Source organism: Asterias amurensis, chromosome 5 (assembly GCF_032118995.1).
Source record: "Asterias amurensis chromosome 5, ASM3211899v1".
Classification (NCBI taxonomy): Eukaryota; Metazoa; Echinodermata; class Asteroidea; order Forcipulatida; family Asteriidae; genus Asterias; species Asterias amurensis.
In genome coordinates, this window is record NC_092652.1 from 4,830,553 (window position 1) to 4,970,698 (window position 140,146).

The window sequence follows — 140,146 nt, forward strand, 5'->3', positions numbered from 1 at the left end:
TAAGAATATTTAATGACTGGGCACAGACACACGCTGTGATCATGACGATGGTGCCCCTATAACTCAATATAATATAGTTTTCAAAATGGTTATAAATTATCACTATATAAGTCAATAATAATTTTGTGCGTTTAGGTCAAACCAATTTACACACAATCAAATTTTAAAGTAATATATATTTATTCTTATCTTACATATTTCATTTATTGGTTATACCCCACTCAAACAATCTCTACAGCTCGCTCTACTGTGAAGAAAACGAGCTTACAAAATACCAAAAGGCAATTTTTTTTTGTACATATTTCACTGAAATCAAACGAGTCCCATTTTGGAATCATGATTTATAGAAAAACACCAATTATATCCTCAATTTGTACAACACACATTTTTGTTCATGATAAAAATCACTACATTTCTTATATTAATTTGTTTAAGATTGTATATAGTTATATCTTAAATTCTTATTTTTAAGTATCATATTTAAATCACAACTCAATTGAATTCAAAAGAATGTTCCTGGTTATAGCTATACCCATTCACACTATTTGCAGAGAGGTAGAGTAAAACTGACCTGAAATATTTTCCGTGTACTTCCATGCTGGCTATTTTTGTAACAATTTCCGATGTTTTGCGAATGGGTCATTTATCCACTATTCCCTAAAATGAAACAAGTTGCCAACAACAATATATAGATATATATAAACAATGAATAAAAATAAAAATAAAAACACAAATTAATGAATACAAAGAAAACGAGTAACAGTACACATTTAGTGACAATCAGAAATCTTTGGTATCATATTTTGTCAGCTGATAGTTCATACAAAAGAGTAATTACTTTTAATAATTCAAATTGCAAGCGAGTCTCAGTGAACATTCGACCAACGTAGTGTAACGTCTAAGGCTTAACTTCAACCACATCTGGGTCAAACTCGACCCTGATCCAGTTCCTTAAGGGCCTCACTCATTTCTATGACCCGAAATCTGTGTCAAATCTGACAATTAATCCGATTTAAAATCACTTTTTAAAACCACTTTAACGATCAGCCTGACCCGGGACTCGGTCAGGGTTAATGTGACCCGGGACTTTGATAGTTTATCAGGTTTTTTTTCTCCGTTATACTCTTGTGCATCCATACACACTTCACGGTGAAACGAGTTACCATGGTCCCATATCTAGCTGTTCTAAAACCACTTTCCGGATCAGCCCGACCTAGAAATGGGTCGGGCCCCAGTAAGACGCAGAATTCGGATCAACTATGACCCGGGACTTGTTGAGTGTTGTTTCTGTCATACTCTTGTGCATCCATCCAAACTTCACGGTAAAACGAGTTACCATGGTCCCATATCTAGCTGTTCTAAAACCACTTTCTGGGTCAGCCCGACCTAGAAATGGGTCGGGCCCCAATGTATAACGCAGCATCCGGGTCAAGTCTGCTTGACCCGGGAGTTTAGGAGTTAAATTATGTTGTTTCGGTTGTACTGTTGTGCATTCATCCAAAATCCAAAGTAAAATGAGCGATCATGGTCCCATATCTATAGCAATCGGGTTAAACAAAAATCTTGTTCTGATACAATCTGTCTCATGCTTTTGTGACCGAAAAACACATCTCTTTAGTTCACCCTCACGTCATCGAACCTTTCATCACCAAACAAGCGGACAACAACATCAAATTACCTCTACATTCGCAGAACAAAAAAAAAAAACACACAGTCAAACAATCCAGGTATAACAGTGCATCTTTGTTTAGGAAAAGGATAAAACAAAATGAGTTGTTTAATCTTCTGCATAATTATACGTATATGGGATGAGACGTACAGCTGTTGGTCCCGGGTGTTGTGTAAAAAAGAACCCAGTTATCGAAACGATAAGGCGTTTGCCCAGCAGGTGTTCCTGGTTTAATTTGCAGCATACCTTTTCAAACGTAGTCCCAAATACCTTGCAGGAAAATACTGAATGTTGAAGCGCACTCACCGTCACTGAGTGATGGATATGCACGTATTATAGAAGCCACTATTAAATATACCCGTGTTAGCGTGCGATAATTTTTTCTGTTTCTTTTCAAACGAATTAAATTATTTATGAAACAGCGTTATTTCCATGGGGAAATATTCAGGAAGGAATGTTCTTTTTCTCGATGTGATGAATTGATTCTCAATGCGATTTATCAGTATAGTTCATGCCCACGCGTAGCGATTTGAATTCCGCAGGAAATAAAATAAAACACCATACTTCAGTATTGAACAAAAAACAGGTGCTTATTGATTTATGTTAAATTAATTGTTCAAAGTGAAAGTGCATGCACCCAGGAACGTAATAAGTATTGATTTTGCGTAGCAGCGACATTGCATGAAAAAATTGCAAGTTATTTGGACTTGTTCCATGTATTTTAAATAAGCCAACAACACCTGTCGAAATTTCGCAAAATATTTGAAAAAATTAACCCTGTTTCCAGACGCGATTTGATCTATACTGCCGATGCATTCTATCTTTACCGTGTGCATACACATCCACTGTTAACACGTAAACCAAGGACCGTTTTCGTTGTCCATAACTTTGTTTTCTATAATTTGTGTTATTTTTAAGTGATGTCCAAATTAGTTTTGTACATTAGCGCGAACAAAAATGCATTTCCGTAATAACGGTTTAACAATTCATGTTTTGTGTGGCGTTAATGGACTTTCGTATAGTTTTGTATACGAGAAGGCGAATTGATGATATCAAAACTGTCGCTCTGTCAAAACACCATGAAGCCCTAATTCAAAGTCCTTCTCAACGGCGTTAAGGCAATGGACACTATTGGTAATAAATTAATCAACATAATTGTTAGCATAAAAACTTTCTTGGTAACGAGCAATGGAGAGCTGTTGATAGTATAACACATTGTCAGAAAAGGCTCCCTCTGAAATATCGTAGTTTTTAAGAAAGAAGTAATTTTTCTATCAATTAATTTGATACCTAAGCTGAAGCCTTTTATTAATAGGCATTTGAAAACACACACAGGGTACAATAAGGGTGTATTTTCTTATATTAAGGTTTTTTTTCTTTTATTATCTTTCTTTGGCGTGTCATGGCCGAGCGGTTGGATTCAAGCTCTGGTGTTTGATCAGCAGAGTGTGGATCGAATCCCGGTCGTGACACTTGCTACATAAAATTGGGGAGGTAGTGCTTTTTGCTCTACCGGCCAGGCTTCAGACTGATGATACCCAAGCCTACATCCGTATGGACTGTAATGGGGGGTAACCCTGTGTTTCAGCCCTATGAGTAGGTGGCAACGGCCTGTGGAAAAAAGTGAGTATAGCCCACACCTTGAAATGGCCTTCAGGCCTTGTGTGTCTGGCGACAATTGCAAACAATAAATAAATGCAGTTTTACCAATTGAGCCAAATCTTTTGCAGATTTGTTGTTTAGGCATAGTGTTGGGATAAACAAAGTGAAAACCAGTCTTTGCCAGTTACCATTACCAAAGGTGTCCAGTGCCTTTAAAGTCCTTGTTGAACGGCTTAACACCCCACACACTCACACACACTCTCTCAATATTCCAAATCCTCTCAACCTGTTCTCATATTTCAATCAACAGATCTCAAATAACCCACTGTCATTTTAACCCATGCCTATAGGAATGTGTTCCAGTTTGATGTAAACCCGATTGAAGTGCACATAAAGTAGGACACGTGCATCTGAATAAGGATGAGGTAAAAATACATTCAACTCTCTCGACTCACAAGCACCAATTTACACAACATTCACAAAAATAACACCCCCGTTTGCTCTTGTTAGACACTACGTGTTTTTCTTTAAGTGTTACCTCCCGCATAATGTTATTAATGTGTTATTGAAACAGCTGACGATGATGAAGCCCTAAGTGGGTAACTGAATGAGTGACAGTGAAAAATGTTATAACAAACAGTAGGTAGAATTCCTACATCTCACAAGAAACGCATTTGAATGCTGTAAAAAAAACAACGCTCCAACAAACAGACACACTAACCAACCAACAAACAAACAACGCAAATTTCGTTGTGCATAATACTTTTCGGATCGTATGAATGATCATGAAGTGTTCTCAAGATATACGTGAGCTCTGATTGGCTTAGTTTTACATTAGGATGCAGTTGGCACTATTTGTAATTACTCAAAATAATTATCAGCATAAAACCTTTCTTGATTACGAGTAATGGGGAGAGGTTGATAGTATAAAACATTGTGAGAAACGGCTCCCTCCGAAGTGACGTTGTTTTCGAGGAAGCGGTAATGTTCCACGAATTTGATTTCAAAACCTCGAGTTTGGAATTTGAGGGGTGTTTTTTCTTTCATTATTATTTCACAAATCTGATGACAAGTCGAGCTCAAATTTTCACAGGTTGGTTGTTTTATGCATATGTTGAGATACACCAAAGTGAGAACACTGATCTTTGACAATTACCAATAGTGTCCAGTGTCTTTAAACCCTTCCAAAATCAACCTTCGCCCCGAACACGGTGCATGTAGACTTCAGTAATAAGTGATTAAACAAATTTCACCTGCATAAGGAACAGACATTCTTTTCACAAAAAATGTGTTTTTAAATGTCATTTCTTGATTAGAACCCTCACCATTCTGCATCAGTTTAAAACAGTAAGACCTTCATTGCACCTCGCTCGAAAGAGAACAAGAGAAAATCAATCCGGTCCAGCATAGTGTTCGACTGGATTCATTCCCCCGATACATTGAATTCTTACAGGTTGAAAACAAGTCAAGGTTTTTTTTTCTGACCTTTTTTTTTGTGGTACACATTTCAACATCAGCTCACTCAGTTCTATTTGAAAACGAATGCTCCCCTCAAATTCAATCGTGAAAAAGAAAGTCCTTCAATTTCATTAGTTGAGCATTCGATGACGTTGACCACTTGAGAATAAAACTGTCCAGAGGTTCATCCTACTTCAGAAGGCATGAAAGTGTAAACATATTCGATTTCGTTTTGGAAATGATGGTGGGCCTGCTACCCATGAAGAGCGAACAAAGAAGGGTGAGACATAGTCTTGGTGCAAGACGTCTCTCGTTTCCTTTTCACGCACACCGCGGCCAATTCACCGACAGCGCGCGCGCCGACTCACCTGACTTTAGTTCACTCACCGCCCCCGGAGAAACGGGGCGGTGAGTGGACTATGAGTCAGGTGAGTCGGCGCGCGCGCTGTCGGTGAATTGGCCGCGGTGTGCGTGAAAAGGAAACGAGAAACGTCTTGCACCAAGACTAGGTGAGACATTGTAGGCATGACATTCCAATGAGTCCACGGAGGCCTCGGCCACTGTTGTCCTGCAGGGCCCAATTTCATAGAGCTGCTTAAGCACAAAATTTTGCTTAAGCAAAAAATTCATTGCTAAGTAAAATCAGATTACCGGCCAAGACTCCACTCAATTGTTATGCTATGTAAACAACAGCTAAATACTAGTCATAAACAATGTATATGGCATGAAATTTTGGCAAGTAACATGTGTAAAATAAGCGAGCTATTTTCGTGCTTAAGCAAATATTTTGCTTAAGCAGCTCTATGAAATTGGCCCCCTGGTCTTAGCCGTGATGCCCCTTTAAAAGTTTTAAATTATAGGTTTGCTCAGTCAAATTCGGCAAATGAGCAGCCAATTTAATTTTCATGCGTTCGAATTAAAGCTATTTTGCCTCTCCGGTTTTTACTGCGTTTCAAATTCAGAATTCGGTAATTCAATTTCGTTTTGAGGCATTCAAGTTCCAAGCACACTCATTCTTTTTCATGACACACAATCATCATTCAATTTAGCAAAGCTGGTTCAACTAGAGATTTTGCTGATTTAATCATTTTCAATTTCGTAAAGAGGCAACCAATTTCGCTCACCGAGGATTCAAATAAGTACGACTAAAGAATTATACGATTAAACAGATAAACTGTATAAGGCAAACCGTTTCGTACCTTCACTTTTAAATCGAGCGAACCTTATTTTCTTTATTTTATGTTGTTAAATTGTTAAATTGAATGATTATTTTGTTAAATCGAATGACGTAAAAATAGATTTGACTATACTTAAAATGAAATCGAATGACCCTTTTTTAGTAGCATTCGATTTCGTGCGAAATAGAATAGGTTGGTGGTTAAATTGGCTGCTCATTTTCCGAAATTGACCAAGAAAACCTATAATAGACTTTATGATTTTCTGCCATTTGCAAAATGAAAATGGCCTTGCCCTCTTCAACATGAAATTCCAAGCCTGACACTGTGAGAAGGACAAACTGCAGTTTGAAACCTTTTAAAGACACTGGACACTATTGGTAATTGTCAAAGACCAGTCTTCTCACTTGGTGCATCTCAACATATGCATAAAATAACAAACCTGTGAAAAGTTGAGCTCAATTGGTCGTCAAAGTTGCGAGTTAATACTGGATGAAAAAACAACATTGTCACACGGAGTTGTGTGCTTTCAGATGCTTGATTTCGTGACCTCAAATTCTAAATCTGAGGTCTCGAAATCAAATCCGTGGAAAATTACTTCTTTCTCGAAAACTACGTTACTTCAGAGGGAGCCGTTTCTCACAATGTTTTATACTATCAACCTCTACCCATTACTTATTACCATGTAAGGTTTCATGCTAATAACTTTTTTTGAGTAATTACCAAAAGTGTCACTGCCTTTAATGTGATAATGTTATATGATTAATAGTGGGATAGTGATATAAATAGTGGTAGCGGAGTGGGGTGGGGGGGGGGGGGGCTGTGAGGGACAAACACAAACATGACAAGGCAACATCAAAATCGTTTGTTGAATTAACTTTGTTTCTGTAAGGCCAGTACATTAAAAGGCCTTACTCGAATACCATCCAAATTAGGACAGGCTTCCTACTCATCTGAAAAAAGATCGTGAACGAGGACGAATCTGAATGCATTGGAAAGACATGCAATGACAAACCCCTAAAGCGTAGACTTGATTCAAGTCCCATTCCTGTGTGAAAGGTCTCCAAGCATATCACGTCAACTTACTATCAAACAGTACAGTGCGCGCTCGATCGCCGTTTAAGATCGAAACGTCGTCATAAATGCCTTAACAAAAAAAGGTATTGGGAATAACGAAATCGAATGATGATTACGAAAAGTAGGCTCGATTTTCACATTTTTCGAAACAAAAACACCCCAATTTGGAAGGATTATAAACAAATGTGCATGTGGAAATCTGCTTATGAGGGGAGGGGGGGGGGGCAATGAAGAAGCAAATTTAGCCAGCTGAAATACTTCATTTCAAATTAATTTAAAAAATACTATTTTAACAGTGGTGCCTTGATACAAGACTACACACATATACTTTTTGCTTGCATCCCTGTGGAGACATCTTTTGTTCTTTTCTTTGTCCCTGTAGTTGAGAACTTCCCATAGACTTTGCACACAACTTCCTTGTGGAACACACCAGTCTTTAGGACTTTCCCATGGAAACTCCTCGTTTAAAATTTTCTGTTTTGTTCTCGGTTTCCATAAGGTAGTGAATATGAAATCTTAGTTTACATTGTTTTCTTAAATACTCAGACGGCATATATACATATATAGTGCATTTGAATGATTTTTTAAATAAAATCCTGCAGTCATTAATCAAAACACTGTCTCTGCAGATAATAGTATATGTCTTGATTTATGTCCTTGACTCATCTTTAGTCCTGCTGTTTGGTTTTCAATGAACTGAACTGCGTTGTCCTGACGCGAACACTCCTCACGGAGTTCGCCGAAGTTATTGCCGTTTTCCTGGCAGAGAGCCGACAACAGAGGGCCTGTCTGTATTTCGAGCTCATCATATACATGACGTAAGGATTACAGCAGGAATTAGCAATAGCTGCATAGTAATGTACGTTACGCGAGATGTCCAGGAGCGGGTTGTCCCCCGAACCCGCATAGAATATATGCAAGAAACGATATACGTAGTAAGGCAGCCAGAACACAGCGAAGAACACCGTGATAAGTATGAACATTGCGGCTCGGTTGCGGCGAATCTTGAACTGTTTCAGGAGGGATCGGTTAACCTGCTCCCCGGAGAACTTCCTTGTACTCTGAAGAAGCTTCACAATAACCGAGACGTTCGTGTAGGCGATGATGATCAGCGGAATCGCGTACAAGAAGCTCACCCAGAAAGCTACGTAGATCTTAGCCGGCACATCACTGTATGAGAAACGACAGACGAATTTATCCCCTCGTAGACTCGGCTCCATCTTGGCTATAAAGAGCGTGGGGACCGCGATAGCGATTGAGGTGACCCACTCCGCGCACACCAGTACGTTGGTATAGTTCCTCTCCCCTTTCCTCATGACGACACCCATGAAGCGACGGATGCTGAAGGCCGTAATGGAGTAGACGCAGATGCCCATGGCTAAGGTCTCACCGAACCTGTAGGCCTTACAGGCAACCGCACCGGACTCCCAAAAGGGATCGATCTCATGTTCTATCTTAATCGGTCCCGTCAAGAGGATGAAGAGGAGGTCCCCGATGGCAAGTTGGATGATTAAGACGTTGATCTGAGAGCGGCGTAGCTCAGCGTTCAAGACGATTACCAAGATGATACTGGCGTTGCCTAAGACGCCTACGATGGCCAGGGCAGCGTAGATGTAGATAGGGATGGGTATCTTGAATTCTCGGTCAGGATAGTCATAACCGAAAGGGTCATCACAGGAGGAGTTACCGCAGTCTTTATACTCTGAATAGGAGTTATTGGACATGGTGACTGGGTGGTGGTCAAACACGCATACTAGTCCAATCAAGGAAGATTTCTTGAGTCACCTGTCGGGAAACAAAACAAGAAAGGACTAAGGGGTTAAAATGGAGTGACAACTATATGGCAACATCATCAAATACCGTATAGTTTGTGAATAACGTTGTTTCTTTTAGACATACTATTGTTTACAAATTAGAAATGTATTCTAAATTGGGGCTTTTTAAAACCCCGGCTTGGGATTTGGCTCTGGCGCAGGGCTTTGTTTGATAGTGGATACACCGTTCAAATTGTATGCAGGTTTCAAAAAGGTGCTAGGCCTTATTTCAATTTCCTCCTATTTGGTGATTTTGACAGCAGTTGGCAATTATAAAAATGAAGATGCTGCATATGTTGTATTCATTATACTGAATGATGTGACCAAGTGTCATGAGCGTCATCGAGTGACGGATTCGAGGGTCATAAAAGAAGTCAATAATGTTTGTGTTTTGCGTAACATTTTATTAATGAAACGCCTTGTGCATGCTTTAAATAAACCAACCTCAACCTACCCTTTATCCTGCCCTGAGTAAGGAATGAATATAATGTTTATTCAATTAGACACTTGAATCTATTAAGCCCGGTTCATACTTCATGCGAATGCAAATGCGAGACGAATGTTGACGTCACACGGTGAATTTCACAGCGAAAGTTTTCTCAGGAGTACGAGCACAAAGCAATTGATACGAATTATTCGTTGCGAATTTTGTGACGTCATTCTCAGGAAGTATGAACCAGGCTTTACTATATAAATAAAGAAACGACGAACGCGTAACCCGACCTCGTTCCCAGGTTGTTTTCTTGCACTGGCTATAGTCCGTATCACAGTCTGTAGGGACCAAGGACGGTTCAATTCTATGCCCCATGAGACCTTAATTACAAATAATGATTTTCAATTGTTTGTACCATCCCACAGGAGAAACCTATGATAACTCCGTGGAGACTGCGCTCAAAAGGATACCATGGTATCCATTTCCAACCCCATTGCGTCATTGCTTCCCGACTTCGCCCATAGTACCTGTAAGTAAACCTTTTCTTCTTTGATGAGAATTTACAATTTTCCATTTTTGGATGTCGTTATTTCCCACATCCATCCCCAGCATGTTGTTCTTGCTCCATTGTACTGATTATTACAAATCCCCTGGGCCCAGTACAATGTTTGTGTTCTGCGAGACGTTTGCCAAATGCATATACGCCCCCCCACACACACACCCAGCCAGACACAGAGAGAAGCATCGAGAGTCAATATTTGTCAAACCACTCTGGAACAATTTCTTGAAGAAAACACTTCCGGGGCAAACTCTCCTCATGACGTACTTCAACTAGTGGCGAGACATGGAAATTAAATCAAGTGAGCACCCTTTAGCGCGCTGTTAGTTCGCTGATTGAAGTGGCCAAACATACTACTCAAGTAGCTACTTGTGGTATATTGGGGACGTCAAAAGAAAAAAAGGCGTCTAACACGACCGATTGCTAGCCGTTGTACCAAGCGCAGTCGCCAGTCAAAGTTCAAGCTATGGCAACGTATTTTAAGAATACCCTTTATCCTCCAGAATAGATTGAACTTATCCATTTTGCAGTAAGATAACATTTGGGGAAGCATTTACTCGTACATAGCAATCTATGCAGTCCCTCGACGAATCTGCAGGGGCTTGAACCATGTTCACGAGTTAATAATAAGACAACGCATAAAGGGTATGGTATTTTTCGATCGCAAATTTGCAAATGAACAGTTAGTGGGAAAAACACGATGTTATTATTACGGCAACTATGACTATAGCTTGGACTTGATAACACGAAGAGCACAGATCATGCGACGTCTTGGGATTAATGAGATTGGGTACTTTGTGTATGACAACACAATGCCCACAGATTTCCAATCACTTTACGTGGTTTGAGGATAATAATGATAGAAAGCTTCCCTTAAAATAGTACTTGCTGATGTGCTGCAGTTCTTGACAAATGAGTAAAACAATGTCACTTAAATAACTACCGTATCAATGAGGCGAACATTATTTTAGCATGTACAACGGGTTTACGCGAGTCTCCTGAAAACATCGCTCTGTGATGCACACTTTTTTTGGTTTCGAAAGATTAACGACTATTAAGGCTAAAAGTTTTAAAGGAAAGTTATAAATAATATCGAAATCTTATATAGCGCACGTATCTACCAAACAAGGTACTGAAGCCGCTGAAAAACTTTCAGAAAGATAGGTTATTGCAGTGATGATTTTGAGACCCAATTAGTTAGCACCTTATAAGGGTTTACAAGGTGCTACGGCGCAAACAACAGCCACAGCCAGGAACACCGGGGCGAACCTCTTCTCTTTTCGATAAGTGCACTGGGTTCTTTTACATGCGTTACACAACACATGGGACCAACGGCTTTTCGTCCCATCCGAAGGACGAAGCAATGGTTATGTGTCTTGCTTAAGGACACAAGTGTCACGGCTGGGGATTCGAACCCACACTCTGCTGATCAGAAACACCAGAGTTCAGTGACATACATCTTCATCCACATGATGAGTAGGGTCTCATGTCATGGCCCCCCAAAAAAACTTGATCTACAAAAGGTATCAACCCTAAAGAAAAAACCCTACGGATTAATCAATATGGTTTCACTGCAACTCTTCAAAGTTTCCACAGACAAGTTTAAGGACAAACAACCCACAAGATATAACTGTAATGATATCCAGGAAATACTGTACTGATTAGTGTGAAAAGGTGTTCATTCACACGGCATCTGAAAGATTGAATCACATTTGATATGTTATTGTCGATTGTTGCCGCGGACGCGGATAACAGTTTATTTCCGTACATGTTGTTTTTGTTTTCTATCTCACTTTTCCTTTCGTAACCCATCTATTTATCGTTTGATATCCTCGTTGCCAATACGTCACTGAACTTGTTTTTCATCGTACTCATTTTGTTGCCGACCATAACTCGTAAATAACCTGCAACCTTTAGATTCAAGGCCACTTTATCCTCACCTATAATACGTGAATCTGAAATTGAAGCTAGATCCGCATTAGCGGCTTTGAAGCGGCTGTGGCCGGATCGCTCAAGAGATCTATAACCTAAACGCCTCTTAATATTTATGCAGGACATCACAATTATTCTTACCCAAAATGAGACCATGGGCGCACGTTCGCCACCACGTGCAGTGGCTGCGCCCATAGCCCCGTTTTAAATTAGCATTGTGACGTACCTCATGAATAAATATTAAGAGAGGCGTATGTCAGGAAATGGCTTGACCTGGACAAAATTGCAACACCATTTGTTTTTTTAAGCAAATGTCTTTTGAAAAATCGTAGAAACAAGGAAGTAGGGGAAATATGCATAATTTGAATAAATTATAAATTGCCGTTTGTTTGCCTCTTTTGTTCAATAAAATGTACGCACGAGCCCTGGTAGTGGAAATGATACCATTGTTACATCTCACTTGAATGGAGTTGTCTCTTGCAACCCCCACCCAAACAAACTATTTAAAAAGTAGAACAAGAAGAAAGGGAAAATATGAATTATTTGCATAAATACTGTTTTTCCTTTGTTGGGCTTTTTTGTTCTCAATTATTACTCACTTATTTCACTTTTGCTATCTACGCACACGACCATTACGTGCCTAAGCCGTAGCCGATTTGACTTCGGCTTCTGGCTTCCACTCAAGCTTACTCTATAATTTCTGGATGAATGTCAAACAAGCGTAATAGAACAATAACCAACAACCCGAAAGGTCTGTTTTGTTTTTCCTAAGTCATTTAACTGTACACAAATTCAAGGTTCAACGAGAGGCGTGCATCCGCAACGCCTGATGAGTTTCCGTGCAGACGTTAACATGGTCGACAAGATAAAACAACATTTTAGTCATTAATAAAAAGTTGGCGAAGTCATTCGGCTCGAATGAAGCCATTTCTGCCTAGCGGTAATTTGGCAAAGGATTTGTTGCTCCTCTGCTGGTGGGGTTAGTCACGCGCAGCGTGCTTTGGATGCGAAGTTTGAATATTATTTCAACACGTGGAGGTACTAGATGGTGATACATCCTTTTCTCTCACAGCTTAAATTTGACTGCATCGCGTGAGAGAATATTGTTCTTAAAGGCACTTTCGATTTCACAAAGAAGTAGGACTAGTCCTAACTTAGGACTAGTCCTAGCTAGGAGATGTTAAAAACGAATGGCTATAGTCCTAAGTTAGGACAAGTAGCCCTAGGAGTTATTAAATACTTAAGGGTGGTCATATTTAGCTTATTCTGTTGACAAGTAATTCCGCAAAAAGGAACTTAACAAAAACTTTAAAAAACGTGAAATTTACGGAACCTTTAAAAAGTTCCTGTAATTTTGCTGCCGGAACTTTTCCTGTAAATTAACGGAAATTTTGTGTACAAATCAGAGCCATGAACTTGGGCCTGTTCCACTGTCGGGTTCGGCATCAGTTCATTAAACCCTGTCTTTCTTCGGTTGCCTAATTCGCGGCGTCATGGTCACCGTGATACCCGTCTAACTCAAAAGTCAATTATGTTTTATGTACCCTGTAATTAAATACTTAAAGGTAAGGACGCTTTCGGTTACTTCTTAAAATACTCGTTAGCTCGGTAAATGAGCAACGGGGAGCTGTTAGTAGTTTGAAACATTGTGAGGAAACGGCTCCCTCTGAAGTAACGTAATTTTCGAGTAAGAGGTAAATTCTCACCCAAATATTAAAAGACTTCAGTACCAAAGTCTTGTTTTAGGCATATGAAAGCACCTAAATTTGTGCATGCAACGTGAGTGTTTTTTTCTTGTATTGGTCTCTATAGTTGTTATTAAATGCATATGTTGGGATACACCAAGTGAGAATACTGGTTTCTGGCAATTATACCAAAAGGTGTACACAACAGCCGATTTCACGAAACGCTAGAATTAATCCTTTCTAGAGTTAAGACGAGTAACTCATCCTAACTTAGGATGGGTTCAATGCGTCCAATCGTCTTCACATACGGAACCCAACTCGTCATAAGTCCTAAGATTAATTCTAACCTATGAAGAGTTTTAGTAAAATTGGTGCTTGTGCCTTTAAATTGGCACAGTCGCCATGGTCATATCTTGCCCGTGGCTGTACATGAAATTATAAACTCTAATCCATTTTTGGTTTAAATCGAGTCACTGTTATTAAAACCATACCAGTACTTTCATTTATAGATGTATACTCATGCAATATAAATAGGTACCGTTATACACTCGTTAACAGTAATTGCCACGAATAAACCGCGATGATCCCTTCTGAGTGAATTCATCGGCTATTATTTTATTACTGTTTGAAGAAAAAAAAGATAAAAAATACATGCACTGCTCATCAAATTGTAGACGTTAACCCATCAAGCGGAAAGATGACCAGCGTGTTTCAATTTGGACAAATTCGTAATCGTATCTGCATGGGACAGCCGTCGATTTCATCAAACTCTTCATCACATAGGATTAATCTTAGGACTTGACACGAGATAAGTTCCTTTATCTGAAGACGTAAGGACGCATTGAACCCATTCTAAGTACAAGTAAACTCGTCCTAACTTGAAATAGGATTAATCCAAGCGTTTCGTGAAATCGGCTTCAGATCTAATAAAGCATTCATCTTAGGACGAGTCATAATAGGCATCTACATTTAGTCTATTAATTGCAACAACTCACTAAGAAAACTCATCTTAAGACGAATAAACACTACTGAAGACAAGCTGTTCGCAACGTCGAGACCGCCCTTGCTCCCTTTTTTTCAGAGCCAACACTCCTATTAAGGAATACAACAGAACCATCAAGGTTCCCAGTGTTTCTCAAAGCACGGAGCACTTTCTCCATGCTCAAAGCTACACCAAAAGTACCAAAGGGTCGTCGCAAAAGAGTTGTACACAAGATTTAAACCCGCAATTTTACTATAGAATAGTTGCTTTGAGACTGATTTATAGTTTAAACTGTATTTGAATTAAAAATTTTAATAACGATGTCTTTTGAAATATTATTGGGAACAGGCCAAGTAATCTCTGGGATTAATGTGGCATGAGTAGGTCTATCCCTTCGAAATGAGAAAAAAAATACAAATTAATCTGAATATTAGTTTTGTTTAAAGGTTTTGAGGCATTGCAGAGTGAGGCATCTGAATATTAGTTTTGTTTAAAGGTTTTGAGGCATTGCAGAGTGAGGAATCTGAATATTAGTTTTGTTTAAAGGTTTTGAGGCATTGCATAGTGAGGCATCTGAATATTAGTTTTGTTTAAAGGTTTTGAGGCATTGCAGAGTGAGGAATCTGAATATTAGTTTTGTTTAAAGGTTTTGAGGCATTGCAGAGTGAGGCATCTGAATATTAGTTTCGTTTAAAGGTTTTGAGGCATTGCATAGTGAGGCATCTGAATTTTAGTTTTGTTTAAAGGTTTTGAGGCATTGCAGAGTGAGGCATCTGAATATTAGTTTTGTTTAAAGGTTTTGAGGCATTGCAGAGTGAGGCATCTGAATATTAGTTTTGTTTAAAGGTTTTGAGGCATTGCAGAGTGAGGAATCTGAATATTAGTTTTGTTTAAAGGTTTTGAGGCATTGCAGAGTGAGGCATCTGAATATTAGTTTTGTTTAAAGGTTTTGAGGCATTACATAGTGAGGCATCTGAATATTAGTTTTGTTTAAAGGTTTTGAGGCATTGCAGAGTGAGGCATCTGAATATTAGTTTTGTTGAAAGGTTTTGAGGCATTGCATTGTGAGGCATAATTTGTAATACATAATATTAAGTTTGCCTACCCGCTGAAATAAACTGCCTTACTGCTTTTAATATTAACTGGGCGGAAGGTGAAACCGACCGTGACTAACTCATTCTTGTTGTCTGCCTACTAATATTGGCATGTCGAAACATTGACATTTTATGGAGTTGGGTCTTCATTATTAGAGGACATGTATCCATAGGAAAGATGTAGAGCTTATACATACCAGTTGAATATGTACTAAAATAAAAGGGGTATTGTGAGAAATGCTTTGGAACGCCTTTAAACTGCACAAAGTTTGATGGCCGCTGGAAGCTTCAATTTTTAAGTCGTGACTGAACATTAATTCACATGCCATTTCGGATACGAGAGACATTTACTTAAGATATTCAGAGTCTTGAGGAATAAATCTAATGGTTCTTCATCACCATACTCCTTCAGGAGCCAGGTGGTAGGACTACAAGATGTTGCTATGAAAACCCCGACTAAAAAGGGTATTTTCATTCAGTAAATTTATCTTCCGCAAGCAGGCGTTAATATCCATTTACAGAATATACAGCGAGGGGGAAAGGCGCGGATCATTCCCCGACATCCGTGTTATAACTCTCAAACTTGACAGTATGTTAAAACAAAGCAAACATAGCACGGTTTGCACCATCGGAAGCTGATCGAAAGTAACTCTTTAGGCAGTGTTGATAATTTACGACGGTCGAGGCTTCTTTCAGGAATTCGTCCTCCTATGGGTACCTTCCGTGTTAATGGTTGATATCGTCAAGGGGTGTTCGACCAATCGTCAGGGGGTGCCTCGACCTACTGAGCGCCCAGTGGCTGTTGGAGCGCATCAAAGTGGACTCTAAATAATATATCTGGCTAATAAAGTTGAAGTTGAACTTGCACTCTCTGAGGATCGCAGAAGCGACCCTGGTAAAAAACACCTAGGTGTGAAACCTCAACGTCGGTTGCTTGTTTGTGAATATAACATTGTGGGTATAGTGACCTCCCCAAGTCAGAGCTCAACTAGTCTGACGTCACACTTTGAGGCTCGTAAATAACGCCAGAAAGGGGCCTCATAAGCCTAGGTCAATCCCCGTTCATATTCACCTTTCACCTAGATGCATGCAGACAAGCGCGTGTAGTTGCCAAACGTCACTTCGGACCAATCAAAACACATAGAAAGCTGACGTCACTGAACTTTTATCCAATGAAATCATTGTAGGCATATCCAATGAAACCACTGGTTCTGAAAACCAAGTACCTGTCTTTATCCTTGTGGATAAAGACAGGGGGTCAGTCTAGAGCTCGACCCGTGGGTTATTATGCCTCAAATCCGATAGGGTCAAAATATTTTTATTTTATTTTGTTGCTGTATGTCTTTCAATATGTTGTTGAGAAAGTCTCAATAATGATCTTCTTGTTCTGAGGAGGTTGTTGAACAGTTTCAGCGAGTGATTTGCTTTCACCCCCATCTGGATTTTGTTTGATTATTATTTATTTTTAAAGTGACTTTCCGCTCACTGAACGCTCGAGTTCCTCACAAAAACTTACAAAAAAGTGCTGCCATGGCGGAAGGTAGTACGTTTTTTTTTTTTTTTTTTTTTTTTTACAATATTGGCACGCTGGAACTGTGACACTATGGAGTGTGTTAACTGTCAGTGGTCATGCATCCTTCATCTTCCTGAACTGGGGTAGTAAGGCATGTAACAATAACCATAAATGACTGGAGTCAACTTTGAATACAGGTGAGTTAACGCACCAGTGGGTCTTGAAATGGACGTACCTGTGTGACCAACGTACCGTGACGGGGCCAGACCATAAAGTCACAGACCGTAACCCCCCTGGATATTATTTTTGTACTTTTAAGTAAAAGTATACATGCATTATTAATAATACTAATACTCCCATAAAGTGCTCCATAACACCCTTAAAGGGAGTGTACCAAACACACAGTATTTCTTCCTGCAAGGTAAAAAGTGGTGCTACGTTACCTGTTTTAAAGCAATGTGTAGTGGTTTACAAGGCGCTCTGAAGTTTGATGAATACCACCATGCTTGTTGTGGTATTTTCTAGCCATTTATTGTGGCTTCGTTATCCTAAAGTTAGACGTGGTGCCACTGCTACGTAATAATTTGTAATACTCCAAGAAAGCTATGTTTTTTTTTCAAGCAAATCCCTTACCGGGCCTCGTTACACAGATTACTTTACTTTTTATAACGGAGTTTGCCGGGGGCATCTTTCATCATCATCGACAACATCAGGTCGAGCTTGCTCGGCTTTCTTTGACATGTTTCTTCCATCTTTCTCAGTCTGTCATTGCACTTTGGTAGGTCTCTTCGATTAGGTATCCTCCATCAATTAGTCTATGTAGGCCTTCGTGCATCACCAAGCTTATCCGCAGCATCAGTATTTAGGCAGCATGCAGCATCGGAGTCCAGCTTTCTCCAGAAGACGATCAGAGCATACTGTTCGAAACCAACAGTTGAAACCAACGGTTCTGGTCAGAAACCACCCCAACTCATTTAGAGAGTATCATCACATGGTGTTACCGCAATCCTTTACTATGTCGTATTTCCACATGCAAAGCTTCAAAGTTTCACTTCTAACTAAGTTATCAAAGGCCTTCTTTGGGCGTCCACAGGACAACTTTAGCACTTAAAAACTGTGTAGTTTTCCCTCCGTTGATTATGTGATAAGCGAGCTGTATTTGACTCGATTGCCTCCCATGAACATGTTGTGAGTAGAAAGTTGGCTATATTAAACTCACGTGTGAGTGTCGTTACTTGGCAACCACTGAACCAGACGCTGATTTCGGCAGTAGTTATTGGTGATACTGAGTACAGTGTATGGAAAAACACAACAATCAAATGGACCATCGGTATATTTTAGGTTAACAATGTAGGCAAGGGAGCGTGTAAAATAATTTAACCTTCCAATTTCAGTATAAGCCACGTGCTCTCTACACCGCTCAGAGTAAACTTCATAATCCTGAGTGCCGTATACCAGTTGCAACAGTGTAAACTATATGGAATGTCAGCTGGTAACATCTGCTAAGCAAGATTTGTCTGTACTTTAGTGCTTAAATGTGTTTCTGAATTTTGGGACCATAGTCGCTACCAAGAAAGCGTTTCAATATTAGACATAACGCACCATGGAATCGCACGACACAACCATAAATAACCAGATGTAAACAGGGAGAATTGAACGGGTGAATTAAACAAGTTCACACGAGACAAGTCTCAAGGGTTTAATCATTGAAACGCGCTATATCGGCACCCGCGTCTACAAACTGTTGATTACATTTGAATGTTGCCAATTATTTCCCGATCACCTTAATTATTTCCCGGTTATCTCAGATCACATTGGAATGAATCGCTTGCAAAGCAGCGATTTCCTTGGGGAAATTTGTAGTGCCAACAGAAGTACAGATTGAGGCTTCATTCCTGATTTGCAGGTTTGTACTTCCATCGGGACGAGAATGGTGTCCCTCTTCAAAGGATGCGTTATTCAATAAGAAAGTTCCCATGCGAGTCGGTGCTTCTAAATTAAAACCAACGTTACTAATTACAACAAAGAAAACACGCATTTGCCCTAATCTTCAAGTTTAAGCAGGAACTAATCGCATCAAAGTAATTAGTATGTTCTACATGATGCAACCCACACTACTTCGTCTCGGGATCTTTATCAAACATCAGATTGACTCATGTGTACTAATAGGATTCATTCTGTGAAAGCCAAACTTATAAATCTTGACTGTGTATGATGAATGCGCCGTCATTCGTCGACGTCACCATGGGTTCGACTCCGGGTCATGACACAATGTGCCCTAGTGAGGACGCGGCACTTAACCATAATCGTTTCGTGAAAAAAGTTGGGAAGTTAGTGCACTCGCTCTACAAGCCTTGCTCCTTGTGGGTGATGCCATGCTTACCTTACCGAACTGTGAAGGGGTTGCACTGTTTCAGCCCCAGGAATAATACTTCACAGAAGGCGGATGGCAATAATAATGCCCCTGGTATAGGTGGCAGTTGATTTGATCGATAGCCCTTACTTGTATCGGATCTATAGACCCCTTGCATGTGACGTCACACGTTCAAAAATGTGCCCTCACTGGGGTTAAAAAGCGCCCCACTTGTGTCAAAAAGAGGACAATAATTGGACGACAGCTAGTGTTCTTTGTGAGTGATAAGGTGCGCGTCATTGTAGCATTTCGCGCTGTGCAAGGGGCCTAATCGGTGAAAGCCGGACCGATAACTCTTGAATTTGTATGACTTTATGAACCATCAACCATAGCAATAACATTCCATCCGCAATTTGATATTCATCTTAGTTTATTTGGGGGTGGTGTCCCGGAACTGCGATGGCTATCTATGGGTTCCTTTTCTGCACTGCTTTCCATAGCTCTGCTATTCAAAACATCTATAAGTAGGTCAATGTTGGTCTACCACGTTTCCTGCGGCCATGTTTTGGTTCCCAGCTCTTTGTATTTCTCATAGCCTTATGCATATGACGTCATTTCAGTAGGGCGCCCTCACCTAGAGGTCAAAAGGAGGTTGTTCATTGGCCAATACTGTGCGCCGCGCGTACAAATCTGTGCGTATCGATTGCTTCGTCACCGTTTTTCCTATAAGATGGCGGCTGGATGACGTCAATGCATAAGGTCTATTCTTCCCCACCCTCTCGTTATTCTCAACATCATCACCCACTTCAATCATCCCCCATGCATCATCACCATCATCATCATCATCTCTTTCTAGTGTAACAGAACCCATTTGGGAAGTCAGTCTAGCCTTTATGTCACCAGGTGACGTGTCGCGATCTCGGATGAAAATAAGTTATCATCCGGTGACATGTGATCTCCGGAAAGCAACCATTTTCTTTAGTATGGAATTGGCTACCAACACCAATTTGCTGATTTGTTAAGGCACTGGGCACTATTGGCAATAATTATACTCAAGATAATTGTTAGCATAAACATACGAACAATGGAGAGCTGTTGATAGTTTAAAACATTGTGAGAAACGGCTCTCTCTGAAGTAAGTTTTGGAGAAATAACTAATTTCTCACTCAAATAAAAAAAATACCTCAGCTGAAGCCTTTTATATGCATCTGAAAGTTTATACTAAGGGTGTTTATTCTTTCATTATTCTCTTATAACTTCGATGACCAATTGAGCCAAATTTTCACAGGTTTGTTATTTTATGCTATAATATTGGGATACTTGTGAGAATAATGGTCTTTGACAATTACCAAACGTCTCCAAGGATTCCCTTTATGAATCGATTTAGAAGAACAACATACCCCCCCCCCCCCCCATTGAAAAGCATACGACAATGGACATTTCGATGGACGGAAGAAACCAAATTGCCTCCTCGAAGACAAGGAATGTGTAAATTTATGACAACACAATTCATTTTGATGACGTTAATGGGTTGTTGCCTTATTACCCGTAATGACAAATGGAGGCAATGAATCACATTCATGAAACGTGTACTTCTTTTTCGTCAATAGTCCGGAACGACTTAAGATTAGAATGTGCCCTCATAATGTATCAAGGTGGCGTCAATTGATGAATAACTAAGTCATTTCATCTCGGCCTAATTTTTTTTTGGGTGCTCACGAAGTAATAACAAACATAGAAAATTAATAAATATAACAACACTGATAGCGTGTTTATATCGTCATTTATCTTCACAGGCCTCGGGCCCTCAATTAATTTTCACTTCAGAGCTCTGACGACATGGCGGGAAATCTCAAAGTCTTTATAAGTAAATGCATCAAAATTGTAACAAAATCTTTCAAAAATGGACTAGCAAATTGTCTGAAGTATACACGTTTCTTGACAACAATCCACTTCATAGTGCGTTGTATGAGATCGGCAACGGTATTCTATGTTCTGAACAAAAAAAAAAAAACCATGACCATTTCCATTTTGCTATTGAAGAATTGTATCAGTATTATTAGTAATAGCTGTGTTTTTATACATTGTTCTCGTGTAAAACCAAGGATCATAATGACAGAGGGGTGCTTTCAACGTAAACCAGAAACACCGGGGTTAACCCTAACGTGCTCTACCCATCCTGGTCACGGCACCAACAACTTAATGTCCCAGCCGAAGTAATATCTGTGGTTTTATACATTGTTCTCGTGTGCAACGAAGGATCATAATGAACTTAACCACTGTATCTCACAATCCTGAGAAAACCTGGACAGAGGGGTGCTTGCAACGTTAACCAGAAACACAGGGGTTATTCCTAACGTGCTCTACCCATCCTGGTCACGGCACCTACGACTTAATGTCCCAGCCGAAGGACATGACAAATATGCTAAAGTATCTTGCTCAGGGATAACGTGGACTCAAACCCACACTCTGCTGATCAGAAACACCAGGGGTCAATTTCACAGTGATAGTCCAAACATAAAAGACTATAAGGACTATTTAGGGGTTAATAAAAACTTAAAGCTAGTCCTAAGTTGGGACGAGTTAAAGACTCTTTGTGAAAACCACCCCAGAGATTGAGTCCGGTGCTCCAAACCGCTCGGCCGTCGCACGCTTGGACACCAACGCCAATAGCTACAGGGGCTAATGCTCCCCGTGACCTACGTGTTAATCCAGGCACCGCCTAAAACAACCTTCAGAATCGCAGTGAACCGTAACGCTAAAACTAGGCTGTGGTGTATTTTATTATGTTCATACTGCTAGGAAGAGTATTTCGCTCTATCCGTTACGTTAAAGTCTCCTGGCGATGAATAGAGCAAACTCGTCAAAAAGTTGAGACCAAAGAACTCACTCCGTGGTAGTGACGTTAATAGCGAGAAGTCTCCTCAATCCACTGTACAAGCTAATTAGCTAAAGTAGTAGTCCCGGCCGATTTTCTACCTTCCGCAGAAGTAGTAGTTAAAAAGAACTGAGAAGCATCCCGGTAGTACACTATAAACCAAGACAAGTTCTCAAAAGATCATAGTCTACCTAGAGACACATATGGTGTTACCACAACACAACAGTATTGATGCTTCGCCATGCAATGCTTCAAATCCCGTATAAGGATGAACCTGTTATTTATGACCGTTTCGTTTCGTTTTGTTTGTTCTCAAACCCATTTTCCTAAGTAAATAGATTCAGGCGAACACCATACCTCCTATTAATGTATAGCATCCCCGACGACTGCAAAACACTAGTGCATATCTCGTTTTTATTTTATTTTAATTGTATTTTTTACAAAAAAGACGGGGACAACTTCCTTAAATAAAGATAGTTTGTATTTATCATGTTGAAAGGTGTCGTATCGCTGCTGAGGTTCCAGTTTATTTACCTTACAATTTTTGAGGGTAGGTGTGTATCCTGCAACAAGACAAAAGTGGTCCACACAAGGCAATCTTAATATGAACAATATACCCCACAAGGAAGCTCTTTAGACAGCAGATTAAGGGACAGCAGATTAAGCTAGGCAGGTCCCCACAAACTAGTTGGCCCGTAATGATGCATACGTGGTGAAAGAGCTTACGAGTTTGCCCTTGTGGGGTATTTTACTCAAGAGAACAATGGACTACACAATATAGTTCTTTACTCAACATGGACCCCACAAGGAAAACCTGTAGAAAGGGGAACAATAGAACACCAAAAGCAGGACCCCACAAATCCAACCCGTAAGGTTTTGTGTGGCTGCGTGACCCGAACTCTATATCAGTTGATCCTTGAGTGGTTTATTAACCTTACTCAAACTGGCTGGTACCAGTACAAGAGCACGTCCAATTTTCAAAGTTCACGAAGGTCTTTTTATGCAAGAACAATGTATTTGATGAGTTTTAGGTCAAGAGAGATGTATTGTTTCCCAGCAAAGTATTTTGTTTTCGTTTACTACTTTTTTTTTCATCTGTTTGGCTTTCTGCAATACTCAAAAGACATTAGCACACCGCAATCCCAACCTGATTGGCTTTATGCAGTTTGATGTGTGTCCTGATTGTCACAATCTCGCGAAACATGCCTAGAGCCGGATGCTAGAAAGCAACGATTAGGTGGATACGTGTCAAATGTTGCTCTCATGAGCGAGGTACATGATTTGTGAAACTATAGGTAACTGAAGGCAACTGACGCGTTTTTTTTTTTTATTTTTTTTTTTAAACCTTCGAGTGGTTTCTTATCCGCACTCAAAATCGACTGGTACTGGTACAAACAAGAGCATTTCAAATTCAATCGTTAAGAAGACTTGTTGTACGAAGGTCTCTAGGACATTTATGCTTTTGACGAGTTTAAATTCACGAGAGCTGCATCTGACGAAGAGCTTCCATGTAGGGTCCAACAAACTATATAGCGCAAAGTTTTTTGTCTAAAATACTTCCCAAACATTTTACGACTTTTGTATGAAATGGAGGGGGGGGGGACAATTGGATCCATACGGAAAGGTTTGCGGTAACATCATGTTATAATTATCTCTGAATGAGTTGGGGTGGTTCTAAAAGGAACCGTTGGCTCAATTTAGAGTTGAAACTATCTCTGTTCTGAAAAGAACCGTTGGTTTCAACTCAGAACAATTAACCCCAACCCATCTACAGGTAATCAATACATCGTGTTACCGCATACTTTTCCATATCGTATTTCCACCATGCAAAGTTTAACATCCTACTTAATTTGATCATTAAATATAACTGCCGAGCGTGAAAGAGATTATTAACGTCGATAAAACTTTCACTACATAATAAAACCAAGTAATACACCATGTATAAAGAATAAAACTAGAGTGGCACCATGTTGTTGACCTTTAAACTTCATGACGTGCTTGGAAGTTGCACGTCAGATTTGTCCTATCCCAGGTCTTGTAGTTTCAACCTTGTAAAAGGGCACATATTCCCGTGAACATTTTTGTTAACCCTTTTAACTCCACATAATTTGTAAAACAACATTCCAATACAAGATTGTGGAGCATTTTTTTTTATTTTATTCAGAGCTTCGACAAGAGCGACAACCGGGATTGCCTATATACTCACCCCTTTTCGCGGTCGTTTCATATTCAATCTAATAAAAAAGAGCAAGGGAGTGCGGCAGACTGCCTAAGTCGTGTTTGCACTATTAACATTTACAAAGCTGGATGAAAATCTAATCATCGCGCGAATATGACGAAGCAAAAGGCAAAATAAAAATAAAAAAATGTTAAGCGTCCCCGCCCGGCTCCTCCTTTTACTTTTTTTTTTTAATGATTTTTTTTCACCACCATTTTCAAAATGAATTTTCTTTTTAATGAACAAAGAAGAATTATTTAAACTATCTCAACAAGAAAAATCAAATAATGATTGCGACAAATGACCCAGGCGTTAAGGCCCGGTCACACAGGCCCCGATAACGAGAACGAAAACGATAACGATAAAAATGCACGCCCTCGATTGGTTGAATGGGCGTGGGCGTATTCTGCGTGGAGCAATTCAACCAATCGCGAGCGTGCATTTTTATCATGTTCGTTATCGGGGCCTGTGTGACCGGGCCTTAAGTCTAAAAAAGTGTGTCGGGAAGCAATAAAAAAAAGAAAAGAAAAAAAAAGACACCTCTTTCCTTTTTTTCCAAAAGGGAGGACGCCAAACATGTTTTTATTTATTTATTTGGCCTAACTGGGTTACAGATTCCCCTTTTCTCAGCACCTCGCCACAAGGAATAACAATCACATTACGGCTATTCAATGTTGTCTTACTTCAACTCCTCGCCCGGGCATCAGCAGGACAGATGCTCGTGGCCATAACTCCGAAAAAGATTCGTTTTAAAAGACAATTTACTTTACGTGAAGGAACTACCTCATGCATTTCAAAACCAAACATGTTCTTTAGTTATCTCTTCTTTAAAAACATAATGTATTAGGGAAAGGACGAACAGAGAGTGTTGTTTGTTTGTACTGATGATGTTGATAACGATTATTTATTGAGAAAGTGTGCTTCCAGGTCATACGGCTAATTGAACATTTTGCTTGAATATCGGGTAAACAAAATAATTGTATGGCAAAATGTGTACACGTCTTAGCACCGCGTCTTGTACGACGGTGCGCTTTACACGTTGGACGTAAATAAACTTTCTGGGATTTTGGATACTGCGTCTTATCCACCAAGCGTCTTATCCGCATGGAAACTACGGTACCTATTTATGAATATACAACAAATCACAAGCATGAACTGTTTTGCACGTTTCACTTCACTATTAATTTGCGTTTCCATTACGGCTCACTTCGAATTCTTAACTCGTCAAAATTATGTTTCCGTACTTTGTTTCCAGGCCATTGCAAATTGAATACTTTGCTTAAAAATGGGGGAAAAACAAATTCATAAATGATAAATATGTGTAAACCTAGATGAATATAAAAAGTCGCAAGCATGAACTGTTTATGCGCGTTTGTACTACTCATTAGTAATTCGTCGCAATTACAATTTGTTTAATATCAGAAGTCTGTTTGTGCTGTATAGGTCGCCAGTGCAGAATTTGTTTTGATACAACGTGAAGCTCCTCTCTAGCATTTTTAATATATTTATTAAATCCCAAACTAAAGAACTTGTTTGTGTTGATAAGGCATTAATTTGCGGTAGCACCATTTGAAAATCCCTGTTTTGAGCAGTGTTGAATCTGGAAAGAAACGGTGGTTGACAACTCAATATTTCAATCAGTTGTATGCTACTCTTTAAATGTAATCCAAGTGAAAAACACCACTCTTTACATTTCGAGTTGTCCCTCATATGGCTCTTAAAAAAGAGTGGTTGTTATTGCACTCTTTTAGGGGGGTTTCATTCCGGGACAGAGTGAAAATCACTCAAAATGATGCAAACTTCAATCTAAAAGAGTGGGAGACCACTCGAAAAGAAGTTGTCCCTCATATGGCTCTTCAAAGAGTGCTTTTTCACTCTTTTGCATTTGGAGAGTAATGATCGTCTAGTCGGGAGAACATTTGATATGTTTCATCAATTACATGTTTAGAGCCATTCCACAAGTCTTTTTTAAAGTATGGTAGAATCAATACTTTGACATTACCAAGGTTTGGGTAAATTTATCTGTAGACACCCAAATCAACTAGTGCCCTCCTATTAAAGTGTCCCACCATAAACCGCAAAAATGCTGATGGCACCACTTTGACAATCACATAAACACACTGCATTGCCTATAGTGTGACAGATACAAACGCAAAGCAAATGTGGTAATAAAACACTCATACAATTTCATTCCCTGGAGAGGTCGCAGGCAATTTGCTGTACGTCAAATTTGACACTGACTTGATGAATATCAGAGTAAGTTGTTCTCTGTAACGGTACTGTTGTATTGAGATGATCGAGTGCACATCACATCATGGCCAGATGCATGGCAGAGATAGCTATTTAATTAAGAATTACAATAACCTAGCCCTATATAGGACTCTTTCTCTGTACACAGGAACAGAAATGTACCCTGATGTCCAGGACGTCACTGTAGTACAAAACGAAAGTGTAAGGCCGCCAGGGCTATACAATAACCTAGCTTTTATTCACATTGGTCTCCAAACTAAAACGGTCTAGTTAATCACAATTAGCAGTGAACTGCATAAGTGAGCTCATTGTTTACATAGCATCCAATGGTGGCCGCATTGTCTTTTGAATTGTGGTTGGATCCTGACCTGTTCCGGACTGATACATCACGGAGGCAACAAAGGCGATTGTTATACCTCGGTAACAAACTGTGAAGTTTGATTGGTCGAGAACCAATCATGTGACGCGCAACAAAAACGCATGTTACATGGCTCGACGGGCCGGGCAACATGAAAAGTGATGTACACCGGTGTACATCACCTTGATCGTTCCCAGCGTTGGTTGACTTCCAGCGCTGTGTACGAAACAACCGCGGGTACGAGAAAATTGTTTATTGTTCGTCTGCTAATTAAACAATGAATAGTCCGTCGTAATAATGTTTGAAGATGACAACAGAACTTCGAGAAGAGGAATAACAATTAAACAAAGGTATAACAAAACAATTGTTGCACGCTGTGACTGGGGTCCATGGGTTTTGTACACCCTCGGGGGAAAATGGCACCCTCGGCTTCGCCTCGGGTGCCATTTTCCCCCTCGGGTGTACAAAACGCCATGGATCCCGTCACAGCGTGCAACAATTGTATACTGCCTCCATCGCTCCTGGTCATTGCCTTGGTGCCCTTCAAAAGCTCAAGTAAAAATCTACAGCTTCCTTATAGGGCACGCCCTTTACCAAGGAGAAAAATGCCTTGGTGCCCTTGCCCTTTTAGAAACGAAGCGTGCAAGCCTGCCTGTTTATTTTCCTGTGACATTTCTTGTGGTGCTACTTTTGTTTGCTTCTCAGATGCTATGTGGAATGCAGGGGCAAGTTATACTTTGCCAACAAGACAAATAAATCTTGCCCTGTGTTTAAATGCGGGCACCAGCAGGTGTCCGGCGTCCGTAATATCCAGATAACTTTTTTTTTTGCAGTTGTGAAATGTTAATGAGTTATCTGTTTTAGCTGTGGTATCCTCGGATGGTTTTGTATTTGCAGGTGTCAGGTTTTGACAGGTGCATCTGCTATTGTATGTAAATATAAAGACAATTAATACAATAATTATTAATATTATTTTCATAAAGGCACTTGACACCTTTAATTGTTGTCAAAGACGAGTATGCTCACTTTGTGTACCCCAACATCTGCATACAATAACAACTCTGTGAATTTTTTTGGGGACTAAATTGGTCATCTAGTTGCAAGAGAAAAATGAAAGAAAAAACACCCTGATTTCAGATTTCTTTAAAATGAATTAAGGTAGAAGTGTTTTAGTATTTGAGTTTTTTTTTCTTAAAAACTACCACACGCCTGAGGGAATCGTTTCTCACAATGTTTTGTTTTTTGTTTTTTCTCAATCAAAAGCTCCCCATTGATCGTTGTTACCAAGTAAGTTTGTATGCAAACTTCTACTTTGGGTAATAGCCAATGGTGTCCATTGCCTTCAACAACAGTAGTACAACGCCAGTTATTGGACACCTTGAGGTTACCGTCCGCTGTATACTGTGTTATCTTCTTCTAGTGCAGTTTTTGTATTTTATTGTCTTTTTGGTGCTGTGAAGTTTTGTTGTTGGTCTTATGGCAAAAAACAACTATAGATAAGTTTATTTTTTGTCATGCATTGGATGTGGTGCTATCGTTGGAGTATTTATCGTATTTTTAGTAATCTGCCGTTTTATATTTTGTTTTATAACACCCCTTGCAAGTATTCTGCTTGCTCATTGGTTTAGAGCGCGTCACATGATATGTCTTAGTTTTGCTAGATGACGGCCGTGTGATAGTGCGTCGGTTTGCCATGCGCTAGTCCGAAGACTAGCACACGGCGCCGTGCGCTAGTCCGACAGACTAGCACACGGCGTGCAGTACCCAGACGTCCGTTGCGTGTATGAGGATGATAAATTAATAACCATTTCGGATTGCACGACACTACATGCATTACAGTAAGTAAAAGTGTTTGCAATCTGTATTCGCGTCGTCCGTGGATTGTAGCATTCAGGTCTGTAACTTAATAATAATAGTACAGTATTTAGAAATGTTTGGGGTGTTATACAACAAATATTGACTGTTTTTACTCGTGCAATGGTTAAAAACTATGACTCCCTCGGTGATCCCCGGAGCGTTCTATTTTCACTCGGCTTCGCCTCGGGAAAATAGAACGCTCACCTCGGGTGTCATAGTTTTAACCATAGCACTCGAAGCAGTCAATGTTTGTATAATATCTCTTGCCCTTTGTATTATTTTGCAAATAATCATATAATTGTAGTTTGTTTTGTATTGGAGCTTGTTTTTACCTATTTGTTTTTTTCCCACTGGATTTATTCAGAGATGTGTTTTTTATTTAACCAATCAGACGAGGCTCACGTAAGCTGCATTTGAAAGATGTCGTTCTATATCAAATTAACAATTTATATTACGTAGAAGAAAACAACAACAACAAAAGGCGCGCTTTTCTTGCAATTCAGCAAAACCATGATCCGGTGAACACCAATTGCAGGAAGTGGAATGAAGTGATTTTTGAATACAAGCATTGACAAGGAAAAGTTGCAAACCTAATAAAGCAAAGTGGGATAACCTCCTTGTTTGAATTCCCCAGTTCAGACTCTCTCACAACTCCTCTATAATTTACAATTCAGCAATTACCTCAACAGCAGACGGTATTGTAAAAATACAATGAAAATGCCAGGTTTTCTCCAATCCGGCTTTTCATTGAATCGCTCGTCATCCTTCGGTTTTTTTTTTTTTTTTTTTTTCTCGAGGAGACAGCTTTTTTATAAAGGTACTGAATACTTTTGGTAATTACTAAAAAAATGGTAGTACAAAAACTTACTGGGAAACGAGCAATGGAGAGATGTTGATAGAAACATTGTGAGAAACGGCTCCCTCTGAAGCAGCATAATAGTATTTGAGAAAGAGGTAATTTCTCACCCAGATAATTAAATACTTCAAAAGCATACAAATTGATGCAACAAGGGTGTTTTTGCTTTCATTATCATCTTGTTACTTCCAGGACCAATTCAGCCAAAATTTTCACAGATCTGTTATTTGATAATATGTTGGGATACACCAAGTGAGAATACTGGTCTTTCACAATAACCAATGGTGTCCAGTGCCTTTAAGAAAGTAAGTGGGTTTTGAATCATGTTGAAGTTTGTAATTACCGAACAAGGACGTGCCCTACGGGGGTGGCTTATCCTCAGGAGTTTTGTGACCGTCTAGAAGACGGTCCTGACGGTGCAGGGATTGAAAGGGAATGTCCCGTGGCCGCCTTACGTCTTTTTAGACAGCGATTGAAATTAAACTTAAAATTTGATATGAAAAAGAGTATTAAAATGTTACTGAGCTGGTGTCTGGGGACAGAGTGACGGGGAAGCGCCAGTCTCAATTTGAATCACATGTCAAAATGTGTGACTATTCTTATAAAAGCATTGAGTGGATTAGTCTGCATTATACAATATAATAGTACTTTTTATGTAGTGACAGAAACTAATTTATACATATTGATGAGATACACAATTAACTCATATAGGCCACTTAAATAATAATCTATTTACCAGGTTTTGAGTGCGCAATCCACCCTTCTAGTGATAAACACTAGTTTATACTGATTTAATTGTCGAATTATTGATTGAATTAGGTCATAACTGCATGCTATAGGCCACTTAATAGTAATCTAATTATCAGATTTAAATTACCCTTTATTTTTGTAGTGACAGAACTTAGTTTCCATTGAATGTAGAGGGTTACAATTAACTCATACAATAGGCATGGCCACTTAAATAATCAAATCATCAGATTTATAGTGCGCATACAATGTACCCTTCATTTTTGTAGTGACAGAAATTAGTTTATACAAATTGGCGAGAATCACAATAAACTCATACAATAGGCAACTTAAATAGTAATCAAATTATCAGAGTGCGCGTAAAATCCACCTTTCTATATTGGCGCTCAAAGTGCGGAGACAAAAGACAACTTTGAACGCAAACAAATCTTTTGCAGCGATGAGACTACAATTAAACAATGGATATTCAAACTGCACTCACGCATCTGAAAATAATTTTTATGCAAACTTTTTCTTGGACGCAAAGCAGTTACAGCCACTCTAAAAAAAAGGATTATCTTTGAAAAAACAATTTCCGCGCATCTGTCAAACCCTCCAGTGACAATAAAAGTGCTGTTCAAATGATGTTACTGTAATAAACATGTCAGTCTGGTTCACTCTGTGTACTCGCACACCGATATATAGTAAGAAAGCTAGCAACGCCTTGAGCTAACTAACGCACTTTATGAAACAGCGACTTCAGCTCCGGCCCCGGCTTCAGCTTTATAGTCCCCATCATTTGCTTTTTGAAAACGTTCGCTTTTGCGAACGGGGCTGCGGCTACAGCTTTACGGCTACGGCTGTTGCTAAGGTTGTTGCATTGGACATCCTACACATCAACGCATGATGGCGCGGAAATATAGCCATAGCCGTATGCTGTAGCTGTAGCCGCGTATGCGGACACAGCCGACAAGTCAAATAGTTCCGTTGAGACAAACAAATTCGACCCAATTATCAAATGTATTGTTTGGTCGCAACCTTTGCAAGGCAAAACACCCACACTAATAATGGTGTTTGTTTAAAGAAAAACAAAGTCGATTTTCAAAGCCAACCATGCACCAGCCCCACTTAACCATCCTCCTCATCCAAACTCTTATAGTCTGGCGCCGCAGGCTGTACATGCATTGCATTTGTGAAGATCACACTCTCTTGCTGTGAGGTTAACTTGGTCAAAATTCTACTAGGACACAACTCCCAGGGGGTACTTATGAAGCATGGGGCAACTACCGTAAGACAATAACACAATAACAAGAGCGACTGCCTCTAGTGTATGTAGCCCATATTGATATGCAGACCAGCAGGGCCCAATTTCATGTTACTAAAGCGCAAAAGGTGTTCTTACTACAATTGGTTCACAAGCCACAATGTCATATGTATGGTAAGTGACTGATATCTAGCCTAGACGCAGATTGTCAAGAACGGTTGCCTCTAGTGGCCCGAATGGATAACCAGAACATCAGCAGGGCACACTCCATGTTGCTATAAACCCCCGAAATGTTCTAATCAGAATTGGGTCACAAGCCACAATGTCATAATGTATGGCCTGTGACTGATTTCTAGCCTAGACGCAGATTATCAAGAACGGTTGCCCCTAGTGGCCCGAATGGATAACCAGAACATCAGCAGGGCACACTCCATGTTGCTATAACCCCCCCGAAATGTTCTTATCAGAATTGGGTCACAAGCCACAATGTCATAATGTATGGCCTGTGACTGATATCTAGCCTAGACGCAGATTATCGAGAACGGTTGCCCCTAGTGGCCCGAATGGATAACCAGAACATCAGCAGGGCACACTCCATGTTGCTATAAACCCCCGAAATGTTCTAATCAGAATTGGGTCACAAGCCACAATGTCATAATGTATGGCCTGTGACTGATTTCTAGCCTAGACGCAGATTATCAAGAACGGTTGCCCCTAGTGGCCCGAATGGATAACCAGAACATCAGCAGGGCACACTCCATGTTGCTATAACCCCCCCGAAATGTTCTTATCAGAATTGGGTCACAAGCCACAATGTCATAATGTATGGCCTGTGACTGATATCTAGCCTAGACGCAGATTATCAAGAACGGTTGCCCCTAGTGGCCCGAATGGATAACCAGAACATCAGCAGGGCACACTCCATGTTGCTATAACCCCCCCGAAATGTTCTAATCAGAATTGGGTCACAAGCCACAATGTCATAATGTATGGCCTGTGACTGATATCTAGCCTAGACGCAGATTATCGAGAACGGTTGCCTCCATTGGCCCGATTGGATAACCAGAACATCAGCAGGGCTCACTTCATGTGAGTAAATGCATTGTTCGATAACAATGTAGGGAAACAATATATATATATATATATATATATATTTTGATAACCCATTGAATGAATGAATGAATGAATGAATTATCTCGAAACGTCAATACCAAACCGGCTCTTTTCAGAGCCAACACTCTCAGCTCAAAAGAGATTTTACAAATGGTTGTACCCGCAAGCCTACTATTCATATTTATATTTATAGTTACTCTTACTTTTGAGGATGTCAATGCTACTGAAGAAAAAAAAAGCGCAGCCTGAAAATCTCACTTGGCACTTTGAGGCTCATGAATAGCGCAATGTGCATGCCCTGCCCGCCTGCCAGATGTTCCATATGACCCTGCATCACAATGACAAGGCCCATTGTGTACACATTACATTGTGTGTGAATAAAACAATTATTACACAATTAGTATGCAAACATGGACGCAGGAGAACACAATCGAAAGTACAGTCAACTACTGCAGCTGACAAACTATGGCACTTCGGACCGAACCTATACATTTCACACAAATTAAAAGCTTCAAACTGCACTCTTGGTAATTCCTTAAAATAATTATTACCATAAAACCATTCTTTGTAACGAGTAATGGAGAGAGCTGTTGATAGTATTAAACATTGTGAGAAATGACTCCCTCTGAAGTAACATAGTTTTCGAGTTTGATTTTGAGACCTCAGAATTAGATTTTGAGGTCTTGAAATCAAGCATCTGAAAGCACAAACTTCGTGCGACAAGGGTGTTTTTTTCATTCACCATTATCTCGCAACTTCGACGACCAATTGAGCTCAAATTTTCACATGTTTGTTATGCATACATCAAGTGAGAAGACTGAGAAGTTGAGGTACATCAAGTGTGAAGACTGGTCTTTAAAAATTACAAATAGTGTCCAGTGTCTTTAAGACTGCATTGCCTGTCTTTATCATTGCAGGGGAACACTATACTGGAGGTCGATGTCCATGACCCAAGTTCATGTAACTTTTTATCAATTTCCTGCTTAGAAGAAATTAACAAGATACCAGTCACAAATTGTTGTGAATGGTATTTTGGCTGGTAACCTTATTTTCGTAAGCGCAATTTTCGTATGGTTACCTACTTTGTGTGCTTCAAATTGGGCTCTACTCATTTTGTGCGTCTCCAAAAAAATTTTTTTTTTATTATTATTCTGGGAATGAAGGTAAACCACTGACTTAATTTATAAGGTTACTTTGTATGCTCGAAAACTATTTCCCTTTCAGCCAGTAATTGGCAGGTAAATAATGTTAGGAATTCATGTTGCGTCTTGAAACAACTTGAAGTGATTAGGTATCGATTTCTTAATTCGATAAGGTGACATGTGGCTAGGCTCACGTCGTATGTCTGAGGAGAGATTTCGATTCAGAATGTAGTTTAAAGGAAAGTTGTACGTGGTCTTGTGAAGAGTGTTACATGTTTTTCTCGCTCGGTTGTCTTGTTTAAAGGCAGTGGACACTATTTGTAATTACTCAAAATAATTATTACCATTAAACCATTCTTGTTTACGAGTAATGGGGAGAAGTTGATCGTATAAAACATTGCGAGAAACTGTGACAGCTCCCTCTGAAGTGACGAGCTTTCGAGAAAGAAGTAATTTTCCACGAATTTGATTTCGAGAGTCGAGACCTTAGATTTAGATTTTGAGTTCTCGAAATCAAGCATCTGAAAGCACACAACTTCGTGTGATTTTGGTGCGACAAGGGTGTTTTTTCTTCCATTTAACCTCTCGGAACTTCGACAACTAATTGAGCTAAAATTTCCACATGTTTGTTACTTTATGCATGTGTTGAGCAACTACCAATAGTGTCCACTGTCTGTAAATCAAACAAATGTGAGGAGGCTGCGTAACATAGTCTGATCCCTTCTCATCGTATAACGAGAATCGGTTTACTTCAATAACTGACACCACATGGACCGAGCAGTGATGACACCTGGGCCCAATGTCATAAGCAGAAAATGCTGAGTAAAAATTCCCACTTAGCAATAATAAGCAGGATACCAGTTACAACTTGTACATGTAGCATGGTGTTTTGGCTGTTAACCTTATTCTGGTAAGCATACTTTTTATTTGCTTAAATTGTGTGTGTGTTTTTTTTTTTTTTTTGGGGGGGGGGGGGGGGCTAAAATTGGACACTATTGGTAATTGTCAAAGAACAGTCGTCCCACTTAGTGGATCTCAACATATGCATACAATAACAAACCTGTGAAAATTTGAGCTCAATCGGTCATTGAAGTTGCGAGATAATAATGCAAGAAAAAACACCCTTGTCACACGAAGTTGTGTGCTTTCAAATGCTTGATTTCGAGACCTCAAATTATAAATCTTATAGGTCTCGAAATCAAATTCGCGGAAACTTACTTCTTTCTTGAAAACTACGTCACTTCAGAGGGAGCCGTTTCTCACAATGTTTTATACTACCAACCTCTCATCATGTTAAACATTATTTTGCGTAATTACCAATAGAGTTCCATGGTCTTTGAAGCAGCTCTATACGAATTTGGGCCCAGACATGTTAATCTGGGGAGGAGGGAAATCTTCAATCTAATTTTACACCGCTGAAAAAGCAATGGCTATATACTGTGAGACAAGGCACTATGACGGATTTACACAAGCGTGTGTTATGCAAACATTATTATAAGTGCACGTACGTGAGGGATTACATTCAATAATGGACATCGGATAAAAAAATGAGGTGGGAATTGGGAGGCGGGGATAGATACATTAACTGGGGGCCCCCGTCCCCGTTGTTGCCGATGGGAGCAACGCAAAAAGAGCTGTTGGATTAAAAATGGAAAAAGTACAAGCGACGGCCGTATATGTATGTCACCTATAGGCAATTGAGTTCAATTCTCACATATTTGCTTTTTGTATGCAAAATGTTAGACACACCAAGTGAGGATAGTCGTCTTTGACAAGTGTCCAATGCCATTATAAAGTACCTTTGTAAAACAAATAAAAGTTTTTACCAGATGTCTCTTATTATCTAACGAGTTTAGACAACCTTTTACGGCATAATATAAACACTCGGCCAGGGCGACAGTGAGGTGCGATCACGAACACAACTCGCAATCGTTCATCGCCCGTAGCTATGCATGCCAATAATTCATTTCACACCAAATGGCGAATTCTCTGTTTTGATAACTTTTTAACAAAATATTAAAATAACATTTAATGTGTGGGAGGCATCTTCAGCCCGAGAGCATTGAGTTGCCTGCGGGGAGACATAAAACCCAAACGGGCAACCCGCATTGATAAGTCAATTTATATTGATACATTATCTACACATGGCAATCTCACACCTTCGCTTAACAGTCCTCGACTTACTCCGTGAACTATTTTTCAAAATAGCCACAAACGTTTTTAGTTTTATAGGTCTTGTCACAAGGGGCAATTTTTAACAGGCAAACTGCGCCGCGAGCAGAGGGACCACTTCGGGAGTAAAAATAGCCACATCTCGCCTAGTCTCTTTGACTGTTTCTCACCAAAATGATGTGAAATTTTACACAGGAGAATGTTCTTCTTCTTGAATATTGCCTGGAACAGGTTGTTGCCTGTTAATTGGCCCATGTTGACACGACGACACTGTGGTTGTTTTTATTTAATCATAATAATAACAACTGCTGACGCTTGATCCACTAATCGAATGACATAGATCTGTGTGTGTTTTGTGTATACAGTTCCATAGAAAAAAAAAGTTATTACCAAACAAGACAAACGTATATCGTTGCGGTACCCGCTGCCAGAATATATGATTCGAACTGCCCCCAACTATCGGGTAATCTCGGTAGTCTAGTTGGTAACACACTGCTTTAGAAACATGCTTGTGATTTTTTTTTCACGGGACTCGGGAAAGTACTGAGTAAACAATGCTTACACACATCGGTGTATGGGTGAAAACCAAATTTTAATAGACATATTGGGTTTGTAAATAACAAACACACAAGTGCTCATGTGTGATGTGACATTGTGATTGAATAATCTGGTGACGATATTTTACCATATCAACCCAGTGTGTGGTTCAGAAGTAAGATTGTTTTTCAAATTTAAAACTCCAACTTCCGGTTTATGCTGGATGTAAATTTCGAATTCGGTCACACTTTCTGTAGCGTTTGTTATGTTGGTGAAGGCAGTTGCAGTGATATATAGAATGTTAGATTGTAATGCTTGGTTCAGATGTTAATTGGTAATGAACAACAGGGAGCTGTTGATATTATAAGACGTTGTTAGAAACGGTACTCCCCCTGAAGTTAGTTTTTGAGAAAGAGGTAATTTCCAACTCAAAACTTAAAAAAAATACTTCGTGCCCGAGGCCTTTTATTTAGGCATCTGAAAGCACAAACATTTTGTGCAGCAATGGTGTTTTTCATTATTTACTTGCAACTTCGACCACCAATCGAGTCCAAGTGTTCACAGATTCGTTATCTGTTGCACATGTTGGGATACACCAAGTGGGAAAACAGGTCTTCAGCAGTTACAAAAGGTGTCTGACCGGTGCCGTCAAGTAAACACGTGATATTACTCCCACACATACTGAGGTGTTCATGTTCGAAAGTAAATCTCCTTTGATGCATTTCACAGAAATTCTAATAAATAAATCTCCTTCGAGGTATTTACTTAATGCCTCTTCTTAACAACAGCACAATAGTCCGTCTCGCCATGTTGTGAAGCAATTTATTGAATATGAAATCAATATATCACCGGAGATACCGAGCATTTCTTGGCATTTTGACTTCTATCCTTCCCGTCTAAAAGCTTAATCAATCAATTTGCCTAAACGGAATTCTGATTTACTGTTAACAGTGAACGTATCATTGATAAACAATTAGGGCCTGCGTTCCATCTCCGAGCCGATGTATAGATGTTGCGCATAGCGAAATCGACCGCCATATTTGATGATGCCACAACCCTCAGCCAATCAGCAAGTTTGGGTGGCGACTAGATTTGACTATTCCGACTAGACTAACCAGAAACCATAGAGCACAGGGAGATTGACGATACTGAACCATGCACTGGAGCATGATCGATATGGTCAATGCTAGAGCTACGTCACAGTTTTGTTAAAGGCCGTGGACACTATTGGTAATTATTCAAAATAATTATTAGCATAAAACCTTACTTGGTGACGAGTAATGGGGAGAAGTTGGTGGTATAAAACATTGTGAGAAACGGCTCCCTCTGAAGTGACATAGTTTTCGAGAAAGAAGTAATTCGTCCACGAATTTGATTTCGAGACCTCAGGTTTAAAACTTGAGGTCTCGAAATCAACCATCTAAACGCACACAACTTCGTGTGACATTGGTTTTTTTTCCTGTACTTATTATCTCGCAACTTCGACGACCAATTGAGCTCAAATTTTCACAGGTTTGTTACTTTATGCATATGTTGAGATACACCAAGTGAGAAAAATAGTATTTGACAATTACCAATAGTGTCCACTGTCTTTAAAGTATAGTCGCTCACCCAAACTTGCTCAAAGATGGTGGTCAATGACGTCGTATGCAATTTCGTATGCAGTACTATCCTTTACTCTTTCTTAAGTAGTGTGGACTGTATTTATCAACATGAGCATGTCAGTATACAACAGTTGAGATGAGTTAACTGTACAACGGTGTACCTTATCTTGACCAGAAGATAATGCAGTTCCATCCACATTGAGAAGAGTTACCTCATTTGATGGTGAGCTCTCTTTAATTCACTCGTGACTTTCTCACCCAGTCAACCCTCTTTTGCAAGCAGTTGAGACGAGTAAATTTGATTGAGTTGGACATTGTTATCATGTTTAACTTTTTGCTGAAAGTAGTTTGTGGTTATAATTAAATTTGTTTCAACTTTGATGTAGCGTTGTGGAATGTTAATCAAACGTTTCTGACCAGACGATAACGCAGCTCCATCTAAACTAAGAAGTCCCATCATTTGAAGGTGAGCTCTCTTCACTCACTCGTGACTTTCTCACCCTTTAAAGGCCCTCTGGGCCACTTTTCAATTACTGTGCTGATCGAAAAGAACACACCCATAATATGAACTTGTCTTTAGCCTTGCCAGTGGCTTTTGTCCATGAATTTAGGGCAACGGCATTTGCAGATAAAACAGACATCAGTTTCTTATAGGTGCTGATATAGTGAGGGAAATTAAAACACCCTCGATCCGCACTAGCGTTGAATTACGAACGCCAACTCGCGTCCATGACATTCCAGTAGTTTCTTCACACGTTTCTAAGTACTAGAGGAAGCTTGAAGGTATATCATTACGCTTATGGCGTGCTAGTAAAACGGCAGAGTCACGATTGAGTTCTCTGATTGATTCGAAATCAAGATTAATTGAGATCATTAAGTTGGTAGTACGCAGGGATTCCGGTTTATTATGTTCAATTTAAACCAGTAATCACACTGCGGTTTGCATGTAGGGTATAATTTGAATTGAAAGAGACAGAAAAGCAATTACTTCAATAACCAATTGAGTCCAAACTATCACAGATTTGTTATTTCATGCATATTATGGTAGCATACATCAAGTGGAATACCGGTCTTTGACAATTATCGAAGGTGTCCAGTGCCTTTATCAACAGTGAGTGGACACTATTGATAATTACTCAACATAATTGGTGGCATAAACACTACTTGGTAACGAGCAATAAAGAGATGTTGATAGTATAAAACATTGTGAGAAATGGCTCCCACTAAAGTAACGTAGAGTTTTTGATTTTGAGAAAGGTGTAGTTCTTAACTCAAATATTAAAATAGACCTAATGCCTGAATGCCCGAAGTATTTTATTGTGCATATGAAAGCACACACGTGTGTGCATTAAGGATGTTTTTTTATTTTTTATGAGTCAACATTGTCACAGATTTTTATATTTTATGCTGAACATCTTTGACACGTGAGGGAGGTGTCCATGTCTTTAGGAATTTGTTTCTTGCACGTCTTTGCGGGATGTCCTGTCTGATTGATGTCCCATCACCCTTCCTGACCAATGTCTTCGGTACCTCTTTATATAAACAAAAAAAAAACAATTACAAGAACCTTGTACTGTATACCAACACAACACATGCCTTGCCTTCAGGGTTGTCACAGCATTCTAAATGAGGTAATAGCACTCTTTCTCCTTTTCGATTGAGCATCTTTTAGAGTCACACGAGTTCAATAGGATTTTTGTTTCGCGCATATAGCTCTGTGCTATCCTTCAGGGCTCACGGTAAAGTAAGACAAAAATGAAGCAGGAGGGAAGGTCTTTGACTGCGAGATGAGATACAGTTTGATCTGCTGCAGACGCCGACATGGGTTTGATATTTAAAGGTGCAGTCATACATATTAGTTTCCTTGGAAAATCTTTTTACGATCTCTATACTGGTTAAACAAATTAATGTTTAAAGGTGAAGTTATGCGTAGTATTTTCCGAATGAGAACCCTTCCCCAAACTCTATACTGGTTATAATTTAGTTGAGCTAACTAACCATTTTTTTATTTTATAGATGAGATTGATTATGGCTTGTTGATAAGCCACAAGTGCCCACCGAATAGATCTTGCAGATAAAAGCAACATAATCCACAGAAGCTGTATATCCGGGTTTGATTCGAGCATACAATCCCATTAATAACAGAGCAGGGTGGATTTCACAAAGAGTCGAGTATAAAGTATTATCTCGAGTTAGCCTTAAGTTTTTAACAACTCCTAGGACTAGTCCTCAGCCAGCCGTGAAATCGACATGCTAAAATAACTTTCGCCTCACTGGGACGACAATTATTTTCGCAAAACGTTTTACTCACTTTTCAGTGAATACAGCACTTCAGCAAGTGATATTTTAAAGACACTGGACACTATAAATCACACAGACCAGTCTTCTCACTTTGTGTATCTCAAAATATGCAGGAAATAACAAAGCTGTGAAAATTTGAGCTCAATCAGTCGTTTATGTTGCGAGATAACTATGAAAGAAAAAACACCCTTGTCACGAGAAGTTGTGTGCTTTCAGATGCTTGATTTCGAGACCTCATAATTCTAAGTCTGAGGTCTCGAAATCAAATTCGTGGAAAAATACTTCTTTCTCGAAAACTACTTCACTTCAGAGGGAGCCGTTGCTCACAGTGTTTTATACTATCAACCTCTCCCCATTACTCGTTACCAAACGGTTTTATGCTAATAATTATTTTAAGTAATTACCAATATAGTGTCCGCTGCCTTTAAGGAGAGCTCAGCTTTCTCCCGTGTGTATACGTTTTATGTTAATCTACATGTTTGTTCAAAAAGTAGCCAAACCCTTTAACGTAAATACTGTCAGCAGTGTGCGCAACATTTTTTATTGATTTATCGAAGTAGAGAATGTTACCCGAAGCTGATCCGGTGAATAGTCTCTTCATCCCGATTTGATGTCGTTTCCTTTAGTTTCTACATGAGAGTATTAGAGTAACTTCAGAAGCATATTACGCGACCCGAACATATAGTTAAAGGCACTGGACTCTATTGGTAACTTCTGAAAACTATGACTAGCATAAACATCCTACTTGGTTACGAGCAATGGAGAGCTATTGATAATTTAAAGCATTGTGGAAATTTAATCTTTTTTTTTTTTTTTTTTTTAATAAGTTATTTCTCAATCAAATAGTATTCAGGCTTCAAGCCTTATTGGGCATCAGAAAGCTCACAAATTTGTTCAGACGTTTTTCTTTCTTAATTTTTCTCATATCACTTCAATTACCAATTTAGTTCAAATTTTACACAGATTTGTTATTTTATGCATACAAATACATCAAGTGAGAATACCGGTCTTTGACAATATAATCACTGCCTTAAAAAAAAAAATAAAAATAAAATAAAATCCAGACTCAAAAATACTTCGACTGTCTAAAACAGAGAATTTTTTGCACAACCATGTTCTGAAGGTTTGGGCGTGTTTATGGAGCCAGTTATTACGGGTGTTTCACAAGACGTTAAAAAACAGTCGAAATTGTCTCTTGAAATCTTTTATGCAAAATACTTTCAAAATATCGACGTTGAATGTGGCTTATTTAAACGTATTTTAAATGTTTTATCTTTATTGTCGAATATCGCCTTATAAGTAATGGAATACATTGGCTCTCTGTTATTGCTCCATTCGACTGGCAGTAAGGATGACATTGATTTTCCACTATCCTAGATAGTAAGTAATGGAATACATTGGCTCGCTGTTATTGTTCCATTCGACTGTCAGTAAGGATGACATTGATTTTCCACTATCCTAGATAGTAAGTAATGGAATACATTGACTCTCTATTATAATTGTGTTCGTCTGTAAATATCTGTAAGGATGAAATTGATTTTCCAATATCTCTTGGAAGCCTTGCGGAACTGAAGATGAATGTTCTTCCGGTTTTCCTTCTCAGATGTTAAACTTGTTTTGCTCTTTGTTTGAGATCAACCATCGTTCGTAAAAGATGACGGCAACGCAGTATTCTGTGTTCTTTTAAGGCAATGGACACTCTTGATAACTCCTCAATATAATTGTTAGCAAAGAACTATCTTGGAAAAGAGCAGTAGCGAGTTGTGAGTATAGAACATTCTAAGAAACGGCTCCCTTTGAAGTTACTTAGTTTTTGAGAAATATGTCATTGTTATCAAGAATGAAGCCTTTTTGCACCTGAAAGCAAAGTTGATTACCAATTGAGCCTAACCTGTAAAGATTCATTTGTGTAAGCATAAATGTCGGGATACACTAAGTGCAATTAGTGGTCTTTGACATTTACCAATTGTGTCCAGTGTATTTGAACCAGAATGTATTCTAGTAACTTGAGTGTGCCTTCTGTAGTTGAATTTCTATCAAACATTGGAAGCTTTAAAATATGGCATTTCCATATTTTCTGACATAGTCTCGCAGCTAATAAAGTTACCTCGGTTTCTTTTTTTATTTTAAGAGACTTCGTGAGACTGACATTGAATGTTAACTTCCGGAAACCCGAGAGTAAAAGGTGGTTAAAGGTCATGTTGTAATTAGATATATTTATTTGAATGAATTGGTTTAACCGCGCTGGAAAGTACAAACCCAGATCACATTCGGTGTTTCTTTGGATACTGTTCATCATGAAATAGAGTCACTCCCCTAAATCATTCCGAAAGAAAGATGCGCTTAAAAGAAACAGTATAACAAAATAACACATATATTGGTTATCAGATTTCAAGCTTGTTTTTCTCCGTCTGCCTAATGTTAAATGGAACACTAACAACCCAGACATTAACCAGTCATCTTTCATTACACACTGCCAGTAATTCGGCATGCAACTTACTAAGATCCAATCAGTGACGCGGCAAGTCCATTTTGTCAAATTCTGAAATTGCGTTTATCCGCGGCGAGGTGATGCGACAAACTAAATTTAAACACACAGGCTGATTTGCTTTAGCAGTGTAAAGTTACCGCGTTAAAGGCACTGGACACCTTCTAATAATTGTTGTAGACCAGTAAAGGTAATTTTGTGTGCATCAAGAACAAATCTATGGAAAATTTGTTCTCAAATTGGTTATTGAATTTGTAAAAGAACTATGAAAGAAAAAAAACAAAAAACACCCTTGTTGCATAAGCTTGTGTACTTTCAGATACCTAGTACGAAAGCTTCAGGCCTAAAGTCTTTTAATGTTAGAGTGAGAAATTACTTCTTTCTCAAAAACTACGTTACATCAGAGGGAGCCGTTTCTCACAATGTTCTATACTAATAATATAGAACATTACTATCAACGGCTCTCCAGTGCTGCTCGTTACCAAGTAAGTTTGTATGCTAACAATTATTTTGAGTAACTAACCAACAGTGCACAGTGCCTCTAATAGTCTACGTACGCCTGTAGAGGTATCCAGATTCGATGTGATACAGGTAATTACAATTGAAAAAAAAAAAAAAAAACTCGTCACTACAGACACGACTTGACATAGACCACAATTACACTTTGTTATCAAACGAGGACTATCTAACTATGCCAACGAAACAGATGTTCTCTTGGAAATGAGGCAAATACGTATACATTGATACAGATGTGACGAACATTTTGCAGTTACAAAGTAAACAGAATTACTTGTTGACGTGGTTTTAATCTGATTTGGGTTTGAACAACTTAAGAAAACAAATATTTTAGAGCAAGAAGTAGACCAACGACCTCCAAAGTAACGTGCCGGTGTTCAATACCAACTGAGCTATCTAGCCCCTTTTCTGTAGTTACAGAGTAAAACAAATTACTCGTTGACGTGGTTTTAATCTGATTTTGGGATTCAACAACCTAAGAAAAAAATATTATAGAGCGAGAAGTAGACCAACGACCTCCAAAGTAACGTGCCGGTGTTCATTACCAACTGAGCTATCTAGCCCCTTTTCTTTAGTTACAGAGTAAAACAAATTACTCGTTGACGTAGTTTTAATCTGATTTTGGGATTCAACAACCTAAGAAAAAAATATTATAGAGCGAGAAGTAGACCAACGACCTCCAAAGTAACGAACAGGTGTGGTGGTTTCAACTTTCTGCCGTGTTCAGTGTTCCGAACGACCAAATACGGTAACATTACGTCATGCAACGCCTACGCACGGCAAGCGAAAGTAGTCAATTGTTAGTGCCGTACTGAGTCACGGAAAACTGAACACGGCGGAAGACTGATACCGCCACACCTGTGTTCAATACCAACAAAGCTATCTAGCCCCTTTTCTGTAGTTACAGAGTAAACAAAATTACTTGTTGACGTAGTTTCAATCTGATTTGAGGTTGAACATAAACAAATTGACAAGAGTGACTCGGCAAGTCCCTTTTGTCAAATTCTGAAATTGCGTTTATCCTCGGCGAGGTGATGCGACAAACTAAATTTAAACACACAGGCTGATTTGCTTTACCTGTGTAAAGTTACCGCGTTAAGGGCACTGGACACCTTCTGATAATTATTGTAGACCAGTAAAGGTAATCTAACTTTGTGTGTCCCAACATATGCATCAAGAACAAATCTATGGACAATTTGTACTCAATTGGTCATTGGAAGTTGGAAGAGAACTATGAAAGAAAAAACACCCTTGTTGCATAAGCTTGTGTACTTTCAGATACCTAGTACGAAAGCTTCAGGCCTAAAGTCTTTTAATGTTAGAGTGAGAAATTACTTCTTTCTCAAAAACTACGTTACATCAGAGGGAGCCGTTTCTCACAATGTTCTATACTAATAATATAGAACATTACTATCAACGGCTCTCCAGTGCTGCTCGTTACCAAGTAAGTTTTTATGCTAACAATTATTTTGAGTAACTAACCAACAGTGCACAGTGCCTCTAATAGTCTACGTACGCCTGTAGAGGTATCCAGATTCGATGTGATATAGGTAATTACAATTGGGAAAAAAACCTCGTCACTACAGACACGACTTGACATAGAACACAATTAGGCTTTGCTGGAAAGAACCGACACTCTGTTATCAAACGAAGATTATCTAGCTAGGTCAACGAAACAGATGTTCTCTTGGAAATGAGGCAAATACGTATACATTGATACAGATGTGACGAACATTTAGCAGTTACAAAATAAACAGAATTACTTGTTGACGTGGTTTTAATCTGATTTGGGTTTGAACAACTTAAGAAAACAAATATTTTAGAGCGAGAAGTAGACCAACGACCTCCAAAGTAACGTGCGGTGTTCAATACCAACTGAGCTATCTAGCCCCTTTTCTGTAGTTACAGAGTAAAACAAATTACTCGTTGACGTGGTTTTAATTTGATTTTGGGATTGAACAACCTAAGAAAAAAATATTATAGAGCGAGAAGTAGACCAACAACCTTCAAAGTAACGTGCCAGTGTTCAATACCAACTGAGCTATCTGGCACTTTTTATGTAGTTACAAAGCTAAACAAAATTACTTGTTGTCGTTGTTTCATTCTGATTTGAGGTTGAACATAAACAAATTGACAAGAGCGAGATTTGGACCAACGACCTCCTGATCAACGTACCAGGGCCCAATATACCAACTGTGAGCCATATAGCCCCTTCTCTGTAGTTACAGACTAAACAAAATTATATGTTGGTGTAGTTTCATTCTGATTTGAGGTTGAACATAGGCACGTTGACGAGAGGGAGATTTGGACCAACGACCTCCGTATTTAACGTGCCAGCTCAATATACCAACTGAAAGATATCTAGCCCCTTTTCTATAGTTACAGAGTAAAAAAAAACACTTGTTGGCGTAGTTTCATTCTGATCTGAGGTTGAACATAGACAAGTTGACTAGAATGAGATTTGGACCAACGACCTCCGGATCAACGTGCCAGCTCAATATACCAACTGAGCTAACTAGCCCATTTTCTGTAGTTACAGAGTAAACAAAATTACTCGTTGACGTAGTTCAATCTGATTTGAGGTTGAACAAAGACAAGTTGACGAGAGCGAGATTTGGACCAAAGACCTCCAGATCAACGTGCCAGGGCTCAATATATCAACTGTGAGCTATCTAGCCCAATTTATGTAGTTACAGGGTAAACAAAATTACTTGTTGACGTTGAACATAGACAAGTTCACTGAGTGAGACTTGAACCAACGACCTCAGGCTTAACGTGCCGATTTTCTATACCAACTGAGCTATCTAGCCCTTTTTCTGACGGCCTACATAATGTTGCCAATATCTTTGTTGTGTAAGTCAGAAGCCGTAAAACCATTCTGTGCCGTTTAGCTAGGAATCACATCATAAAACCTGCTGAGCGACAACCAATCTGTTTTTGTTTACACGCTACCCAAACCCAACCAAAAACCCGACCCTTGTACCAAAATCCCACCCCAACAAAACCCCAGACAAACAAATCCATCATGAAAAGCGTTTTTTTTTTTCTAGATGGGAGACAAATTTTTTTTAAATTACCCATCATGGCCGAGGGATTCCGTCTATATTTAAATAACAAGATGGCATTTTTGAAGACCACACATTATACCGCTGACTGTTTCCATTGCCGCCGTGGAAATGAGCCGCTTAAACGAACATTAATACAGATTTATTTTGTGTGCTAACTGCTAACAAAACAGATGCTGCCAGTGTAATCACTTTATGTTATCCACCATATACATGAACTGACAAACCTGTATAAGTTTGAGATTGATCGGCCATCTGGCCTGGTTACGAGAAATTAGTGAAACACCAATTATACATTATGCAGGACATCGGATACAACAGATTAATAAAACGCTCACTGAGTGTTAAACTTCAAACGGGAAATTAGTGTTCATTTGTTTCTCATCAAATATGACATTTCAGACAGAAATATTTCAACGGATGTTTTCTACTATTATTATTGGACTGGTAAGTTTTATGTAAATCTGTGATCTTAGACAATTTGTTTTCTTACCAATTATGTATTGTTTCTTTCAGACCGACACTTAGGCCCTTAAATTTTAAGCCGTGCTACATTTTCATAAAATAAATGCATTTCTTTTCAAACCAAGTGGTGTAAAAACTCTTTAGACAGAGAAAAATAATAGTAGGAATGGTCCGTCCCCCCCAAAAAAAAACCCCCAAAACAATTGTGATTTTGTTCTTTGTGATTTTATTTTTATTAGTATGGTATTGGCAGTATTATCACAAACGAAATGAATAGACACTTCGTTTGTATTGAGTGGCTAGAAACCCACCAGATTGTCTAGTGGTAATACCATTTTTAAGCTCAAACAATTGGCCTTAAATCTATTATAAAGGTTTGAAATCACACAAATTAAGCACGTTCCAACACAGCCTTTCAAAACCCATCATCCACTCAGTAAAGATTCCTGAAGTTCCGGTTCCTAATTCAGATAATCCTTTTGGGAGTGCAGTAAAAGTGGACCACATTATTGACTTACCTTTTCCGTGCCAAGGAGCAGCCTACAATATTTCCGGATCGGTGTCGCCTATTGATTGCCCATCATACACGTTAGAATGGGTCCGGTTTGGGAGTGAAGCACCGATCGTGTTTCCTGTATATTGTTGGGTTCTGATGGACATCAAATGTGGTGTCTACGCACGCATAGCTCGCTGATCATTTCAAATACTCCGTAAGTCTGATGGATGGTACTACTGTATAGTGTTTGTTAGGCACAGTCAAAGCTTGCTCTATGGTCAATTCATCCACATCCAACTTTTGCGGCGCCTTGATACGAACAACTCGTGTACCCAAAATCCAAAAGGCACAGACACTGCCACTCATGTGCAGCCCTAACCGACATCTAAAGAAGCGCATCCAGTTTTTTACAACGCGTGAGCTTGTGTCGTCACAATTTATAGGCTCACATGCTTTCTCATGATTGGTCGCTTGACTCGCTCCAGTTGTGCACATGGTCACCTGCATACGTGCGCGCAAGTGACGATAACTGACGACCTATGTTATTCCACGCAGTCCTCGATAATTACTTCAGACCTGTTTTGAATTGACACGGCTTGGTGGTCATTTCTCGATGTGTATGTTTTTTGTTTTACGCTTTTATGATATGACAGTTGGCTTTATGACAACTCGAAATATTGGTCCCGGGGGTGACTGGATTTTTTTGCTCCTCCTCGGAGCACTACCGGAAGAAATCGATTGTAGAATTCGCTCGGCTGCTGAGCAAATAAAAACGGTTATTCGTGGGTGCACATCGGCGTCTGTACCACCCGTAGGCTTGACATGGGAAGAAGAAGCGAGGGAGAAAGTGAGATATATGGGGGGGGGGACATCAGTCAAAGAATGTTTTTTTTTTTATAGATACGAGAGCCATATGGCGTAAAATATATTTTTCTTGCTATGATGAACTGAAGTCATCTTTGTCTTATTGGGGCAACACTGTCAAATACCAAAAGACTGTGGAGAAGTAGTTGAGTGCTACCAATGTGAGCAGAAAGAAGTTTTTGAATTGATAAATTTTGAGGAAGAACTCTCCAGCATTGTGCCGAAAAAACCCACTCGTTTTGTCCGCCATACCACTCTTGCAAGAGTCATTATATGGCGAACAACTCCATTAAGAGTGAAAAACGGCTACTTACAACTCAATTTAGAGTGAAGTTCGCTCCAATTTCACTCAGAAAGAGCGATACCAAGTGACTTTTACCATCAAACTCGGACAAGAGAGTGACATTTTCACTCTTTCACTTTAAGAGAGTATACACACACTCTTTAGAAAACATCTACCATTATTATCCATTTACCGAAGGTAGACAAACCCCAAAGTCCTTAATGATTTTAGACCTATCGCCCTTACATCACCAATATACATTCACCTTGCTGCCTCCATCTTGGTCATGTACCTCGTACCCAATAAAAATAATGAATGATAATAATCATTATGCAAATAGGAACCAGACTATTTTGTTCTGCCAGCATCAGTTTGGTAACATTGATATCAATGGCAAAACAATCAAGAATACCTGCACAATGATAAAGGTATATTGTAGGTCAAAAATACTGTCATTCACAGAGCATCATTAAGATCCTCTTCGTATTGATTGACAGGGCCCCTAAGAGAAGTGTTGATGATGCCATGCTTTTTATTCTGAATAAATTATAAATTCACCTTGAGAAACCGCATGCCTTTTGAAGGATATCTCGGTTTTTTTTTCCATCGGTTTTTAATGTATTGCAGCCTTAAAGGAACATTACATTATTGGTATTGCTAGCAAAAAAAAAGTTGTTGGCAGTGTAAAGCACTTTGTGTAATCCACCATACATAAACTGACACACCTGTAGAAGTTTGAGATCGATCGGCCATCTGAGTCACAAAAGAATAGTCATAACTGATTACAAATTTTGCATTGCATCGATGCCAAAACAAAAAATGGATAAAAAGCCCACTGAGCGATAAACTCCAAACGCGAAATTAGATTATTTATTCCTCATCAAATAGGCAATTTCAGACAGAAATATTTCAAGGGGTGTTTTCTACTACCATCATCATTAGAACGTGTAAGTTTGATGTAAATCTATGATCTTCAGGATTTTGTTTCTTACCAATTCTGTAACGTTCCTTTAATAGCTCAAAAGCTCATCTCAGACTTTCATCTTTAGTGATCAACTGACTGCTTGGTTAATCGATTTGATGTCTTGCCATTCTTGAAGTGTTTTTAAAACGTTGTACACTGTTATATGCATTTCTCAGAATCCATTGTACATTTACAAAAAAAAAAACTTACGTTTTCTTTACCCTTTCTTGTTTGCCACCAAAGTATTTATTTGTACTCTTAAAGCTGAGATACTTTTATGTTGGCATACTTATTGCACCTACAAGGGTGTTTTGTACGTATACGGACCTTCTATGGGAGCAATAGAGCAATATTCGGTTGTATAATTGCAAACAATATTCAACCACGTAACAAAACATTTCGCTTTACAAAACAGTTTGTCAAATGTGCCAACAAAAACACTTTGACAATCAACAATATTGTTTGTATATTTACAAAGATACTTCATACAAAAGTAACAGGTCAGCAAGAGTAAAACAAAAACACCTATATACATGATATTTAAAAAAAAACATAAATTGGTAAACTTGCGGGTACAACCACGTGTAAATGTGAGTGATGGCTCCGAGACATTAACAATACAATACTGACAATTTCGAAACCTGCCCAGAAAAGTGAAAGGCTAAAAACATGTAATCAATATGAACTTTAATCGGTCGCCCATTGGAAGGTGTTGTAGCGAAAACACCTAAAACACTTGTGGTTTTGGCCCAGGGCTCACCCCTTTGGTATATTTAGTCCAGATCAATGACTTGTTGCAATGGACATATTATATTGTTTCCTTTGAACAGGTTTCTTTTATTCAAACTTTGTTTAGTACACATTGAACTATCACCTGTAAGACTACTTCTTTTGGAACACCCATTGAGTCCAGTTACTTTTGTTTAGTTACATCATCCACATACCGCACGGTCCAGTTAGTATAACAGACTTCAATTCAACAACGCATCCTTAGTTCTTAGTTTTTTCAGCTACTTGGTCAGAGAAATCTATAGGCTAGGGCGAGTTGGCGCGGCCATCAGACAACATATTGTGCACGGTGTTGAGGGCAGATGGGGGTTTTGCATCCTGGGTTGTGAGAGATTTTGTCTTATGTAAGTGCACCAAAAACAGAGTAAGTTTGTTTGGATACTTTGGAAAGTGCTTCTATAAAGTCGCTATTTTAATTCGTACCCAGTTATGTGGCCTAAATTCTAGTCTGTACCAGCCACATGAGGACTCCTCAAATTAATTGTACTCTGTTCAATTTCTGTTCATTCGTTTAGTACCAGCTACTTTTGATGTTGTTTATTATTCATAACGGGGTTAAGGGCCTACGTTTTAGATCCGTGCTACACTACAGTCTTGCTACAATTGTAGGTCCGGGCTACATTTAATGTACAGGCTACATGTTTTGGATACTTTGAGACCCATACCTATAATCAGTTAAGTTCTGTGATAAATTTAAGTCCGGACTTCATTTTGGTCTGAGCTACATTTAAGACCGGACTACGTTCAATTGCAGGGCCCTGGGATAGGTTTTGGGTCGGGGCTTCATTACGGTTCTTGTTAAACACGTTTAGGTCATGGCTAGACTGTTTGGTCGGGCTATAAAGAAAAGGAATATATATTCTAAAATACCTCAGACAGTTCCGCTATTCCTATTAGTGGAGAGCGCATCACGTGGGTGTGTATCAACCTTTGTTTATAACCAGTTAAAAGTGTTGAAACATGGGCGTGACCCGCGAGCTTGCACCTGTTCTTATAAGACAGTGTCTTCATTCTTATTGGTCGAGAGCAACAGCTGATACATCACGCGATACGCGCGACGCACAATATTCCCTTATAAGGAGTTGTTTACCCGAGGGCGGCGGAGGGCTTTACCATTTCATAGCTGGAGGGGTGTTGTGTTGAAATAAATCGTTGAATAATTACAGTGTTTGCATTTATTTTTATTTTTAACCAAAAAGTGTTGATGTTTTTGCACAAAAAGGTATTTATGATTGGGAATCAAAGTGTGTTGAATCGGTTTTCAACTAGTGGTTTAAACCCGCCGAGGCCTGGTTCTTGATAATTTACCTCGACTTCGTCTCGGTAAAATCATCAAGAACCAGACCTCGTTGGGATTAAACCACTAGTTAAAAACCTCTTCACCGCACATTTATTCCCTTAATGAAAGTTTATTATGCTCTCTCCAGGACCAGCCTGTTCAAGGCGCATAGCAGTAAAATACAAGTAAAATACCAGTAAGAAAATTATCCATAAAAAGTACATATTAAAATAATAATAAGCAAAAAATTGCACGAACAAAATAACACTGTAAAAAAACAACAAAAAAACAATGTAACTTACAGGTACAATATAGCATTAACAACGTTCACAGTATCATAAACCATAACAAACCGACAGATTTAAAAATATCTGTAAAGGTTTGAACCACATACGCCAGTACGTCGGGTCTACATTTAGTCGAAGGGCCATATATGGGCTACATTTTAGACATGCGCTAGTTACGTCTTGGGGGATACATTGAAGGGGCCGCACATTTCAAGGGAAAAATGTTTTCATTCGGAAATCAGATACAATTTGTGCCACTCTCACCACAGAACATGTCTTCCTTTTCAATGTCATTCTTATTCACTTGTACAAAGCTTGTCCCCGCAAGGGTGCAAAAACACGTCAGAATTCGGATTGAAAGAAAAGAAGGTCTCTCAGGTCGTAAGTAATAATTAAAATTGCCAATATTCACGTATTAGTTGAATCCCCCAAATGCCTGAAGGTTAACATGTTTTGAGTCTGTCGTATCGGCTTCATTGTATCCTAATCAATCCATGATTGAATTATTTACATTGGTTGAACTGAAAGGATATATCACCACCTGGCTGATGAAGTATCGGTAACTATGAGTCGACTCCAGGGAAATCATTTACGTGTGATCGTCATCAGCCGCGCACCACGACGATAACATTCTACTGTTGTGCAATTTATATCCTGTGTACTATGTACAAATCTGATTTAAATGTTAATGGTATTGTTGTTTCTTTAAAATGTGATCGTGGGCCGTAGCGAGACGAAAACATTCTTATATGTGGAGACCTTTCTCAGTGCTGTGCTATTTATATCCTGTGTATTTGTACAAATCTGATTTAAATGTTAAAGACACTGGACATTATTGGTAATTGTCAAAGACTAGCCTTCACAGATGGCGTATCTCAACATATGCATAAAATAACTAACCTGTGAAAATTTGAGCTCAATCGGTCGTCGAGTTTGCGAGATAATAATGAAAGAAAAAACACCCTTGTCACACGAAGTTGTGTGCTTTCTGATGCTTAATTTCGAGACCTCAAATTCTAAACTTGAGGTCTCGAAATCAAATTCGTCTAAAATTACTTCTTTCTCGAAAACTGCGTCACTTCAGAGGGAGCTGTTTCTCACAATGTTTTATACCACCAACCTCTCCCCATTACTCATCACCAAGAAAGGTTTTATGCTAATAATTATTTTGAGTAATTACCAATAGTGTCCACTGCCTTTAACGGTGTTGTTGGTTCTGCTTGGTTTCTTTTATATTAACTTGTTTTGGTATCTGATTTCTCAGGGCAGGAAGTTTGGGATCAAGACAAAAAGGGGGACATGTGGAGCATGGCTAATGGAAGGAAAAGCACTTTGCAAGCAAACAGGATCAAGGATTGTTTATAGTAAGTGCCCTATTTGTTTTTCTTCACCAGTGCTTGATCGCCGGATCATCTATTCATTTATTTATTTGTTTGTTTTTCTCAGATCGTGGCCCGGAAGAAAAATTTCTAAAGATAATTACATTACAAACAACGAATTCCAAAACAACAAAACCTGTTTCAGACGAAAAAAGAGAAGAAAATACTTGGCAGGAATAGACAAAAAAAATGCCGTACACAACAACAACACAAAACCAGGGAGACAAAACATTACGCACTTTAAAATAACGCAGAGCCGGCATTTAAACTGTTTATGAAGTATAAGGGGATGGGACTTTGTTGGAAGCGCTTGGTTCTGATTGGAAATTGAGTTAATTATGTGGTTATGTTCCTTAGGTTCTTATGAGTTGCTATAGTCTTGGTGCAAGACGTTTCTCGTTTTCTTATATCACGCACACCGCGGCCAATTCACCGACAGCGCGCGCAACGACTCACCTGACTTATAAGTCCACTCACCGCCGTGAGTGGACTATAAGTCAGGTGAGTGGTTGCGCGCGCTGTCGGTGAATTGGCCGCGGTGTGTGTGAAAAGGAAACGAGAAACGTCTTGCGCCAAGACTAGAGTTGCTATAGCCTTGTAGTGTGTGTGTGTGTGTGTGGGGGGGGGGGGGGGGGGGGGTAATTGAGTTATTCTTGGATAAGTACCAATGTTGTAGATAGTGTTGTATGCAGCTCTTACAAGGTCCCATCTCGCAAAGAATTTCGACTATGAACATCTTATGCGACAGTGACAAGACAGTAAATCAATTATAAGTTACACGACGGACATTAATGCTAACGACCACTTCAGAAAGGGTGCGTTAAAGTGATAGCTCGACCTGAAATCAATCCGCAAGTTTTAGATAACTGAATAATGATGTTTGCTTCTTCAAGGGGGGTTGTAATGTACCGTACCTTATCTGTCGAGATATGGTGACACGAACATAAATGTCACATTCGTAAAAGGCCTTTAGACAATATAGTAATTATGAAATATACCTTATAGGCAAAACATCTTAAGTATATCATTACATGTTTGGGGGATAGTTTAAATTCCCTTCCTCTAAGCACAAATTTCAATCCACCACCCCCAAAACATTCAGATTGACCCGTGTAAAAGGTTGTTTGGAATAGTCGCAGGCAGTGTTTATGTTTTCTGTGGTCAGTAAATAAACATGAAACAACAAACCTCATGAAAACTTGAGCGCAATCCGTCGTGTAAGTCCGTTTAAATCCCTTACCCCTGGGCGTCGAATTAAATAAATACACCATCTAACAAAACTGTTCAAAAATTCAAATGTCGTTTAAATGTTGTCTGTTTTGGTAGGGCTTACAAAATAGTCGCAGACATCAGAGTGTTTATGTTTTGAGGGATCGATAAATAAACATGAAACCACAAACCCCATGAAAGTTTTAGAGTAATCCGTCGTGTAAGTCAGTTTAAAATCCCTTATCTCTAGGCGTATAATTCATAAAGATACCGCCCAACAAAACTGTTCAAAACTTCAGATGGATCCGTTTTAAGGTTGTACACGTTTAAAGATTGTACACGTTTGGTAGAGCTTACAAAATAGTCGCAGACAGTGTGTTAAATTTGTGTGTTATAAATAAATAAACATGAATGAACAAACCCCATCAATACTTTAACATATAATCCGTCCTGTGAGTCTTTAGAAAACAGTGACAACCAATTGTACAACACTTTGTCTTTAATGTCGGTTGCATTTTAAACAAAATTCGACTGTTGCGTTGTTTTTCTTTAGATTTTCAGAAACAGTTTTCTCGAATACGACTCGAATTCTCGAATACGACAGTTTTCTCGAAAACGAGAATATTCAGGAATACCATACGGGAAAACAAAATTCTACACATGAACTTCTTAACAGGCGTTCAGACGAAAATTGACTATAATATGCTTGGGTAATTACCTATCCCAATATACCCTCATGGAAATAAGTAAAGAAATGCTATTTTGAGGTTGTTATTGTATAAACTTTCTCAGTGAGATACCAATACCAGACTTGAGTCTATACTGATAATTTGTTTCGGTTATGCACCTATATCCTAATTTTGTTAATTGTTAAAAAACGGATAGTTATTTAGAAGTATAACCGGGAAAAACAAGTCTATCATGAACTTCTTAACAGGCGTTCAGACGAAAATTGAATGATATGCTTGGGTAATTACGTGTCCCAATATACCTTCATGGAAATAAGTCAAGAAATGCCATTTTGAGGTTGTTATTGTACAAACTTATTCAGTGAGACACCAACACCAGACTTGAGTCTATACTGATAATTTGTTTCGGCCTACACACATTTTTTTTTTATTAGTTGAGAAATGGACACTCATCTGGCCTGCTGTATATTACATTTACGTCACATCTCTAAGAATTTTGATCGATCAAGCATCCATAGTTTTCAAAAAATGAACCGGACTGTTTTCGTTTGATCGAAAAAAGGTATGTTCTTTCGGTCTGAAACAGAGTTTTCTTGTCACAGTTCTGGACGTAATGAAGACTCCGTTAATTTGTAATTCCTTCCGTTCACAACGAATAAACTTTCCTCTCGATAAAGAAGGTCTTTTTTAAGAGAATGTCTATATACGCTTGGTTATCACTCTTAACATTAATGGCAATACAAACTTAATGTCTTGGTTGTACATCTGCTTACGATAGTGTGAAAAATTTTGAGAATCATTTCACTTTGAGGTAATGTGGTTATGGAAAAATGTATCCGTGTTTTGTGTGTCCCTAAATTTGAATCTGAGAAGTGTCACTGACAGTAACGTCTGATTGTTTGTTTCTAATAACGGATTATTTCTCCTGCTTGCGTCGATAGATTTAAAAAAAACAAAAAACAAAAAACAAATGCAACTGTCTTGAAATTATTAACAAATTTTTAGGTCAGGGTTGCCCGCAAACTGTTATAAAAAATTGGACTTCAGTTTGGATTCAGTTTTAGTTGTACTGCGTCATTAGAAATAAGCAAAAGGTTATTTGTGCGATGCGTCCATAAAGCACGTTCCTCAACTCTATCTCAGACGGACATTTCCCCAAGAGGGTCGATACTTGTATGGAATTTATTATGAGGAGCTTATATATTGTAATTAAAGTTGCTTCTAACACATACCTTTCCTTTACTTGTCTTTAAGGCACTGGACACACTTGGTGTAACAAGTGAGAAAATTTGGGTTTAATCGGTAATCGAAATAGCAGGAGAAAAATGAAGTAATGTAACACTCTTGTTGCAAAAGTTTGTGTGCTTTCAGATGCTTATATAATAATATAACAAAAAAGGCTTCAAGCCTGAAGTTAAGTGAGAATTTACCTTACACTACTTCAGAAGGTGCCGTTTCTCACAGTGTTTTATATTCTCAACAGCTCCCCATTACTCATTACCAAGTAAGTTTTTATGCTAACAACTTTTTGAGTAATTACTAATAGTGTCCAGTGCCTTTAAAAACAAATGTGCCTTGAACACATTCACGCCATTCGTCGTTAATTACGTGTTTTCATAAACGTCATTAGCAGAAAATTACAAACATCTGCTATCCCTATGCGGAAAAATGCAAGAGCCTTGGTCCTTTCGTCTGATGTTATGAAGTTATTTATGGTCAATTTAACGCAGTTTAGTAACAAGGTCTGACGGCTATCATGGAGCGACGGTTCTTATGTCTCAATGATAGACACTGTATATTGGACTGCTTGTAATTAACGCGTGATGGTTGAGTGGAAATGGTGTCATTCGCTGGATGACTTTATGTGAGACATCTGGGCCCAACTTCAAGGCGATGCCGAAAGGCACTGGATACTGTTGGTATTTATTCAAGTTAATTGCTAGCATAAAGGTGATTGGTGAGTAATGGAGAATTGCTTGGATAAGATAAAACATTGTTAGAAATGGCTCCCTCTGAAGTATCTTAGTTTTTGAGAAAGGGGTAAATTCTCACTCAAATAACAAAACACTAAACAGCTGAAGCCTTTTATTATGCATTTGAAAGCACCCAAACACAGCAACCATGTTTTCCTTATATTTTCTGGCAAATTAGATAACCAATTAAGTCCGAATTTCAAAAAATTGCTATTTTATGCATATTTTGGGAAACACCAAGTGAGAATACTGGTCTTTGACAATATAACTTAGGACGGGCTCAATACATCCTCACGTATTATTTAGGGTTACGAAACTTAACTCGTCCTCAGTCCAAAGAATAATACCAAGTTCGGTAGAGTTTGGTGATATCGACGACAGTGGCTTTAAAATTGTTTGGAATTAGAGTCAATTCAGCGTATTGCTTAAATCTCGTTGAATTAAGTGCTGCATATGATGATCTTTCCACACGCATCTTGTATGGGGGCCTTCATAACCGCCAAGATGTTGATTACGGAACTTAGCTCGTCCTATAGGTAAAGAATAATCCTAAGTTATTGGTAGAGTTTGGTGAAATCGACGGCAGTGCCTTTAAAAAAGTACTTTGGAATTAGAGTCAGAACAGCGTATTGCTTTAGTCTCGTTCGATTCAGTGCATGATGATCTATCAACACACATCTTGTATGTGAGCTTCACATAACAACCGCTAAGATGCTGAAAAACTCGTCCTAAATGTAAAGAACAATTCTAAGTTATAGGTAGAGTTTGGTGAAATCGACGGAAGTGCCTTTAAAGTATTTGGGAAGTAGAGTCGATTCATCTTATTGCTTTAGTCTCGTTGACTTCAGTGCATGATGATCACATGTGAGCTTCACATTACAACCGCCCAAGATGTTGATACAATCATATTATCCACGTTCATTTGCGCACAGACACACACAGGATCACATCCTAGCCAGAGGGTGCTCTCTCACTGTAAGACCATCTCAGATACGTGTACAAGTAAAAATCACCTCTTGGGCAAAAACATAGGTATCTTGCGAACGCCGACTGTCTCTTTCACCCCCTGTCTCAACGGTTCAATGTTTTTGTTTTTCTCTCGGTACATTAAGCTACGAGTGCTAACATAAGATTCATAAAGCATATTGGTACTGTACGCCCAATAATAGTTTTCTATGGCTGTGTTCTTCTTCCTGAAGTGCAGTCTTCAAATCACGATTGATAATAAACGCACTGTCAGACATACTTGGGTGCACGCATCCCCCCACTCAAAAACCCACAATATTGTATCCTTGTGGGGTATTCTTTCTGTCATTTCTTTTGTCCCTGCAATACACATGTGCTGTCAAATTTCAACATCGGCGATGGGACTGTTTTTTGTTTATGCGGGTCCACGCGAACGCAACGGTAAAACTTGTTCAAACAGAAATTGAAGAGCTAGTGCCCGTGGGTTGGGGCGACACGCAGATGGGCGGGGAGCACTTAGCTGGGGTAGGGTGGAGAGCACTTGCGTCTCGTTCAAGTGTCTGCTACATATCGGTACTATTTGACGGACATTGCAATTATGGCCGCATACATCTCCAGTTTAAGCTCATTTTAATTTCCAAATTAAAGATTCTTAATAGTAAAAATAATAAGACTAACTTGTACTTAGCACCATGGTTGCACAATGTGTTAGCCTAATAGAAGGCTTCTGGCCTGAAGTCTTTGATATATTTAATGTTCTTTTCTAAAAAAAAAAAAAACTACGTTACTTCAGAGGAAGCTCGTTTCTCAGTGTGTTTTATACCATCTACATCTCTCCATTGCTCATTACCAAGTAAAAGTTTATGCTAACAATTCTTTTTGAGGTAATTATCAATAGTGCCAAAAAGAAAAAGGGGAATATAATGTTTTTAAGATATAAAGTTTAATGATGAAGAAGCGACGGTAGAAGTAGAGATAAAGAACTCTCCAATTGACATTACATTGCAGGATGTATCTCTCTATACTGATCTACACCCCCCCCCCCAACCCCAACAAAATCACAGGACAGAGAATCAGCTGCTGAAAGAAGTTTTGCGTCCAGTAAAGTAGCTATACATTTAAAAGTGAATTCCAACACACATCAATAATGTCAAGCTGCCTCACATCTAGATCAATTATTTGATAACTTAGAAACCACTTGCCACTTTAGCAAGAATTCCGTTTGGCCCAAAAGGGAATCCAAATCGCGCTATAGGCATTCATTGATTGGATTACCGAAACAGTGTTTACTCTACGGGACAAAACATCAATGGGTTGGGGTCTACTGTCAGCGAGCCAGCAGAGACAACTCGACTCAATATCAATGTCACCGCCTCAAGCGAAAGAATTTAAAATTTCTTTGTGGGTTCTTGAATTATTTTGCACTTCAAAACTTCCCCCAAACCTCTTGGAATCCCCTGAGTACGGCGGATGCAGCTGCGCCATTCTCCGTGGTGCGTGCAAACGAGGTTGTCAGTTCCTTAGATTTGCACCGTTGGGTCTCCCAGCAGAGCTATTCAAGCCCGATAGAATCTTGAACAAATAAAACACACTGGCTTTGGTGACACTTATTAAAATTTATAGTGATTAATTACTGATAGGAAGTTATGTGTGTGGCGAAGTTTGGCTCCAACGTGGGTCATACTGTGTATTCAACACTGCTCACTGGGCAGGCACGAATATAACCCCTTTATTAACTTGGAGATTGAAATCACTTGGGAGTTCTCTTAACACTGCCCCGTTTACCATTCATCGACTACATATCGCTTTTTATTACAGTGTTATATACGTGAGAATCCAGCTGTGGTCATTTCGAATCAACCCTCCTTTGCAAAAGGTGGTATGTAGAGTTTTTGAGATAGTGCCGAAAATCTGGAGTGGTTGAGAAAGTGTTCACGCAGGAAGAATACTCCGTAATGGAATACACAATCTGAGAAGCGTTTCATGCCGAAATGCTTCTTACACAGACTGCTGAATCCCTCCCTTTAAAACCTTGTTCCATTAAGACACTGGACACTATTGGTAATTGTCAAAGACCAGTCTTCTCACTTGGTGTATCTCAACTTATGCATAAAATAACAAAGCTGTGATTTAAATTTTAGCCCAATCGGTCATCGAAGTTGCGAGATAATAATGAAAAAAAAAAAAAAAAAAACGCCCCTGTCACACGAAGTTGTGTGCTTTCAGGTGTTTGATTTCGAGACCTCAAATTCTAAATCTGAGGTCTCGAAATCAAATTCGTGGAAAATTACTTCTTTTTATCGATAACTACATTACTTCAGAGGGAGCCGTTTCTCACAATGTTTTATACCACCAACCTCTCCCCATTACTCGTAATCAAGTAAGGTTTTATGATAATAATTATTTACCAATAGTGTCCACTGCCTTTAAAGTTTTTTTCTTCAAATGTCGTACATTATCAACCAATTGCAGAGCTTCTTACCATTAATTTGGAGTAATAACCAAAGGCATAAGTTTGGTTATAACAGCCGAAATCAGCAGTTTTGTTTTGTTTTATTTGGTTTTCGTGTTCATTCGTTTTCCAAATATGACTTCATTTTGGAGAGAAATGGCACAGACGAAACAATTTCAGTTTGAACTTCGTAATCATTACCGATAATCTTTCAGACTAAATTAAAACTACAAAAAAAAGTTAATGACCCGACGTTTCGACCCTAAAGTAGAGTCTATCTCGAATGCAAAAGACTCTGCTAGAGTTGAAAAGTCAGTCCATTAACGATCGTTTGTATTTATACCATAGCTGCTTTCGTTTGGTAAGCAGTTTGTAACAGCTTATTCTATTTTCAAAAATTAAACTGTGGTGACTTTAATTCTTACCAACCCTGTATGATACCTTTAAAAAGTTTGTTCACCTGCCTCCCATTAGAAGCACCTGCTCTTATCGTGCAGATTGTGTGCTCTTTTTACGATTCTAGAAACACAAGTCATCACACCTAAGGCAATTTAAGCTAACGAATTCTGTTTCATTTTTCGGAGAATAGGTTTGACAAGTGTTGTCGTAACGATCCTTGAAGCGCCAGATATAGTTGTTAAATCTGAAGCCAAGCCACCCTTGCCCTTTCGTTGATAGCATTTTGAAGCAGAGGGATCGAAGCGCAAGTAACAAACAAATACAAAATACTATAAACAAAGATGGTATCAACAAGATTTGATACTGATCTGGGGTGGTTCCCTGTAGACCGTTATTTCGCAATGTTACAGCCCGAGTTATTCAAAAGCCATACATATGTAAAACAAAAAAAGATGGCCACAGTTTGTGGAAATGACACAAAACTATTTAAAAGTTAGTGTTGAATTTGTTGGTACAAAGCAACCAATCACATGCAATATTTTATTTAGTTTGAAATTTGAAAAAAAAATATATATATATATTTAACTTGGATCAGAACATCTGTAAACACAAGTGAATGTTTTGCTAAATTGTCGGCCGTCCATGCCAACCAGGGCGGTTTAATATCAACAATGGACATGTCTCCTATACCGCAAACGATGATCTACACATTCTATTTCTGGTATTGGTTCCTGCTTCACAGTCGTCACAATTAGGTAAACTGAGTGGAGAATATTTGGTTTTATACAGTCGATTTCCAACCCGTTTTACAATTATGTATTCCTAGACGAGATGCAATTTTGTTTTATTGTACATCAAAATTGCCACTGTCGTAGTGCTTTTCAATGGGTATTTTTAGTATAAAAAATATTACTGTGTGACTAAGACCATTCTACCTTCCGAGAGAGTTTCCCCAGATATTTGTCACCGTTGTATATATACAGCCAAAAGCAGACAGTGCTACTGCATCTTCTATCCTTGCTCAACATGTTCAAGAATTGGAAAAGAAATCCCCAGATGCTGTCAAACTCATTATGGGTGACTTTAACGAATGTGATTTAAAGCATGTGATGCCTCACTACCACCAGTATGTCAATATTCCTACTAGGGGACATCGTACCCTGGACAAATGTTATGGGAACATACCCGATGCTTATAAACCATACAGTAGAGCACCGCTCGGAAAGTCGGATCACGACATGATATATCTTCTCCCAAAATATAAACAAAAACTGAAGCAAAACAAACCTGCTGTAAAAACGATCAGGAGCTTTAATCAAGACAACACGGAAACTCTACGCAGCTGTTTTGATTGCACAGACTGGGATGTTTTGTTTTCTTCCGACTCAATTGAAGAATCTACTGATGTAATCAGCGAGTACATCAAGTTTTGTGAGGACTGTATTGTACCAGAACAAGTTATCAAGACTTTTCCAAACAACAAACCATGGATGACAAAAGACATAAAAAAAACTCATCAAAAGGAAACATATGGCGCACATAAATAATAATCTTCAAGACAAACGCAAACTACAAAAAGAAATCAACCATCTCGTCAAACAATGCAAGACAAATTATGCCCAGAAAATCGAACATAAATTCGGAAAAGGCGACCACAAGAGTGCTTGGGAGGGATTGAAAGTCATCACAGGATTTGGCGTCCGCAATAAATCGGAGATACCACAAGGTGATCTGAATTTATTTGTTAACGACCTCAACCAATTTTATGGCCGGTTTGATCGCAATAACAGTACAAATGGAGATGAAAACCACACCAAGCTGTGCATGGAGTTGGGCTCACAGGGAAATGCATCTGAGCGAATCGTCCTTCTACCGGTCAAGTTGAAAAGTCCCTCAAATCGATTAGGACGAACAAATCTGCAGGACCAGATGGGATCCGCGGTAAGATTTTAAAAGCGTGTCACAAAGAGCTTGCAGTAGTCTTTCAACGATTATTCCAATGGTCTTTAGACACTTATACAATCCCCAGTCATTCCAATTCCCAAGATAACGAAGCCAGCTGTTCTCAATGACTATAGACCGGTTGCCCTCACTCCTATTGTGATGAAATGCTATTCTGCTCAACGAAACAAGAAATGCAGCGGATCCTTTTCAGTTTGCCTATCGTGCGCATCGTGGTGTGGATGATGCACTTATGACATTATTGCATAACATTTACGGGCACATTGACATTGTAAAAGCTTTGTACGAACATTTTCCTCTGCCTTTAACACAATAAGGCCACAGTCTCTTTTGTATAAATTACAGCATTTGAAAGTTAACCCACACCTTGCCCTCTGGATTAATGACTTTTTACTGCAGCGACCACAAAAGGTCAGATTTTTAGGTGTTAGCTCTGATGTTGCACACTTAAGCACTGGAGTTCCACAGGGGTGTGTGTTATCACCTCTTTTGTTCTCATTGTTCACAAGTGACTTTAATGTCCAAAGTAGTTCTTGTATTGTGATTAAATATGCAGATGACACAGCCTTGACTGGATTAATTTCTGGCAATGATGAATCGGAGTATAGGACAGGAGTTAATCAGTTTGTTGATTGGTGTGAAAGAAATAACTTAGTTCTTAACGTAAATAAAACAAAAGAAATGGTTTTTAACTTTCAAAAAAACATTCAACCTGTACAACCTGTTAAAATTAATGACATGTCTGTTGAAGTGGTAAAGGAATACAAGTATCTGCATGGGAACTGTAATTGATGATCAGCTGAACTGGAACTCTAACACCACGAAAATCTATGAGAAGGCTAATCAACGGTTGTACTTTGTCAGGAAGCTGAAGTATTTTAATGTTAACACCCGGATTCTTAATCTATTTTATCAGAGTACTATTTTATCCTTGTTGACTTTTTGTGCAATCACTTGGTTTAATTCACTTTCAGTTTTTAATAGGCAAAAACTAGTTCGCATTTCCAAACAAGCCAGTAGGATTATTGGTTCAGATAATGACGGTCTTCTGCAGGAATTAGTTAAGAACAGACTTATGAGTAAGTTCCACTGTATTTTGTCTGACAACACACATCCCCTTTACCCACTGATTGTTCACAACAAATCTGGTAGGATCCGTCAACTAAGCCTTAAGACTAACAGGTTCAAGAACTCATTTTTACCTATTGCTATCCATAATTTTAACTGTGATTTTATTAGATATAACTGCAATGCATCCAGCCCTTTGTACTGCCTTAATTGTTTATTATTGTTTTATTTGATTTTCTGGCATCTCCTGTGCATTTGGCCTCTTTTAATTTGGGGAGGGGGTCCATTACCCAACCATGCTTTAGCGTTTGACTGTTTGTTTGTTTGTTTGTTTGTTTGTTTGTTTGTTTGTTTGTTTGTTTGTTTGTTTGTTTGTTTGTTTGTTTGTTTGTTTGTTTGTTTGTTTGTTTGTTTGTTTGTTTGTTTGTTTGTTTGTTTGTTTGTTTGTTTGTTTGTTTGTTTGTTTGTTTGTTTGTTTGTTTGTTTGTTTGTTTGTTTGTTTGTTTGTTTGTTTGTTTGTTTGTTTGTTTGTTTGTTTGGTTGTTTATATAAACTTTAATGATTTTTACTTATATTAAGGTTATTGTTTTATGTAGTATTGTGGTAATTCTTGTGCAATTTTACATTTTAATATTTTATATATGTTGCTGTACAATAGGATTGTAAATTTCATGTATTTTTATATACTTGACGAATAAACCATTCAATTCAATTCAATTCAATTCTTTTTTAAATCGATTCAAAAAAGGGAATCCTTAAAATAAAAATAAAAGAAAAAAGGGGGCCGGGGTGGGGGTGGGCTTTGAGAATTAGGTCTGGATAGGTTTACACGAGTCGGTATATCAGACATCCCCCACCACTTTCATGATCCAATTTGTGCTGAAATCATTTTCAAACTAGGTTAGAATTGAACGAAGTAGACACTCTTTTTTTAGTTGTCAAATAATGTGATCCTAAAACCAACACGCACTTATATGAAATATAATATCATGGCAGACACGCTGATTATAGGTATAGTAGTCTAAATCTGTAAGCGAATCCAATTTGCGCTAATCTCATTTCCAAACTAGGTTAGAATTGAACGAAGGCCCCTACACCCTTTTTCAGTTATCAAATGTGTGTTCCTAAACCAACAGGCACTTATATGAAATTTAATAACATCTGATGATAGTTATAATAGTCTGAATCTGTAAGCGAGTCCAATTCGCGCTGAAATTATTCTCAAACTAGGTAAGAAATGAATGAAGTATACCCTTATTTAGTTATCAAACGCGTGATCCTAAACCAACAGGCATATGAAATATAATATGGCAGACACTCTGATAATAGCTTATTATAGTAGTCTAAATATGTAAGCGAATCCAATTTGTGCTGAAACCATTTCCAAACTAGGTAAGACAAGAACGAAGTACACATTTTTTTAGTTATCAAACGGGTGATCCTAAACCAAAAGGCACTTGTATGAAATATAATATGCATCAGACAATCCGATGATAGGTACAATAGTCTAAACCTAAGCACTCCTGGTTTTATCATGTTGATAAATATAGCTCACTAAAACAAACGCACCTGTTTCTAATTGCGGTTTCAAATTTACAAATTACAGCAATTTAACACCTGTCCCAATAGTCCCTGTTTTCGTAAATATATTTGTGCTAAAAGTTAAAGCAGATTACGGTTGTTGTAATAGCATTAAATAAAAAAATGTGTCAATTGGTTGATGATGTCCGAGAACAACGCGTTGTTAAAGTCGCCAGCTGGATTGTCGGAAATCAACCGTTATAACATTAACCGTATGTATTCAGAAAAACAAACAAAACCTATGAACGTCCAAAGTCCCAACTCAAACAACAACAACAAAACTCTATGGTAAACTTGCGGGCACAACCATGTGTAAATCTCTTCTGCTGAGAGTGTTGGCTCTGAAACGAACTAGTGTAGACTCGACATTCCGAACAGTATACTCTGGTCGCCTTCCTGTGCTCGTCTTCAGAGTGTACCGTACACGTCTTCAGAGTGTACCGTACACGTCTTCAGAGTGTACCGTACACGTCTTCAGAGTGTACCGTACACGTCTTCAGAGTGTACCGTACACGTCTTCAGGGTGTACCGTACACGTCTTCAGGGTGTACCGTACACGTCTTCAGGGTGTACCGTACACCTAGCAAAGCTTCAAACAAGACTAACATTAACAATACACCAGATGGAAATGCTTTTGTTTGTTGTTGTTGACAAACTTACATTTGATACAGAAACAACTGCAACCCTACAAGTAGGTCCCAGTCGTGACACCAGTGTCCTTAAGCAAGACACCAAACCACGATGATTCGTCCTTGAAATGGGACGTAAAGCCATTGGTCCCGTGTGTTGTATAAGGCACGTAAAATAACCCAGTGCACTTATCGGAAGCGAGGAGGTTTTCGCCTGGTGTTCCTGGTTTGATTGGCAGCATATTGCGTCACAGAACTATATGTAAAAGGAGCAAATCCCTTAAATCAAACGTAGTCCCACATACCTTGCAGGAAAATACTGCATGTTTAAGCGCGTTGGGCATCATTGACTGATATATATTATATGCTCTTTATATTATATTAAAACACTAATACTATGTTTAAGTAAAGGTTTCTTTGTTTCGGCAATGTCAAAAAGGACCGGTACCAGCAAATTGTTCTATTCGTGTTGAGAAGAGCATTGATGTGTTTGAGTAGTCAAGGCCATCGTCGCACTTGAACGAAAAGTAAACACGATTAGAACCTTTACCTGAAGCTCTCTGAATAAACAAACAAAGTAGCAGGTACACTTCATTTGTTTTTCTCAGGCCACTAGACAAATGAGAAGGCTGGCATTTAGAGTGATGTGATTGCCCGTGAGTGTAGGAGGGAAATTGTGTATCGACTGTTGCCGAGTGAAGTGTGGTACCATTGTGTGGAACAATTGATTTTTGTTTTGAGTTTGTTTATAATTGCATGAACCACACACGACGACACTGATACGTTTCAATCATGGTACGATCCCCCCGTGTACAAAAAACAATATTGTTATACCTCGGTAACAAACTATGAAGTTTGATTGGTCGAGAACCAATCATGTGACGCGCAACAAAAACGCATGTTACATGGCTCGACGTGCCGGGTAGCATGAAAAGTGATGTACACCGGTGTACATCACCTTGATCGTTCCCAGCGTTGGTGTATTTCCAGCGTTGTGTACGAACATTTGCGGGTTCGAGGGAATTGTTTCTTGTTCGTCTGCTCATTAAAGGAACACGTTGCCTTGGAACGGTCGAGTTGGTCTTTGAAAAGCGTTCTGTAACCGTTTGTTATAAAATGCATATGGTTAGAAAGATATTGTAAAAGTAGAATACAATGATATACACAAATATGCCTCGAAAATGCGTGGATTTCTTTTTACCTCGTCGACTAACACTGTCGGCCTTATATAGGAGTCAAAATTTTGACTCCCATAAATGGCCGACCGTGATAGTTCGCGACGTAAAAGGAAAACCGTACAATTTTGAGTGATACTTGTGTGGATCAGTATATTATACTTTTTAAACATCTTTCTAACCATATGCATTTCATAACAAACGGTTTCAAACGCTTCTAATAGACCAACTCGACCGATCCAAGGCAACGTGTTCCTTTAAACAATGAATAGTTCGTCGTAATAATGTTTGAAGATGACAACAGAACTTCGAGAAGAGGAATAATAATTATTCAAAGGTATAACCAAACAATTGTTGCACGCTGTGATTGGGGTCCATGGACCCCGTCACAACGTGCAGCATTGTTTAATGGAACGGTTGTATACGTTTCCTGTAATCTAAGTAATTTCTGTTATATAGGGAGGTTTCGAATGGGAACGGATACGCATACCCATACGTTTTGTTGTAAGTAGCATACGTGTAGCAATCAGAATGTCAGTGTTGTCTGCGCGTTTAGCGGATAGCGAGTGGCGTATGACATCATAATGATGATGTATCCGTTGCATGCGAAACCTCCCTAATAACACTTGTACGTCGTATCATAATCCAAATTAAGGATAGTTACAGAACACAAAAGTCGTCTGTTAAGGATGAAATGTTGTCCCGTTCTGCGACGTACCAGGGTATGAAGTCATCAAAACATTGAACCAAATTAACAAGAATTATGTTTAAGGAGAAACTATATATATCTTACCAATTCCAAAGAAAGTAGTAAAATTCGAAGATTTTTTTTATTCATATGTACATATGACTGGCCTTTTGTGGTTTACCGCGACGTCTTTCCACACCTAATTAGGCCAAAAATCCAGCAGCTAAACTACTTAGATTTCCTCCTGTTTAATAACTCATTCATCGCGAGCATGTGACGCAAGTTTTCTTCATGCCTTCATTCTCATCGCTCCAGTTCTTAAAACAATAAGAAGATGTATTTCTCAAAGATCAGTAACACGGAATTAAAGGCAGTGTAGGCTATTGTTAATTACTCAAAAAAGTTGTTAGTGAGCAATGGAGAGCTGTTGGAAACGGGTCCTTCTGAAGTAACGCAGTTTTTTGAGAAAGGGGTAATTGCTCATTCAGCTGAACCCTTTTAATAGACACCTTAAAGCACACAAAGTAATACAACAAGGGTGTTTTTTTTCTCCATTACTTTCTTGCAACTTCGATGTCCATCTGAGCCAAAATTTTCACAGGTTTGTTATTTTGTAAAAATGTTGGGATAGTGAAAATACTGGTCTTAGGACAATTACCAAAGGTGTTCAGTAAGTACCTTTAAGTCCGAAGCCAATTTCTTATTTAGGCACCACTCAGCTCATTCCACTTCAATCAATTTCATCTTTAGTGTATATAAATACAGAAGGCCGGAGTATAATTAAGACGTGCTAAGAAACATGGAGTTGAGATTGGTTGTTGCTACAGGGGATGACCTTATGCGAAAAGACATCTGCTTTATCTTCTTAGTGTCAGTTGTCGCTTCTTTGGGTCATTGAAGGAGCAGCACGCCACCGGAGCTCGTGTGGCTATGGTAGTGGAGGACTAGCGCCCAAGCTTAGCAGCTTAAAGGCACTGCACACCTTTGGTAATTGTCAAAGACCGGTATTCTCACTTGGTTTATCTTAACATATGCATAACATAACAGCTCTGCGAAAATTTTGACTCAATTGGTTATCGTTAGTTCAGGATAATATTGACAACAAACCCTTGTCGAACTTGCACACACACATATGGCAGTGTGGTTAACCTGATTAGATCCGCCATGGTATAATAATTAGATTAGAGGGTTGAACTCTAATTATTCAAAGTGACAGCAATTGAAGATGGAACTTGATTTGCTGTTCATAGAAAAATGTTTTCCCCTGAGTAGTAACATGGGAATACATTTATATAACTCGGTATGTGGAACATGTATCATGACCTTACCGCCATCGACACCCTTGTTACCAAAAATAGGTTAACACAAAGTGACATTGATGTACCATGAGCTACTCGTCTAATGTGATTGTGACTTGACTGTCTCTTATATTAATTTTTCTTCTGGTCGACTCCCCCCTTCTTATTTTGCCTCCACTGAAACGTAATTTTAAAGGCACTGGGCACAATTGGTAATTACTCAAAACTATTGTTAGTATGAAAGACTCCCATGGAAACAAGCAATGAAGAGCTGTTGATATATAGTATAACACATTGTGAGAAACGGCTCCCTCTGAAGTATTTAAACGTAGTTTTTGAAAAACAAGTAATTTCTCACTAAAATAATTGATCAAGCATCTGAAAGCACACAACATGTGTGACAAGGGTTGTTTTTCTTCCATTATTCTCTCGCAGCTTCGACTATCAATTGAGCTCAAATTTTTACAGGTTGGATATATTGTGCATATGTTGAGATACACTAAGTGAGAAGACTGGGCCCAATTTCATAGAGCTGCTTAAGCACAAAATGTTGCTTAAGCAAAAAATCATTGCTTAGTAAAATCAGATTACCGGCCAAGACTCCACTCAATTGGTATGCTAAGTAAACAACAGCTAAATAACAGTCACAAGCAAAGTATGTTGCATGAAATTTTGGCCAGTAACATGTGTAAAATAAGCGAGCTATCTTCGTGCTTAAGCAATTTTTTGCTTAAGCAGCTCTATGAAACTGGCCCCTGGTCTTTGACAAATACCTAAGGTGTCCAGTGCCAATGTGCGTTTTGATGAGTTTGTTTCCTGTGCGTGGCTTTATTTGTGAAACTGTTATAAATCAAAATGACATTTAATACACATTATTGGTTGAAACATAATACATGTGTTGACTTTTACGGGGTAATTCTAGAGAAAGGATATTTGCTTGCAAATTAGCTATAAGCTCAACATGCCACTTAACAAAAAAAAAAACCCAAAAACATACTTTAAATGTAATTGTTGCTTCCGCCGTCAAAAGTCTGAAAGTGCTTAAATTAAACCAATAGCAGTAAACCGCCAATAACAAAAGACGGTTTTTAAAACGTTGATTAAAGTCAGTTGACCGACCAGTCAACTCAAGCTCTTACTTACTTATAATGTGAACAAGGACAAAATATACTACCACCACCTTTTGAAATGATTCTTTTTACAGGTTCATTTTAATGTATATAATAATAGTCAATTCCACAAACCAAATGTATACTTTGCCTTGAACTGAATCACATCTTCCGGATTTCATTCTAATATCTCTTGGTATCTTCTTCAACTCAGGACTTAATTGAAGTTATCCTCCAAGTCCCCCCAGGTGGTAAATACCGAGGTATCCTCACCGGATGCTACGTGTAGAATGCCATTGGTATGAATGCTATTTATGTTCTAATGGTCACTAACCTACGCGTGCGGGGCTAATAAGTGTCAAGTTGCGTACACTATACTCTATCTTGATGCTGACTTAACAGCAATGTTTCACTTCCATGTCTATAATTCAGTTAAAGGCACTGGACACTATGGGCATTCACTGTCAGCATATACAAACTTACTTTTATAACCAATGTAGAGCTGTTGATATTATAAAACATTGTGACAAACGGCTCCCTCTGAAGTGACGTAGTTTTCGAAAAAAAAAAAAAATAACTGTTCACTAAAATATTGAATTTGATCACGTGACCTCAGAATTTAATTTTGTGGTCTCTAATTGAGTTGGTTTTCTCTTGGACAACTACATGATGTTTCCGCAATCATCTCTGAAAACTGAGACGTTCTTCCTTTTTCTTCTCTTTATTGTGTTTTTGTTTTGTTTTTGCTAGTGAAGTGATTGAGGTCGTTTCCCTGAGTCCTTGGCTTCACAACCAGAATAAATGAATTGCAAAAGGAATTAAATAAAATGAATCGGGGACGTAACAAAATGTAATCATAAAAAGAAGCACACACAAAATCATCAGTTACACAAATTACTGTTCCGGATGACAATAGCCCTGGCGGCCTTACACTTTCGTTTTGTACTACAGTGACGTCCTGGACATCAGGGTACATTTCTGGGGCGGAAATTTTTCACAGCTTCGTGGTCAAATCTATCTTGTTATACACACGGTCACCTTCACTAAATACCCGTAGAAAACAAGAATTACGTGACTGAGTTTAGAACACGTGAATTTATTCACAACCTGGCGTGGTCTGGGCGGACAGTGTTTCTCTCTGAAGTCCCGTGGATTGCTTTTAAGACTTGTAACTCTCTGTCAATGTAAACGTAAAGGAAGAAGCGCCACGATATGTGTGTCAGCGTTGTTTGCTTTAGACTATTCTTTACATCCCAACTTCCTTTCCACCTGTTTGTTTTACGGAGAGAAACAATTTGAGAACATGTCCATCAATCTAATTGATACATGGGCTTTGAGCTGACTCCGGTTAACGACTGTGCAGTTTGACACTTTGTTCCTAACCTTCCGGACTATAATATACGATTACCTCTGGAAATTAAATTCCAAGAGTGGAAATGGAGTGACGGCGTCACCGTACAGTGACTGTCAAACGCACCGATGCTTCGCCACACTTGGTCTAGATTTGAGTTTGAGTGATGGGACTGCCTGCAAGTTTCACAGTGAAGAGTAATGATGGCCATCAATTAACTCGGCTAGCGAGTGTTTTAATTAATAAATGTGTACAATCCATTCACTTTCATTGCAAAGTCAGTGACTTGAAGTTGCAACCAGAGTGGCGGCCGGGCGGAAGAGACCGGAACGGGGTAAAAAGTGTGGCTCGTTATCAACTAGTGTCAGAACACGGTTTACCAGGGGGGCGTTGTTTTCTCAAACATCAACTCCGGCTCATGCTCCTGCTCCGGCTCTTCTTCCTGGGGGGGGGGGGTGAACTCCGGCTCCGGCTCTGGCTCCGGCACCTGCTCTTGGTTTAGTTCTGGCTTTAAGCCTTGCTCTGGTTATGGCAGTAGCTACGGATGCGACTCCCGCGGTAACTCGGGCTCTAGCTGCGGCTCTTGCTCCGGCTGTGGCTCCAGCTCCTACTCTGGCTCCTGATCTTGCTCTGGGTCCGGCTCTGACTCCGGCTCCTGTTCCTGCCATGGCTCTGTCTTCGGCTCTGGCTTCCGCTGTAGCTATGGCTCCTGTTTCAGGCTTAGGCTCCTACTCCTGGCTCCAGCTCCGGCTCCTGATCTAGCTCCGGCTCCTGACCGTCTTTGGCTCTGACTTTCGCTCTAGCTCTGGCTCCGGCTCCTACTCTTGCTTCGACTCTAGCCGTGCCAGCTCTGGCTCCTGCTCCTACCAAGGCTCTGTCTTTGGCGCTGGCTTCCGCTGTAGCTCTGGCTCCTGTTCCAGGCTCTGGCTCTTAGTCCTGGCTCCGGCTCCTGGTCTAGCTCTGGCTCCTGACCGTCTCAGCTCTGGCTTCTGCTCCTACCATGGCTTTGCCTTTGGCTCTGGCAACCGCTGTAGCTCTGGCTCTTGTCCCAAACTACGGCTTCTACTCCGGGCTCCGGCTCCTGTTCTAGCTCTGGCTCCTGCTCCTACTCTGGCTCCGACTCTAGCCGTCTCCGGCTCTGGCTTCTGCTCTTGCACGTTCTCGGCTCCGGACCCGGGCTCTGGCTTCTGCTCTGGCTCCGGCTCGTGCCCTGGCCTCCGGCTCCGGTTCCGATTGATGTAAAGGCATCGTGCAAAATGCACACTGCTCAACAATAATTTATGACGGAGCTGGTAGTATAAGCATTTTGGAAAAGGTTCCACCGGGTCAAGTGATCATAAACCCTTCTTAGTCAGACATACAATATACAATAAAAACAGAAACTTATTAAATTTGCTTCAAGTGGGGTAAACATGACCGTAAACATGTCACTACCACATAGTTTCAAAGTTTGATTTATATGCATTAATAAATAACGTTCTTGCATAGGTATTAATAAGTAGGCCATAACGCTCATGCATTGAAAGCTCTTGTAGGTTAGCAAATCCGTGCATAAGGTGTACACTGGGCTAATTTTCATAGAACACGAAAACTAGCTAACTAAGCACAAAGCCAACGTGTTTACCGCGTCAAATGTGCCATTGTTACAGAAACTGATATCATGCGCATTTCTGCTTAGCAGAGAATTGTTGAGCGATTTTATTTTTGTGTTCAAGCAGCTCAACCTTGGGCCCTTGTCTAATTTCTATACCAAGTCCCAAAACAAACTATATGTGACGATCTGCTCTCATAATCGGCTCTTAATTGGTTTTCTTCCATGTCGTTTGGTACAGTTAATATAACTAATACCAGGTGGATTTTACAAAAGTTGTGTTTATTGGGCACCATATATAACGCTTTCTGATCCATTTGACTGTAACTGAATTGGCATTTACCGCTGTTTTTATAGGGGTGGTTTTTATGTTTAACTAAAAACCTGGCGAGCGAAGGCTCTTTAATTTTTCCGGCAAAATCAAGATGATGATGCAGGGCCTAAAACACTTCGCTGTTTCTAACATTGTAAACGACGTCTCCCATCAGTTTCTTACACAAAACCCAAACCACTATAAGTACGTTCTCGCTCTGTTTACAAGAACCGGACCCTGTGTCTGAGTGTTGCAGAAAGAGAGAGAAAAAAATGTCTTTGCATAGAGCAATGTTTCCCCACTTTGAAAAAATGTCTCTACAGCAAAAAAAAACAAAAAAAAAACAAAAAAAAAGGAATATGAAGAAAGCAAACAAGTGTAAATCGAATCGTGACTTGACATACTGGGGCAACATCAAACATGTCGTGACATCTTGGGTGTCCTGAGCAGACAGCCACATACAGAGAGATATCCCCCTTTAGACGTGACTGATGTATATGACCCAAGGGTGAGGGCCCAAATGTGTCTGGTGCACAGTTTCGACGCCTTCACCCGACACCCCAGGCTCATTTTCCCTGGTGGGAGGGGAAGGTTGAGAGAGAGGGGAAATACATGGCCTGAAAATGTGTCTTATCTGATATCAGAATATTGTGCTGTTTGAGTACCAGCAAGACGAGAAGATATCAAACAGAAGCATACATGGATAGTGACTGATAGAAGTGTCCATCTTTTAACACATGAGGCACACCTCTAAGGGGCAATAGTTTCATGAGTTACAGGTACTGGACAGTGGGCACGTTTGGTAATTGTCAAGAATCAGTATATCACTTGGTGTATCCAAAATAATACAAGCGTTTGAAAATTTGGGCTCAATCGGTCATCGAATTTGCAAGAGAATAATGAAAGAAAAAACACCCTTGTTGCATTACTTTGTGTGCTTTCAGACGCATAATAAAAAGCTTTAGCTGAAGTTTTTTATATGTTCGGGTACGAAACTACCTCTTAAACAAAAAAACTTCTCACAGTGTTTTATGCTATCAACATCTCCCCATTGCTCGTAGTAAGTTTTTTATGCTGACAATTATTTTGAGTTACCATGTATTTTGAGTAAGTTAATACCATCCAGGGCCTTTAAACACACGAGCACACCTTCCAAGAGGCAATAGTTTTATTAGAGTTAATGGATGAGAGACTTCTGGCTGTTTTCTTTTTTTTTCACCGGATTTTCACACCTCAATGGCGGGCTCTCGTGTTGCACATGACATATCACGTGGATGACATTCATGCATACATTCATGCGTTAGTTAATCCGCTGCTCTCATTATTGCTCTTTCGAACTGGCCTCGGTTGTACGGCTTGTGTCTGAACGACCTCAAGTTTGCAGTATGGCAGAGTGGTTTGAAATATTAGAGCGAAACAGGTTGTGAACTTGAGTCCTAGACCAGTCACACTAAGATGTCAGAAAATTTTGTATGGAATTTGAGGCATTGAATGGTGAGGTATCGATATATATTTTGTTTGCGGTAACACATTTTTTTGTATCTGCTTGCTGGGTAGATTATGCTCTTTTGAGAAATTGTTTTGCTTTTCAATCGTACTACTGCCGCAGAGCAGATTTTCGGAATTTCGGAATATTCTTTAATTTGGCTAAAGAATCGGCTAATCATGAAAAAACCTATTATTGATTTCACAATTACTACAATAGGTATTGTCTGTCTTCTAATAATAGTTAATGAATCACAATTTGTTGATTTGTGCAATTCACAAATATAGTTGTTATACCTTTGTAACAAACTGTGAAGTTTGATTGGTCGAGAACCAATCATGTGACGCGCAACAAAAACGCATGTTACATGGCTCGACGGGCCGGGTAACATGAAAAGTGATGCACACCGGTGTACACCACCTTGATCGTTCCCATTGTTGGTCGACTTCCAGCGCTGTGAACGAACATTTGCGGGTTCGAGGGAATTGTTTCTTGTTCGTCTGCTTATTAAACTACGAATAGTCTGTCGTAAAAATGTTTAGAGATGACAGAACTTCGAGAGAGGAATAACAATTATACAAAGGTATAACAAAACAATTGTTGCACGCTGTGACTGGGGTCCATGGGTTATGTACACTCTCGAGGGGAAAACGGCACCCTCGTTTTCGCCTCGGGTTCCATTTTCCCCTCGAGTGTACAAAACGCCATGGCCCCGTCACAGCGTGCAACAACTGTATACTTTTAAACCACAGATAAAGCTTGGTAATGGTGAACCCAATGTTGTATGAGAGATTGGCTGTTGTCAGTTTGACGTTTATATCCAGTTGTAGGAGTTTGCCGAGTTCCCTCGACGGGAAGATCATCTAAACAATACTCTATGCAAACAACATGATGTTTGTTCAATTCAAAAATGAGTCAAAATGGTGCAAAAAACTACCCCGTTTTTTGACTGATTGTGAAAGAATGCACTAATGAATCTGTCTGGTATTGCTTCTCTTAAAACCCTCTAGATCCATATTAAGCCCATTGCCAAAGGCTATACTGACACATTCGAGAGTAAATAGCAACATCAATGGCCCAGCTCCATCGCTTAGGGAGATGAGAACATAACTCGTCGGCTAGGACACGATGTGACTGGCAAAGCTGACGTCAATGCACATGTTCGCTAACGGCGTACAATCTATTGTTGTTTGCCAGAAAAAAATCGCAAGATCAAACATGGATACACAGTAAACTTGGCAGAACTGCCAAGGTGGGAACACCATCCCTTCTTATACCCAAAAGAGCGGTCCTAAGCTTCTTCATCCTTACATTACTTTTACTGCAGGGGTAGACAACAACAAATAAGTAAATGGACATACATATTGACCATATTGACCCCTCGCGCAGTATGACGTCACGAGACGTAAACAGCGCCCTCAGCATTAGGGTCAAACAAATAACACAGAGAGGGTGCGTTCGTTTAGCTCCCCTGGGTCGACCCCGGTGTGTGTCGGTTTTTTTTCTAGGACGAACGTGGGTAATTATCTGCACACGTTCGTCCTGAAAAAAAAAACGCCACACAACAGGGTCGACCCAGGGAAGCTAAACGAATGCACCCACTGGTACAGTCTTTATGCACACGTACTTGCCTTTCAGAACCAGTGATTTCATTGGATGAAATTATTTTATTGGACGAACGTGCAGTGACGTAAGCTTTCTATATGCGAGTTTTGATTGGTACTAGGTGACATTTTGCGGCTGCACATTCGGTCTTCAGTTGTTCAGGCTGCATTAGAACAAACACTTCTCATTGGTTGAAAGTTGTGAATTGGAGCGTACACGCGGCCGCGTGACCTTTGTTTGAGGATCTTGTTTCCACATCTTAAAATGTTTGAGTACTTTTTACGACACAAAGTACACAGTTTAAAGATTATAATAGTTGAAAGCTAACCTTCAAATATTACTTGCTGATGTGCTGTAGTTTTATAAAAATATTTTAGCATATACAATAGATTTACTCGGCCCTAGTAGTCACATGCGTTACCCGCCCGGAACAAATGTTAAAGGAACACGTTGCCTAGTTGGATCGGTCGAGTTGGTCCTTGAAAAGCGTCCAGTAACAGTTTTTTTTTTTTTATGAAATCGGTATGGTTAGAAAGATGTTGTAAAAGTAGAATACAGTGATCTACACAAATATCCCTCGAAATTGCTTGGTTTTCTTTTTACCTCGTCCAGTAACACGATCGGCCATTTATGGGAGTCAAATTTTTGACTCCCATAAATGGCCGACCGTGTTAGTTCGCGACGTATAATGAAAACCGTGCAATTTTGAGTGATACTTGTGTGGATAATTATATTCTACTTTGTAAACATCTTTCTAACCATATGCACTTCATAACAAACGGTTTCAAACGCTTTTTATAGACCAACTCGTCCGACCCAAGGCAACGTGTTCCTTTGACATACGGGAATAAACACAATACACCACAAATGACCCAGTCACGAGATAAACGAGCAGGAAATGGAAGGGAAAATGTTTGACTTAATTATTTTCTATTTTAAGGCCGACCGATCGATCCTACTTTATATGGAAATAAATATCGGAGTTTATGGGGGACAATGCACGCCCAAGTCTAGTGGTCAGTGACCGCATTCCACTTGATGGACTCACAATGGTTAAAGGGGCATGTTGCCTCGGATCGGGCTAGTTCGTCCAAAAAAGCGTTTGAAACAATTTTTTATGCAAATGCATGGTTAGAATAGCATAATATCTGCATCTGCATCTGTTGATTACTGTACAAATGCCTGGTGTGGCTATCCCGTACAAATATAACGAGCCACACAAATCCGCCTAGAAACTGCACGGTTTTCCTTATAACGTCGCGAACTAACACGGCACACCAAGTTGTGAAATCGAAATTTGTTGACTCCACAAATCGGCCGACCGTCACACTGCAGCGATAACGAGAACGATAACGATCAGGACGCAAAGAGAACGCATTCCCCTGGTTGATCAACCAATGGAATGCGTTCTCTTTGCGTCCTGACTGTTATTGTTCTCGTTATCGCTGCAGTGGGACAGGGCCTTTAGTTCGCAAAGTAAAATAATTAAAAAAACGCAATTTCGAGGTATGTTTGTGTGGATCACTATAATCTACTTTTAAAACATCTTTTTACCATAATATGCAGTTGATAACAAACGGTTTCAAACGCCCGAGCCAAGGCAAGGCAACGTGTCCCTTTAATTTTTCATCAGTAATTCGGAGCTCGCATTCTTGTGTAAGAATAATTAGTTTTAAAAGCTTTGGCGAGTGACCGAAATTCAACACTGATTGAATGGTTTAATCTCATCCTGTAATAATCTTGTGGAACGGGAATTTGTTTTTTAATGAAAACAAATTAAGTATCTTTAGTTTTGTTTTCGAAAGGGGGGCTCTAGGTTAATTCCTGTTGAGTGATGCATATACGAGTTGAAATGATATATTGCTTGTTGTAATATAAACAAAATATTGCCCCTGGATTTAAAGGAACACGTTGCCTTGGATCGGACGAGTTGGTCAAAACAAACGCGTTTGTAACCGTTTTTTATAAAATGCATATGGTTGGAAAGATGTTTTAAAAGTAGAATACAATGATCCACACAAGTTTGCCTCGAAATTGCGTGGTTTTCCTTCTACTGTGCGAACTAACATGGTCGGCCATTTATGGGAGTCAAAATTTTGACCCCCATAAATGGCCGACGTGTTAGTCGACAAGGTTAAAGGAAAACCACGCAATTTCGAGGCATGTTTGTGTGGATCATTGTATTCTACTTTTACAACATCTTTCTACCCATATGCATTTTATAAAAAACGGTTACAAACGCTTTTCAAAGACCAACTCGACCGATCCAAGGCAACGTGTTCCTTTAATTGTGTATCATTTGTGATGGATGTTGTTGCAATTGGTTTTGTTTGAGTTGAAAAAAAACATGATTTTGTCTTAGACTCGATTTCGTCTTTTAGGAACACTTTACATAATTTGTTTTTACAAACAAAACAGTTAGTGTAAAAGTTACACTAAAAACATAATACAAAGCTTATTGACCGATACACTCCAGACGCGAAATAAGGTGTGACAGAAACATTTCAAGGATTTTCTGTCTATTAACATCATAAATAGACCGTGTAAGTTTTATGTAATTTATGTCATCTATAAGACAAGTTTTCTTCTTACAAATTCGAACATAAATTGCAATATATATCCAACATTCATGTGGAATATGTGTTGACATATCTAGCAATGACAATTATCATTCAAATTTGTTACTTACAATGTAGTGCGTAAATTGTGTTTCTTCCGGCAGCTGTTGTGTATGCTCATCTAAATTGCAAATTGTTTGTTAATTTAAACAATGAGGCACTTATCGAATGTATATCTATACAGCCATAATGAATGTGCGAACAAAACATTAAAAAAAATCGCTATACGGCAATTACCAAATGCATATTCATAAATCCAGGAAAGCTGTCCTCGGGGAGTATTGTAGAGTGATGCAGATGGTTGAAACACAATTAGTGGTAGTAGACATAAACTTGACCTAGTTCCCACCACTATTTGTAAGGATTGTCATTTGAATTGTAAATTTACGCAGTCACGCGTTAAAGGAACACGTTGCCTTGGATCGGACGAGTTGGTCTATACAAAACATTTGTAACCGTTTGTTATAAAATGCATATGGTTAGAAAGATGTTTTAATTGTAGAATACAATGATCCACACATGTTTGCCTCGAAATTGCGTGGTTTTCCTTTTCCTTTGCGAACTAACACGGTCGGCCATTTATGGGAGTCAAAAAGTTGACTCCCATAAATGGCTGACCGTGTTAGTCGACGAGGTAAAGGGAAAACCGCGCAATTTCGAGGCATGGTTGTGTGGATTATTGTATTTTACTTTAACAACATCTTTCCATCCATATGCATTTCATAACAAACGGTTACAATTGCTTTCCAAGTACCAACTCGGCCGATCCAAGGCAACGTGTTCCTTTAATATTCAACTTGACATTTTCTTGTTTAATTTAATTTAAAAGTAAACAGATTAACATACATAATTGGTAGTATGTTAATCACATTTTGCCAAATGGAAAGTGATTTGAAAGAAGCATCAGATTTAGAGAATTATATATATATATATAGAAGAGTTTGCGGTAACACCATGTAATAACAATCTCTAAATGAGTTGGGGTGGTTCTGAAAAGAACCGTTGAGTTAACCCAACGGTTCTTTTCAGAACCACCCCAACTCATTTAGAGATTGAACACCATGTAATAACAATCTCTAAATGAGTTGGGGTGGTTCTGAAAAGAACCGTTGAGTTAACCCAAAGGTTCTTTTCAGAACCACCCCAACTCATTTAGAGATTGTTATTACATGGTGTTACCGCAAACTCTTCTATATCTTATCTCCACCATGCAAAGTTTCAAATCCTACTTAGAGAATTATAGATACCATTATTTTAATGACTTCTTATATAGCGCGCATATCCGTCGCACAGTGACGCTCAAGCCGCTTCAACATTCAGTATTTCCCTGCAAGGTGTGTGGGTCTATTCTATTTAAAGTGTGAGTGCTACTCATTTACAGAGCACTATGGAATGACAAGCAAGGTGCTGTTTAGTCTAGTCAATCTAGGGTTTGACCTATAGACAAAATTACAAAAGAAATGATTTGTTTTGCAACCTGAAACCCTCTAAAACAACATATTATCCAAAAAGTTGAAAAAAGGAAGCATCGGAAATTTGCGTCATTTGCATATAATTATAAATTAACGTTTCCCTCCTAAAATACGCATGCACACCCTATAATAAGTAGAAATTTTATTTCGTTCGCATGATTTTTTTCTTCTTCCTGAGAATGGTCACTTAATATTTTTCAAACACAAAAATGAGCAAGAACAAATCCAAGATGACGGCCATTTTTTTTGATATGTTGTTTTAGAGGGTTTCAGGAGACACTTGCAAGCAAATGATTTTTATGTTGCAATTTTGTCTAGGTCAAGCCATATTTTGGCCTAGATTGGTGAAATATGCTGCCAATCCAACCAGCAGCCGATTTAATAATAATAATAATAACCGTATTTATAACGCGCCTTTTGCCAAAGGGTACAAAGCGCCAGGTGTTTTTACTACAAGGAGTGGGGCGAATTTTGAGATATAAGACCTAATCCTTAAGCACCATACAATGGTTAACAAGGTGCTGTGGCGCAATATGCTGCGGTGAATCCTATCTAGAGTTAGGACGAGTAACTCGTCCTAACTTTAGGATGTGTTCAATGCGTCTTAACGTCTATGTATACGGAACTTAACCTATTGATCCTAAATTAAGTAAGGAACGAATTTGGTGAAATAGACGGCAGGAACACCGGGATGATCCCCTGCTCTTGTTGATTAGAGCAATGCATTATTTTGCGTGTGTTGACACATAGCATTCATGCAACAAGCTAAACCACCTCACGCCAAAAGATCCTCTCTGCATATTTGAAAACCTCACAGTGAAGAGATACTTGCTTCACTAGGGACAATTCGGTATACCTAGATAAATCGATACTTAATCTTTCAGTATTTTGTTTTTCTTAAGTACGGAAAGCAAACAATGATTCAGTAACCAGGGATTCAGGGAACACTTTGGTTCAATCAAAGGATATCAACGTATATAAGCTCCCACGGCAGTGGCGATAACGACAGGGAGGGTCGTGGGGTGGTCGCCGGGGGACCAACTTCCCTTTCGTTTCCCTTTCGTGTTTTGTGTGAAGGTGAAAATAAAACTAGGATAAAGATTTGGTTGAGTGTTGAGTTTAAAGGCACTGGAAACTATTAGTACTTTGTAGTAAATAATTGTTTGTATGAACACTCACTTGGTAATGAGCAATGGAGAGCTGTTGATAGTATAAAATATTGTGAGAAACAGGTCCCTCTATAACATAACGCTCACTCAAAGTGATAACATATTTCAGCTAAAGCCTATTTTTATAATGCATCTGAAAGCACACAAAAATGTGCAAAAAGATTGTCTTTTTTATTTCACTATTCTCTTGCAACTTCGTTGACCAAACCAGCCTATTAAGTTCCATAGATTTGTTATTTTATGCTTACGTTTGGATAAACCAAGTGAGAATACTGGTACTTGACAATAATACCCAAGTTGTTCAGCCGTCGTTAATGATGTATTCTTCTTCTTTAAAGACCTGCTTGAACGAAAATGTCAAGTCGTGAACTTTGCTGAATTCCACTTAAAATGTTTTCGATGAATAAGGAAATCGAGTCATATGATTATAAATAGGTTTCAATTGTGTAAAAAAACAATCATTTTTTATGCCCTTGTCCAGAGCTTTTCTGCGAGATTTGCGAAGCGCCGTTACGTCATCACTCTCAAAACGTCATAAGTAGATAAAACCGCTTTGTTGCAGCGTGGATGTATAACAAAGCAAACTCCCACAAATGACGTCAGCGGCATTGTCCTTTGACGCCCGCTCTCAACGGTAGAAGTGCATTATAAACAAGTAAAAATACCATTTCTGTTGAAAACATTCCGCTCAGGTAGCTGTTTAATGATTGTGTCTGCTGTAGTAACTCGCCCTATATACGCTAATGGTTCTCAAGACACACCGTGCCGTTCTTCTCAAGTAGCTGGCTGCCGGCTGTCCCCATTACTTTGTCTTCCCGTTCACCTTGCTTCCTTTGGTAATCTGGCGCTGCGCTATATACATTCAACCATTTTAATCATTATTTTATGGAGCCTTCAAACTGCCTGAAGGGCGGGCATTCGGGGTTTAATTACAGAAAACACACAAACTGACCTCCAATCTTACGATATTATTCCGCGGGAGGTGTTTTGAAATTGAACTCGGACAATAAAACAACGTGACTTTCAGGTAGAAATCCGGAAACAGGTCATCCAGAAAATGATCAATTAATTTCCGGATCAGAATGCGTATTTGCAAAAGATCACGTGCATTTCTTCATATGAACAATTTGAAATTATACAAGCTGAATATTAATTGTTCGTAACCTGTTTTGTACAAAAGAAGACGAACAAAAAGTAATGCAAAGATCGGTAAATACCTACCGTGCACTATAAAAAAAATAGTCATCGCGTTTTGTTTTAGATGTTAGTTTTTGCGTCGGTGATAAATATTACACAGATGTGTACCATTAAGCACTGTTACTTAGCATTTTCCTCAGTTCTGTGAAGTAAAAAAAAAAAAAAGTAAATCACTCGCAATACAGAGGTCGTAGGTTCGAATCCCAACCGTGTCATTTGCCTGTAATTATTTTTCCACATAACTCGGGAAGGTACTAATTACAGAGGCTATTTACATAGATGTAAGGGTAAAAACGAATTTCGACTAATTTGTACATTTTGCTGTTGTCATTGCTTTGTACATTTTTGTTTCTAGCATTGTTTTGGTGGTAACAAAAACTCATCATCAGTCTCAGAAAAGGCTATGACCTTATCATCTTGAAGGGACGTGGATTAAGACACAAGTGTAATGAAATTTGCTATTCGGAAAGATTAAAGAGAAGGTTGGGGGGGGGGGGTCGAGCTCATCTATTTAGACCCACGACCGGCAGCTGTCTCCGTGGAGAAAGCATCCCAATCGTATTCGTGTTAAAGGCACCGGACACTATTGGTAATTACTCAAAATAATAGCTAGCATAACAGCTTGTAACGAGCACTGGGGAGCTGTTGATAGTATAAAGCATTGTGAGCAACGGCTCACTTTGCAGTAACTTTGTTGATGAGAAGAACATAATTTATCACTCAAGTACCCTAGACCCTTTAGCTAATGGTATTTTATTACGCATCTGAAAGCACCAGAGTAATAAAAGCAAGTGTGTTCTGTTTTTGTCCTCGTTATTTTCTTGCAATTTCGATGACAAACTTACTAAATTTTTTATCACAGGTATGTTATTTTATGCATATTGAGGTACACCAGAACAAGAATACTGGTCTTTGACAACTACCAAAGGTGTCCTGTGCCTTTAAAGGACCTGGCTGGAAATACCGCAGAATTGCCGTTGAATTTACACCCAGCGGGTGTCTTGAGCTGTCACGCTAAACCAACCGAACGGGGGACAGACAGATAGCATGATGAACGTTAAATCAAATTATAAGAGATATCCCAACTGCAGGTGATATTTTCACATTTCATTTCACAAACTGAAATGGGCAGATGATTTAAGTGTTAGAGTGGGGGACAATCCTGCAAATGGCAAGGGCAAAGCCGAACTGAGTGGGTTTTTTTTTTTTTTTTTTTTTTATGTGGGTAATATCAAGCCAGTGAGGTATAAACAGATCACAAACACTGCGCGTTCAATCTCGGGGCAGGTTTCACGAACCATCAATAAATAAACCCTATTGGTTTCCTTTCGGTGATGATATGGAAAAATACAATTAGACCTTTTGCCCCTTATAGGGTCGAGATCTCATATATTGGTATTGGTGAGATACAATCTCGTTGCCGAACAGGGGTTCTGTTTAAGGTGAATTCTGCCATTGTTTGGTACCTTCTCCGGATAGAAAACAATTCTTGCGTCACTAAAAGTTACAAACCAACAACCTTGTACTAAGATATTGACTATAATCTTGCATTGTTTTGTTTCTGGTTACTAGTTTGAATATAATCTTGCGATTCATACATATTGATGATTGCACAAGTTCAGGACGATATCATTCAATGCTAATAAAGGTCATGTACATGGGTCAATTTGAAGTAAATGCTGACCAGTGGTTTTCAACATACTTTTGTGTCTGTTCCTTTCTTCTTGAACTGTTTGGGTTATGAGCAAGCCCCTTTGGGTTCTTTTTTTTTTTTTTTTTTTTGGGGGGGGGGGGTGGATTCCGGCGCTTTATAAGACTCCATAAGACCACATTATTAATATTAGAAGTTAATTATCTATTGTCGTTTCACATTATAACCTTACTCACATGACCATTGTTATAACATGTGTGTAAAGCCGAGGAAATAGTGTTGACAGTTCAAATTCTCGTAAATGCAAACATTTGCCTTACGTTTTGTTTACATAATTGAAAGATTGTGCGTTTTGTATTTTTAAGAATAATTGAAAATGATAGTTTATTTACTATTTTATGTTGAGGTTGGAATGGAGAAATTTGTTCCCCAATTAATTACCTTTTCTCGGATGCTGACATACTAAAATGCATTGATTTGACGTTGTGATAACTGTAAGTATTTACTGTAAGTATGTTTTGTCTGTGAAATTCATTACTTTGTGAACAGAACTGTGTCAATATTTACGGATAATATTTATTGATCATAAACGAATTTGCAAACATCGAATCGTTTGAGACAAATTATTTGAAGAATATTTCGTTTCAACTGCTCAGCATTGAGCTTCGTAACTCGATCATAAATTTCCCTTGACACAAATGCACAACGCCGAATAAAGATAATGTCTCACATGGCCTTTCTAATTTAACAAAATGAACTTGAAGCGAGGACCGGCCCACATGACGTTACATTTGGTTGATCATGCACCATTAACCACAAAATGTGCCAGCAACACATTTGTCCTTATTAAAGGGACATGTAGCTTACGTTTGACAATCACTTCTAAAACTGTATTGAGGTTGGAATGGAGAAATGTGTGCCCACATGATTTACCTTTTCTTGAATGCTGACATACTAAAATGCATTGATTTGATGTTGGGATAACTGTAAGTATTTACTGTAAGATGTTTTCTCTGTGAAAACTATTACTTTGTGAACAGAACTGTGTCAATTTACGGATAATAAATCGTTTGAGACAAACTATTTGAAGAATACTTCGTTTCAACTGCTCTGTATTGAGCTACGTAACTCGATCATAAATCTCCCTGGACACAAATGCACAATGCCGAATAAAGGTAATGTCTCGCATGGCCTTGTTTTCGATAATGTCAAGTTCATTTTTTAATTAAAAAAATGAACTTGAAGCGAGGACCGGCCCAAATGACGTTACATTTGCTTGAACATGCACCATTAACCACAAACGCGCCAGCAACACATTTTGTCCTTATTAAAGGGACAGGTAGCATATACGTCTGACAATCACTTCTAAAACTCACGACAATGCAATCTTACTTGGTTTACGTTCAACAGCAGCTCTCAAAAGTATCAAGTGTTTTGAGAAACAGTTCACTTTGAAGTATTGGGATTTTGGAAAAGAGGTCGGCTTTTCATCCCTCAAATTTGAGTTTGAGAAACTTCTGTCAGAAATGTCAATTACGAAATCAGACTCTTTTCATCCAAATTGTCACAGGTTAGTTTTATTGTGTATCTCTACATTTTATAAAGGATTACATCAGTCAAACGGTTCCAAGAACCAAAGGTAAATGGTTTCTTCACAATTCACTCTTTTCAAAGAAGGACTCTTTTGCCGACTTGTGACGTCATTGTTGATTAGATTCCCGCTCCCTAGTTGTGGAAACAAACAGTCCAATCACAGCCAATCACTTCTATTGCAATTGACGTTGCCCTTTAACATGACGCTAGTTTTAGTTTGGCACGGATGTATTTATAGTAATGGGTTTTGAAACCTACTCCGTTACAGTAGAATAGCAAAGACAATTTCTCGCAAGACACAAATATCTGCACAACAACCTATATTTGGTGTTGCTGCAAACTGAATAATACTTAGAGATGTAGAGTAACTGACACGGGTGTGTAGAGTTTAACGGGTTTTAAAATCTGCTCCTTGACAGTAAAGGATAACAACAATCGAACGCATCCACAAACCAAAGGTAAACGTCCTTTCCACTCTTTTCAAAGAAGGACTCTGGAGCCGACTTGTGACGTCATCGTTACTAGTCATTGTTTATAAGGGCCTTGTCACACGAGGCAACTTTTACAGCCAACTTGGAGGCAACCAACTGCAGTGCATGCTACAGGACCACTTCGGTGGCCAATGAGTTGATTTTCAAACAATATCTTATGATCAACAAGGAAAACAACACCTAAATATTGAAATGTGAACGGCTGTTGTTCGTGGAGATTGCCTGGAACTGGTTGCCTGTAAATTGCCTCGTGTGACATGTCCCTTTTAGACTCCCCGCTCCCTAGTGGGGAAAACAAACAGTCCAATCAGAACCAATCACTTGTATTGCCATTGACGTTGCCATGTAACATGCTATTTCAGTTTAGCACGGATGTGTAGAGTATATTAATGGGTTTTATAATCTGCTCCCTGACAGTAGAATAAATTGCAAGTCAGTTTCTCAAAGAAAAAAAATCTACTCTGCTATGTACAAATGGTGTTACCTCAAACTGAATAAACATTAGATGTAAAACGTATAATGATGTAGAGTATAACGGGTTTAAAAATCTGCTCCTTGATAGTATAACATATGGCTAGACAGTTGCTCAAAGAAAAAAAATCTACTAGACCAAAGTAGATAATAAAGAGTTCCTTTAATTGACACTGGTGTATAGAATATAACGGATTTTAACATCTACTCCGATGACAGTGTAGAATATAGCAAGACAAATTTCTCACAGAAAAACATCTGCACAGCAAAGTAGATAGCCAAATTGTGCTACCACAAACTCAATATGCATAATGTAATTGAAACGGATGTCTGAGTAGCGGGTTTTTAAATCTTCTCCGTGACAGTAGACTTAAAAAGCAAGAGAGTTTCTAAAAGAACAAATCTACTCAGCAAATCAAAGTTGATGGGTTTTTACCGCATACTGAATATACATTATATGTAATTGAAACGGATTTTTTTGTAAAACGGGTTTTTAAATCTTCTCCGTGTTAACACTAACAGCAAGAGAGTTTCTCAAAGAACAAATCTACTCAGCAAATCAAAGTTGATGGCTTTTACCGCATGCTGAATGTACATAATGGATGTAGAGTAACTGACAGACAGAGTGTATGTCCAATGACGATCCGTTAAAGGTACTGGACACGTTTGGTAATTGTGTGACCAGTACTAACGCTTGATGTTTCACAATAATATGCATAACATAACAGTACAATTTTGCCTCAAATTGTCATCGAAGTTGCAAGAGAATAATGAAAGAAATAACATCCTTGTTGTATTAATGTGTGTGTGTTTTCAAATACACAATAAAAGGCTCCATCCTGGCCTGACGTCTTTTATCATATAGCTTAGAAGTTAAAACCACGTTACTTATATAAGAGGCGTGTCTCACAATGTTTCATACTATCAGCAGCTCTCCATTGCTCACTACTAAGTAAGTTTTTTTGCCGACATTTATTTTGAGTAATTACCAATAGTGTCCAGTACCTTTACATGGCTGATATTGCCGACTGCGTCCGGGTCACTATAAAAGCCTGCCTGCCTGCTTCGGTATTTGACGTGCAGTGTCGGGTATGAGGTCAAATTAATTGCAATCAAGAAAGTATGTATGGTGCGTGTTGGTAATCGTTGTTGGGGGCCAATTGGTCTCGAACTGTCAGGGGCAATTTTAGAAATGTATAGCTATGAAGTGCTTGGCTCTGACAATCACTGCAATTCATTATCTTCATTATAAACAATGTTTGTTTTTTTGCATTGGGGATAACGAATATAAATGTTTGCTTTACCCATAATATACACGATAAGTGTTAGAGGAACACGTTGCCTTGGATCGGTCGAGTTGGTCTTTGAAAAGCGTTTTGTAACCGTTTGTTATAAAATGCATAAAATATGGTTAGAAAGATGATGTAAAAGTAGAATACAATAATCTACACAAATATGCCTCGAAATCTCGTGGTTTTCTTGTTACCTCGTCCAATAACACGGTCGGCCATACACCCATAATTGGCCGACCGTGATAGTTCGCGACGTAAAAAGAAAACCATGCAATTTTGAGTGACGCTGAATTTTTGTGTGGATCATTATATTCTACTTTTAAAACATCTTTCTAACCATATGCATTTCATAACAAACGGTTTTAAACGCTTTTTGTAGACCAACTCGTCCGATCCAAGGCAACGTGTTCCTTTAAGTAGACCAACTCGTCCGATCCAAGGCAACGTGTTCCTTTAAAGGATCGGACGAGCTAACCTACTGAACACTCGGTATTTTTCCGGGCGCAGTGAATACAAAATCACAGGCATAGTACTCGGGTGGGATTCGAACCCATGCTACCACTACTTTCCTCGTTTTTAGTGAAATGTAGAAAGTACAATATCGTGGTCAGTCACAGTTGTCAACACAGTAACAGCTATACAAAATGAGAATGGCAATAGTCTCTTAGGCAAATGTAAGCACTGATTTGTTAAGGCATGTTGGCAGCTGTTAAATGAATTTCACTACGTAACAAATACCATCACTCATTTAACGTTTTTTTTTAATTAACGGTCTACCAAACGCCTCCTCCTTCGTGGATTGCAGGCTAGTTTTTTCTTTCTTTCGATCTTTCTTTCGCAATGCAATTCTCTTTACATGCTTCGAGGAGGCAGCGATAGTCATACATCATTGGGCTGTCTGTGAAAAAAAAAAAAAAAAAAAAAAAAAGCAATGGAAGGAAATTCGTGCAGCCATTCCAGGAAATCTAATTTCCGTATCTTATAAAAATAAGTTACGTCAACTCCTTTCGTCCATCAAACATTCGATTCAATTATATATTTTTTTTTCGTGGTGGGCATATCTTCGGGACACACATCAACTGTAACTGATATTCATGGATGGACGCACGGACTTCTTAGAAAATGTAACTCCACATAAAATAATTACGATACGCTGATTTGTCAAAACAGCAGCAAAACTGCACGATGCAATTGTAAAACATACAAACCCAAGATTATTAAAGATTCGCCTACGGAAGAGCCACATGACAACAACGACATTTACCATGTACGTACAGGTATAATGTCCGTACATACTATGTATAATGAACATACATGGTATGTATAATGTACGTTTACATGATGTATAATATACGTACATGTGTAATATATGTACAATGTACATGATATGTATAATGTACGTACATATATGTATTATGTACGTACATGGTATGATATGTACGTACACAATTATTTCCATGGACGTTCACGACTACTCCGGACTATCGTGTACATTATTCTCGATAGTTATTGGGTAGTTATCGCTCAAGTACTCTGTAAATCAATACTTACGTGTGCGTGCACGATAACTATCGTGTACGGTCACGATACTTATCACGTACGTACTTGAGATATCGAGTACGTACACGATCAAAGGTAGATTCTTTTGTATTTATGTGGCGGCACACGCTTCCGTGCTTTCCCACTTTATTAGTCAACTATAAACAACCATGAAGTTAATTCTCTCCAGGGAATTTCTTTTCCAAGATTTCTTTCAGCGTCACATTTATCGGACTTTATACTCTATTGCTCATGGCAGTCACTCAAAATACTTCATCATTATTTTTTTTCCATACATATAATGTTATCTGCTAGACACATCTTCAATCTTCGATTTATTAACATTGTGATTTCCCTCGAGTGGGGAGAGTATGGCGGAGCTTTCGGGTACGATCACCGTTTTCGAAACTAGGGCTTAAAGGCTCAGGCTCCGTAAAGCCCCGTTCATACCTTTTCCGGAGTAATACACCCCCGTGGTAATATCACATTTGTTTCCCCAAGGCAGTCCGTCTTTTGGTTTTGTCTGATGCTCCCTGGTTTTGTTGTCCAATTTTCTGTTTCAACATTTTTTTAAATTTGTTTACTCAAATGTAGTTTACTAATTTAAGTGTTGTTTTATATGAATGTATTTTGAATACACCTGAATAATATTTTGATATACCTAAATTAAGTATAGTATTATTAATATCATTACTTCCAGTGAATGCTAATGCGACTCTCAATTTGACGCCAAAAAATCGCAACAGATAATTTGCATCAGTTAAAGGCAGTGGACACTAATGGTAAATACTCGAAATAATTATTAGCATAAAACCTTTCTTGGTGACGAGTAATGGGGAGAGGTTGATGGTATAAAACATTGTGAGAAACGGCTCCCTCTGAAGTGCCATAGTTTTCCAGAAAGAAGTAATTTTCCGAGAATTTGATTTGGAGACCTCAGATTTAGATCTTGAGGTCTCGAAATCAACCATCTAAACGCACACAACTTCGTGTGACAAGGGTGTCTTTTTTTCTTTCATTTTTATCTCGCAAGTTCGCAGTGACCGATTGAGCTCAAATTTTCACAGGTTTGTTATTGTATGCATATGTTGAGATACACCAACTGTGAAGGCTAGTCTTTGACAATTACCAATAGTGTCCAGTGTCTTTAAGATGTGCTCAAAGACAACTGCGAAACATTCGCAGCGAGGGCAGAGCCGTGACGTCAACATTCGTGTACTAGCATTCGCATTCGCAGCAAGTCAGGCACCAGGCTGCACACGTACACTTTCTGTACGTAACGTTACGGATGGTCCCCAAGCGAGTTACTCTAGCTTAACCCTGGTTTTGAAAACGACCTTTCGTGCCGTTAAAGGGAAGGTACACGTCTGGTAAATTGTCAAAGACCAGTCTTCTCACTTAAAATAACAAGCCTGTGAAGATTTGAGCTCAATTGGCCATCGAAGTTGCGAGAAAATGATGGAAAAAACCCTTGTTGGACGAATTTGTGTGCTTTGAGATAGGAATAAAAGACTTCTGGTTAAAAGTGTTTTATTATTTTAGTGAGAAATTACCTCTTTCTCAAACTCTATGCTACTTCAGAGGAAGCCGTTTCTCACAATGTTTTACACTATCAACAGCTCTTTAATATGCTTTTTACCGGGTTAGTTTTAAAGTTAATGGTTGTTTTGAGTAATTTCAAAACGTGTACCAAGTTCCCTTAAAGAAATAATCCGGTTTTGTGCACAGCCACAGTCATGGGTACACTTTTTGTTCAAAGATACCAACATAATGAACAAGTTATACAAATATATTTGGTTTGCGGTAACACCATGTGTGTATCTACTTGCCAGGTAGGGTTTGTTCTTTAAGAAACTGTCTTGCTATAATTATTCTACAATGTCGAAGTAGATTTATCGGATTAATCTGGAAACTTCTCATTTCTGAAAAGAACTGTCCTGCTTTTTAACTACTACATGAGCGAAAGGTATAGACAGACTGCAGTTCCCTAAAGAACAAACTCTACCTGACAATATAGATACACACATTGTGTTACCGCAAACCAATTAACGAGTGACTCTTTGCATGTCTTATGTTCTACAAAACTTAAGCACTTTTAATTCATCATTGACACTGCAATTATTGTATATAACATTGTTTAGTGTACAGTCGTTGGCACAATTGTTTTACAAAGATACTAACTAAACAATAAGTAATTTTTTGAGTAACTCTTTGCAGATCTTGTAATACATTCAAGTACTTTTCATTCATCATTTTCATGATTGTTAATTGATGCGTAAATAATATCCAGACAACTTCTACATCTGATTCAGTGGTTTTCAACATGTTAATCGTAAAATGGAGAGAGACAAAAAAAATGTGTATGCATCAATGTGGCGGTGCACTTAAGCATTCAGCGTTTGTGATGGCGAAAGATTGAAATTAAATCATCCCTGATAAAGTGATATTGTAACAAAGTGAGACAACTCTTGCTCTGGTGGTTTCTACAGCTGCCTTTGTTGTGCCTAATTCACCGAAATGAATTGTTTTAAAGGGAGAAAAAGATACACGTTTGATAATTGTCAAAGACCAGTCTTCTCACTTGGTGTATCCCATCATAACCATTTTGGGCTTAATCGGTCATCAAATTTGCGAGAAAAGGATGAAAGAAAAAATACACTTGTCGGACGAATTTGTGTGCTTTCAGATAGGAATAAAAGACTTCTTTTATTGTTTTAGTGAGAAATTACCTCTTCCTCAAAACTACGTTACTTCAGATGGAGTCGTCTCCCACAATGTTTTATACTATCAACAAGTCTCTCATGCTCGTTACAAAATCAGTTTTTAAGTTAATATTTGTTTTGAGTTATTACCAAACGTGTATACCTTCCCTTTAAATCCTTGTTTTTCTTTGAGCGAATTTTGACAGACGAGGGTGTCATTAAAACGAAAGAGCATACAATCCATTTTCACAAGGACATTACACATTTATGCCTTTAACATACTAGGTTTTTTGTACGTGGCGGACGTGAGATGATGTTCAGATAGTGACAATAATTCGTTTTAAGTTTTATGATTTATCGTTGACAGATGTATGGTATGCCGTTCCTTAGCGAAGCAATTTTCTTGCATAAAAAGGGGGGGGGGTATCGTTCCCCCCCCCCCACAATATCACTACTGTTTTGTTGACACTGGAATCAAGACATTTTAATTAGTGACATTTGTGTATAAATAAACTGTTAGTTTTATTTATTTGTTTAGTGATTTTAACTTTTTGTTGGTATGACCATTTATGTGTTTTTGTATGTATATCCGTTTCAGATCAACCACTGTGTTTCCATGTGAAACGGAAAGAAACCTAAGAGACTCGGGTCGGATTCGAACCCACGACAGGCCGAGTGCTGGATTGGACTACTGAACATGCGACGAGAGGTAAGCTTAAGTTAAGTTGTTGCCATGGATATAACATATGAATCCCTGCATCGGAATTAATTATTATAAACATGTAAAGTTATCGAAAATCATACAGTAGTGGAAATAATGTTCAACGGTATATATTCCTTCCCCAGGTATAGGATTATATTTATTTCGAGTCTAGTCGTGAGCCTTCGATTTGATGGGAGTGACTCCTTTAAATTAAACTCGTTGTTGTTGAACAACAAAGTATTTAAACACCACTTTTTTTTATACACAAACCTGTAGCTATGCCATTTTCACAGAACAATCCACCGGTTCAATGATAAGTTGCGCAACATTTCGTGCCCGACTTTCATGTGTTGACTTGTTAAAATGGCTGTGGGCGTACGTTGTGTTTACTGCAATATACTGTCAAAATAAGATTGCGTGACTCTTTCTGTTTATGACGCTGTCTTTTGAAATTCTAGACGGGAGGAGCAATCTACGGGAATCTTTATGTCACGTCACATCTCCTAATTGCCTCCGAATCTCACGTTTTTCCTTTTTTTTTTTTTTTTTTTTTTTTTTTTTTGTCAATACCGGACTCGGCCCAAAACAGTATCAATCTGACAAACCATCCCGGGTGTGAACGGATCGTCTTGTCGGGGGATGCATGGTTACCGTGTTTGGATAAACGCTCCGTTCTTTAATTCTGACACCGACAAGCCGCCGCAGGGTTTTACCTTTTGCGCTCTGAAGGCGTAGAGGGACCGCACGTCACTCATGACCCGCGTCTCAAAATCTTCAGTTGTCTCAGTTTGGAGATCCGTTCGGAACGATCGTGTTTGGCCGACTGTGCGTGGACAAACATGGATTGCAATGCAGCAGATGGGTGCGAACAAACTGCGTTAACAGAAGACTGAGCTTGGCACTTGAGAACTGGAACACGATGAGGGGAAGGTGACAGACACGTAATCTAACGTCAACATTCATTTAGGTAGCTCTGATTTGGATGTAATTTCCCAGTTGTATGCACTTGACCACTGCGTAAACACACAATTATTGACTTGAAACTTCTCGAAAATACTTGTAAGCTCTTGCTTAATTGTGAACAGACAGGGACACGATTAGGGGCCAAGGGCAATGCTATAAAACAGCCCGAGTGACAAATTCTTAATTCCTTAAAACAGTTTACGCCAACGTAAGATTTTACCGTAAAGACATACCTTCTTCAAGTTGACCCTTCAAGATCAAACAGACTGAAAAACAACTTCAAGTTATTAGCTAATACAACAATTAAATAAAAAGTAAAGCAACAAAATGTCACAGGGCAAAGCCAATGCTATTTATAATAAGATATTTGGTATAGAGCTTGGAACACCAACAAGACTAAGGGGGGTACAGCACAGCTCGAAGATGTTGAGAAATTAGTGATCACGACCGTACACACACATAACTAAATTTATAAATGTAAATACGACTTGTGAAGTTGCCTTTAAGCACCAGTAATTACTAACAAATAATTGTTAGCATAACAAATTTACTTGGTAACGAGCAACGTAGAGCTGTTGATAGTAAAAAAATAGTCTCGCAACTTCGACGACCAATCGAGCTCAAATTTTCACAAGTTTGTTATTTTATGCACATGATGAGATACACCAGGTGAGAAGACTGGTCTTTGACGATTACCAATAGTGTTCATTGTCTATTAGTCTCTTGCAATTAGTAAAAGTTTGCACAATTTTGTTATTGTTTGCATAATGTTGGGATACACCATGTGAGACTACTTGTCTATTCATTATTCTCTTGTAACTTCGATGACCAACTGGGAAACTTTTGTACACAGTTTTGTGATTAATGGGTATGCTAATTGGGATACACCAGGTGAGAAAACTGGCTATCATAATTACCAAAGGTGCCTTTAAATCGATCGTCAAGAACAGATCCAAGGATTGGCTAGCCAGTGCCCCCCCACCCCTCCCCAAGATACAGGAGCTTGAACGACTTGTTCTCCTCAAGGAAAGCTGCCCAAGCGCTTTTAATAACTCTTGTCACAACATCATGATCTTTGTTTTCAATAATCGTCCACCCCAAGGAGTTACACACGGAGTTTTTGATGGTCGTTTTTATGTAGTAATTGCTGAGTGGTGTAATTCGGGCATCGAACAATGTCAATAGACCACAATTACTTTCTCATCTCAAACCTGGAAATGGACAGATCTGTCCTTTGCGGTATTTTTTATTTAAAACCAGGAAAACAAATTTGTACATACAAAAGCTACTGTCGTAGTGCGTTTCAGTAGATACATTTAGTTTTTTTAATAAATCGATTCAAAAAAGGGAATTCTTAAAAAAAATATGGCAATTCTGTACAGCTACAGAAAAACAATCGCATCCAGGAAGGCACTCTCTTATGATTAGAAAAAGTATTCCCTGCTGATACATTGGAAACAGTAATTACTAGCCCCCCCCCCCCTCCTATATGATTTTTGTTCATGGTGCAGGTTGTCACCCTCCTGCCCTTTGTTTAGGTACAACTATCTGTAAAAAAAGTCAGCAGTCACCGCTGTAAATAGTTCAAACCTTTATATCAGTTATGATAACAACAGAAAGTTCTAAAACTGGAAATCCGAAGACAAAAAAAAAAAAAAAAACACGGTGACGCAATGACTTTCTGTATTTAGGCAAGCGCTTCCTACGCTCACTGAAGATGCCCCCGTAATCTGGACAGCTGTTCAATAATGTGTGGACAACCTCATTGTGAAATCCGGTCATTCTAGATAACAAGATTCTGAAAATAGAAAAGTGTTGCAATTTCAGTTGTTTCCATTTACAAGAGATAAAGAGAGAATGTAAAGAAGCTTTTAAATGTTTGTTTGCAACCACCACAATTTGGAAACCATAATATATTCCAGGGGTCGATTCCAAGGTAGTCCTATAGCCTTGATCAAGGCGCTACAGCCAGCCGCGATCTGCAAAATCCCAGTCCCCATCACTGAATTCCACCAGTGCACCCCCATACATAACACAGTGCATATAATACGTATACAGCGTATGTACACACATACGTACTGTACATGTACATGTACCATCTGTATACGGTACACTTACGGTACATGGGTACTTCCTAAGTAGCGCCTTGATGGTTTTGTATCTGCCAAAATTTAGGGCGGAGCTCATTATGCTAATGTTTACTAACAACCCGTTCTCATTGGTTGTTGGTTGACCTATAACCTCTCGCTGCGATGTCAATCACAACGTTCTGCAAGCACTCGCACACACGTGCTCGTCGACGTAATTGTAGACAAACCGTGGTTGTAGTTGCAATGGCGGCGGGCGAGGGAGAAATCCCTACTAGTAAAACAAAACAGTAAGTCGCTGGAAATCAGTGGTGTATAATTTGCAACACAACTACAGAAACTTTCAACAAAATATAACAACCGCGTTTAATGCATCAATCATGGGTTTAGAAATAGAAGGAAGAAAATTAGAACATGTGAAATGTGTTTGAGAAAGGTTAAAAAAGTATCCAGGTGTCATGGGTTTCCGGCAAGATGGCTACTTGGTAAGAATTCTTAGGTGTTGGGCATATGACAGTACAACACACCCCATCCCCTTGAAGCACAAACACAGACCAGATGAGATAAGAAACCCAGCTGTTTATTTTGTCTTAATGTAGACATATATTATTTATTACATTTCTCGCGGTAAATCAAAGTTGGGGATCGAAAATATGTGTTGTCGAAAACATACCAGACGGTAGAAGATGGCGTGTGGCTGAACATGTGGCTGAACAACAACTACAAGTAAAGTTCAATTTCATAAACTAACTCTTGCCATACTACTAGTACTACACTACAACGTTACACTTATAGTACAGCAGCTTTCAATTCAGGGACAAATCTACCAGCTACGTTGTAATTATGATGCTAGTCCTCGTGTTATAATGAAACGCAAGACAACGGAAGTTGTTCGAAGTTGTTCAACACCATTACCGACCGGGCGAGTCTTGTCCGGCTCACCCGTCCGGCAGCGCATTCAGACCCCTTACAATCATAGCTAATATACACATCACGCTCCCGACACTGCTATAAAAAGCACTTATTACAGTACAGGTCCATACAGCTAGCGTACAGCGTACACACACACACACACACACGCATGCATGCATGGACGTGGCATGATTGCTTGCAGTAATACGTCATTCTCAATCGCGCCTGTGATTGGCCAATGTTTAGAATGACACGCCCACATCATGAATACCCTTTTATCGGAATTCTGATAAAGCTTTACAAACCCATCAAGGCTGTTGTTTGAGCCACGTGTGCGAGGTTGAAAGTAGAAAGACACGACCGTACTCACGACTACGCTATACTGTTCTCGCTGTACAATGTATGGTAATGTACATTTGTGTATGCACTGCATGCGTGTGCAGCGAACCGGGCCGGGGAACAGTACGTCAACAGCCTTGATCAAGGCTAGTAGTCCTATTAAAGATTAGTCCTTGGAATCTTTATGAGTTAAACACAATTTAAGGCCCGTCTTAAGTCAGGACGAACTAACTCGAGATAAGACTAGTCTTAAATTTCTTTGTGAAATCCACCACAAGTCCGTGAGAAGAATGTCCCCTTCCCCCACCCCAAACCCCACCAAACATAAACCTATTGAGTGAGGATTCTGACATTATTTTGATTTTTACACGAACTTACTTTTCAGTCGTGTAAATAATAAACAACTAAACACAATTAGTAACAGTAAACTTGCGTTTACAACCGTGTTTTGGAAACGTTCGTGTAAAGTTTTAGGACAATAACCTGTATACTCCAAATTCGGACACCCTTGTTTCAACACTCTGCAAAGTACACTGCAAAACAAAATGGATGTTAAAAATTGACACCATGGGTGTGGTCACATACACATACCACAACAGATACAAATGTACACCAAAGGGTTTTAACGTATCGCTTATTTCTGCAAAAACAAATACATTTAAGTTATTTTAAAACCCTAAAGTGTTAATTGTGATTCTCTCTTTGGTATGCTTTTGTGTATTGTGTTGTTATGTAACAGCGTCCCCCCTCTCCGCTTAAAATACTGCTTGAGAAAGTCGAAATCACTGGTGCCTTATAATTACTTGTAGAATCATTAAAGGGATGCTGCAGTGAATTAAAATAAAACATTTAATTTTGCTGTCATTTATTTCTGAGAGATGTATTGGACATCAATAAAATGTGTTTTGTTATTCCCGACATATCTGACTTGCGTAATGAGCGAATAAGTCATGCCCCCCCCCCCCCTTGTGGATTGTTACCGCCCCTACCATCGACGTCACGTCGGGAGTTCAAATATATCGTCGGCAAAAAGAGTCTGGTCCCTAACTACACGCGCCTGGGTACCAGGCCACACAGTGCACACGTTTCTATATGCACACAGCCAGGGGGCCCGACGGCTCGGGTTACCGACATGACGTCACGTTTATGCAAATGTTTAATCTCTTGAAAACCATTTTTAAAATACTTGCGCATTTACTAAAAAATAAATAAAAAAAATCCAGGTTTAAAAAGTCATGTTTAATCGTTTAAATGAACGAAAAAAAAAAATAAAAACTGCAGCCACCCTTTAAGTTGGGATAAGTTAACGTGGCAACTCCTCTGGTTCTATCATGGTCCCATTGAGGTTTCTGACGGCGGTACCTGTTCTTCCTCATAGTGGGTAATTTGTGTCATTTTGGTCGGAGAGTGCAAATGATATCCAATTTGAGTCCGGGCATTCGGCCGTCCCTTGCGATGAAGTGGACCTCATATTACGTCTGTTCAGGTCTCATTTTAGACTGCTAGAGAATTCGATATCTCCTCAACGAGAGAGAAGTATTTTGAAAAGGACAGCGGTTAAGATAGAGCATTGTGTCGACGTTTCGAGCAGTGTGTCGTGAACGTCTTGAGGAAACGGGAACACTACTCGAAAACTTCAGTTCTTTTTAGAACCAACTCGTATTCAGAAAAGTTGTACCTTTTAAGCAGCCCGGAAAAAGATTACATGATGTTCCGTCGACCCACAAACTAAAGATTGAAGTGTTATCATGTATTTAAAAGATGTAATTCAATGGACACTATTGGTAATTGTCAAAGACCAGTCTTCTCACTTGGTGTATCCCAACATACGCATAACATAACAAACCTGTGAAAATTTGAGCTCAATTGGTCGTCAAAGTTGCGAGATAATACTGAAAGAAAAAACACCCTTGTCACACGAAGTTGTGTGCTTTCAGATGCTTGGTATCGAGACCTCAAATTCTAAATCTGAGGTCTCGAAATCAAATTCGTGGAAAATTACTTCTTTCTCGATAACTATATACGTCACTATCAACCTCTCCCCATTACTCAATACCAAGTAAGGTTTTATGCTAAAAATTATTTTGAGTAATAACCAATAGTGTCCACTGCCTTTAAGTTTTCGTACACTCAGTAGGACTTTTGTGTGCACAATTGGTAAATATCTCTGAGTTTACCCACCCATAAATCACTATGAAAGAGTAATATGTAAGGGTTAAAAAGAAAAATCAGCGAAAAAGATAAACCCATTTTGAAGCTACTAAAGAAAAGGTAAAAAGCTGGTCCTGGGGGACGGAAGGTTTAAGACCTTTCTATCGCAACGTCACAGCCTGGGTTTTTTGCCAACCGAGGATGGAAAAATATGGAACGCCTCAAGTGCAAAACAAAAACAGATGGCCACAGTTTGTAACAAATGTCACACACATATTCAAACAATATAGTGTTGAGATTGCTGGAAACAAAGCAACCAATTATGGATGTTATTTCTTATAATTGAAAGTTTGTAGAACAAATGAATTTAGTCACAACATCTGTTACACAGTTGAATATTTTGCTAACATTCAGCACGGTTTGCTAATCAACAATTAAGGTATACTTTAGATGGCTGTCACTTCAGGCGGTCATCTTTTTTGCAATTTTGTTTCAAAGTATTGTTTCTTGGGTGACAGGTATTTTTTCTTCAGCTGCGCCACGTATCTGGAACTCACTAACTTATTTTAGATATTGTCTTTGTACCCGACCACAATATTCAAATCTCTTCTCAAAATGTATCTTATGTCACAGGTTTTCAAGAGCTAATTTAGTTGTGTCGTTTTTTTTTCTTCTCATTTTTGTTGTTGGTTTTACTGCGTCTTGAACACCAAGCAGGGTGAATATATGCGCATTACAAGTCTTTGATTATTATTATTAATAAAATAATATGTAGCTATGATAACATGCCAACTCAGACCCTGAAAAAAGAGCCTCCCATACCCACTCCCCATGGGTGCTCCTGTATTGTTTGACTTGGGCCTAAGTTCAAAGCACAACAAAATTATGCTTACCAGAACAAGGTTACCAGCTAAAATACCATGCCACGTGCAAAACCTGTGACAGGTATCCTGTCTATTTTTGCCTAGCAGAAAGATGTTAAGCATAACATTGTTTTGGTCCTGTATCTCAGAGCAACATAGCAATCGTGTTTTGCTCACAACCGCACACAGCACAGAACCGCTCATAAAATACACCCCGTGTCATTTGGTTATAAACAACATGTTGCTACATACACTATTACAGCCGCCTCTATGAAATAGTAACCAGAGGATTACTGACGTAGTCATGCTTATCCTGTGAAAAGTAGGTTAAGCACTTGCGATGGTACAATTAAGGTGTGGCTGATTAAGATGGTTCTTGTTGTTTTAATATGTTGCTACAGCGACTAGTTGACAGGTTAAAAAACATACGGTCTATAAAAAAAAAAAAAAAAAACATTACTAACGACGGTCTAGGCTTGTTGTATTAGCTTGTGAAAAGTAGGTTAAGTACTTTGGATGGTCCAATTAAGGTGTGGTTGATTAGGATGTTTCTTTTCAACATAGCCGCCTCTATAAAATTGTAACCAGGGGATTACTGACGTAGTCAGGTTTATCCTTTGAAAAGTAGTTAAACTTCTTGTGATGGTCCGATTAAGGTGTGGTTGATTAAGATGGTTCCTGTTGTTTTAAACATGTTGCTACATGGACTAGTCGACAGGTTAATGAACATACGGTCTATATAAAAAATGTATTAGCTTGTGAAAAGAATTTAAGCACTTGTGATGGTCCAATTAAGGTGTGGTTGATTAAGATGGTTCTTGTTGTTTTAATATGTTGCTACATGGTCTAGTCGACAGGTTAAAGAACATGCCGCCCCTATAATGATAACATACCAACTGACGTTGAGGTTTATTGTTGGATATAGCTTGTCAAAAGTAGGTTAAGTACTCGTGATGGTCCAATTAAGGTGTGGTTGATTAGGATGTTTATTGACAGGTTAATGTGAATAGCTTCTTCTATGATTACAAAATAACAACTGCATAAAACTAGTGAAACTATAGAGTAAAGCACTGGTGATGTTTCAGTTGTGAGCTGTGGTTGGTTGAGATTTTTCTTGAGAAGCAGTGTACGCAGATTGATAACGAAGACACTGCCCATAGCCCAATTTCGTAGAGCTGCTAAGCACAACAATTTGCTAAGCATGAAATTTCTTCCTTGGTAAAAACAGGTTTACCAACCAAATTTCCATTTGATTTTCAGGATAAGCAAACAAAAGCTGAATACCAGTGACAAGCAAGATGCAACAAATTAAAATTTGGCTGGTAATCTTGTTTTTATCTGGGAAGAAATTTCATGCTAAGCAAATTTTTGTGCTTAGTAGTTCTATGAAATTTGGCCCTGATTGCAAGACCAATACAAACTGCATTGAAACAATATGCCAAACCAATACCGTAACTCGTCGTTCTATTCGTGAAATAACCACATTATTAGACAGCTATGGTGTTGTTTATGGTCGATGGGAGTTGAATGAGTAACATTTTACTCGTTCATGTAAGTGCGACATAATTGTGTAAAGAGTAATTTTATGATCAAGCAAAGTTTACCAAATCAAGATTTATATTTTGGATGTTTGTCTCACATGAGCCCTTTCTCATGCATGTTACCGCGGTAACGCTTTTCATATGCAAACTATGAAGGAAAAAAAAGATACCGCAGTACTTTGAAGTGAAATAAGTAGGATTTGAAACTGTGCATGGTAGAAATAAGATAAAGAAGAGTTTGCGGTAACACCATGTAATAACAATCTCTAAATGAGTTGGGGTGATTCTGAAAAGAACCGTTGGATTACGTCGAGTTAACCGCAAACTCTTCTATATCTTGAAGTGAAATGTTTCTCAAAATGCATTAGGGTTTCAAACGCTATATATTTCCATTATAAACGTATGCACACCCTTAAAACCGCCCCCACCATAACAGTGACCTAGTAAACTGAACCCTCAAGGGGAAAATGAGAATCAGTTTCGCAGTGGTACTAGCCTATCATGGACCAGGGAGTCCTAAACATTGCCGGCTGACCCAATAACATCTGACCCAATTCTGGCGACAGCTACAGTGGCGATGTTCACAGATAGTCGTTATCAAAAAAGTACTGAAGATACATTAAGGGAGACCCGCTGGGCACTTGATGACAGCGGATCGTGATTGAGTGGCTAAATGAGGTCGTACTGATGTAGCCAGTCCCGCACAATAAGTAAGACTTGGACTTGCAAATTGTGAACTTGAGGGCAGCTGTCCTAACGGTTGAAAATAAAAATAGAAAAGAAACTGACCTTATTTTATTTTTTGAAGAGATTGTAGTGGCGTCAGCTCAACCTCTCACTCCCACAGGCCTTGTGTACGGGTTAAATTGTAAAAGCTTCATTCGTCTATTCCATGGTGTGCTGGTGTAGAAGTGTAACTGCAAGACGAATCACTTTCGAGGGAGTGCCTAAAGCTTGCCGATAAACCGCCTTAATTCTTTCTGCCGTCCCCAAACTCTTGCTACATCAACGGTTCGCTCAGTGCTTCAACCCGGCCCCCGGGGCGCGTTCGTAAAACAAGTCAAACAATATTTGGAATGATATGCTGTATTAGCTCCACTTTCACTGCCGATGAATGTTCGAATGACGGGGTAGCTTGGAGGGGAGAAAACACGGCAATTTTAGTCATCCGAGCTTGAAGTTGCACGGATCGTGCTTTTTTTTCTTCTTCCCTCCCTCGTAGCCTGGTGTGGTATAATGACCTCCCGATGAGACGGTGGAAATCGACAGATTCTGCTCGTTATGGATTACATAGTGTGGCGCAGTGTCGGGTCGATGGTGGTTTATACCCTGTAGAAAAGAAATGAATCCTGATGTGGTTGCATGCTTCTGGAAAGGGTGGCGGGGTGCAACACACTTTATGATCCTCAAAATACTAACACACCCCCCCCCCTCCCGAAAGAAAAATTAATAAATACACGAATAAATAAACACAAGCAGACAGGAATAATAACATAAGAAAAACAATTATTAATAAACTTGTAGGTATACAACCATGTGTCAGTCTCCTTTGAACAAAAAATAATAATTAAATAACTAGTAAAACAAAAAAATGATGTAACAAATAAAAACAATTTTAAATAGAAAATAAATATTTTTAGGGATGTTTTCTTCTATTATCGTCATTAAAGTCACCTGGAAGTGGTATTTTTTTTAAATAAAGCTTTTGTCACTAAAATATGTGTTTTTATGAGAGGAATGTGAATAAAAAATTAACTAAGGTTTACAAATCTTAGTTTGATCGTATTTACAAATTTACGAGTTGGCCCCGACCCGAGAGGGCGCTGTTCGTGACGTATTTCAAGGCGCGATATTTGGAGAGAAAATTTGTAGTCGGGCCCCCGTACATTACGTCTGGGAGCATGGCACATCAAAACAAATTTAGACACGATTTTACACACATACGTACATTGAAACTTGAACATGTTGAACGCCTAGTGGTTTTTACAAAAGCTATTGCTGCTATTTTTATTTAACTAAGCGACTTTTTAGTGACCAAATGGGTTGTAAGATGTGGGCATTATTGTAGAAATACGGCCACGGAGCAGACTGCACGCACGCACTATGGCTGCTGTATAATGGGCGGACGGTCACATAGGACCTGCACGCACGGTGAATCGCATGCGGGACCAACACAAAATCGTGTCACTTGGCAAAAGCTAAAAACATACCCTCAAAGTTCAAACTTACCCGATTTTTTTCACGTTTAGCAAATGCTCCTCTGTGTTCGTCACTCAGCGTACAAACTCAGTCACGTCTAAGAATTACATGTACTTTTGCACGTGTGTTTATCTACGCATCGAGGGGGGTCTATGTTTGATCGAGGCAAAGTCTTCCTTTTCGTACGTCACAAAAAGGGGTAGGCGGAGTCAACCCCCAGTCACTTAATTAATTTTTTAACATATAAATCGTGACAAACAATTACTCAAAAAATTGTTTTATTGTTAAACATCTAATCTTATGTTTAAAAGAAAAAAATCCTATTTCCCGGTGCCTTTAAACCGTGTATGTTGTATGTAAATCAGCCGACGATTTCACATAACTCTTCCTATTAAGACTAACCTTAGGACTTGGAACGAGTCCCAACTCTGCACTGTAGCATGCAGACCTTACGTTAGGAAGAGTTACTCGTCCTAACTCGAGATAAGACGAGTCCTAACTCTTTGTGAAATCGACGGCTGTGATCTTAGACGAGTATTTTTCTTACAATTTTGTAATGTTCCTTTTATAATACCTCTCAAAATGTCGGCAATCTTACAGAGCGCAATTAAGTTGATTAACTTCGTTTCTTCTATGTATTTAAATTAGGTCGCGGACATTTTCAGCTGGCAATTTGATAACAAGGCGCTTCACCATGAAACGAATCATGAATTTTTGATGGGTAGCCTGCGAGGATAAACACAAGCGTGACATATCATCCAGAAATTGAGTTTGTTTTTCGTCTGGCAGTGTGAGTTATAGGATACGCACACTTAACCAAAATTAAAAGACCTGACGGTGTTCGGTGTTTTGGTGTGATGCATTTATTTATTTATCATTCCTCGCTTGAGTGTTGTTTTGTTCTAGGCCAAGGCAGCTATGCCCTTCAACTAGAAACCTAAATACTCATCTCTCTCGCACGAATTGTCACCTCTTTATCAAACAACAACAGGGTCATGAAGTAGCTTGTGTGAAATAGGGTAGGATAAAAGCGATATTTATTTTGTAGGTAGTCAATGTTTGCGTTCCGGTCTTGGCTGTTTCCGTGCCTCGGAAATATGTATTGGTGTTGGATTGAGTGATAGAAGCCAGTGTTGTTTTCATGTTTAAGGAACATTACAGAATTGGTATTAAGAAGACAACAACTCGTCTAAGATCACGGACAGAAGCTATATTTATTGTGTGGATGGTCAATGTTTGTTTGCGTTCCGGTCTTGCCTGTTTTCGTGCTTCAGAAATATGTACTGGTGTCAGATGGAGTATATAGAAGCAAGTGTTGCTTTCATGTTTTAAAGGACATTACAGAATTGATAAGAAGACACAAAATCGCCTAAGATCACAGATTTACATACACGGTCTAATGATGCTGCGTAGAAAACATCCCTTGAATGTGGTTAGAAATAAATGAAACCAGTTTTCGTTTTCGCTCGGCGTTTATTTCATTTTTTTTTAAAATCGGTGTCATGCAAAATATGTTTTTATCGTTTGTTTTTTTAATACTTTCTCGTGACCCAGATGTCCGATCGATTTCAAACTTCTACATGTTTGTCAGTTATGTATATGGTGGATTACATAAAGTGCTTACACTGCCAGCAACGGTTTTGTTGGCAAAAAAAAAAAAATAACGAATTCTGTAATGTTCCTTTAAGGCTCTTACGGAGTGGTAATACACCCTTGAACACCAAGGCTCCTTCCATGACGCGACGTGTGTTTGTTGACAGTCACCGTAGACGTTCCTCTTTAATATCTCGCGAGTAACTGTGTAATCTATAATATTTTGTCCTGCCTTTTTCCTGGAACCCGTTTTAAAGCTGTAAATATTTTATGTATTTGCTATTGTATTATGTGTGTTTGTTTACTATAAAGGGTCCATGGTGTTTTGATATAATACTCAGAGATGCACCATTGTGTCCGACGTCATCAACTCATTTTCAGTTTTTAGTAATGCCATTTGAAACGGATATATTTGTTGCCTTTTTGTAATTTATACTAAACGCAAACTTCCACACTCATGAGCAACTTAATGTGTGGTGTCATGTCTGGCGTAAACCTCAAATTCTTTCCACAGGCACATTTAGGGGCTCACAGTTTATAGCTCTCAGTATAATGAAACAATTGGCTGCAACAGCGTTCTCATAAATTTTTGCCACAATTTAAAAGGAAACATTTTTGTTTTCAAATTTAAATAATCAATGAAATGAAGTTAACCAAAATTATATGTAATGTAAATTCACTTTTAAAGCCATTATACACTTTCGGCACAGAACAAATAAATAAAGGTTCACAGATTTACAAATAACTTAAAGGGTTTACAGAAGGTAATGGTAAAAGACTTCTCTTGAAATATTATTCCATGAAATGCTTTACTTTTCGAGAAAACATTACAACAATTATCAATTCTCGTTGTCGAAAATTACGGATTTGATTTAAACACATGTCATGACATGGCGAAACGTGCGGAAACAAGGGTGGGTTTTCCCCGTTATTTTCTCCCGATTCCGATGACCGATTGAGCATAAATTTTCACAGGTTTGTTATTTTTTATATAAGTTGTGATACACGAAGTGTGGGCCTTTGGACAATACTGTTTACCGAAAGTGTCCAATGGCTTTAAACACAGGATGAAGTAGCTCAAAATATATTTATACTTTTAGAGGGTAAGAAAGAAAAGAAAATGGGGTAATAAAAAGAGGGGGGATTCTGTGTGAATGTTAGGCTCATGTAGTCCTTTTAAGAGGAGGCAAAAGCGACGACCCACGGGGCTTCAAAGCCTTCCACGTCTCAACATCTCGATATAGCCTCACATTTGTTATAGCTAAGGGCAGGCGCAGCTAATAAGTGTATAACAACATCCTTACGATCCGAATTTAATCAAAATACCTGACACAAAAGTTCATTCCTTTTAGATGGTTTCCCAAAACGGCTGAATACCTGATCTGAACTGAGAACAGTAAACACATGAGTTATACAGTAAACACAGGAAAGGTCAAGATTCTCTGGTCTAATATAGAAACAAAGCAAATCCTCCCTTTCATCTCAACTTGCACATTTATTTTATTAATCGTATTTGTTTGCCAAAGGCACGGTTAAGAAATGTACCACAAAGACCACTACAACGATCCGAATTTAATCAAAAGACCGGATACAACAAGTTAATTCCTTTCAGATCTCCAAACGGCTTAATACCTGAACAATAAACACATGATAACAGTAAACTTTTTGGTACGGTACAGCCATGATGTGGGTCAATATTTTCAGGTCTATTGTACAAACTATTCTGTTCCATGCTCGTTTCAACTTGCACATTTCTGTATAGCCTCTTTGTTTGCCAATGGCGCAGCTAAGAAGTGTGTCAAAAGATTCCAACAATCGATCCAATCAAAGACCTGATACGAAAAATTTCACTGCTTTCAAATGGTACAGTAAACATATGAAAGCAAACGAACTGCACGGTTTGTACAGCAATAATGTGGGTCAAGATTCACCGGTTTAATGTACAAACAATTAGTAATAGTTTACACGTGCCAACTGGATCAGCATAGTCTTGTTGAGTATCCTCTCAAGTTTGTGTTCTGTTTGCCTCGTTCTGCGTTCCACGTGTTCTATTTGCAGTGTTCTTCCACCAATAAAGAAAAGACCTTTTTAACCACTGAAGTTGAGTATTTAGTAACTGCCTTTGTGAACTGACTAAACAGAGACGTCCCATGGTTGTATACTGCCCCTGTGGTAGGAGATTGTGTCCTCGGGATTCTGTTCCCCCGTACAGCAAAGTTTGTGTAGAGTTTGTGTAGACTTTCTCTGACAGCGCCCTCTTTCGACACACGGAAAAAAATTATGCTCTTCTTTCCTCTCAAAAAGAGAATACCTCTTTATAATGGGAGACTTTGAAACGCTAGGTGGCAGCTGACTTACCAGGTAAATGTCCAATGTTTAAGCAGTTTTAAACATGCACACATTACCGAAAACAATGGATTTTACCTGGTAGGTCTGCTGCCACCAAGCGTCCCAAAAGTCCCCCATTGAGATCGAGTATATAGTGATGCCTTTGTGAACGTATTAAACTGAGACGCCACATGGTTGCTGCCACTTTGGCAGGAGATTAAGTCATCGAAGATCATGTTCCACCATAGTCTGGTCCCCTGACCAAAGATTCCTTGACGTCTCTTGTTAAAAATCTTAGGTCATGTATCACCCACGGTTAAAAATAGAGCATGACGTAACTTGCCAGGGTCGGGGGTCATCTCCAGGGAAACCATGTCTGCACTAGTTGCGATAACGTAACCCTCCTCCCGACGGCCGCCAGGCCAGAGGATTACGAGATTATTTTGATCGGCAATTAATGACAATCTGGTTCAACACGTATAATTTCGACAGCTAGTCGCCAGATTTGCCCCATTTTTACCAATTTCAAAAATCATGAAACTTAATCCTCAATCAATGTCTAATGAACACTCAAGTCACCTCTGAAGAAAAAGGACAAAAACTTACCAGATCCCGGAGCGACTCCCAGGTTTATGTATTTTGAACTTGTCTCATCGCTTTGCAAACGCTTTATTTAGGCACAACGCCTGCATTGGCAATAGCTGGCATAACAATTTCTGGATCTACGGCCGACAGGACTGACATTACGATTCCATACCGAACATCAACGATACTGTCCGAATGTTGACGACAACACGTTCGGAACATTTTGGATAACTTCGAAAAAGGAGGAATTCCTCCTTTTTGGTCACGTAATTTTGGGTGATACCGGACCAACTGGTCTGGGTCTGGGAACCAGAATAGTGCTACCGTACCGCACAATTTGTGTAGAGTTCCCATGACAGCGCCCTCTTTCGACCCACGGAAATAAAACTCAGTACTTATGGGTGCGTTCGTTTAGCTTCCCTAGGTCGACCCCGCAGTGCTCACCTGACAAGAGCTAATCGAACGATCACACTCGCCCTCTCGTGGTGACGGCATACACCTCAGGTCACCCCAAGTGACCCACTCCACAAGCAGGGCACTGGGGGCTGACCAGGGTAAGCCCCGTCAAAGCTATTCGAACGTACCGGGGCAGACCGGCGTCGACCCAGGGAAGCTAAACGAACGCACCCTGTATAATTGGTGAGACGCTTTTGCGGACGGAATATGCATAGACACCCCAAGGTATTGTGCCACTGTTCCCCCGTACAGTGACATTGGTGTGCCAGCGCCCTCTTTCGACCTATTACTACCGTATGGGGGACGCACATACTGGCCTACACACTGGAGAGACTACACACATACCGCCACACTGTTCAGTTTGTGCAATCTTGAATAATATTATCTCGAAGTCTCGGCTTGGTTAGTCGTGGATTACACAGTGAGTCAGATTAACAACCCATGGTCCTATAGTACCTCTAGATGCTTTTGCTACAGAAAACTTTCTATGGGGAGCTTAGGTTGATATGGAGAGCTTCTTTTTATTATTGTTGTGCACCATCATGGTTAGCTGATTATGCCAACAGTAAGCACACAACTGATTATCTTAATTTGTAGTAGCCCCTCAAATTCGTTCGATAACGTTTGTTAGTTTGTTGTTTTATGTTCTTCAAAAGTTCATCTGAAAGTTGATAATCATTGTTTTTTTGTTGTTCTCGCAACTTTGGTTTTTAAAGTAGAGGGCTATAATTATAGTCCCACGTGTGTGTGTTAATGTGCATTGCGTAGCTAGCAGTACGCTCTTTCTTTCCCAATCATGCACCGCCGCAACAAGAATAGATAATCAACGCAACCCAGCGCTGTCTGATGAGACCGGTGGGACAAAACGAGAAACTTACTAGAGGCTGCCAAGTTAATTTAGTACCTATAATGGAATGCAATTAAAACTGTGTATAATAAATATTATGTACAAAAACTTGTACGAGATCGGTCACCCAAGTATTATTAGCCTTGTGTTCTTGAGCAGGTGGTATGTTGTGATTACAATTAAAACCTGAACCGTCTCGCAATCAATCACTCTATATTTCACATCATAAAGTGGATGCAAGCGAAGCATAGCGTTTAATTTATACCCGACGAGCCCGATGCGGCAAGAGAATCTACTCACATCCCCCGATACGGCGAAATGACCGCGTACACATTTCTCCTGATAGCGCCCTCTTTTGAACAAACCTCCTTCAGTCTATTTCAATTCTCACCTATGGAGGGGTGGGGTGAGGGGGGGGGTGAAACTTCTGGGACAGATTTCCCTATGCCACTGGTATTTGTTTTGTGGAAGTATCGAGGCCGAGTGGTTAAGAGCACTGAATTCAAACTCTGGTGGTTCGAATCCTCAGCCTTGACACGTGTGTCCTAAAGCAAGACACTTAACCATTGCTTCGTCCTTCGGATGGGACGTAAAGCCGTTGGTCTCACGTGTTGTGTAACGCATGTAAAAGAACACAGTGCACATATCGAAAAGTGAAGGGGTTCGCCCCGGTGTTCCTGGCTGCGGCTGCTGTATGCGCCGTAGCACCTTGTAAACCTTTGTAAGGTGCTACACAATTGGGTCTCGGAATTCATCACTGCAATAACCTATCTTTCTGAAAGTTTGTATGTAGTTTTAGTCTTACACAATTGCAGTCTTGCAAAAGACGTAGGTTCTCTATAGTATTAGCATACGCAAACATAAAGTCAGCAGGTCACCCCCTCCCCTTGTTTAAGGGAGATTGAGAATGATGTATCCAAACGTTCAAAAGGGGTAGGGATGTTCCTGTGATGGTCAAAGAAAGTATGGACATTCCATGAAACGGTTAGTATTATAACAAGCTACATGATCAGAGTTATTGTACTTTTTGTGTTGCGTGCCGCCCCCGCCCCCTCTCCTTCCCTCTGGATTGGCATTATAGTCTGACTGAAAACCTCAACGGTCTATACTTCAAATTGAGTTTAACGTAAACTTAATTTGGCAGGCGAATTCAAATAATTATTCTTATTGCAACTGTATCCAAATGTGTCTCGAATGAATACAAACAAAATGAGACAAAGAGGGCGCTACTTACAAATCATCACCAGAGTTGTGTTTTATACCGCGCTGTAAAAATGATCCCGACACGAGCAGGCTCATTGAGCAGGCTTAAAGTCACCTGGAAGTGGTATTTTTTCAAAATAAAGCTTTTGTCACTAATATATGTGTTTTGATGAGTGACATGTGAATAAACAGTTAACTAAGGTTTTAAAAAATCAGTTCTTATGTTATTTACAAATTTAAGAGTAGACCCCGACCCGAGAGGGCGCTGTTCGTGACGTTAATCGAGGCAGACTTTGCCTGTAATGCGTAGAGTAAACACAATTGCAAAGTACATGTACGGACCAAGTCGTGAGTTTGTACGTTTCAAAAAAAGGTTTTTTTTTTTTTTTTTTTTTTTTTTTTCCGGCAATGCCGACCAGGTGTATTGCTGCTGAATGCAGAAAAATACTTTTTGAAACGTACCAACTCACGACTTGGACGTACATGTACTTTGCACGTGTGTTTACTATACGCAGTGCAGGCAAAGTCTGCCTCGATTGACGTCACAAAAGGGGTAGGCGGAGTCAGCCCCCCAAACAACTTTATATATTTTTTAAACATATAAATCGTGACAAACAATTACTAAAAAAATTGTTTTATTGTTCGTAAGCATATTATACTCTTATGTTTGAAAGAATTTTTTTTTATTTCCAGGTGACTTTAAAGGCAGTGGACACTATTGGTAATTACTCGAAACAAATGTTAACTTAACAACTGACTTGGTAACGAGCATTGGAGAGCTGTTGATATTAGAAAATATTGTGAGAAACGGCTCCCTCTGAAGTAGCACAGATTTTGAGAAAGAGGTAATTTCTCATTAAAATAATAAAATACTTCTAGCTATAAGTCTTTTATTCCTATCTGAAAGCACACAAATTCGTCCAACAAGATTGTTTGTTCTTTCATTATTATCTCGCAACTTTGATGACCAATTTAGCTCAAATTTTCACAGGCTTGTTATGTTATGCTTATGTTGGGATACACCAAGTGAGAAGACTGGTCTTTGACAATTACCAAACATGTACCTTCACTTTAATGAGGAGTTCTGTTTTTTTTTTCAGCCTCAAATTATTGAAAACTTACTCAGTCAGGTTCCCTTGTGGTTTATTACTTGATAATTTTTTAACTTTCGTAAAATCCAATAAGAGTAACACACAAAGCATGCTAAGTTTTATTTGTTAGGGCCACAAGGTGGAATTTGAGTTTCGTATTAATTTTATGAATTATCTTTGTGATTTGTACTTTGAAAAGTGTATTCTGAAACAAAAACAAATGACTAAATATTTTTTTTTTTCAACAGGGGGAAAAACAAAATGTCTACAAAAGTTTGTAATTTCAAAATAATGACCAACACGAAAGCAAAACATGAACAAAACTAATAATAACAATACAATGTTAGCCCTTGATGCGCTAACATACGGTAATGAAAAAACGTCGTTTCACTTCAATATTGCTCACTTACAAAGAAAGGTGTTCAACTCAACTGTTATCTGATTTTGAATTTTCCGAGTTGGCGAGTAAGGCAGGAAGATGCATCCAGCGTTTGCGGGTATATTTGTATTTTTTGCTGTTGGGACCCGTGCAGGGATCAGATCCGCGCGATGTGACCGGTGTGGTTCAGACCACTTCTGCGGTACTAACAGTGCTTCAGGAGAGACCCAGGCCAGTATGCAAGTCAGCCCCACGATTCCCGTATGTGGGAAACTCAGTGACCCTCACATGTACCCCACCAGAGGGCCTACAGGTACCTACCTTGTTGACATGGTCCGCTGATGGACTACATGGTTGGGGAGGCTCCTTGAACGTCTCGGTAAACGGAGGTTCGTATACACTGACAAAGACTCTTGAGTTAAGTGACAACTGCAGAAGATTTAAATGTGTGGCTGATGGAATTGGAACGTCGATGATGGGTTGTTCGCAAACACCTCTGGTAATCGCACTGAGAGTCGCTACATCATCGGACTGGGTTGAAGGTCGAGATGGACTATTTATCTGTGATACTAATAATATTGAGGCACCACTCACTTACAAATGGTTTGTTAAGCCTATCTTCGCGGGTAACTTGAATGCATCGGCAAATCGTCTTTATATTTCTCATCTTGGGGAGTCAGATTTGAAAATCAAGGTCAGGTGTGAGATAAGATTTAAAAGGATCTGCGAGAAGGTGAGAGACTATGGAGTACAAGTTAAGAAAATGGATGAAGTCGTATCAACACAAACACAGAAAACAACTGATACAAACGAGTTCGACGCGTCTATGCTGACCTCGTTGTTGCAAACGGTCACTCCAACGGTCACTCCAACAGTCACTCCAGGAGTCACACCAACAGTCACACCAACAGTCACTCCAGCAGTCACTCCAACAGTCACACCAACAGTCACTCCAGCAGTCACTCCAACAGTCACACCAACAGCACCTCCAGCAGTCACTCCAGGAGTCACACCAACAGTCACACCAACAGTCACTCCAGCAGTCACTCCAGGAGTCACACCAACAGTCACACCAACAGTCACTCCAGCAGTCACACCAACAGTCACACCAACAGTCACTCCAGCAGTCACTCCAGGAGTCACACCAACAGTCACACCAACAGTCACTCCAGCAGTCACTCCAGGAGTCACACCAACAGTCACTCCAGCAGTCACTCCTGCAGTCACTCCAGCAGTCACTCAAACAGGCACTCCAACGGTCACTCCAACCATACAAGACGATGAGTTGACCACGACAATGCTGACCAAAGATGACCAAACAGTCCCTCCAATCATACAAGAAACCATTACCAACCACATGGTTGTCACAAAGCAACAACTCACCAAAAGTCTGCTCCCATCCTTTCTTACAACCTCAGCAACAATTACTCGAGCGAAAGGCGACTCGACTCGGCAACCAACAAGGCTGACAGGTGATTCTGCAGTACACTTTTGGCAGATTTCTGTCGTTGGTCTCGGTGCCGGTTTTCTGCTCCTCGCAGCTACCGTCGCCTGTCTCATTATATACGTGGTAAGGAAGCTCCCTAATAACCAGCAAGGAGGTGGCAGTGTCCCCGTACTGCAGCAGGGGCCTTCCATTCCAGCAGTAGCGTTGCAATTACCCATGTATTCCCGCACTATCCAATCTGGCACGAGTGCGGCGGATACCGACAATCACCTCTACGCAGAAATTCCCCTCCTTGCATGTGCTTCTGGAGTCAGAGGAGTTTCCGCAGAGGAGATAGAACTGTCCCCGATACCAACTAGACCTGCCGGAGGTCGTCCCGGTGTCAAAGGAGTTCCATTCCTCCCTCTGGACAACCGTGTATCTGTTTTTCCGGACCAACGTAAAGTCGACGCAGAGGACAGCGAACTGTACTTGATACCAACTAGATCTAAACAACACACAGAGGAATCGAGCAAAGCAATTTAAATGGCTCTCGAGTGGTAATGTGCCTAAAAGTGGGAATGTTTCGGAAATGGTACAAACACATGCCTTTCGTTCCACAACGAGTATTGAAATCCAATCGAGTTGCAATACTATTAATGACGGAGTTTGATATAAAGCACACACATCCACTTTAGATGTGCTCATCAGAACGGTAATTACACAACAAAGAAGGAGGAACAATATATACATGAGGTGTGCTTTGAGGTATTAGTTCGGTATTAGTTCAGTGGATATTATTGGTAATTGTCGAAGACCAGTCTTCTTACTTGGTGTATCTCAACATATGCATTAAATAACAAACCTTGTGAAAATTAGAGCTCAATTGGTCCTTGAAGTGGCGAGATAACCGTGAAAGAAAAAAACACCCTTGTCACACGAAAATTTATGCTCTCAGATTTCGAGACCTCAAATTCTAAACATGAGGTATCGAAATTAAATTTGTGGAAAAATCTAAAAATCTAAATTCGTGGAAAAATCTCGAAAACTATTTCATTTCAGAGGGAGCCGTTTCTCACAATGTTTATACTATTAACCACTTCCAATTACACATTACCAAGCAATGTTTTATGCTAATAATTATTTTGAGTAATTACCACTAGTGTTCCCTGCCTTGAAAGACTGGACGTTTATTTACGGGAATCTGACATGTAAACGTGTTCTTTGGGTGGGCGTGGTTCGGCGAGATGAACTGTAAACAGACAAGTAACGGATGTTTGGTAAATATAAGTGTATTACATAGACCTTATGCATTGACAGTGAGCGATTTTAAAACAATACTGTGCATTACTGTACCGGTGTCGCATGCAATTATGTCCTCTATGCAATACTATATCCGGAGAACATTATTGCATATGCATTAATGTCCGCCGGACGGTTTTGCATATGCAATCGTGTCCGCCCGGACGCTGCTGCATAATGCAATTGTGTCCACCCGGACATATTTGCATATGCAGTTGTGTCCGCCCCGTGCAAAACCGTCGTTGCAGTAAATTAAACGCCCTTGGCCGACGGAACACGTTCGCCATTTGTTTACAAGTTAAGTTGAGTAGTGGTGAAAACAAGCGGTACCGTGGTTAACATCGGAACCAACACTCAAACGAGATTTTCACATGGTGTTACCGCAAACTTTCTTAGTAATCTAGAATAATAATATCATAATATTCCATTATGGAACATTAACGATTTCAACTCTGGATAGCCAAAAAAGAATTACCAACACAAACAATTAAGCTGGAGAGAACACATTATTTTATGTTCAATGTATTTCTCACTAATTTTGTTTAGGAAGGCTGTGAGCATGGCTCTGGAATGCACATACGCGTATTTTATGTTGATTTATTTATTAGTTTTATTATTGTTTTATATGGGTACTGTAACAGAGCCTTCTGTGGGTGTTGCTTTGTATTTAAATCATCTATTATCAGAAAAATAATGTCATTTTCAGGGCTAGTTGAATCGTGGATTGTAAACTTTTGTATTTTTTAGCCAGACTTTCGCACCTATATAAATGCTATGCTGAGCTGCTGCTATTTAATTTTTAACGATTTAAAGACACTGTACAATATTGGTAATTGTCAAAGACCAGTCTTCTCACTTGGTGTATCCCAACATATGCATAAAATAACAAACCTGTGAACATTTTAGCTCAATTGGTCGTCGAAGTTGCAAAATAATAATGAAAGAAAAACACCCTTGTCACACGAAGTTGTGTGATTTCAGATGTTTGATTTCGAGACCTCAAATTCTAAATCTGAGGTCTCGAAATCAAATTCGTGGAAAATTACGTCTTTCTCGAAAACTACGTTACTTCAGAGGGAGCCGTTTCACATAATGTTTTATATCGAGCTCTCCCCATTGCTCGTTACCAAGTAGGGTTTATGCGAATAATTATTTTAAGTAATTAACAATAGAGTCCACTGCCTTTAAAGTGCCGGGAGATCTTCTCGTGTTTTCGACGCCTTAGTTATTTTGCACGTAATATTCTTGTGAATGCCCGCCTTTGTGACAAGAGAGCCGGTCTCCTCCCCGTGTGTATGGTCATGAAAGTGTAATAGGCCTAATTAAAATTGAAAACCTATACTTTCAGTACCGCCTTTAAATCAGTAACTCAGCTTTACGACAGCAAAGAATGGTGTGAACGTTTCCTTTCTCAATAATATTACAAAATCTGTGATGAGATGTTTCGGGAATTTTTGTTATTCTTTGTGGTGTTTTTGTTTCTGTTAAACGTTGGAGCTTTTTACGTGGTATAATGCTCTTGGAAAAAAAAAAAAAAAAAAAAAAAGGATAAACTATAAATAAACATATTTAACCTGCGGATTCAACCATGTATTATTATTTGGGTGGGAGTGTTGGCTCGGGAAAAAAGCCGGTGTGGTATCAGAGCCAACACTCTCACTATTAAAAAGATTAACACATGGTTGTACCCGCAAGTTAACTGTTTATCTATAGTTTCTTCCCGGTATCCACACCATGCAAAGCTTGAAGCAATACTTTGTGTTCATGTTGAGCAAAGTGTCGAGTAGATTGTGCAATAACTTCTCCGAGAAATCACCTTGGCCAAATTTCAACCTTAAAATAGCTAAGCACAACAAAATGATGCTCACCAGGATATAGGGTTACCAGTCAAAATAACATTGCACATGTACAATCTGTGACTGGTATCCTGCTTGTTTTTGTTTAGCAGAAATTTGTCAGCACTTTCTTTTGCTTAAAGCAGCGTCATGAAATTCGTTTCGAAACTGGAGCCACTTTAAGGGAACTAGCTACTTGACACTTGACAAGTTCAATGACCCCAGGACCACTTTCTCGGCACTACTTTTAACAGAATTTTGTGCTTACGGTGCCCTGGACAGCATGTCATTTCATTGGCTGCAAACTCAGAATGTTGCGGTAGGCAGAGCCATAAAATTGGAGCCTGCCTCATTTGTAGTATTTTTAACCTTGATGTGAATGTGTGTGTTTATTTGGTTGTTTGTTTAGATGATCTTCCCATCAAGGGAACTCGGCAAACTCCTACAAGGGGATATAAACACCAAGCTGGCAACAGCCAATCTCTTTCATACAATCGTTGGTTTAACGTCTATGACTATGCATTGTAAAACTAGACGACACAATACATATTCTAATCATTGTGAAATCAGCAGTTAGCTTGGGTGGGACGCTATTCTGAGGATCTGTAAATCTCTTTGATTATTATTTCTGTAAACTGAAGACAGTGATATGGCCGGAAACCTGACGTGGAGGGCGCTCGAGTTAATTTGAATAACGAGTAGAAAGAGTTAGTTAAAGGAAATGACTAAGAAATTGATAAAACCGAAAATTTACGAGGGCATGTGCACAAAGGAGGAACATAGAATGATGTTGTGGGTGAATTTCTTTTATCTTGATTTTGTAATCTGTGTTTCATTGGTTTTGGTCCTTAATATAAGTGGCAACAAATACAATGGCAATGTTCAACACGAGTTCATTATTTCATATCTTTAATCAAAGTCATACTGCACGAACAACGTAAATCATTCCTGTTATTGACACTTTATCGACATGCTTAGATTACAATGATATTTAAACAGATTAAAACAAATACAATGATATAAATAAATCATGTAAAATAAAGCTTTAATTCAACGAACCCTATTTTTAAAACAACCGATTACCACAAAATTAAACCGAAACGAGGAAGTTAAAGGCAGTGGACACTATTGGTAATTGTCTAAGACTAGCCTTCATAGTTGGTGTATCTCAACATATGCATAAAATAACAAACCTGTGAAAATTTGAGCTCAATCGGTCATCGAAGTTGCGAGATAATAATGAAAGAAAAATAACCCTTATCACACGAAGCTGTGTGCGTTTAGATGGTTGATTTCGAGACCTCAAGTACTAAATCTGAGGTCTCGAAATCAAATTCGTAGAAAATTACTTCTTTCTCGAAAACTATGGCACTTCAGGGGAGCCGTTTCTCACAATGTTTTATACCACCAACCTCTCCCCATCATTCGTCACCAAGAAAGGTTTTATGCTAATAATTATTTTGAGTGATTACCAATAGTGTCCTCTGCCTTTAAGCCTACTCAATGATTCATTTGAGATTGTTATTGGAATTAAAGCTTTGCAGAAAGGGAAAGTTAAAAACAATAACCTTCATCATTATCAATGTTTTCTTTTTGTGTTACACAAATTAAATCAGTTTCATATAATCGAACAAGGAAGTGAGGCCTCGAAATAATATAGTGTGGCTCATTATTTGGTGAAAGTCGTTTCTGTTTTAAGTTCTAGGTTACATAGAGAATCTTAACCGTCGTGGTTATTTTCAATTTCGGTCAATTATGAAGAACGCAAAGATGGTTGCTTATCGTGTGGGACTGGTTGTTTTGGTTTTGTTCGGAACAGTGCTGGGATCAGATTATTTCCTTCGGGATCCAACAGACTTGAGTCAAACTAAAGGACAATCAGCTAGCTTTACGTGTCAGCCACGTAACTCAGTCAGTTGTGACTACAGCAGTGAAGATTACATCCACTGGGTTAAAACATCAGAGAGCCAAAACAACGTGCGCTTAACACAGTGCAGAAAAAAACAATCAAGAAAACGAGTTCCCTGCCAAGTACTATGTGATTTGGGACAGCAATCGAAGTATCTACACCTTGGTGATTCACAATATCTCTTCAGAAGATAGTGCAAGATACTTTTGCTTAATTACAAATGTACCAATAATTTCAGGGGTCGGTATAGAGGTGCGACGTTGACCATATCCAGTCGTATAACGACAGCCATTGAGCCGTCCAGCCCCGTAAAGTTCCCCAGTGCCACAGCTACGACATTCACCCCTTCAGGAGCAACAGAAGTCCCCACCGAAGCTAACGGCAGAGAATGTACATCTACGGGTCCGGGTCGTGGGACCACACGGCCGCGTAGTTCGCCCTCCGTACCGACTGTTCCAGTCGCGACTGGTGGTAATGGCTTTTTGGATATGGGCTCATTTAGTAGTAGCACTCATTCAACTAGGCCTACTTCAACAACAACAACAAATATCGAGGTGGCACATGTGAATTCATTGACTTCTCTCGCGAGTGAATCAAAATCGACCGTGACAATGACCGAGACAACGCCATACCTGTCCACGACCACCGCCCCAGCAGATCCGCGATTGGCCCCCGGTTGGATTGCCGGCATCACCCTCGCCGTTCTGCTCATTTCGGGCATACTAGCTGGCCTCATCACATTTTTCGTCAAAGCCAGGAAAAGGTCCCGCCGAAACTCTAGCTACAAATGGTCGGCTGTGCGATTCCGTACCCGACAATCAGGAAGGGATTTAGGCCCCATGGTTCTGCCTCTCCGACCTCCTGTTCATGTCCAAGTCGGTGGTGATCTGTATGCCGTGCCGGGGATGCAACGAGGAACCAACGTGGGCACCATCGAGGCGTCTTCTCCCCGTAAAGACGAGCATGATGACGGTGGAGAGGGTTCCGGTGGAGCCCAACCCTTGGACAGATATCTGGTTGGGGAAGATTTGTATACGGCACCCACGAGGCTGAACGAAGCCGGGGAAAGTCCGGCCCAATCCCTAGACAGATACCTAGTTGGGGAAGATTTGTATACAACACCAACAAGGTTGAATGAAGCTGGGGAAAGTCCGGCCCAATCCCTAGACAGATACCTAGTTGGGGAAGATTTGTATACAACACCAACAAGGTTGAATAAAGCTGGGGAAAGTCCGGCCCAATCCCTAGACAGATACCTAGTTGGGGAAGATTTGTATACGACACCAACAAGGTTGAACGACGGTGCTGGAAAAAGCTCTGGTGTGACCCAAACCTTAGGCAGATACCAAGTTGGGCAAGACTTGTACACGGCACCCAAGAGATCGATCTCTTGCCGTTTTGATAAAAAATGCTGAAAAGAATGTGAGTTTGTTCTCCATTTTTCATCCATTATTTGAATTAGTGAAATTACTATCGTTGCTGACTTCAGGAACATGTTGATCTGGTTGCAAAGGTAAATGGTATTTGATGTTGGTGATGAAAGTTGTTTATGTGTAGTGCCATGCATCATTTTGCGAGGTTAGTGAGGAAATCTGTTTCCTTGTTTCGATTGCGAAACATAACTAAGGATATTTTTATGAAAATGCACAAAAGCCAACACAAAATGTCAGCAGATCTTGTTTTTAATGTTTGTATGAAAACTTGACTACTTAATGAATTGATACATATTTTACAGATCATTGAAATGGTGAATGTGCTAAAAAAAAAAAGAAAAAAAAAAGCAGAACAAAAACCGGAAAGAAAGAAAGAACAAAAAACGGGCAGATGAGTTTTATTTTATTTTAAACAAACCTAGAGAGCATGAACGGGGAAGCGAATATTTTATGCCGCACACAATTGTTCCCAGCCGCAGTGAGATGTTTTCGTCATCAAAGAAAGTCCATCGATTAGCAAACCCAGAGAAAAATAAACTAAGGAACACAAATCTCTGACTGTGAAACATGACTTGCGCCCTCTCTTGAATCGTGACTGATAATGTGAATGACTAGAACCGTATAATAGAGTGATCATACACATGTACGGCTTGACTGCGAAACTCCAGAACCATGATGAAGGACATAATGAAATGATTCAAGGTCAAAGGTGATTGTGTACGTTGGCTCAGCGGCAGATCTCTGTTGTAGTTCAGCCTCGAAGTGTGACGTCAGATGTTCAGACTACTAAAACATGGACCCTTTTCAAAACCGCGGCTTCTGTCCCGACTCCAGCTCCGGCTACGGCTCTATCTTAAACTCCAGCGGTGATATTATAATAACGTGTGCTTTTAGTACGGCTTTGGATTTGGCTTCAAACAAGAGGATTGGAGCATGAAGCCGTGTTTTTGAAAAGGTCCACATAGGATGCGTTCGTTAAGCTTCCCTGGGTCGACCCCGGTGTGTGGCGGATTTTTTTCCAGGACGAACGTTGGTAATAATCTGCTCACGTTCGTCCTGGGAAAAAAAAACCGCCACACACCAGGGTCGACCCGGCAAGCTTATCGAACGCACCCATTGATTTCAACTTCTCTTGGATTTGGAAGCGTTTTTAGAAATAGCGCCATCACGTGGCGGAATATGATTTTGTTATACGGGATTTGATGCACTGCATGGAGAGGTACCATTGGAATATATGTTTTGCTGACTCGATTTCTTTCCTGGTGTCCTTTTTAAATGTTTTATCAAAGCCCCGTACCAATCAAGTATATGAAACCATTGTCTGTGTTGCCCGGCTGTTATACGGATGATCACACATTTCCAGAATACAACAAAATATACAACGGTGTCAGTAAAATTATTTTCACTTTCATGCCTTGGTTTTCGGTTTACAATGGTATACATTGAAGAGAAACATTATGATGGCAGATGGTTTCGAGTTGGTTGGTTTTTGTTTTTGTTTTAATGAGGAGTTGTTTGTGGCTCTAAAAATAAGTAAGAGTTAGGTTTTATAAGATATCTCAAGGTTTTTGAAACCATATTTTCAAAATTTTTATATTCATAGGAGTAGCAATTTGTTATTTGCACGCCATTTTTAAGCAATCATTGGATTTTATTTTGATTTTTATTATTTCATGGCCAGTCAAGTAAGACGTGTTTACATTTAGGTATTGAGCCCTTTTTGGTAAAACATAATTAATACACAGGCCGATTAAAGTTTCTACAGTATTCCGGTATATCGTGGTAATGGATTGGCAGTGGTTTTTCTCTCGCCTTCCACCTAGTGCACTATATAGACCATGTGAACCTTGTTTACAATAAGTGTGACCTTGTACATAAGTATTCTGGCAGGCACTGTACTACACTGGTCCTATGGGAAAGTTGACATTTTGTGTCATATGTTCCACATCAAACCAAGAGTTATGAAAGTAAAAGCTGGTCGACAAGTTTTGAGATGTGCCCCTTTAATCATATCAAAAGTTGATAAGACTTAGACAGTGCAATCTTATAATAAGATTTTATATTTTCTTCCATTGAGCTGTGTACAAATCATGCCTGCAGGAAGTCCAGGCTCTGTGGCTCTTTTGTAAACATGTGATGTCACATAGGTCACATCGTCTATACGTAGAATACTAGGTTTATCATTCCCTACTTGACTGCGTGAGTTTCCCCCTGGTATATATATATATATATATATTTTTTTTTTTTTTTTTTTGGGGGGGGGGGGGGGGGTTCCTTCCCACATCTAAAACTACAACGTCCCTGTTTGTCTTTCTCCTTAGGGTTTGTGGCTAGTGCAGTGATTACGTTCATTTTTGCGTCGGTTGCTTCATAAGTAGATGGAATGTAACTGAATGAAATGAAAAGCTTTTCATGACACAATATCCTTCGAATGATCATTGCCATGATGACTAACATGTCACCAGTACAACAAGCAAGTTTAGCTGTTCCCATGGTGTCTCTTGAGAAAAAGGAACAACTGCGATTCAATTTACCTTTTTGAAGTGAATTAATAGAACTGTGTAAAGGTTGTTCAATAATTATAACCAAGTCTTTCCTAAAAATTAGTTGACCAAATTGTGAAAAAAATGTATATATAATAGTAGCTTTAAACTTTTGCAAGATTGTCTTCTTCTTAAAGGGTATATGTTCTTTTTCCTAACAAAGAAAACACAATGTCCACAGATACATTAAACTTACACAGTTTGAAGATTATGGTGGTAGAAAGCTTCCCTTGAAATTTTACTTACTGAGGTGCTGTAGTTTTTGAGAAATCTGTAAAAGTAATAATTGTCGTCTCAGTTTTAGCATGTAAAAACATATTAACCAGTTATGCTATGGTTTGGTATAATATCATAACTGGTTATGGGGATTTTACATGCTAAAATAATTTTGGTCTCATGAGACCAAAATGATTTTGTGACTTGTTTTACTCATTTCTCAAACACTTCACAACCTTAGTTAGTAATATTGGAAGGAAACTTTCCACTATCATTATCTTCAATTCCTGTAGGCCTAATTTTAATGTAAATCTGTGGACATTTGAAAAAAGTACCCAAATCCTTTAAATTTCAATAGCAGACTGCAACTACTGACGAAAATGCGCGCTTTGTAATAAACCACTATTTATATTAGTATAAGTGACCACTATACTGTAACCTCGCCTTCATTTTTTTTCAGCAGGAACGTTGGCTTTGTACAGTTGGTAAGTTAAATACACTTTTAAGGCCGAGTCACTCTGCAAGCGGTAACGAAAACGATAACGACCACGGCGCAAAAAGAGAAGTTGTTTGCGCATTTTATTGGTTGAATGAGCGTGTGCGTATTTAGGTGAAAGCAATTCAACCAATAGAATGAGTTATCTTTGCGTCGTGGTCGTTATCGTTTTTGTTTCACTGCAGTGTGACTCAGCCTTTAAATATTCCGAGTTTTCAAAACTGACCCGGATTGCGTAAAGTGTGATGTCACAACACAAATCACTATAGAGATACTGACAATTTGTCTAGCGATAAACTGTATTGCTTTGTGAAATCGGCCCGCGGACATTGCCGGGAGTTTTGTATTGTGGTTCGTATTGAGTAGACTGATATATATTGTAGTGTATTAACTGCTAAATTTTGCTTTTTGTATTCTAAGAATAAAAAAAAACAACAAAAAAAAAAAACTGTTGTAAACCATCTCGTTAAAACCATGATACACTTTCGGTACAGAAAAAAAAAAGTTCAACGATTTAATAAAAAACTTACAGTGTTTACAGATGGAGAAAGACTCCTCTTGAAATATTATTCCATGAAATGCTTTACTTTTTGAGAAAGCATTAAAACAATATTAATTCTCGATAGCGAGAATTACAAATTTATTTTGAACACATGTCATGACACGAGGAAACGTGCGGAAACAAGGGTGGGTTTTTCCGTTATTTTCTCCCGACTCCGATGACCGATTGAGCCTAAATTTTCACAGGTTTGTTATTTTATATAGAAGTTGTGATACATGAAGTGTGGGCCTTGGACAATACTGTTTAACAAAAGTGTCCAATGGCTTTAAGCAGAACCAAATTTCTCAGAATATTGTAGATTGAATTTAAAGTAAGTTGTAAACACTGAGATATACTTTAAAGCAGTGATGTAAATCCAAGTCACAAGTTGACTTTTACATCTTCCGAATTCTGAACAACCTTCTCTGCGGGAGTAAAATAATAGCAAGACAACTGCTCAAATGAAAATAGTCCACCTAGCAAGTAGATACACACACGTGGTTCCGCAAAACAAAGTATATGTTGGTAAGCACAACTACACGCTGTCTGTAGTTCTGCTTCACCAAAAGAGACAGGTGAACACTCTATCAAGTTTTTGTAAGGCTATAAACGGAAGGACAGACGCCATTTCTGATTCGGAATTTTGCAATTCTAATGTCCCGATTGCGAGTAGGTTACAATTACTAGTAGTAGCCTATCACCCCGGATCTCCGTCCTTGACTATACGTGGCCGGAGGAACAAACTTCTGCCGGGGAAGTTACTATACGCTGTCATCCGAAAATTGATTGTGTAATCGGGGCCAAGAGCAAACTCTCGTTTACAACTGCGAAACAATTAGGGTGAGATTATCCGTGAAATGACTGCAAACAACCCCCCGTTGCAGTCGCCCGCTGGAACTGAGCAAACACTCCTCTCATCTGACAGTCAGTCTAGTCACGGTGCCTTCGGTGATGACGTTGTCCAGGCAGGAAAGGTTTTCAATCAATCTCACGCCCCTGATGTCCTTTTCCCTCTAAACATTAACCCCCTCTCAGAATCACCACTTGAATCAACACTACGGTTGCTGTCTGCCAGCTTAGCGTCATTGTCAAGTTTGGTTGGTCTGCTTTGCTGTTGACGAGATCCGTTTTCTGCACGTGTGATTGATACTGTTTGAATACACGCGCGTGATCGCAAAGCGAACTGTCAAACGGAGTAGTTCAGTTTTGATGTTTGTATTTTGAAGTCCGTGTGGATAACATCTACCGTGGTAATCATTGCCACAATGTGCATCGGCACAGCCCGAACTATCACGACTGCAATTGTGTAATATTTGCTCTATTTTTGTGTGTGTAAATTCCTTATTACACAAATACTCAAAATGTCATCCAGCAATTGTTGCAATGACTAAAATGTAGAACAGCACATACATTTTGTGAACGGTCATGGTTGTATATAGAAGTAACTATAATTAGTAAACTTGCGGGTACAGGGGCCGATTTCATAAAGAGTTAGGACTTGTTAGGACCATTATTGGGAGATATTACAATTTTAAGGCTAGTCCTAATTTGAGACAAGTTACTCGTCCTAACTCGAAATAAGACTAGTCTTAACTCTTTGTGAAATCCAACAAGACCTTTATAAAATCTCTCCGGGGAGTGCCGTGGCTCAGTAAAATACCGGTGACATGTATATTTGTTTTAAATAATTGAGTAAGCATGAAAGCAAGGTTGAAATTAGAGCTAAACATGGAAGAAACATTTCACAATGAGTGGAAGACGAAAGGAAAAACTCAAATTCAATTTTGTGGTGAAGTTATTTGCCAATAGATAGAGCCCTAAATGTGAGTGGGAAAATACAAGTCTCTAACCTGACTTCAATAATATACATTTTCATCGTATTCAATACTCACCTAGTGCCAAAGCTGTCAACATCTAAAACGTCAGATGACCTAAATTTAAGTTGGTAACTTACTTGGTAACACATTATGAGAAACGGCTCCTTAGTAACGTAGTTTTTGAGATAGAGGTAATTTCTCACTCAAATAATAAAACACTTCAGCCGAAGCCTTTTATTTAATATGCATCTTAAAAAACACAAAATAATGGGTGTTTATTTTTTCATTTTCTTCTTTTGCTATTATTCGATGACCAATTGGTCCCAATTTTTCACAGATTTGTTATTTTGTGCAAACATTGTGGTCTTTGACAACAACCAAATGTGCCCAGTGTCTTTAATAATTAAACCGGCTACTTAATTAATATCCTTTATTGGGAAACTTTGGAAAGCAATTTTTAGCAAGAATCCTTCTTCTTGTTCGTAGTTTTGCGGCTTCTGTGGCCGTCTATTCGTGAGTTCCAGAAACATTACAACGCTGTAATTGGCTTTAATTAACCTTCAAAGACTTCTTTAATGGTTATAATTGAGTAGATTGTCTCTTTAACAAACCGGATTACGAAAATAGAATGCCAACACGAAGTTTAATGATTCGCGGAGACACTGTTAGAAACAAAGGGGGAAACGAAATGGGAAACCCTATAATGGCTTCAAGGCATTGGACACTATCTGTTTTTTTTTCAAAATAATTTTTAGCATAAAACGTTACTTGGTAACGAGTAATGGGAAGAGGTTGGTAGTTTTAAAACATTGTGAGAAACGGCTTCCTCTGAAATAACGTATTTTTTGAGAAAGAAGCAAGTTTTTCCTCGAATTTGATTTCGAGACATCAGAATTAGATTCGGAGATCTCGAAATCGAGCATCTGGAAGCACATAACTTGTCCGACAATGGTTTTTTTCTTCCATTATTCTCTCGCAAATTCGACGACCAATTGAGTTCAAATTTCTACAGGTTTATTATTTTATTATATTGAGATAAACCAAGTGAGAAGTCTGGTCTTTGACAATTACCAAATGTGTCCCCCCCAAATACCTTAAAATGTGTCCACCCATATACTTTAAAATGTGTCATTGCGGTTTCTGAGCACTGCAATTAGTTTAATCAAAAAGTTTTACCAACTTGTTGCTTTCGGGTTTTGCAAAGCTAGAATGGCCCCTTTTCTGAGTGGGTGCGTAGACCTCAACGTTAAGCACAGCCAGTCGAACTATCTTGTTGTTCATTATACGCAGTTATTTATTTCTCCCAGGGATTCTCTCCCCCATGTTGGATTTTAACATGGGCTGGAGGAGGTTGATTCAAAAGAGGGCGCTATCATAAAAGTTTTTAAACAATGGTTTGCGGTAACACCATGTGCGTATCTTGCCAGGTAGAGTTTGTTCTTTAGAGACTTGTCTTGCTTTATTTTCTACCAACACTGAGTAAATTTTTCGTATTTTTTTTTTATAGAGACTTCTCAGTTCTGGAGCCAATTTCATAGAGCTGCTTAGGTTAGGCAAAAAAAAAATGCTTAAGCACGAAAATAGCTCGCTTATTTTACACAATGTTACTGGCCAAAATTTCATGCCATATACTTTGAATGTGACTGGTGTTCAGCTGTTGTTTATTTTGCATAACAATTGAGTGGAGTCTTGGCCGGTAATCTGATTTTACTTAGCAAGGATTCTTTTGCTAAAGCGAAATTTTTTGCTTTAGCAGCTCTATGAAACTGGGCCCTGAAAAGAACTTTCCTACTTATTACCTGAGCGGAAGGTAAAATATTTGCCCTGACTACACTGAAACTTTATAGCATTGAGGGGACTTCTTCTCGTTCTCCACATTCGGCACAAATAGAAACGGTGTCCCCTCCCTCAAAAGTGGACACTTAACGGCACTGGACATGATTGGTAATTACTCAAAATAATTGTAAGCATTAAAAACTTTCTTGGCAACGAGCAATGGAGAGCTATTGATTATAAAACATTGTGAGAAACGGATCCCTCTGAAGTAACGTAATATTTTAGAAGTAGGTAATTTCTCTATATTAAGTAATAGCCTTTTATTAAGCAACTGGAAGCACATAAAGTAATGCAACAAATGTGTTTTTTCTGTCATCCTTCTCAAAATAGATGACCAATAATTAAGTATAGTTTGTACAATTTTTTTTTAAATATATTGTTTGCATATGTTTGGATACACCAAGTGGGAATACTGATCTTTGACAATTACCAAACGTGTACAGTGCCTTTAACAAAAAAACTGACATGATTATGACGTCATGCCCAACGGCCAATGTAATTCCGAAGATGTTTGACGAGACATAGCCTATATAACAGTGGACCAGTTTCCATAAATTGTTGTGTGATCAGCGTTTGATATTTATTCTTAAGATTAAGTGGCTGTAGCCGATTTCACGAAACGCTATAGGATTAATCCCGTCTCGAGTTGGGACGAGTAACTCATCCTATGACTTAGGATAGGTTCATTGCGTCCAACGTCTCCAGATACGGAACTGAACTCGTCCTTAGTCCTTAAGATCGATCCTAAAATTAGGAAGAGTTTGGTGAAATCAACCGCATGTTGCACTTTATGTTACAGCCTTTATTTTCAAACAGGAAACAACCACACACAAGGCTTACTTGTCAAACAGGGACCAACAGTTGAAAACAACACTTATACAGGCTTAAAGTCACCTGGAAGTGGTATTTTTTCAAAATAAAGCTTATGTCACTAATATATGTGTTTTGATGAGTGGAATGTGAATAAACAGTTAACTAAGGTTTTAAAAAATCAGTTCTTATGTTATTTACAAATTTAAGAGTAGACCCCGACCCGAGAGGGCGCTGTTCGTGACGTCAATCGAGGCAGACTTTGCCTGTAATGCAATGCCGACCAGGTGTATTGCTGCTGAATGCAGAAAAACACATTTTGAAATGTACCAACTCACGACTTGGACGTACATGTACTTTGCACGTGTGTTTACTATACGCATTGCAGGCAAAGTCTGCCTCGATTGACGTCACAAAAGGGGTAGGCGGAGTCAGTCCCCCAAACAACCTTATTTATTTTTTAAACATATAAATCGTGACAAACAATTACTAAAAAAATTGTTTTATTGTTCGTAAGCATATACTCTTATGTTTGAAAGAAAAAAAATTCTATTTCCAGGTGACTTTAACTGTCAAACAGGAAACAACAACAAAAAAAGGCTCAATTTCAAAACAGGGACCAACATGAGAAAAACCAAACCCAATCAAAAACAAAAACTTAACCAAATATTTCACCCACGAACTAGACAAACACAGCTTGGCTGAAAGACATTCCGATTTACCAAAAATGACAGACAGACAAACCCCAAGATCAATCTAAATTGGTAAATATTGATACCTTTTCTCGGTCAATCGTGTGAAGCAGCAATACATCACGGCTGGATGGGAGTCCATATCTATTACGATCCATTGTTATGAGGCACGAACACATTGCTGTGGACTTCGAAAACAATCACTCACATCAGCTATAGTCACATTCGTAGAGAAAATGAAAGAATTGACACTCAAAATAAAACTCCTATATTGTTGCTTTTTCTTTTCACATGTCATAGCTCATGTCATTCTGAAGTGATGTTGTCTCAGAGCAAATCGTGTGAAATTGTAGAACCAGATAGCCACCACTTCAAAACATGTTTCTTATTTACATGTTGATACGTTACAAGTTTGAATTGTGATGAATTGCTACACGTCACTTCCAACCAGGAAAAACAAATATAAACATACTTATAAGCAACTTAGAATGTTGACATGTTAATTATAGGTACCCACATTAAGCTTACAAACACTTTTCTAATAGCGTTTCCATGTACACAATGTTTTGTAAGTGTTGAAATCCTAAACGTTGTTTTTACAGCGTATATTATAGTCACTTTCGTAGAGAAAACTAATATATATGAGACTTGCTTATCAAAATAAAACTATCGTGTTGCTTTTTCAATTTCACATTGTGCAGTTCTTGTCACTCTGTTTTATAGAGGGTTGACCCTTGCCCATGTACGTTAAGAGCAACTCGTATGAAATTGAAAATAATCTCCCAGTCGCGATATTTTCAGTCCCGTTGCGCGCCACTTTATGAAAAACGCGCGCTAATGTAGTTAGTTTTCAATTTAAGTTGCGACACAATGCTCGGCGTTTTCGTCACATTGAACGGGAAACTTAGATGTTCCTTTTCTGTTGTCTTTTCTTGAGAGTCGATCAATAGATCTTCACGACTGTGTGTGATGTTCTAATCCATTCTTGCTAATAGATGGATGAGTCGTTCAGTGATGAAATATTTTACAAGTTCTCACTGGTTGAGAGTTTATCATTTTACCGGCCGTTTTATAGAGGTATATTGAAAAGTTGCGTTTATTAATGTACCCTCTTATTTACCGGCAACGTCGTTTCGGGTTTTCCCAGGCTTGCGAGCAACACTGATGAAGTTTACTGATGAGGTATCGTTTCTTTCTTGACCAGACTAAATATTTACACCCAAACTACTGGGTCAGAGTTAACCCGGATCTAGGTCTCGTGGGGGCCTGACCCACTATGGGTCAAACTAACGCATAAGCCGATTCAAAATCTTATTGTTTTACACATTTCCGGATCAACCCGACCAAGAAAAGAGTCAGCCCCTCTGGGACCCGGTGTGGCGGTTTCAGTCTTCCGCCGTGTTCAGTTTTCCGGGTGACGTAGCCGGACATTTCAACACGTTGTTCGAACGGTTTTAGCTTTCCGGCGTGTTCAGTTTTCCGGGTGACGTAGCCAGACAAAAATACCGCCGCGAGTATCCTGGCAAGTATTGTAGTTCAGTGAAATAAAAAAATAACTAAACAAATAAAATAAAATAAAAACGGTAACAAATAAATTTAATAAACTAAAGCAGAATAATAAAAATTCTTCTGATTCTCTGACGCTCGTTCATAAATACAAGATAATATTGCTTGGTCTTCACACCAAATTCTCTCATACGATCCACGCGTTCGCCGCTCGTTGTACTCGTGGACGCCGCCATGACAGCTACCGGAGAGTAACACGGATGACTCAATACGGCACTAAAAATGGACTACTTTCGCTTGCTGTGCGCAGGCATCGCATGACGTAATGTTACCGTATTTGGTCATTCAGAAAACTGAACACGGCGGAAAGTTGAAACCGCCACACCTGTATCCTTTATCTGACCCCGAAGTTTTTAGAGTGATCCGTGTTCCCCGTCTACATTAATGCTTTCCCCTCTTTATTAACAGTCTACATTTGACGTTCAGTATATTGATTAGATAGAATCATAGTTCTTATTTCAAATGCCTTACATCTGACTTATAAGTTGGTTGTCATCTTTCAGTTCAATTGAAAGCTAGCTGCTTTTGATCCTCTAAAAGATTCCCTACAACCTTCTCGTCTAGACGACCGACCTAAGTTTTCGATAGACGCGTAAACTGATGGGCTTTGCCCTGATTTATAGTATTTTCGATATTTAGTTACATCCGTAACATAGACGAGGGCCTAATACATAGGGAATTCATGCTCGGCCCGTAAAATGTGGCTCTTCTGAAATTTGACTCCTTCGAAATGTCATAGAGCGTAATGTGAAAGGAGGTCAGCGCTTTACGGGATTGGAGAAGGCTTGGAGAATGTTGAATCATGTTGTTTAAAATAAAGCAGGGAACATCCAAACTATCGAAAAACAGACTATAAGCTCCAGCATTTACATGTTAAAATAAGTCATTAATTTTCAATAGCTTCTTTCGTAGCTTGCTTCTGCAAATAGATTTCAATAGCTTATTTCGTAGCTGGCGACTTTTAACGAACAAAAAAATACATACATTTTGTAACAAAATGAACAAATGGAGACGTAGTTATTTGAATTTCTGTGTACAAGTTTAAAACACAACCAACAATAGAACGATCCTGAGATATACTTATCTCATGTTATCACAACATTATTTCTGTATATAGGGTAATTTTTATAGTAACTATTGATATAGTGGGGGAAACAACAGCTGTCATCAGCGATAACTCATGCTTATTTGTACTTCATTTCCATGGTTTGAAACAAGATTTTTTAAATGTGATAACAAATAAACCCAAACGATCACCAACATCAGAATTTAGCATGATCTTGCTTTGTCAACATCCATCTGTAATGAGCATACCCCTTTAACCCTCTCACTTTCCCCCTGTCTAACGCGCCTCCCTCAGGTGCGATGTCTCCCGTCGGTCCGCCCCTCAAACACAATTTCTATATTTTGAAACTTCGTACTCCGTCTTGTTTGACAGCATCTGCAAGATGCCGTGTCAAACAAGTTTCCATGGCAAAGAAAAAAGAAAGAAAAAGAAACTAGACGAAGACGAACCAGACGTTCCAATTAGGGATGTCATTTACATGTAAAGAGGAGATCCAAGCATGTGGAGCCTAAGGGGAGGCTGCCCCCTCTCCTCCTCGTACCGGGGTGATTTCAAGCAAAGCACCGGGTACTTCACCGTGACACGCGTCGAACCCCTAACCCCCCCGGCATCACCCTGGCCGTGTTGTCTCAGCGCTAACAAGGGGAGATACCACCATCTTGAGGTGTAGTGTGTGATTCCCTTAATTTTGAAGCCTTCTCTGGGCTGTTGGGATTTTCAATTTAGTGAAGGGTGAGATCTGTGGTGTCCCCGACTCCCTGGTGACGGGGCTCGAGAGCCGAAGCCACGGTATGAGAGCCAGCCTTGAGAGGAAGCTGAGCCCCGTGTAGGTGGATGCATATTTTAACATGACTGCTGAGGATATCTGGAAGTTTAAAGAATAAAGAAGGGGGGGGGGGCTTTCAATTTCAACACAACAAATAAATCGCGATCGCAGGTTTGAATATATCAAGGGATGAATAGCTTAACATGCTTTACTACTGAGGATACAGGATGGCACGGGATGAAGAGAAGGAATAATTTTAGCAATGCTTGATCGAAAAAATAGTGTTGCCTGGATTATGAAGGCGGGAAACTGCATGGTGAATTCACTAAGGATAGTTATTCTCATAGCGTTTACACAGATCAATGATTTCCATATTTAAAACGAGAAAATTGTGTGAGGATGGAAAGAGACGCGCTGTGGGTTCAGCGGTGATCCTCGTGCCCTCCGGTTCCATGTCTATTATTTTGATTTCTCTAAGTTGGAATTCTCTATTCTGCATTTAATCCACCGATGAAAAAAAAAGGAGCGGAAGCGGCAGCATCGCAACGCGATCCACCGGCCGTGGATTCGCACTCATTGACGGGTGAAACGTAAGCCCTGTCCATGTCTCGTGCTGAGATAATGTGATGTTTTATGCCACAGTCTTCCCGGCTTGGGTTCGGTGAGAGGGGTGATGAGGGTAGGTGGGCGCACCGTGGCGTCCCATGTCACCCTCCCCGTGATGGACAGACAGCGTAGTTTACTGTCAGGCTGGTGGATGGGGGACGACCGCTCCGGGCTACGACATCGATTAACTGTCTTGACCCCGAGGCGACTTTCTTCAAACGTCCGGACACGATCCCTAATAGGGAGGCAATTGATGAAGAGGCGAAAGACAACTTGTACAGTCATCTGGGATCTGATAACTTCGAAAATTCAATGACGCGCGGTCATTTTCAATTACTTTACCCCGAACGTTAACATTTAAATCTACCACCTCATTAAAAAACAACTTAAAACCACATTGTTTTGTACTGAAAGGCAGTGTGCTTACGGAAACGCTCTGCTTAAATTACCGTTACATAAGTGAACATTTCTGTAAAAAGATATTATCATTCGATCCCAAATTGGTAAGAGTTCTATGGATCGTTAATTCATTAAGTGAGGTTTTTAGTTGGTTCATTTATAGTGCAGGTCAATGGACCTGGTGAGTTTTGTCAATGGCAATGAATAAAGAGAGGTGACCATTAGACTTTCAGAATTTTTTTAACACGTGTTGAAATGCACTGGACACGTTTGTTAATATTGTCAAAGACCAGTATTCTCACTTGTTGTATCCCAGAATATCCATAATATAACAATTCTGTGAAAACTTTGGCTCAATTGGTCACCAAATTTGCAAGAAAAAGACGGGGAAAAAGAGAAGAAAAAACAAACCCGGAAAAACAACACCCTCGTTGCATTACTTTGTGTGCTTTCAGAGACAAAATACATATTTCTCAAAAACTACGTTTCTTATGAGGGAGCCGTTTCTCGCAATGTTTTATATTATATTGCTCGTTACCAAGTAAGTTTTTATGCTAACAATTCGTTTGAGTAATTACCAATAGTGTCCACTGCCTTTAAAATGTCACCTCCAGATTGCACGTCATCATCAGAGTTGGAAGACACCAAGTAAAAACATAGAAAGTACCACTGTAATAGTGTTCACGATTCGTCATACTAGGAGTGAATTACATCCATTAGCCACTATATAACATTTAAAAAAATGAAGAAAATTTATTTTTTCCCTTGCCACCCTTCTTTACTAACGCCATACAGACGATGTTCTTATAGCAACAATGATTTATATATTTAAGACAGAACTGTATACACTGTTCTCCTACGCAGTGATCTTGTTTGGCGTTAATGTCCCCTATATTTCACTCCAGAATGAAGAAAGAGGGTATCTTGTTGCAGCTCATTATGACATCATCGCTTTTTTTTTTTTTTTTTTTTTTTTTGTAAGGCTGAGGTTTGCTCTTGAAATATAACTACAATATGTTATGTATATATCAGTTTCTGCTAATGCAAGTTCAGTTGGAGAACACATTATTTCAGTCTCATTACACCTTCAAAAGAGAAGGTTACCTTTGGTCACCATTCTTATAATAATGGCAACAAAAACGTCCTTGGTAATAAGTACAGAAGCTTTCGATAGTATAATGAAACTGGTTTGACTTCGAAGTAATGTGGTTATGTAAAAAAGATCAGTTTTTACGCTCCAAAATTTGAATCTGCGAAGCGTTACTATCAGATACGTTTCTCAGATTGTCCATTCCAATTACGGATATCCTGCCTGCTGCGTGTTGACATAACCGCTCTCGATGTTTGGCGATATCTCGAAAATGCGACCAACTTTTGAAATGCATTGACCACATGCAAGTTTGATTAAAGGGTATAAGCACTTTTTCCTCACAAAAACACAATGTCCACAGATTTGCGTTAAACTTACACAGTTTGAAGATTATGATAGTAGAAAGCTTCCCTTGAAATTTTACTCACTGAGGTGCTTTAGATTTTGAGAAATGAGTAAAAGTAATAGTTTTTGTCTCGGTTTTAGCATGTAAAAACGTATTAACCAGTTATGCTATGGTTTTGGTATAATATCATAACTGGCTAAGGGGACTTTACATACTAAAATAATTTTGGTCTCATGAGACGAAAATTATTATATGACTTGTTTACTCATTTCTCAGAAACTACACAACCTTAGTTAGTAATATTTGAAGGGAGCTTTCCACACCATTCTCTTCAAACCCTGTAAGTTTAATGTAAATCTGTAGACATTTTGAAAAAAGTACCCGAATCCTTTAACATTGACATAGAATAAAAACATTCGAAAACGTTCCAAATGAATGTGTAAAACCATTGAGTTAGGCTAGAATACGGTAGCCCGAGACCTACTCGAACCACCAAGGGCTAGCTTCAAGTAGGATTTGTAAAGCAACCAGTCGACCTGTGAGCATTTTTTTTTTTTTTTAGAAACCTCATCATCTTTGAGAAACGAATGGCAGGAACTATTTTTTAAGGAAGTTGCTATGCTTTACAATTGTTCAACAAATTTGATATACGAAACCTGTTCAACTAAATTTTTATTAAAGACTTCAGAAAGGTTAGAATTGTCACTGTGACGATATTGCACAATACCTGTTCCAATTTCCTCTTGAAAACAGAATTATTTCAATTTATTTTCCCCAGTTTGACGTTAATGAAATTGCTTTACTCCAGGGTGATTCACATGTGGAAACCATTATCGTGAAAACGGCGTCGTTTTTTTCTGTTTTAATTAATTGTCGAGAAGATGAAATTTTTACTTTCTTTTGAAACGATCGTTGAATAATGTGGGCCGTAGTTCGCACAGAGGAGATGTGAAGACTTGTCGGCATCACACCATGTAAAAACTGTGTTTATGGTTTAAACACATAATGCTGTACCCACTTTTTAAACAGTCCCGTTTAAAGGCAGTGGACACTATTTGTAATTACTCAAAGTAATTATTGGCATAAAACCTCACTTGGTTACGAGTAATGGGGAGAGGTTGATAGTACAGAACATTGTGAGAAACGGCTCCCTCTGAAGTGACATAGAAAGAAGTAATTTTCAACGAATTTGATTTCGAGACCTCAAGTTTAGAATTTGAGGTCTCAAAATCAAGCATCTGAAAGCACACAACTTCGTGTGACAAGGGTGTTTTTTCTTTCATAGTTATCTCGCAACTCTGATGACCAATCGAGCTCACATTTTCACAGGTTTGTTATTTAATGCATATGTTGAGATACACCAAGTGAGAAGACTGGATTTTGACAATTACCAATAGTGTCCATTGTCTTTAAAGGCAGTGAACACTATTTGTAGTTACTCAAAGTAATTAATAGCAACAAACCTTACTTGGTAACGAGTAATGGAGAGCCGCTGAGTATAAAACATTGTGAGAAACGGCTCCTTCTGAAATATCGTATTTTTTCGAGAAATAAGTTGTTTTCCACGAATTTGACTTCGAAATCTCATAATTAGATTTGGAGGTCTCGAAATCAAGCATCTGAAAGCACACAACTTCGTGTGACAATGGTGTTTTTTTCTTACATTATTATCTCGCAACTTCGACGATAATTGAGCTTTAAAAAATGTTCCTAGGTTTGTTATTTTATGCATAAACCAAGTGAGAAGACTGGTCTTTGACAGTTACCAATAGTGTCCAGTGTCTTTAAACACCATGTTGTATCCACTTTTAAACAAGTTATGCTGAACATGTTTATCATTCTGACACCTGCTCACTTGGCTTTTAAATATGTGAACAAGTGAGTACAAAGCTCATGCTTAGAAATGTTTTGACAATCTAAACGCTGTTTTCAGAGTGTACGGTATGTTAAAATTGTATACAGGCGTGGTCCTGCATCTATAACAACAATTTAGCAGACTTCTCCATGTAAAACGGTCCCGGCTAGCCTTCTCCATCTCTTCACATCTCCATTCCTTTTAGTTCCACCAATACACTTTTTATTCTGTTTTCCCCTGCTTTAATAAGAATAAGTTGTTAGACTTCTCCATGCAGCAAGGTCCTTGGCCATCCTCCCTCAACTCTGCGCTTCTCCCTCTTTTTAAGTATGTCAAGAAATCCTTCTGTTTTGTCATACAGGTCTCTCTATTTGCGTAACTTCCTTCAATGATATCGTGTAATGTATGTCTCTTAAACATGTGCCCTATCCACTTAATGCTTTTGTTCAATAACTTTCAGCATCAACCCTCTCTGTTTGTAGACACTTTCCAGCAGTTTGATTGACTCTTAAACTGGTATGAGCTGATAACTAGTCCCACACCATTGAACTATAGCTGTTCACCATGGCGTTTTAGTAACGCGTCTTTGTTGGCCAAAATGTGCTTCAAAGAATCTTGCAGCTTTTGCTTTAAAGCCATTGCACACTTTCGGTAAACAGTATTGTCCAAGGCCCACACTTCGTGTACCTCAACGTATATATAAAATAACAAACCTGTGAAAATTTAGGCTCAATCGGTGATCGGAGTCGGGAGAAAAATAACGGCGTGTCATGACATGTGCTTAAAACAAATCCGTAATTCTCGCTATCGAGAATTGATATTGTTTTAATGTTTTCTCAAAAAGTAAAGCATTTCTTGGAATAATATTTCAAGATAAGTCTTTCACCATTACCTTCTGTAAATCCTGTAAATTATTAAGAACTTTAAATTTTTTTCTGTACCGAAAGTGTATAATGGCTTTAAAAAAGCGTGTGTGTCTAGAAGCTGATTGGGTGTAATGCCGCGAACAAAGAGGATATTATTTACAATTAAACAGGTTTGATTCCAATAGGCAAGTCTGATGAGCACCCCCTTTTTTTACAGAGTTTTACAGTATACCATAAAACAGTAAAGACTCGATGTAACAAGGATCACTTGGACTTGTGGCCGAAGTTTCCTTTTTAAACAGCAACGTTGTTTTAAAGCCATTATACACTTTCGGAACATAACAAGCAATAAAAGTTCACAGATTTACAAATAACTTTCAGGGTTTACAGAAGGTAATGGTGAAAGACTTCTCTTGAAATATTATTCCATGAAATATTTTACTTTTTGAGAAAACATTAAAACAATTACCAATGCTCGACATCGAGAATTACGGATTATAGTAAACACATGTCATGACACGGCAAAACGTGCGGAAACAAGGGTGGGTTTTCCCGTTATTTTCTCCCGACTCCGATGACCGATTGAGCCTAACTTTTCACAGGTTTGTTATTTTTTATATAAGGTGTGATACACGAAGTGTGGGCTTTTGGACAATACTATTTACCGAAAGTGTCCAATGGCTTTAAGAGAACTCGAACACAAAGCAACACAACATAGAAACGAGTTTCGGAACTTGTATGTACTATAGGGCGACCATGTGCTCTTTCCATAAAACATCTTTAATTCCATTGATGTAGAGGTAGTCAAGTCCGATAAGCACCCCTGTTTTATACCTAGTTTCCATGATATAGCATAAAACAGCCATGTCTTGTAACATTACAAAACATGGCATTTGGCCACAGTTCATCTTTTTACAGCAACGTTGCTTTATAAGAGGACTCAAAATCAAAGCAACACAAAGCAGAAATGAGTTGCGTATTTTCATAATGTGCGCTAAGGAGAACCACGTGCTCTCTATAGGAAGGGTTTGACTGTACAACTCCCACCCGAATCATCTGAAAGGATGAACACAATTTATGTTGCTGTGAAAATGAAATAAAATATATAAAAACGTCTAAGTGCATTTCAATAAATCCTCCGTGCATATAAACACAGTGAAACAACCCATTTGACAGGTAGAATGTGTCGACACACTTAGCTGAAACCCCATTTGAATGTCAACCTACATTTGGACGGTTGTAATAAACAAAATG

General features: G+C 39.0%; 1 protein-coding gene across 2 annotated transcripts; it reads right to left on the reverse strand.

Annotated features, from left to right (window-relative positions):
• Positions 1 to 7,111: 7,111 nt before the first annotated feature.
• Positions 7,112 to 103,885, reverse strand: LOC139937554 (neuropeptide CCHamide-1 receptor-like). 2 transcript variants are annotated; one of them, XM_071932755.1, is made up of 2 exons: positions 103,585 to 103,885; positions 7,112 to 8,766 (listed from the first exon to the last, which is right to left on the reverse strand). In XM_071932755.1, the coding sequence occupies exon 2, from the start codon at positions 8,703 to 8,705 to the stop codon at positions 7,650 to 7,652; it is 1,056 nt and encodes a 351-aa protein (XP_071788856.1). In that variant the 5' UTR covers positions 8,706 to 8,766; positions 103,585 to 103,885; the 3' UTR covers positions 7,112 to 7,649. The 2 variants fall into 2 exon arrangements, with proteins under 2 accessions (XP_071788856.1, XP_071788855.1); XM_071932754.1 differs by lacking the exon at positions 103,585 to 103,885 and adding an exon at positions 47,675 to 47,959.
• Positions 103,886 to 140,146: the final 36,261 nt, after the last annotated feature.

Coding starts and splice junctions, on each gene's coding strand:
- LOC139937554 (XM_071932755.1), bottom strand. CDS start 8,705: ATGTCCAATAACTCCTATTCAGAGTATAAAGACTGCGGTAACTCCTCC.